This window comes from Trichosurus vulpecula, chromosome 6 (genome assembly GCF_011100635.1).
Source record: "Trichosurus vulpecula isolate mTriVul1 chromosome 6, mTriVul1.pri, whole genome shotgun sequence".
In the NCBI taxonomy this organism is placed as follows: Eukaryota; Metazoa; Chordata; class Mammalia; order Diprotodontia; family Phalangeridae; genus Trichosurus; species Trichosurus vulpecula.
Window position 1 is genome coordinate 141,060,876 of NC_050578.1, and position 144,179 is coordinate 141,205,054.

Below are 144,179 nucleotides of genomic sequence, written 5' to 3' on the forward strand. Positions count from 1 at the left end.
CAAATATGGACTGAATGAATCTCAAACGAAGACATCATTGAGCGATAGTGGTAGAGGGAGAACCTGAAAGTGACAATGGGAAGCAAGGAGTATTACTACTCCCCTACCATAACCAATGAGTTGGGAGTATGAGTAAAAATGTAATGAGTACTGGAAAGAGTAGTTAAGGATGCAGGGTCATTAGAAGGAGACAGATCTCAATGAATATAAAATATGGAAGGAGTGAGAAGTTTTAAAATGAAAGAAAATGTGTTACCTATGGAACAGATATTCCAAAAAACACAGTGGAAGATATAAATAGATCTTGAATGGGTATTTGAAGCTCAGAATCACTGGAATGGTGAAGGTATGATGGAGTGAGAGTATGCTAATCACTGAGGAATAGATTCAAGGAATTATCATTGTCCCCAAGGGGCCAGTCAGTGGTGTGAAGAGTTAGCTGAAAAGCAGAATCATCTCAAGACATGAGGGCTAGGAAGTGGGAAAGTAGGGGAAGGTTGGGAGGGCTGATGAAATGGCTGATCCAGTCAAGGACCTTCCCCTAATCACAAGGAATTTGCAATTTGATCAGTGTAGGAAATTCCCCTTTACTTCTATGTATTAACTTTTGTTTACATTTTTTGTGGCTCTAAACCTCTAAAGAGAAGTGGGTAGGTGCTACTGTGGTTAGAGAGCTGGACCTAGAGTCAGGAAGACCTGAGTTCAAATGTAACTTCAAATATTAACTAGCTATGTGACCCTGGGCAAATCATTTAACTTGTTTGTCTCAGTTTCTTCATTTGTAAACTAGGTATTATAATAGTACCTACCCTACAGGATTGTTTCACATGTCAAATGAGATAATATTTGTAAAATGCTTAGCAGAGTACCTGGCACTTAGTAAGTGTTATACAAATGCTTATTCCCTTCCCTTCTTCCCTCTAATGTTCTCATTTATTGTACATGATGGAAAGAAAAAGAATTTTCATGTTCAGTCATTTTTCAGTCATGTCAAACTCTGTGACCCCATTTGGGGTTTTCTTGGCAAAGATACTAAAGTGGTTTGCCATTTCCTTCTCCACCTTATTTTACAAATGAGGACACTGAGGCAAACAGGATTAAGCAAGTTGCCCGGGGTTGCCCAGCTAGTAAGTGTCTGAGGCCACATTTGAACTCAGGAAGATGAGTCTTCCTGATTCTAGGCATGGTACTCTATATCCACAGAACCACCTAGCTGCCCCAAAGAAAAAGAAACAGATGGACAAAAAAAGGACAATCTGGCCTCATCCATTTGGTGCCATTTGGAGATCACTGAAATAACAAATGAGAATAGGCTTGGAACAATTAGTCAGCCACTTCAGGCATGCACTATCGTTAACTAATAAATATCAATAAAATAATCAGACATTTATTAAGTACTCACTGTGTATTAAACATGGAGATGCAAAGAAAAAGAAAGGAAAGTTTCTGCCATCAAGGGACTTACATCCCATCATATGCACATAAATAAATGTGTCAGTAACTACCACCACTAGCTCTCTTCACCACCACTTGCAAAAAGAACCAGCCCAACCACCACCATCACCACCTATAGACACTTCCACTGGGCATGCTTATAATCTATAGGGTGAGGGATATAGAGAACCAAAGCTTGCTCCCATTAAACATCAAACTGATCAGTGAACTCTCATGGTCAAACCTCTTACACTCTCTTCCCAATTTAAAAATTGCTGTCCCAATAAAACAAACTGGGGTGCCTTCGTGCACATTAATAATATCCCCAATTTTACACCGGGGGAGGGGAAGCCTTGGAAGGCTACAGTAACAGTCTTCTTAATCATCTCCCCTCTTTCAACAGCAAAAGACTACTATGAATTTGATAATGACTTTAACAAAATCCATTCAAAACAATATCATAGCTTCTCTACACATTTAAAAAAATTGAAACAGTTACAAATTCTTACTATCCTTATATCATAGAATCTACAATTGGAAGGGACCTTGGAGCCAACTATTTCATTAAGATGGTTCATTAGGGTTGTCAACATCTCAGCTCCCTCGGCTGCCTCTCCCCTCACATCCTTTATAGCAGGCTCAGAACTTTCTGAGTAACTCTCCATTTTCCATCAGAGATTCTGCTTGGTTTTGATTTCTCAGAACATCATTTCCATCCTGTCCCAACTCTGTCCTCCCCCACTTACTCCGAATCCCCAGGATAAAATGATCACCTGGAATCTCAGCTTTTAAGACCTGCTTTGAAGGAAAGAGTTCAGCTCACACATCTCATTTCTTATTTGCTGTACTACTTTGGAACTTCTCTGACTGAGTTTTCTACTACATCCTAGGAAGTTCATTATTGGGATAACCTCACCATCCTATAAGATCTCCTCATACTCTACCTCATCACCACTCTCTGTCTCTCTGATTGGAGGGTGGGGCCACAAACTCCAAACTTCCATTTAAAGAGAGAGCTCAGCTCAGACATCTCATTTCTCACAGGGTTGTATTACTTTGAGACTTCTCTGCCTGACTTCACTGACTTCATGTCCCAAGTCTGGCATCTCCTCATCGCCTACTTTCAGCTTCCTTTTGTATGCTGTGTTCCCCAATTAAATTGTAATCTCCGTGAGGGCAGGACTGTCTTTCTTTTTTTGTATTTATATTCCAGTTTAGCACAGTGATAGGCACATACTAGGTACTTACTAAATGTTTATTGATTGATACAAAACAACTTCTCAGCTCCCTCAGGTGCCTCTCCCCTCTGGTTGGAGGGCTGAGCAACAAACTATTCCCAAAGTCTTCCCTTTTTCATGCTGGGTTTAGAAACCCTGAGCATCATTCCCCTCCCCCAACCCAGGTTCTCTCTGGTGACCCTCTCCTCTTTAGTTTCCTTTATGTATTGTCTCTCTTCTTCCCATTAGATTGTAAGCTCCTGGAGGACAGGGTCTATCTTTTTTGTCTTTGTATTCCCAGGGCTTAGAACAGTGCTTGGGACACAGTAGGAGCTTAATAAATGCTTATTGAATTTTATTGGTTAAACAAGATAAAATTTTCTTTAACAAGTATAAATCCACCTTGGATAGAAGTAATGATAACTCATATTTCCTTGACCAAGCCTTTCCTTAGAGTAGATCTGTAATGGTGGATAGTATAAGTATTGCTATCCCTGTTTTACAGATGGGGAAACTGAAGTTCAAGTTAAGTGACTTGTCATGTTGCTAGTATCTTATACTGGGATTTTAACTCTAGGTGCCTGAGGTAGTTAGGTGGCTTAGTGGATACCGAACTAAGCTAGGAGTCATGAAAACATAGGTTCAAATCCTACCTCAGACATTTGTGTGGCTCTGGGGAAGTCACTTAAAACTCTATTTGCCTCAGTTTCCTCAACTGTAAAAATGAGGATAACAATGGCACCTACCTTTCTCGTCAGGATAAAATAAGATGATGTTTTGTCACTGTATATAGATGTGTGTTGGTAAGCAAAACGCGCTCTTAGCACTCAGTTCAACCAAGTGCCCTTGAAGAGTTTGGCTTTTGTTTCCTTTGAGTAATTCAGTGTATTTCATTGAGTCTTACTAGGTGCTAGGCCCCAGGCCCAAACCCCTATTAGGTGCTAAGCCTACGTGGGTGTGAAGTTCCTAGGGTACTAAGGGGAGGTGCTAAGTCAAGAGCCAATCATAGGAGCCTAAGTTCTGGTCATTCAGATGATGTCTGAAACCGTATAAGAAGAGAAGACAGAGCTATTTGTGCAGGGCTCTCACGCCGCTGGTGTGCTGATGTGGACTCTCCAGGTAGCTGTAGCTAAGAGCCCTCCAGCTTGTACACCCAGATGTTGGGACTTTGTTAAACTCTGGTAACTATGTATTGGGATTTGAATCAGACAAGGTCTGTCTGTTGATGTTTCTACTTTGTTTGTATTTTGCTCCTTAGTTCAGGGTGCTGGATTTTTCCCCTGAGCTAAGTGAATGATATTTGTATGCTGGATTAAAGTAAGATTGTCAACCCCTTAATGTTGCTTTCCTTAGTGAAGCAGTTCAAAAGAACCTGGGCTTTGGCAGCGTGCTTGTTGTTGGGCTTGTGTTGGTCTTTCCCCCACACAACAGCTGCTAGCGGAATTGTTGAAACAAGATGCCATCTCAATATTTATTTCCCCTTCCCCTACTGGGAGAGGAAAAGTGACTACAAACAGCAAGAAAGAAAATTAGGTGGGGGTGGAGACAAGATGGTGACTGGAAAGCAGGGACTTGTGTGAGCTCCCCCCAGGTCCCTCCAAACACCTATAAAAATGGCTCTGAACAAATTCTAGAACTGCAGAAGCCACAAAATAGCAGAGGTAAGCAGGGCTCCAGCCCAGGACAACCTGGATGGTGGCTGGGTAAGGTCTATTGCACCGAGCTGAGAGTGGAGCAGAGCAGAGCCCACCATAAGCCGTATCACTATGGCTACAATGGAATCAATAAGGACAGAGTTCATGAAATTACAATATGAGAGAGCTAGAGTTGGATGAGATTTAAAAAGCCATATAATGGAATTTCATTTTACAGATGGCAAAATGGAGGCCCTGAGTGGTTAAATTGGGGAGAGTTTTGGTTTCTGTATAATCTTCCTGACTTCTTTTCATTTGCAGAAGAGAATTTCTTTACCTTTTTGGTAATATAGGTCTGATATTTAAAATTCTATATCTTATATCTGCTTTTTAGGCTTCTGCAATGATGGTGTAACTTGTGATTTCCATGTCTTCTAAAGACTTTCTTAACATCATTTTAGTACATGGAAAGATATAGCTCCAATTCCACATATTAAATTCCATTTATGGGGCAATTGGGTAGTGCAGTGAGTAGACAACTGGTCCTGGAGTCAGGAGGACCTGAGTTCAAATCCAACCTCAGACACTTGACACACTAGCTGTGTGACTTTGGGCAGGTCACTTAATCCCAATTGCCCTGCCTTCCCCCTTCCAAAAAAAATTCCATTTATTCTGAAGTTGTAATAGGGTATGCGATAAGAGACTGAACCAAATTCTGTATAATGCAGAGTGTGGTTTACAAACTTTCCCATAGACAATAAAAGGAAACCGAATATTCCATTCGTTTAAAGTTCATATTATAAATGAAATTATAAATGAAATAAAATCTTAGCTCTCATAGCATTTAAAATTATGTATTATAGCGTGGTATCCACAAAAGATTTATTCTGACACTCCATTGTCAAGTGGACATAACCCTTTGTTGTCAAGGACTATGCCAGAGAAAGGTTTTGAATATGGTTGGTTGAGCAAGTTTTCTTTACTGGATGTTGTTCATCTGGATAAGGCTTTGCTTGACACTACACTGCTAAACATTTATTCTCTGTTAGATGTTGTCAGGCCCAACCCTGCTGGACATAACACTTTGAGGCTTCATTCCGTTTCTAGCTTCAGCTGAAATCCTTAGCTAAAATGTTTTCTCTTCCTTACGAAAAGAGTGCTCTGATTGATTTTGTTGTTGTTATTGTTGCAAAGCCAGAGGTATTTTTTTAAATAGCTCTTTTAAAAAAGTAGTCACCCCAGGGGAAGGAACCCTTCTCTGCTTCCCCCTACTCTTCCTCTGACCCGTGCCTTGGTGAGGAGGGTTCCTGTTCTTTTTAGGCTTCCCAAAGAGGATCATGGGATTATCACTTTAAAAGTAAAAGGGACACTTCACGGATGGAGTTGGAACATCAAATTAGAGGAAGAGTTGAGCTCTTGCAACATTCCTCTCCAAACCACTTTAAAATAACACATCAAATCAAATTCACAAGTAGCAGACCCAAAAAAAAGTTGGAGTAAGATATTTTTTCCAGGTGTTTCAACAATGGGGCTAGCAGCTGTCATGGGGGTGAAAGACCAACACAAGCCCAACAACAAGAATGCTGGCAGCTCGCTGAAAAAGCCCAGGTTCTTTTAATCTGCTTTACTAAGGTTAAGTGGCTGATCAGAGCAGGAGTGCAGAGCCTGCTGTAGATCTAAGTCCAGTCTGGGTTGGGGGTTCTTGGGGAAGGAGGAGTGCTGGTATGGCAGAGCTGGCGCATCCCCCCAAGCTTGGAACATAGAACTCTGTACTCTACAAGCAGTCATACCCTGATGAAAAACTCAAGGGTCAAGTAAGTTGGCTGGGAACATGGCCAGGCAGCAAAAATGCACCCAGATTCAGTCTCAGACTCTGCAATCTTTGGTGACAAAGAAGACCAAAACATACAGCATAAAGAAGTCAACAATGTCAAAGAGCCTACAACAAAAGCCTCCAAGAAAAACATGAACTGGTCCCAGGCCATAGAAGAGCTCAAAAAGGATTTGGAAAAGCAAGTTAGAGAAGTAGAGGAAAAATTGGGAAGAGAAATGAAAAGGATGCGAGAAAACCATGAAAAACAAGTCAATGACTTGCTAAAGAAGACCCAAAAAATACTGAAAAATACACTGAAGAAAACAACACCTTAAAAACTAGACTAACTCAAATGGCAAAAGAGCTCCAAAAAGCCAATGAGGAGAAGAATGCCTTGAAAGGCAGAATTAGCCAAATGGAAAAGGAGGTCCAAAAGACCACTGAAGAAAATACTACTTTAAAAATTAGATTGGAGCAAGTGGAAACTAGCGACTTGATGAGAAATCAAGATATTATAAAACAGAACCAAAGGAACTAAAAAATGGAAGACAATGTGAAATATCTTATTGGAAAAACCACTGACCTGGAAAAATAGATCCAGGAGAGATAATTTAAAAATTATTGGACTACCTGAAAGCCATGATCAAAAGAAGAGCCTAGATATCATCTTTCAGGAAATTATCAAGGAGAACTGCCCTGATATTCTACAGCCACAGGGTAAAATAGAAATTGAAAGAATCCACAGATTGCCTCCTCAAATAGATCCCAAAAAGAAATCTCCTAGGAACATTGTCACCAAATTCCAGAGCTCCCAGGTCAAGGAGAAAATACTACAAGCAGCCAGAAAGAAACAATTTAAGTATTGTGGAAACACAATCAGAATAACCAAAAAATCTAGCAGCTTCTACATTAAGAGATCGAAGGGCTTGGAATACCATATTCCAGAGGTCAAAGGAGTTAGGATTAAAACCAAGAATCACCTACCCAGCAAAACTGAGTATCATGCTCCAAGGCAAAATATGGATTTTCAATAAAATAGAAGACTTTCAAGCTTTCTCAGTGAAAAGACCAAAGCTGAATAGAAAATTTGATTTTCAAACACAAGAATCAAGAGAAGCATGAAAAGGTAATCAAGAAAAAGAACAAGAAAAAGAAATTGCAAGGGACTTACTGAAGTTGAACTGTTTTGTATACATTCCTACATGGAAAGATGATGTGTATGATTCATGAGACCTCAGTATTGGGGTAACTGAAGGGAATATGCATATATATATATATGTTAATGTATATATATGCATATGTGAGTATGTATGTATGTATATGTATGTGTATATATATATATATATATATATATATATATATATATATATATATACAGAGAGAGAGAGAGAGAGGGAGAGAGAGAGAGAACAGGCACAGGGTGAGTTGAAGATGAAGGGAAGATATCTAAAAGAAATAAAATCAAATTAAGGGATGAGAGAGGAATATATTGAGAGAGGGAGATAGGGAGAGATAGAATGGGGTAAATTATCTCTCATAAAAGTGTCAAGAAAAAGCAGTTCTATAGAAGAGAAGAGAAGGCAGGTGAGGGGGAATGAGTGAATCTTGCTTTCATCAGATTTGACCTGAGGAGGGAATACCATACATACTTAGTTGTGTATCTTATCCCACAGGAAAGAAGGAGGAAGAAGATAAAAAAGGGGGGATGATAGAAGGGAGGGCAGATGGGGGTGGAGGTAATCAAAAACAAACACTTTTGAAAAGGGACAGGGTCAAGGGAGAAAATTCAATAAAGGGGGATAGGTTAGGAAGGAGCAAAATATGGTTATTCTTTCACAACATGAGTATTGTGGAAAGGTTATACATAATGATACGCATGTGGCCCATGTTGAATTGCTTGGCTTCTTAGGGAGGGTGAGTGGGAAGGGAAGAGGGGAGAGAATTTGTAACTTAAAGTTTTAAAGACAGATGTTCAAAAAGAAAAAAAAAAGTTTTTGCATGCAACTAGAAAATGATATACACAGGCAATGGGGTGTAGAAATTTATCTTGCCCTACAAGAAAGGAAGGGAAGAGGGGATGGGAGGGGAGTGGGGTGACAGAAGGGAGGGCTGACTGGGGAACAGGGCAACCAGAATATACGCTATCTTGGAGTGGGGGGGAGGGTAGAAATGGGGAGAAAATTTGTAATTCAAACTCTTGTGAAAATCAATGCTGAAAACTAAATAAATAGAAAAAAAGAAGAAAAAAATCATTCCATTATGGGGGGTTCCTAAAAAGATATATAGTAATAGAGGTACCCATTTTACAGGAGCTTCATTAGCTAAGCTACTTTCACGCTGGCCAATTACTCAGCACCACCATTGTGCCTATCATCCCTGTCATCAAGAATGGTTGAAAGAGTTAACTAGATACTTAAAACCTCCCTTGCTAAACTCTCTGAGGAGCTAGGTATCCCCTGACCCAAAGCCCTTCCTTTAGCCCTGTTAAGCCTTATGTCTAGGCCATTTGGTTTCCATAAGCTCAGTCCCTAAGAGATAGTAACAGGACTCCCAGTGCCACTGTACCTGTGGATGGGAAGCAAAGCAGCCAAACGCTCCCTACTACAATACTGCATTGGGTTGGCTCAGAAAATAAGAGACTTACCAACTTGTTTCACAGTCCCATTCTTTAGAAACTTCAACTGAAACTCAGCCCCTGATCCAACCCAGTGACTGGATCTACTGCAAATGTCATCTCTGAAAACACTCCTTGGAACCATGATAGAAAGGCCCCTTTGAAATCTTACTTCACTCCCACTGCAGCCAAACTCCGGGGAGTGGAGTCCTAAATCCACCTGTCACATTTCAAAAGGGCAGTACCGCCCACTTGGATTTCAGAACCCATAGGTGACTTGACCCTAAAGATTAAATGAGGTCAAAGCAGCTGACATCTGAGGTGGACAGCTATTTCCAAGACCCTCAGGATATGAAGACAACAGCTGATGTACACTAACAACTCAAGAAACTGGAGGTGGGCTGAGGTTTGCAGTTACTCCCTCTATGAATTAAGCCTTTTTTTCCCTTGCTACTGTCCCCTCAATCTCTTTCACTTTTATGTTGTACTTATCTCCTTAAGCTGTGATTTAAGTTGTGATTAATGAAAATTTTGCTCTTTAAGGTAAAAATTCCTAGGACTGTAATTTGTTTTGAGTTTTAATTTCAGGATAGTTGTCTGAATTGTCACAAAGTCAGTATTAGAAAATGGCATGAGGACTGCTAAGGTGGATATCTGCTCTTGGGAAAGGTTGTGAGGACAATTTAGAACATATCCTAGATAGGATCCTCCTGACTTTATTTCCCTATTGTGTTATTTCCTTTCTGGAAAAGGAAAATTCCCACCTGATTAATCCTGTGTTTTGCTTTAACATTGTGCAATGTGTAATAAAATGTAATGTAACTCATGTAATGACATAATTGGCTGTCAGATATGACTCATGCCAGGAATCAAACAGAGTTAAGGAAGTTTTCCCTGTTATATGATAACTATGTCCCTCTTGTTTTCCTTTTATATCAAATTTTTATAATTAAGAAATTTTTCAAAATCATGTTTCAAATGAATGTTCCCCATCGGTTGTTCCAACCTTTTTGGCCAAAAGGAGGGAATGTGAAGGAAATTTATAATTTTCATATTAATTGATAACATGCAAGTAATGAATATACTAATTTAGTTTTCTCAAGAGCTGCCTCTCTTGCTCAGGAGTCAGCTCACAATGCAGCTTACTTTAATTAATCAAAACTCTGACAACGCTCACAATTATTGGACTTTAAGTGAAGTGAATCAAAGATTTTAGAACCTGTTCCCATCATAGAACTCTAGTTTGGTACTTTAGGGGAGGTGGTCACAACCCCCAAAGACTTGTCTCCAGAAGTGTATTGTGGGATGTGTAGGTTTGTCATGGGAAACCACTACATGATTGTTTGTAATCCACTACCCCTCTCCTTCCCCACTTGCAATTTAAGTGTGTAACCTGTGCTTTTACTTCAGCTAAGAGAACATTCCTCAGTCTGAAAGTGATTAAACTACTTGATTACTTGCACTCCAGTCTCTAGGTCTGCTTTGTGTGGCTGCGAGCATTCTTAGGTTAGCAACAGGGTCAGTAAAAATCTTGTTAATGGGGGGAAGGTGGATTACAATCATTTCCAGGGCCTGAAGTTTCCCACAACAAAACCATGTAGTAGCAATTTAGATTTGAAGATCTTTCCCACCCATTAATAGGCCATGTGACCTGCTTACATCACAGGAAGCCTAAGACATGTGGTGGGAGGAGCTTCCTGACAGGAAAAGGAAGTTATGTTACAGGAAATGCTGAGAGAGAGCAGTTATTGCTGCTAATGGCCACCCTCCTGAAGGTTAGAACTGAACAGGCTGACTTAGCTGTACTGTTTGCTTTGGGGAAGATCCCAGCAGGGGGTCAGACAGGTTTTGGGATGGAGAGGCTCCATGTTGTGATATTACGAATGGAATGTTTTACTGCTCTGATAGATAAGATAAATGGTTTGTGGGATATGGTTCTCTGGCGTCTGAATGAATGGTTTACTTCTACCTTCTATGTGGAGAGCCTCACAGACTTTGTGATATAGAACTACATAGGCATTTTGACAATTATCATCCACATTGTTATTCCCTTACTGTTACAACCCATGAATGTAGGAGAATACAGGTGTTCTAGAGTCTTGTGGGAACAGTATTGTTTCACATCTTTAGGGGTCCTTACTTAGTGGGGTGCAGGAATAGAGTTCTATGAGAGGAACAGGTTCTACAATCTCCGATTCGCTTCTCTTAATGTAAACAGGCATAGGGATGTAGTGATTGTGAGAGCATTGTCAAGGGTTTAATCATTTCAAGCTGCATTGTAAGCTTCTGACTCCCAAGCCAGAAGAGGCAGCTCTGAGAAATCTTAATTATTAGTATATTCATTATACATTATATCAATTACTATCCCTGAAATCTGCATCTATCTCTTTAGAAAACTGTCATATGTTGGTTTTGATGAACTTTTTTTTTCTTTTGAAAAATCTACATTACAAGAGAGGGAAAATAATAGGGATACATTCAGAAATGAGCTGTGTTTGGTGGTTCATGCCTATAATCCTGTTACTAGGGAGTCTAAGGCTGGTATAGTTCTTGAGTTCATATTGTTATACCAGAAGCGAGTGAGACACGCCACAGAGACACGCCAAAACTTATAGTTTTGAATGGAGAAGTTTATTAGCTGGCGGCCATTGGGGTCTTCCCAAATCAATGGCAACGTTTGAAGCGAGAGGGTAGTTTATATAGACAATACAGGATTCAGTGCTTAATTATCTCTTGAAGTTTACATATGTTATTTTGCAGACTCAGCAAGCCTGTGCTATTTCACTTTTTATGACCATGATACGATAGAGGAACCTCCTAAATAGATTGTAAATACAACATATCAGATAGTTGACAAAGTGTCAGTTGGAATTTTACAACCCAGGATCTCTGTCTCCAACTTTTGCCATAACTCTTGAAGCTAGGAAGGCTCAAGATATGGTAAAAAAGTCATGTAATTCAAGATAATGTCTAGGGTCAAGGCTTCCATCCTTAATGGCCATGGACAGACCAAGAGATGTTTTAGCTCAGTCTTGTTGATATAAGATAGAGACATCTCTGAGCCCACTCTGCCAGAGGAAGGTCATTAGGCATTAGACCTTTTACCTGGCAATTAGCTCACATTCCTTAGAAGAGTCTTAGGTGCCCAGGCCCCTTGCCCAATGGCAGGAACTCAGTCTGTTTTTTATATGCACACTGGAGTTTGCAATTAGGGGCTGGGGGCAGGGTTTTTAGCAATAGCTGGCTACTCAGGTATCACAATATGTTCTGAGCTGCAGTATGGCCAAAACTGATTGGGGTGCCAATATGATGAACCTGAAAAGCAGGGGTAGGGGTGGGGGTGTGGGGAGACCAGGCTGCCCAAGGAGCAGCAAACTGGCCCAGGTCAGAAACAAGACAGGCCAAAGCTTCTCTGCAAATCAACCTGTGAGGAGCTGTTGCACTTCCAACTTAGATGAGACAGGGAGATCTAATCAGAAAGAAAAGAGAAAGAATGAAAAAAAAAATCAGGAAAGAGGGAGGGAAGAAGGAAGAACAAGGTAAGTGACTATCAATTTTTTTTTTAAAAATTAAAGAAAACTCCATTTCTTTCTTATTAGAATTTGTTTCCATTACTCAGAATTTCATTCTTGAGAGCTTCCTAGACTTCCTGGCTTGACTTTTCTTATAGTATTATAGTCCATGGGATCCTACATTTCCTTCCTTAGAAATCTTTAATATCTATTCTCCTAAGATCTAGGTTATTTGCTTTACCTGCCTTCTCCTTTTTGATGATCTTATCTGCCTCCATGGTCTCAATTGTTCTATTCAGGATTTCTAAATCTATATATCCATCTATATATCTTGAATTCTTCCTCCTACCTCACTCCTTCATATCCAGTGTATGACCTAGCACAATTGGTCTAATTGCTCTTCTCTCTTTGACATTCCATGCTCTTTTCCCAGGCCTTTGCCCAGGCTGTGTCCCATTGTTTGGAATGTTCACCCTTTTTACCTTTTCCTTTTGGAACCTCTAGATTCCTTAAAAGTTCCTTAATACCCTAGTTGTTTACATCCCTTCCCCTAAAATCACTTTGTATTGATTTTGCATTTATCCTATATTTACTTGTGAATATGCTGCATCACCAGTAGAAAATTTCTTTCAATAACTTTTTTCAAAAAGATACTTTTTATTTCCCCCCAGTTGCATTTAGAGACAATTTTTTTTGTTTTTAAACAAAGTTGTTAAAACTTTTGAGTTCCAAATTTTCCCCTCTTCCCTCCCTCTTCCCCTTACCCATTGAGAAGGCAAATTCAATATGGGTTGTACATGTGTAGTCATGCAAAACATATCCCTAGTAGTCATGTTGTGAAAGAAAACATAGACAAAAAAAAACTCAAGAAAAATAAAGTAAAAAAAGTATGCTTCAATCTGTATTCAGAAACCACCAATTCTTTCTCTGGGGATGGACAGCATTTTTCATCATAAGTCCTTCAGAACTGTTCTGGATTGTTGTATTGCTGAGAATAGCTAAGTCATTCATAGCTGATCATCTTACAATATTGCTGTACCCTTTATACATATTACTTTGCATCAACTCATGCAAGTCTTTCCAGGTTTTTCTGAGAGCATCCTCTCATCATTTCTTATAGCACAATAGTATTCCATCATAATCACATACCACAACTTGGTCAGCCATTCCCCAACTGATGGGCATCCTCTCAATTTCCAATTCTTTGCCACCACAAAAAGAGCTGCTTATAAATATTTTTGTTCATATAGATCCTTTTCTTTTCTTTTTTTTTAATCTCTTTTAGGATACAGACCCAGTAGTGGTATTGCTAGGTCAAAGTGTGTGGATGGTTTTATAGAACTTTGTGCATAGTTCCAAATTGCTCTACGGAATGGTTGAATCAGTTCACAACTACACTAACAATGCATTAATGTCTCACTTTTTCCACATCCCCCTCCAACATTTGTCATTTACCTTTTCTATAAATGATAAAATTATCATTTCTTTCAATTATTAAAAAAATCCAAAAAACAAAAAACCTTCCAAGAAAGGATTCATAGGTTTCACCAGACTGCCAAAGGAGTCTTTGACAAAAAGGTTCAGAACCCCCTCCTTTAGGGCAATTAAAACTTCTCAATCTGGCTTTCAGCACTCTCTAAAATCTGGCTCCCGACTTATTTAACAGAAGCAGTGTGGGGAAATGGATAGAGTAGGGAGGTGCCAGTGTCTTTTTTGAGGCACAGCAAGGAGGCCAGTGTCACTGTATTGCAGAATATTGGGGTTGGGGATAAGTGTTAAGAAGACTGGAAAGACAGGGGCAAAAGTTATGCACGGCTTTGAACACCAAACAGATTTTGTATTTGATCCGTGAGGTAACAAGGAATCACCAGTTTGAGTATGTGTCTATATGCATGGGGCGGGGGTGGGGGGTGGGATGGAGAATGACTTGTTCGGACCCAGGCTTTAGGAAAATCACTTTAGTGATTGAATGGCGGATGGATCGGAGTGGGGATAGAACTGAGGAAGGCCGGCCCACCAGCAGTCCATTGCAAGAATCCAGGTGTGAGAGGAGGACCTGGAAGTCAAAGGAGAGAATGGAAAATATTCTTGAGATATTGCAAAAGTGAAATCGATAGACTTCGGAAACAGATTGGATATGGGGGTGGGGTAGGGAGTGAGAGCGAGGAGTTCAGGATGATACCTAGGGTGCAGACCCCTTCCTTAAAACATCTTGTAGTCATTCTGTTTCTCCAGGTACAAGCTGTATCCCTGCCGCAGGAGAATGTAGAATCCCTCTGGAGGGACTGTTTTGTTTTCAGCGTAGGATTTTCTTACACGAATGTGATTATACATACACACAATTATATATAATAGCATATATTAAGATATAATCATTTGTTTTATATACACTATATATATATATGCATACACGCACATGTATATGAAAGGCAACTAAGAATATACGTATGCACCAACCTCCCTCCGCTAACTTTCGCACTTTTTCACTATCAACAAAACAAATCCATTTCCGATAACACACTTTCTCATTAATCGACACATAAATCCCTCCCCTCGGACGCTCCCACGCACTCATCCATACACTCCTTCACAAAAAATTGCTCTCCGCTAATACACACATAAACTCTCTCACGCACACAGAACTTCTCGCTCACTCAAAACCCTTTTCGGACTTCACACGCTCACTCCCTCAGGTTCCAAACAACACATCAACCCTCTACTTCACTGCCGAGCAACAAAAAAAACCCAACGGTCACAGATGGGAGGGGCGGATCCCTCTGCAACAAATCAGCCAATCCCAGGAGAGAAGGCTGTCACTTGTTCCAATCCCAGCTCGGGCTCAGCGGAATGGGTGTGGTGAGGGCTGGACGTCCCACTTTCCTCCTAAGGAGGCGGGGAGGAGGTGTCTTCTGTTTCTACCGTAAGCTTTTTCCGGGACACTGGAGAGCGAGCTCGAGTCCGCTTTTGCGCATGTGCATCCAGTTTTCAAATTTCCTCCGTCCCCTTCTCTTTGCCGCGAGCTTGGCGGGTAGAGGGGACGGCCCTGAGAGTGCGTGGGTACTTGGAGACACACACACGAGTGTCCGCGGCGTGTCTGCCCTTCGACTCCCCAGTCCACCGAGAACATCCCAAGACGTTTTCCCTCGCCCAGCGACCCGGCTTGGCCCGGCCAGCACAATTCCCTTCACGCGCGTCGCCCCCTTCCCCACCACGGACTTGGGCCGATGAGGCCGGAGAGCTTTGTTTTGGACATGGCTTCCTCTGACCTGGTAAGTCGGTGATTGTGGTCGTTTAAACCAACGGCTCTTGGCCGCGGTGGCTTTGGTCTGGGTGGGGAGAGGGCGGGGAGGGAGGCCGGCTAAGCTAAACCTGCCCTCAGCCTCAGTTACCTCTTCTCTACCCTCAGCGTGAGAGCCCTCGGCTGCAGAGGCTGGAATCCTTGACGTAGGAAGAGGGAGAACGAGGGGGCTCGGGGCCCGGAGAGGGGGGCGAGGGAAGCAGAGTGAGGGGTGGGTGGGCCCACCGGGATGCGGGGACGGGGTGACCGTGGGCGGAGCTGGGGCTCAGGTAGCCTGACAGCTCGGAGGAAACATCCCCCGGGCGTGGGCGCCGGGCGGCACCCCCCAGCCCGGCCCAGCCTTTGGGGTGCGGGTCGGTGCAGACCCGACTTGGCGGCTGGTGGGTTACCAAACTTCCCTGGCTTCTGGCCTGGTGCTTGAGTGATACCTTACCTGAAGCTGCCTTCGGCCGTTCACCGGATCCTTGAGGGTGGAAGTGGAATGACTTCACCTTCCTCCCTTAAGGCTAGTCAACTCTCTGACAGAATTTACACGTTTGTGAAACCCTACTACGGGCGGGCCAGGCACTGTGCTAAAGCACTGAGTATACTAAGACGTTGGAAGGGGACTGAGCACATAAATTATGATTTGGAGTTTATTTGGGATTTTGCCCGCCATGTTATTTGATTATTCCAGATAAAATTGTTAATTTTTTTTGGGTCCGGACTTGTCTACAATTTTGCAAGCATTTATTATTTATGTGCAGACACTGTGTTAAGTGGTAGGAGTTCACATTCCTCGGGGAGGGAGTGGGGCAAACCATTGGTACACCCGAGCTCTATGAGGATAAATTGGAGATGATTAACCGATTCCGTGAACTCCTACAGGACTGGGACTGTTTTTTATCTTTCTCGTTATGTAACCTGGGGGAAATAAATGCCTTATTTATATTGACTTGACAGCTTCTCTTGTTTTCTGTGATACACTATGCTGTTAGCTTTCTAGTTAAAAAGACTTTTCACCTGCTACCATTCCCTGCTTTTTCACTTAAACCTTGATTGCTCAAGAGCCTATCTTGTTCTGCCTTCCATATCTGCCTTATTAACAAACTTTTCATCTTAAGATTAGGAGATCTTAGATTCAGATCTGGAAGAGACTTTAGATGTCATGCAATAGAACCTCCTCATTTTATAGATAAGGCAACTGAGGCACAGGAGAGTGACTTTACTAAATGGGAAGAAGCTCAGATCTTCCTAACTCCAAGTCCACACTTTCTTCTAGACACCACATTGCCTTTTAACTTTATTCTTCTTACACTCCTTTCACCTTCTTGCAATAATGGAAACCTTGCTGAATCCTTGACTATATCTCTGCCCCCATCAATATTGAGGCATACTCTTTGCTTCTCACTGATACTCACCTCTTCTGCTTTTTCACCTGCTTCTCACTGATATTCCCTTCTTCTGCTGTCTTCAGCAAGTTCAGCAACTCCATCCTCCTTTATCAACCTATCCAGATCCTCTTTGCAGCTGACCTGTTTCCAGGTCAGTCAGTCAACAAATATTTATTAAGTGCCTCCTGTGTATGTGCCAAGCACTGTTTTTGATTCTGGGACTATAAAGACAGAAAGTTCTTACCTTCTATTGGGAGAAACAACATGTACGGAAATACACAAATAAATAAATACAAAATATAGAGAGTTGGAGGAGGGGAGTTATTAGATAAGGTTATTAGGCCTTCTTGTAGGAGATAGTGGCATTTGGGCTAACATTAAAGGAAGCTAGGGATTCTAAGAGGCAGATTGAGGAAGAAAGTACATTCCAGGAATGGTGAAGAGGGTCTGCAAAGACATAGAGGCTGGAGGTGGAATATCATGTGTTAGTAACATGGAGAAGGCCAGTGTAGCTGTACCATAGAGTGTGTGGAGAGAAATATATAATAAGACTACAATAATATATTACAGCCAGGTTGTAAAGGGCTTTAAGTAGGCATCAGTCCTAGTAATGGTAGAGAACCACTGGGGCTTCATGAACAAGAAAATAACATAATCTGATCTGTACTTTAGGAATACCACTTTTGTATTGTGTGGAGCAGGACAACTTGAAGCAGGGAGACCAGTTAGGCTCTTTACAGAAGTCAAGGCAAGAGATGATGAGGGCCTGATGTCTGTGAATGAAGAGAAGGGGATGAATTTGAGATATTGTGGAGGTAGAGTCAATAGGATTTGGCAACTGATTGACCAGGGAGAAGTGGGAAAGTGAGGTTTCTAGGTTGGTTTTGAACTTTCAAACTTGGGGACTAAGTGGGAGGACCAAATGAGATAACATGAAGGATTTGCAAAGTGTTTTTACCTATTTTACCTAATTGGATCTTCATAAAAGCCCTTTGAGATGCTCTTATTATCCCCACTTTACAGATGAGAAAATTTAGGCAGAAGGGTGGTGATTTTCCCAAGGTCACAGCTAGTAAGTATCTGAAGCAGGATTTGAACTCAAATATTTCTGTCTTCAAGACCAGTCCTCATTCCATTATGCCTCCTCTGTGCCAGAAGGTGCCCTTAATAAAAAGAGGAAGTTTGGAAGAGGGGTGGATTTTTGGGGAAGGATAGTTACAAGGACATGCTGAGTTTGAGAAGCCAATAAGAAGACATCCATTTTCTTTTATCTTCTGTTCTTTTTTTTTCAATTTAGCACACATTTATTATACATCTGATATGTATAAAACGCTCCCCTAGAAGGGATTAGGGAAACAGTAAAAAAAAAAAAAATAACACTCCCACAATGCAATACTGTCTTTTTAAGAGTATTTTTTTCTTTTTAAATAATAAACTTGACACATCAAGAAACACAAGCAAAGAACAGAAAATAGACAATTTAAGAACCATGCCATATATAGAAAGCATTTGACATTATATGCAATATCCCAGACCTGTGTATCCTCTCCTCTGCGAAAGACTGGAAGGAGGTGTCTTCTCATATTTCTAATAAAAGTCTAATAGACTGTCTATGTGGGATTAAAAACCAAGACTGGGTTTATAAATCTTGCCATTATTTTCATACAGATGATAATTGAACTCATGTGAACTGATGAAGTCACCAAGAGAGTTTAGAGAGAGAAGAGAGGAGGGCTTAGGAAAGAGCCTTGTAGTATATCCACAGTTATGGGTTGGGATATGGATAACGATCCATTTGGCCCTCTTCTTTTACAAGGTCTTAATCTTCTGTTTGTGTTCTATGATCTCATCTTTTCTCATTTTCTTAGTCATAAGTCTTAACCTTAGTCTCCTCACTGTTTTCTCCCTGTCCACTGAGTAACTTCCTTGCTGCCTACAAATATATCCAGATCTCCCACCTGTTAAAAACAAAACAAAAAGTCATCCCCTCAAGCTCTTAATCCTGTATCTCTTCTCTCTTTCACCACTAAACTTCCTAGGAAAAAAATTCATTATACTCTTGTTAACAGGATTTTTACTGAGCCAGTCTCCAATCTGAGAATAATAAAACAGCAGGCCAGAGACAAAGTGCCAGCAATCAGGTTGCTATTTAATTAATTAGTTTCATTATGAGGAAAAGATTTACAAATCCGGAATTCTCCTGATCAGAATTCTACTTTGCTGAAGTGAAGACAGAGATTATATACATAAATCACCCTGGGAAGAGTGGGGGGTGGGGAAGCAGATTACAAACAATCATTCCCTAGGGCCATAGTAGTATAGTAGGATTTTACTTAACTTTCTTATTTTAATTTTTCCACTACTTTCATACTAGAGTCATAAAGAGGGTCATTGTTACATAAATATTACAGAGCTTCATCATCTGGGCCTTAGATTCTCTCTTAATCTTTTCCTATTGAAATCATTCTCTTTTGAAAACCTTTTGGACAATCAGTGATTGACTGACATTGACTATGTGAATGCTAGGGTAACTCCCTCTTGAGAGGGAGATGAATGTTTGAAGAGAGCTTAATTTTTTAAATGGTAAGTTCTTTAGTGAATATCTTTGTGTTTTGAGGCTTTTGCTTTCTTAGAAAACCTTGCAACATTATTTTTAGGCAGTAGTGGCTAGACAGCTGGCCTCAGTGTCAGGAAGACCTGTGCTCAAGTTAACTCCTGACAGACCAGGTCATTTAATCTCTCAGTACTCCAGACAACTTTTTAAAAACTGTGACTTGCATGGGGGGGGGGGGTGGGATGGGGCAGTTAATGAATATTTTCATAGCAAGAACTTCCTGATATCTGTGTTCCTGCTATACTCACCCAATAAAATGTAAACTTGTGTTCGGATTTGGGTGCCATGTTTAGTAACGACTCTGATAAAATAAATCTAGAGGATTGCAACTAACAGGAGTCCAAGTCATATGAACATCAGTTGAAAGAACTTGGAATGTTTAACTTGGGTAAAAGAAAACTATTCAAACAGTATAATAGCTCTCTTCCAGTACATGTGTTAGACTTATTTTGTTTGGTTAAAGAGGGCAGGACCAGAAGCAAAGGGGCAAATTTAGACTTTTTATAAACACTTTGTAACAGTTGAAGCTATCCAAAAATGGAATAATCTGCTTCAGGAGGTGGTGGGTTCCCTTTCATTGGAAATCTTTTGAAGGAGAGTCTGGAAAACCACTTGTCAATTATGTTTTAGTAGAGGATTCTTTTCAGATATTGGTTACATTAAGTGACAGCTAAATTCTCTTCTCATTCTCAGATTCTGTGAACTCAGGTTTTCTAACCCCAAGCCCAGCTCTACACCACACATGCCTGATATTATGTCAGTTTTAGGAAACACTATTGGAAACCAATTAGGCATAATTTTTCTGACAGAATAATATGATAGCATAGTAGCATTTTGCTTATTTTATTTTTCAACCTGAATGGGATGGATAATTGTGAAGACTTCACAGGGTATATCTAATGGAGTAGGAGAGGTTTTGGGATTTGGCTTTGTGATTTTGGAAGGTCCGGGCCTGCAACTGTGGGCATGCCCTTCCCCCTCTCTCAGATGTTAGAAGATAATGAACTTCCCATGAGCTAGTTGTTCTATGCTCCAGGAAGGCCTCTCCTCCCCCCCTCCCACCCCATTTCTTCTCCTAGACTTTCAGACGCCACCCAGGCAGTTGAGTTCTGATAGGGAAAAACCTGAATGGACCAGATCAACTTTGGTCCTCTTCGTAGTTTTGCCGCCTGGACTGTAAGCTCACCTCCCAGCCAATGGTGAGAAGGGATTGAGGTGGGTGGGAATCTTTTTCATTAAGAGTATAAATTAAGGCAGGTTCCCTTTTACCTCGCCTCCTCCATTATGGAGGTGTGCCCAAATCTTGCAAGGTTTGTGAAATAAATTTACTTTGTTTCTCCTAAGGATGTCTCTCCTCTTATTTAAAAATCCTGTCACATACAAACTTAACTTTCAGAGTAGAGTCATAAGGAGAGTCATTGTTACTTTAAATATTCTAGAGCTTCTTCTTCTGGGCCTCAGATTCTAGGGACAGTCTTAATCCATTGATATTGAAATCATCCTCTTTTGAATAATTAGTGATTAACCAAGACCTTGACTAGTTAAGAGGGAGAGGAGTGCTTGAAGAGGGACTTTTTTTTTTTTTGTATTGGAAAGTCTAGTAGCCTAGTTTAGCTGGATAGAGTATATAAAGAGATTTATTGTGAAATAGGACCACACCTTCAGGTTGGAATTGCTGATAGTTTTTGAACAGAGAAAAGACATAGGTCTGTGCCTCAGGAAGATTATTTTGTCCAAACTACTGTGAAAGTGGCTATAATGAGTGGGAAAAGAAGGGAACTGCTGGTGTTTGAGATGTGTTGGAAGTAAACTTGGCGAATTATAACTACTTTGAGTATGGAAGTGGAAGGAAGAGTCTTTAGGATAGGAATTCTTAGCATTTTTTTTGTATCATGGACCCCTTTGCCAGTCTTATGAGGCTAAAGTCTTCTGAGAATAATGTTTTTAAATGCATAAAAAGAAATTAGTTATATTGAAATAAGTATCAAAATTTTTAAAAAGTTCACAAACTGTGGATTAAGAGCCTCTGCTCTACTGCGATGACTGGGAACATGACTAGGAAGACCTTCAACGAAAATAAGGATGTTTGGAGGTGAGGAAAGTTTAGAGGAGACCAATAAGGAGAAGTCATATGTGGTCAAGTTAAATAATTAACGTATTTCCCCATGTATACCCCTTTTTGAAAAATTTGGGGTCTAAAAACTGGGTGCATCTTATACAGTGATTATAGATTTTTTTACTTGCATTTCCCACTTTTTTGCACTTGTTGTCTTTGTGCTTATTGTTTTGCATTTGTTACCAGTGTATTAGGTTATGTTTTGCCACGTTCTGCCCAGAAATGGCTCAGAAAAGATTTTCATACAGTGCTGAATTCAAGTTAAAAGTGATGCAGTTTGCAAAAGTGAATGGAAATCGTGCTGCTGAGTGTAAGTTTGGCCCTCCTCCAACTGAGAAAACAATCAGACTGGCTATGGTAAGAAGAAACGCTACTGAAAATGCCATGGCAGAGGAAGGCCATGAAAGGCAAGTCAGCAAAATGGCCTGATTTAGAGAGGGTATTGAAGATATGGATTGAAGAGCAAAGGGCAATTGAAATTCCTGTGTCCACGAAGGTGGTTCAGCATGAGGCAAGAAGAATTGCTGATGAAAAGGAAGTTACTGATTTCGAAGGAGGGACACAATTGGTGCTTCAGATTCATGAAATGGAATGGACTAAGCATGCGGACACACACCAGACTTGCCCAAAAGATGCCTGAAAGCTATAAGCACATGAATAAAACTTGAGTTCAATAACTTTATGTAATACATTTTTTTTTTAATTTCGGGCCCCAAAAGTAAGTTTTGTCTTATACATGGGAGCATCTTATACATGGGGAAATACGGTATTTACAATTTAGCTGTATTTTTTCGAAACATAATTCAGATATTAAATCTAGGTAAATAATGTCTTTTTTCTTTTCCCTTTCTAGGATCACCTGAAAATTAGCTACAGAACAAGATTTTGCTATACTTCTAGGTGATATTTTACAAATACTTTTATAAACTTGATTTTTGTGTCAAACTTTAATGAATAAACTCATTTGTTTTACTGAAGGAAGGAATATATTGTAAGAGTTTTTAAACTTAAGATTTGTTTGAAATTTTAATATTTTAGTTGATGACTGGGGAAATGTTCTTAACTTACAGTATAGTCAAGTCTCAGTTATTCACAACAATAGAAGATAATATCCTCTTAAGTATTCTTCTACTTGGTAAATATTTATTTGTTCAGTAGAACAAGTGTTGACTCTAGTTAGTGGACATGGGTTCAGTACTGCCTATGTAACCTTGACCCAGCCACAACTTCCTTGGGCTTTAGAGGTTTTCCTTATTTGTAATATAAAGGATTGGACTAGATGACCTTTGAAACCTCTTTTAGCACTCTGATCCTATTAAACAGTTATTTCCTGTCAGAAATGCAAGACGAAACTGTTCTTTCATCAAGGAATTTATATTCTAGTACAGAGCTGTCCAAAATGCTGCCTGCCTACAAGCATAAAAATTTACTTAAATGCATTAGTAAACAGAAACCAAGCCACCTCAGAGCGCTTACTAAAATGGCAAATCAAAATATGTTGTCTATTGTTTCAATAAAAACCTAAGGTTGGATAGCCCTGTTCTAGTAGAATCCATTGGCAGGAGCCCTGGATTTGGAGTCACAGCACTCAAATTTGAATTCCAAATCAGTTACAGTACTACCTGTGTACCTTGGATAAAAGCATGTAAACTCTCAGAATCTTCATTTTATGATTTGTAAACTGAGCAGATTAGAATAGATAATTTCTAAAGACCCTTCCAGTTATAAGTCCGGTGACTTTAGGACTTTTTAAGTTATTTTAAGTGAAAGTTTAGTAAATGGTAGCAATATTTTCATTTAATTATATATGAATTCATATGGTCCTTTACTCAAATAATATATTTATTTCAGATTTAGTACTTCAGATACTGAACTTTAGCTCTTGAAGCACTTTTTTCAAGTATTCGTAAAGTAAGGATGCCAGTATCTTCCTAATTGAATTTATTTAAGAATTTTAAAGTAGAGCAGTGGAATCCAGGCTGTAAATGACAATTTAAGTGTCTTAAGCACTCTCCCCTTTTTTTCACTTTAGGGTTCCTGATACTGATCTATGGCAAGGTCAGAACATACTGGAAAACATACAAGACTGTTTTGAAGAAAAAAGTAAGCCTGTATTTCTAATTTTTATGTAGAGATGGCTGGAACAAATGAAGATTTAGCTTATTTTAATATTAGAAATGTTTAAATGAACAATATTTGTAAAAATATTTTTCTTTGATTTTAAAAGTATAATCTGAAATGCACCATTCATTTTGGCAATTGTACTTTTTACATGGTACCCAGTGAATGGGAATGATTTTTGTACTTGTATTTCCCTTCCAACTTCTTAATCTAAGTATTTTACTGCTTTTGAAGGTTGAGAGTTGAGATGATACAAGAAAGCTATGGGGGGAAAAACAGCAGAAGTTCTATTTCTTTTTTTTTTCTTTATTTAATATTTTTAGTTTTCATCATTGACTTCCACGAGATTTTGAGTTAGATTTTCTCCCCATTTCTACCTTCCCTCCACCCCAAGATGGTATATATTCTGATTGCCCCTTTTCCTACTCTGCCCTTCCTTGTGTCACCCCACTCTCCCTCCCCACCCCATCTCCTTTCCCCTTATTTTCTTGTAGGGCAAGATATATTTCTATACCCTATTGCTTGTATATCTTATTTCCCAGTTGCATGTAAAAGAAATTTTTTTTTTGAGCATTTGTTTTTAGAACTTTGATTTCCAAATTTTCTCCCTTCTTCCCTTCCCACCCACCCTCCTTGAGAAGGCAAGCAATTCAACATAGGCCACATATGTATCATTATTCAAAACGCTTCCATAACAGTCATGTTGTGAAAGACTTAACTATATTTCCCTCCATCCTATCCTGTCCTCCTTTATTCAATTTTATCCCCTTGACCTTGGACCTTTTCAAAGGTGTTTGCTTATGATTACCTCCTCCCTTCTATCATCCCCTCTTTCTTATCCCCTTCCCCCCTACTTTCCTGTAGGGTAAGATACCCAGTTGAGTTTTTATGTTATTCCCTCCTTAAGTCAAGTCTGATGAGAGCAAGATTCATTCAATCCCTTTCACCTGTGCCCTCTTCCCTTCCAATATAGAACTGCTTTTTCTTGCCACTTTTATGTGAGATAATTTACCCTATTCTGTCTCTCCCTTTCTCCTCCCAAAATATTTCTCACCCCTTAATTTTATTTATTTATTTTTAGGTATCATCCCTTCATATTCAACTCATCCTGTCCCTTTTGTCTATATATATTTGCATATTCCCTTCAACTACCCTAATACTTAGAAAGGTTTGATGAGTTAGAAATATCATCTTTCCATGTAGGAATGTAACCAAAACAGTTCAACTTTAGTAAGTCCCTTAGGATTTCTCTTTCCTGTTTACCTTTTCATGCTTCTCTTGATTCTTGTTTTTGAAAGTCACATTTTCTATTCAGGTCTGGTCTTTTCTTTTTCAAGAATGCTTGAAAGTCCTCTATTTTATTGGAGATCCATATTTTGCCTTGGAGCATTATACTCAGTTTTGCTGGGTAGGTGATTCTTGGTTTTAATCCTAGCTCCTTTGACCTCTGGAATATCACATTTCAAGCCCTTCGATCCCTTAATGTAGAAGCTGCTAGATCTTGTGTTATCCTGGTTATGTTTCCACAACACTCAAATTGTTTCTTTCTGGCTGCTCGCAATATTTTCTCCTTGACCTGGGAACTCTGGAATTTGGGGACAATATTCCTAAAAGTTTTCTTTTTGGGATCTTCTTCAAGAGGTGATTGATGGATTCGTTCAATTTCTATGTTACCCGTTAGTTCTAGAATATCAGGGTAGTTTTCCTTGACAATTTCTTGAAAGATGATATCTAGGCTCTTTTTTTGATCATGGCTTTTAGGTAGTCCAGTAATTTTTAAGTTGTCTCTCCTGGATCTACTCTCCAGGTCAGTGGTTTTTCCAATGAGATATTTCACTTTGTCTTCCATTTTCTTATTCTTTTGGTTCTGTTTTAGAATATCTTGATTTCTCATAAAGTCACTAGTTTCCACTTGCTCCATTCTAATTTTTAAGGTGGTATTTTCTTCAGTGGTCTTTTGGATCTCCTTTTCCATTTGGCTAATTCTGCCTTTCAAGGCATTCTTCTCCTCATTGGCTTTTTGGAGCTCTTTTGCCATTTGGGTTAGTTTATTCTTTAAGGTGTTATTTTCTTCAGTATTTTTTGGGGGTCTCCTTTAGCAAGTCATTGACTTGTTTTTCATGGTTTTCTTGCATCACTCTCATTTCTCTTCCCAATTTTTCCTTTACTTCTCTTACTTGCCTTTCCAAATCCTTTTTGAGCTCTTCCATGGCCTGAGACCAATTCATATTTTTCTTGGAGGCTTTCGATGTGGGCTGTTTGACTTTGTTGACTTCTTCTGGCTGTATGTTTTGGACTTCTTTGTCACCAAAAAAAGATGCAACAGTCTGAGTTCGTTTTCGCTGCTTGCTTATGTTCCCAGCCAACTACTTGACACTTGAGGTTTTTGTCAGGGAATGACTGCCTTCAGAATGACGAGTGCTTTGTCCCAAGCTTCAGGGGTGTTGCTTTGCTGTTTACAGAGCTACTTCTACATGGCAAGCTCAGCCACCCCAGCACTCCTCCTCCCCCAAGAACCGCCGATCAGTACCGCCACTCAGATCCAAGCAGGCAAGGCAAGAGAACCCTGCCTCTGTGCCAGCAAAGTGCTGCCTGCTCTCCTGCTCTGATCTGCCGCTTGATTCCTCCCACCAGGTGGGCCTGGGGGCGGAAGCAACAGCAGCTGGAGCTCTGGAAGCAGCCACAGGAGCTTCCGGCTGCTGTAGCCACAGCTGCAGTGCTGCACTGCACCACCTCCACCACCTGTGAGGCTGGGGCTTACCCGTGCACTCCTCTCAGCCTGATTCAGCAGTTTTCCCACTCACCTGCTAAGTTGTCTTTGTCGTTTGTGGGATGAGAAGTCTAGTAGCTGCCACATCCCAGTGATTCAGAGCCCTAAGGCTTGTTTCACCCGATTTTCTTAGTGCTGGTCTGATGTGGCCTACACTGGGCTGCGCTTCCCTCCCAGCATGGTGTGATAGACACTTACCAGCCACCATCCAGGCTGTCTTGGGCTGGGGACCTGCTTCCCTCTGTTATTTCATGGGTTCTGTAGAATTTGTTCAGAGCCATTTTTTGCAGTTGTTTAGAGGGATTTGGGGGAGAGCTTAAGGGAGTCCCTGTTTTCCTGCTACCATCTTGGCTCTGCCCTCCCCCCATCCCCAGAAGTTCTGTTTCTAAAGCTTACAAAAGAAGAGATCTCCCATTTCCTCTGCTACCATTCTCATCCCAATCCTTTCAACATAGCTAACCCCAAGGAAAAGCATTGCAACATAAATTAGTCTGTATTTTTGCTTTGGAAAGGTACTATAAATCATGACAATATGTCTGGCAACTATCAAAAAACTTTATGTCCGTTCTTTTAATGCTTTTTATATATGTGCAGATATATTCACATTGGATTAATATAGTTTAGTTTTATGTACAACCTTCAAAAATATTTAAGTACTTGGATTTACTTTGCACTTAAAGGCTCACATAGAGATGGCTATTTTTTGGTGTTAAAATTACATGGTATATCAAAAAAGCCTTTGCATTTTAATCATATTTATGGTATTTTAAATTCTAAATTTTAGACTCTTTTTTAGGTTCTGATACTGGCTTTAGCACAAATCCTGGAAGTCCAACTCTTTGCTCGACTCCTTGCAAATTAAGAAATGATTCTTATTCATCACCAAACAAAGAGGTAAGTTAAAAAAAGGTAGTGGTCAGTATTAATTTTAAGGAATGGAATTTATGTTCCAACAAAATCGTAAACCTTATTTTTGCAAAATTGGTCTGGTTTTTCCACTGACTTCATGATAAAATTTTGTATGTTTTATAAAGGTGTAGGAGCAAACAGATTCTATGTGTTTCAGTTGTACGCTATATACCTGGAAATTATATGAGACACAAGAGAGCAAATATCCCTTCTAGAGGAGTAGAGAAGGTGAGACATTGGTGATATAGGAAGGTGATTGCTCTCAGGTCAACCAATTTCCTCATCTTGCAACTGTGCTACTTCAAATCAGCTTAATAAATAATCAGAGTTAGTTTCCATTTTAAAATGTTATTGATATCTATTTTTTACCCTGCCTTAATTTTCCCTAGTTTTTTTCATACCGTGTCCTAGAAAGCTATCCCATATAAATAAGAATTTGAAAAAAGTTAAAAACAAAGGAAAAAAAATTGATGTGGCATCAATTATCAAAAAAAAAAATCTTAACATTATATGCAAATGTTCCATGATTGTAGACCATCTTACCTCTCCACAAGAGTTGGGGAGGTGCTTTCTCACATATCTTCTTTGGGAATATGCTTTTTCGTTGTAATTTTTACCATATTTTAAAAAAAATTTTGGTGATTCTTTGCATTTGCATTGTTATAGTTATGTTGTTTTGTATGTATATATTTTCTCATCTGCTACAGTTTCTTATGGCATGGTCATATCGCATTCCATTCATGTACCACAATTGTTTTGCCTTTCTTCACTTAATAGGTATCTGCCATGAGCACTGAATTATTTAATAAGAAAAAATAATTTTATTTCTTTAGGTTTTTGTATTTCTTTAAGCAGCTCTTTGTAATTGAACCTACAAAACTTTTCTATGCTTTGGTAGATTTTCTTGAGTATCTTATGCATTTTGTAGTTTGAATGATTTCCCTTTCTACTGTTGCCTATTAGATTTTATTGTTATTATGTAGAAATGCACATTTAAGGCAGTATTGGTGGAGCTATGAATTGTTCCAGAGATTCTGGAAGGCAGTTCGAAACTATGCCCCAAATGTCACTAAACTTTGTATACCCTTTGATATAGACATACTCCAAAGGAAAAAAAAAAGAAAGGAACCCCATATATACAGAAACATTTATAGCAGCTCTTTTTGTAGTGTCGAAGAACTGGAAACTAAGTGGAATGGCTGAACAAATTATAATATATGAATGTAATGGAATACTATTATGCCTTAAGAAATGACATCAGTTTAACATAGGAAGACTTACATAAACTGATGGAAAGTAAAGTATACAGAACAAGGAGCATAATTTATAGAATAGCAATATTGAAAAGATAAACAACTTTGAAAAACTTAATAGTTCTTACCAGTTCAGTGACCAACTATATTTCCAGAAGATCAGTGATGAAGCATGATACCCACTTCTTAACAGAGTGGTGATGATGCAGAATGAGAAATAAATTTTTGGATGTGGCCAGTTACAGACATTTGTTTTGATGATGCATACTAGTTACAAAGGTTTTGTTTTTCTTTTCTTTCTTTGTTTTTGGGGGGGGGGCGTGGTTGGGGTTTGTGATAGGATTAGAAAATAAATGCTAATTGAAAAAATATTAGAAATAAGCTGTACTTTGGAGATTTGGAGACATATAAATGATCATTTTTCCCCCCTGTTCTATTATAAGCAGAATTAAACTGCTTTTTTTTCCTTTTGGTATTAAGTGCAGAATAAAAACAATAAAATTAAAGACTTCCTGATTTTTTGGGTAGACCGTCTGTAAAAATCAAAGAATGAGAAGTTGTGGATAGTAATCAGTCTGTTTTGGTGGAACATATGTCATACTGATGCCATCCCAATGTTATGTATAGATGAATCAGATATATAGAACTTTCTAGTTGATTGCCATATAAACCACTTTTAATATATGTAATAATTGTATTAATTCACCTGTTCCTTCTTTTTCGTCACTGTTAATATAGTACTTTTAATGTATTTTAATTTTAGTATATCTCTATTAAGCTAATTCTCAGGATAAATTAAATGTTTAAAATAAAATCTTGAACAGAGGTTCTTAACCTGGAGACCACGAACTTTAAGAAAAAAAAATTAGTGACTATTTCAACATAATTGGTTTTCTTTATAATCTTATGTATTTTATTTTGTGGATTTAAAAACATTCTGAGATGTCATAGATTAACCAGACTGAAATGGGTCCATAACACAAAAAAGATTAAGAACTTCTGATACAGAATCAGCAGTCTTCTTTTAAGAATGCGTAACAGGAAATAGGTTTGGTCAGAATTGGCCTTTAGTTTAGGTTTTAAATATTGTTTTGTAATAGACTGAAATTTTCTTCATTTTTTTTTCTATTTCTACTCAGTGCCAGATATCACCTTCAAAGTCTGATAGGATTTCTTCAGTGAAAAAGAAAGCTAATACCTCAGCCTTTTCACAGCAGTCTATTATGTTCCAAAATCAGACAAATAACAGTTCAGGTTGGTAATAATTATATGGATGGGGAGAGGGGTAGGAGGTATTATTTGGAGCCCTGCACTGAATTCAGGATTGGCTCTAGGCAGAATTTTGAAGAAGTCAAATTTACCTTAGTTTCCAGATCCTCTGTTGAAACCTATTATTACATCTTGCCATTCCCTTTGTTCTTTGTTCAATTTTTGCTCTTGGGAGTCTGCCTTGATTTTTTTCCCTTTCTTTCTAACCTTTTGTATCCAGAGCAAAAAGTTTAAAAGATCATTCCCCTTGGAGCCCTTTGCTGAGGTAGGTTCAGCTAGACTTTGATTTTATTAAGTTTTAAAGAAGATAGGGAGATAGGGAGGTAACTTATGGGTAGTCGTTCTTCATAAGTAAATAAGAAAATAAAATGCTAATAGTCTACCCCAGAAAAATTGCTAACCCGTGACATTCATATGGATTCAACAATAATTCTTAAGGGACATAATTGATGGGAATTCTATAAATTCAAAGTTTACAAAACAAACTAAAAGTGTGCTTTATTTTATTATATAGGTTAGGAAATCTGATACAAATAAATTGATTTCCTTTAAAAGGCATTTTTAAAGTTTTCAAGATTCAACAAGATGTTAGTCTTTTGAAAATTATTTCTGGGTTACTGAGTTTTCTGTTATTTTTATAATGTGAAAGTTTTTTCTTAGTTGATAATTTTTTCGTAACCACATCCCCTGAGGTCCGTCAAAAATTACCACAAGGTGATTTAATTGGTTTGAATAATATACCAAATTTAAGATAAGCTTCAAGTGGAGCTGAAGAATTTAATAAAATTCCTAATGAACTTCTGGAAGAATTTTACTTAACAGTTGGATCACCTGGTCTTTTGGCCAAGGAAACAGAGATATCACCATTACCTCAGCAAGCTACTCCTCCTACTACACAAGATAGATGGAGCCGCATGTTTCGAAATTCAGTCATCCAACAAACTTTGCTTCCCAAATCGAGTCATAAAACTAAAAAGAGGTAATCTTTTTACATTTCTCAAGTAATAGCATTTTCATTTTCACATTTTGTCTTTAATAATAAGAGATTTTGAGGAAAATAATACTTCTGTATTACTGCATCACTTAAAGTTGTGCAGTAGGAAGAAAGAATAAGACCTTGGAATGAAAGTAAACTGGAGCTTAAAGTTGTGGTACAAAAGAAAAGAACTGTGGCGTTTTGTCTGTATGTGTTTTGCAAAAGCTTGAAAATGTTTTTAAAAAACAAATTTAAAATAAAGATTTAGTAAACTCTTTAGTAACTGGATTACGGTGCAGTTGTAGAGAGAATAATTTCAGTGTTCAGAGAAGTTCTGAAATGAAATTTATGATATTACTTAAAATTCTTATCTTTGCTTTTGAATATTCATATAGACACCTATTTCACAAGTTACACATGCACAGATATGTACATTTTATTTTTTGTAATCTATAGCTTAAACTGTGAAGATATAGCAGTTTGGTCTGTGAAGAAAGCAGAAAAAGATGTTAAAGAGTCAGAAAGACGACAAAAGAGGAAACAATCAGAATCTTCTGAGCAAATAGCACAAGGTCCAAAACAGAAAATTCAACAAAAAACTGAAATAAGTTTTTCGACATTGCTTTTAGAAACAGCAAAAAGGAATTGTAGAAACAGGTGAGTTAATGATTATGATTTGCAATGAACAATATATTTTATTTAACATTCTATAACAAGTATTGGAAATTTACTATTTCCATCTAAAATTGCCATATAATCCAGTTTGTTTCAGGGAAACATTGATTTGGTATTAAAATCCAATGTAAATTTTGCTGTGGGGACATGATTCCTTTTTGCTCAGAAGTCAGGAAAATTTATTTATTAAAGAAATATTAACTATTAGAGGTATTAGGTGATTTTTCTGCCTTCAAGTAACTTACAGTCTGTAAGATGTAAATATGTAGAACCAAGAGAACATTATTTATAGTAACAGAAATATTGTTTTAAGAAAAACTTTGAGCGAATAAGTCATTTTAATTATTATAAATACCCAAATTAACTACAAAGGACATATGAAGGAAGAAACTATCTGCAGAGAAAGAACTGGCAAATAGAAATATGTATAGAATTGTATTTGTATCTAATAGTAACCTTGTATAGGGAGGCAAGGAAAGGGGAGGAAAAAAATTTACATTATAACTTTTATATATTTTAAAGGAATAGCAAGCTGTACATAATAGATTTGCAGTTTCATGTCATTTTTTTTGTACTAGGTTTTGGGAATGGTTGTTTTATTCCATAAATTAAAAATGAATAAAAATTAAAAAAATTTGTAGAATACCACTTAGAACTTAGGATATACCTAAGAAAATTTCCACAGTCACTTGAAGGGTAATTTCTAGTTTATGGAGGGGAAAGATCATTGAAGGTTTTGCGGAAGTGGTGGCATTTGAGTTGGACCTTGAAGATTGGTAGGGTACCATAAAGGCAGAGATGAGGGATATCTTTTATAAATCTCTTAAACTACAGAAGGAGGAAAAGTCTCTTTTTGACTACCCATTGAACACCAGAGGCAGAAGGTGAAATGTGGAGATAAAACCAAGTTCATTTTCCTATCACAGGCATGAAATTTCCCCTCTTACCAGCTAATCTTTCAGTTTCATTGTGATACTTTTCTGTGAAAAAAAAACCCCTCTGGTTTTCAGTTACCTATAATATAGCATTCAACCATCAATCTGAAACTGAAACTCTTTATGACCTTACCTGATGCTACCTGTCCAACTTTTTATTTTCTTCTATACCATAACACTAAATCTTTTCCAGTTAAACTATTTTGCTGTGTGAATTTCTTGACTTTTGCTCATATGGTTGTCTCTTTATTTCCGTGTTCCTTTGCCATGTATTGGGGCATTGCATCAAGGCCAGGCTCTTCTCTGTCCCTGTATGGCTTTGCTTTTGTATGGGTTGATAGGCTCTGCTTGATCTCAGCCTGAGTCTTCTGGGTATTGGAGCTGACCTTTGCTCTCAGTATGGTATCTTTGCTGAATACTGGTAGTTTTTAGTCCCTGCTGGGTCTTCAGAATTCCTGTGACATCTGAGGACAGAATGCTATGTATCTCCAAGCTTCTGGGCTTAGGATAGCCCAGACTAATTACTGGCTCTACTGGTCACTTTGAGTGTCCATTTTGTGGATTTCCACAAAACCCCTAGGCCTTTCTCATGAAAGCACCTTGTTCTTTTTATTTTTAAAATGAAAATTTTTTTGTTCATTTAAGCATTTAACTTCTCTCCATCCTTGCCCTCATGGAAGGACAGGGAAAAGAAACAAAACTTCTGTAATCGGTATTCATTGTAAAGCCAAAGAAATTCCTGCATTACTAGTGTCCATAGATGTATATCTCAATCTGCAACTTGAGTTCTTTGCTTTTTTGTTAGGAGGTGGGTAGCATTTTTCATCATTGTTCCACTGTAATTGTGGTTGATCATTAAATTGATCTGAAGTTCTTGAGTCTTTAAAAGATGTTTGTCGTTACAGTGTTACTGTTACATAAATTGTTCTCCTGGTTGTGCTCACTTCACTCTGCATCAGTTCATGTAAGTCCTTCCAGGTTTCTCTGAAACATTCCCTTTTCTCATTTCTTGTGGCATAGTAGTGTTACATTCATATATATAATTTGTCCAGCCATTCTCCAATTGATGACCATCGTAATTTCTGTTTCTTTGCCACTACAAAAAACTGCTCTAAATATTTAGTATGAGTCCTTTTACTTTTAGTATGTAACATAAAGGATAGAATGCTGGACTTAAGTCAGGAAAACCTAGATTGAAAATTTAAATCATACGTTAGATACTTATTAGCTATGTGATCCTGGGCAAGTCACTTAATCTTTTCAGAATCAGTTTCTTCATCTGTAAAATGGAGTTAATTATAGCACCTACTTCATAGGTTGTTCTGAGGCTTAAACGAGATGCTATGCAAATTACTATCTAAAACCTAGTTGTCACATAGGATACAGAGAATAAAACCCAATTGGCAAGGAGCTTTCACAACAGGTATATTCCTCTATTGATATCTATATATTCATAAGTAAATATAAAAAGAATATATACAAATAAATACCAAATAATTAAATGCAAGATAGTTTGGAAGAAAGGCTCTAGTGGCTGAGGGACATCAAAAAAGGCTTCATGCAGAAGGTTATGATAAGAGAGGCAGAACTAATGATGCAGTGCATTCCAGATAGTGGGGAAAGACAATACAAAGACCCTTGGCTAAGAGACGGAGTGATATATGTGGGGAACAGAGAGAAAAAGGCTTGTGTGATTGAACTTAAAGATGAGAGAGGGAGAATAAGATCTGGAGAAGCTGCAAAGATAGATTCAGATTAGGTTATAAAAAGCTTTAAAAACTAAATGAGTTTATATTTGACCCTATGGACCAGTGGATCCTAACTTTTTTTGTGTCTTGGACCCCTTTGGCAGTGTAGTGAAGCCTATAGAGCTCTTCTCCAAAATATATATTTTAATTGCATGAACTAAAATACATAAGATTACCAAAAAAATAGTTATTGAAATACAGTTATCAAAACATCTTTCAAATAAGTTCATGGATCTCAAGTTAACCCTTGTATAAATGAGAACCCATAGAATTGTGTGAGTTGGGGTGGTATGGTTACATTTGTACTCATGGAAAATCACTTTGGCCGCAATGTGTCAGATAGTGAAGTGAAGAGAGACAAGGCTGGGAGACTAGAAGCCAGTCTGAATTAAGATGGATGTTTTTTGAGTAGAGAGAAAGGTGGTGTTGTAACAACAATGTTACTTGCAGCTACTGTGGCTGTGTAAGGTCAATAACACCAGCATACAGGAGGGCTGCTAGCACAGGTTCTTTGATCTGCTTTTCTAAGAAAAGCAACTTTAAGGGGTTTACAATCTCACTTTAATTGAACATACATGTAACATTCACTTAGTTCAGGAGAAAAGGTCAGCACTCTGAACTTCAGAGAAAACAAACACAAATTAGAATTAGAAATTACTTAAACAGAGCTAAATAACACAAATCAGCAGATAGGCTTCTAGCTGTCTGTCCAAGACATTACATACATAGTTACCAGAGAAAGAAGTATCAACATCTGGGTTTTTCAAAGCTGGGGGCTCTAATGACTACCCAGAGTCTCCTCTGGTCAAATCACATGACACTTCCAGTGAGTGAGCCCTCAAAGCAAAACCTCTCTTCCCACAGTTCTGAGAGTTCTAGCTTAAAGGGCCCAAGGGCTTCACACCTCTCCTAATTAGCAAAAGGGTGTGTTCCTTCCTACAAACAAAGGCAAGACTCAAAGGTACTTGATTACCTTAGTGCTGAGAAGCACTCCAAAAGAAAAAACAGTAAAGTCCCACTTTGCTTGCTCTTACAGTTGTATATGAGAAATATTGTTTAGGTAAAAGCAAGATTTGATTAACTAATTGAACATATGGGGTGAGGGAAAGTGAAGCATGCAGGATAAGGCTGAAGTTATGAGCCTTAGTAGTTGGCACGATGATGGTGCCTTTGACAGAAGAGGTGTGGGTTTGGGCAGAAAGATAATACAGTTTTAGATTTGAATGTTGAGTCCAAATTGTCTCTGACTCATCCACTTTGACATGTTCAGTAGGCAACTCATGCTGCAAGACTGCAGCTCAGAGAGACTGGGGTTAGATGTAGAAATCTGTGATTCATAGGCATGGAAGTGAGTATTAAACATGAGAGCTTATGAGGCTATTGAGAGAGAAAAGGGAAGTCCTAGGGCAGAATCTTGCAGAATGCCCATAGGTGTGATATGGATGATGAACCTGCAAAGGAGAAGGGATAGTTAGAAAGCTAGAAGAACCAGTAGAGATTAGTGGGACAAAAACCAAGAGAGAGTTGAGAGTGTCTTGGTATAAAGAGCTTGGTCAGCAGTGTCAAATGCTGCATATAAGTCAAGTTGGATAAAAACCGAGAAAAGACTATTAGATCTAGCAATTAAAAGATCATTGTTGCCTTGGGAGAGAGCAAGTGATGAGGTCAGAAGTCTAGTTGCAAAGTGTTAAGAAAGTAAGGGAGAGAGGTAGAAGCCAATTGTGTAGAAGGCTCTTTTGGCGGAGGAAAGAAATAGAGAGATATTATGGTAGCTTGATATGATGGTAGGATGTATGAAGATTTTTTTAAGAAAGGGAAAGACTTGCATATATATTAAGGTAGTAGGGAAGGAGAAGTTGAAGATTATGATTAAGGTTGCAATTTGCTCAAGATGGGAGAGGGTGGGAACAAACACACATGAAGAGAAGCTGACCTTTGGAAGGAGAAGGGCTATCTTGTTATATCGAAGGAAAGAAAATGCAAATGAATGGAAGAAACTTTGAATGGACTTGGGTTTTCTCAGTAAAGTAAGAAGTGAAGTCCTTTATTGAGATGGGGAAGAGAAGTGGGGGAGATGTGGGAAACTTGAAGGGGGTTGGAAGCAAAGGTGAGATGGGGGGCCAATTAAGGAGGACTTAAAAGGGCCCAGTTGATGTTGTATAATATGAATTTATAATATATCCAGTCAGCATAGATGTGAGATTTCTCCAATTAAATAGATCACGGTTACATGCTTTTTCCATAAAGAAGCATATGTCTGCTTAGCAAAATTAAATACTTTGGTGCTTAATATCTAATTCTACAGATGGTTATTTTGATTATGTAAAGCTGTAAATTGAAAAAGAAAAAGAACTTTTATTTTGTTCTGTGAAATAAGGCCTAAAATTTGTTTTTACAATTTTCTGATTGTTTAAACTTGAATTAGGCTTTTTGCATTGTATATAGGAAATATCAGTTTATACTTCAAATTAATAGCATAAACATTTCAGGAGAAATTTTGCACTTGCCTAAGAGAACAAGATTCCAGTATTCAATTCAGCAAGTATTTTTTGAGTACCTACCTTTTTTTTTAGATCTTGTGGAGACTACAAAAGATGGATGACGTGGTCAGTGTTTTCCTACCTTCTCAGTGGTTAGTAATCATGTTGGGCAGACAAGACTTGAAACATATGTAGCAATATAAAATAGTATGCAATAAGGTACTAAAATGAATTTAATTTAACATTAAATTTATACTTAGCTATAAGGCCCCAGCCATCACTAGGATACTACACTAGTGACCTCCTTCCTTCCTTGAAATATTAATAACTTAACTGCTCTTTAGATCAGCAGTTCTAAATCTACTCAGTTATACTGTTGTCCAGCCCATATCTTTCCATCTTGTCCACAAGAAACTTTAGCAATACTGTGACAAAATCTAGCTATAATTCCTTTGATTTATCAGTTTAATAACAGACAGAAATAATATAATCTGGCATATTCTTGATAAAGCCATGTTTATTCTTTGTAATCACTGCTTCCTTTTGTAGATATTCACTAACCCTTTAGCAACATGTTCTAGAATTTTGCTAGGATTAAAAGTTAAATTTGCTGGCCTATAGTTGGAGATTCTCTTTGATTTTTTTGGAAATTGGGACATTAATTTTCTTTTTATAATCCTGTAGTTTTTGTCTAATTCTCCATTGTCTTTTAGTGATCCCTGGCAGTGGCTTAGTAATTATATTTGCCATTTATTTCAGTATTCAAAGATGTAGTTCCTCTGAGTCTTCTGATTTGAGTTCAAGAAGCAGCTAGGCTTTTTCTTCCTATTTGCCTAGCTATCTTACATACAAACACTGTAATAAGCATGCTATTTTTTTTCTTTCTGCCATCTTCTCTGACTATGGGTGCCTGTTCTCCATTTCACCTATTAAAATTGTATTCATAGTATCCCATGCCATCCCAATCATGCTTGAGCACAGCTCAAGCCTCATATCCTCAATAAAACTAACTATTCCAGGCCTAAGGTCATAGGACTTTTTTGCCTCAATTCAGCGATTTAGTGAAACAGCCTCATTTTATAGACAAGACAATTGAGTTCCTGAGGTGTTAAATGAATTAGCGCAGGTAAAGCAGCTAATAAGTGTCTGAGGCAGGATAAAAACCCAGGTTTCCTGACCCTAAATATTCTTTTCCTTTCACTTGGACTGTGCCTTTTTTCAATTGGAATCATCTCCTTCTCACCACAGTATTTCCTCTTTGGGTCTTCTTCATTTTGTTCTTGAGAACTTCCATTATTAAATTTTGGGTCATGAAATCTCATCTTTTTCTTAATCCTTTGAAATTTGTGCCCTTAAAATCTAGAGTTCATGTGCAATTGTGTCCAGCTTTCCTGACACATCTAAGAAGGAGAGGTTACTTCCCATTCAAGGTTTCCATCATTTTAACCCTAGCAAAACAATTTTTCCTTGTTGATGAGAATCAGATGTATGGTAGAATTTCATTTTGTTTGGTAGTTCCATCTTTCAGAGGATAAAAGTATCATTAAAATACAACAAGAAATTATTAGCACCTCTTCTTTTGGCAGAGGGCTCCCAAATGTCTGGGTATTTGAATATAATTAATATCATTCCTTCCATTATGGGTTGAGTGGAGGGAGAGGAATGCGTAAAAACATAACTAAATGTGTAGTAACTTGCCTCTAGTCTCTTTTTCTTCCCATATTCCATACAGCCACCAGTTGTTATTCTTAAAGTACAGGTGTGACCATGTCATTTTTCTGTTTAAGAAGCTTCAGTGGGTTCCCTGTTGCACATCTTTGGTATTTAAAAACCTTCATAATTTGGCTCTAGACCATTTTTTGAAATCAGTTTCATATTATTCTACCTTATATACTCTATATTTCAGCAGAACTTCCCTACTTGCTTACACTACATGCCGTATTTCATTACACACCTCCATGCCTTTGTACAAGGTGTCCTATGTCTGGAATGCCTGCCCTCTTCACTCTTACCTCTTGGAATTCCTATCTCTCCTCAAAGCTCAACTTAAGTGCCACTGCCTTTTCAAATTACTCCCTTACTTGTTATTACTAATTATGATTCAGAATATTGTATAAGCTCTTAAGAGATGTTAAAAATGCTTTCTGAGACCTGAGGAAGAGAGGAATATTTTTGACTAGGGAGGATGTGGTGATGGGGAGGATCACGAAAGCATCATGTGAGAGGTGCTTTTTGTTCTGGTTCTGAAAGGATGAGTAAATTTTGTGTTCTGAAGATAGTCTTTCTGAAACATTTTAGTGTTCTTTTTTTTGTGTCTTTAAACTTTTGTAATATGACACAGTATTCCCTGTTAGTTCTGTTCTTAGGCATGTGTCATCGCCACAGATCCATTCTCCTTCTCCCCTTCCAAATGACTTAGAATCATCAAACGATGAATTTATAATTGATGAATCAGATTGCTCATTCTCTCAAGACTGGATTTTAATACCTAACAAGAAGAGCAAGTCTGTGAAACAGAGCAAGACAGCCCCAGTGGAGAACTCCCAGGACCCAGAAAGAAAAAAGTCAAGGATAGAGCAACAGAAAGGAGAAAAATGCAACTCAGCCAGTGGTAAACACCCTGATACAAAGAATGGAATTTCAGATGTTATTAGTGGAGAGAAGACCTCAAAATCCATAAAACATAAAACTCAAGCAGTAGAGAAATCACAGTCCTCTAAAATAAAAAAATTAGACAATTTATCTGGTGAAGTGGGAAGTGCTTCTAAATCCACAAGACGTAGAATATATTCTGAGGAGTCAGAACAATTTTTGGGAAATAACAGGACTGTTGTGCAAGACCAGAGTGAAAAATGTGAGATCCAAATAGATAATAGACAATCTGATGAAGGTCTAGTTAATTTTCCTGAAGAAAACCCAGATACTGCCTTGAGAACTACTAAATCTAAAACTAACTTAGTGGAGAAATCACAAATTACAGAAAGAAGAAAGTTGAGAAAACGCCAGACTAGAGAATACAAGTGCAAAGTAGGTATGAAGCAGCGTGGCATAGAGCAGACCAAGAAGACAAGATTTAATGTGTCACAAACCAGTGAAGATGAGCTACAAAGGGAGTCTAACAGAAGTTTGGGACAATGGGAAGAGCGAGCAGAATCTTGTCATTCTGCAGAGCAAACACTATCTGCTGCTGGTAAGTGTTTGCACATGGTCACATGGTAGGGAAAAGACAAAGATGAAAGTATAGTCACACTTTGCCCAACAGGAACTGAATTGGAGAACTGAAAAGTAACCGATAAAGCATTCTCAGCATGAGTGAGAGGCATCATGGTACAGTGGAAAGGCAATAAATTGGGAGTCAGAGGGCTTGTGTTAAAATCCTGGCTCTGCCACTTAATACTTATTTAATCTTGGCTAAAAGCCACTTAATCTCCCTCGACCTCTTGATGGCTTTTTTGGTTGAAAGTTTTCAGCTTTATAATACATTCTCCTTTATGCATTCTGTAATACAGCTGAGCTGGCCTTCTTGCTGTTGTTCATATAGGACATTCTTATCTCCCATCAACTTGCCTTTGTACTGGTTTTACATCTTTCGTGGGATACGTTTCTTCATTGGCTTCATCTATCAGAATCCCAGGTTATTTTCAAAACTTAGCTGTTATTATTGTATGTGAAGGCTTTCCTATGGGCCCCTCCTCCAGCTGCTGTTTTTAGTGTCCTCCTCTCCCCATCATACATTTATTTCATGTGTTTTTTGTATGTGCTTATTTGTATCTGTGTTTTCTTCACTAATAGTGTATAAACTTCTAGAGGGCAGGAACTGTTTTCTTTTTTGTTTTTGTTTCCCTACTACCTAGCTCAGTGCCTTGCAAATGACATGTATTTCCTGTTGTTTCTTGTTTCATTGATTTGGCATTGACAGAAGCACAGTTATTTTGCCTCTGTCACTTGTTATGTAATCTTGGGCAAGTTTCTTAACATCTTCACCTCAGTTTTCTCATCCATAAAATTACAAATTTGAGCTAGATTGCCAGCTTTTGTGATACAATGATTTTTCAGACGACTGGAAAATTCCCTTTGCCTATCCATACATTGGCATTGAAATTCTTATTTGCCTTTCATTGCTTCTAGTCTTAGTCTAGTAATTTGAATGGTTAATTAGTTTGCTAATTTTCCATGTCTGTTAATAGTTTTAGGCCTTTCTTCTCTATCATCCCTACTTTTATCTATGTCAGTTCCATTTGGTCCATGTTTACCATGTTTTTGTCAAGGTTCTAAGGCAAACAATTGTGATCCTTAGCTATTGTTTCAATCCTGGTTCAACCCTTCTTCATGTTTCTGGCTATGTAAATGTCACATGTGTCTATTCTTTTTATTCATGTCTATCTCAGATCTGATCCTGTTGCCTTGTCCTTAAGCCATCTGTAATTGTAATTGGTCCCTGAAATAACATTGTTAGCTTTCTTTTATATCATAGATAATATTCCTTTCTACATTATTGTCTGAATGATTCTGTGGAGGCACCAATTTTTTTCAGTTAGTAAACATTTATTAAGCACCCACTATATGTGCCAGGCGTTTTGTTAAGTGCTGGGGATATGTAAAGAGACTCTCAAGGAACTCACAGTCTTATGATCATACACTAAGTATGACCAAGTATCTGAATCCAAGACTTGAAACTACATCTTTTCACTTGAAATTCAGTATTTCCATTTTCCAGGATTTTCATGTTTGTAAAAACTGTTTCTGCACGTTTGATTAATATTTTGCTTGCTTTATTTCAGTCACAATTTGTATTGATTTTTTTTTATTCTTTAATGGTTATGTACAGCTTCAGTATGCTAGAGCAGAATCTGTGGGTTCCACAAACTACTCTTAAATAGAAGAAAGAAGGAAAAGCAATGAATAAAGGTGATTGGGGAATACAGAAACAGTAAAGGATTGGAGAGAAAGATGAGAGAATGAAAAAGAAAAAAATGAAGTAGTCCCTACTAGGGAGTAGTACTATAATATCATTAATGGATCCACTTACTACCCAGTGGTAACTTAGCCTTGCTTTAGAGCTGGGTTTTTTTCCCTTCAATACTTTTTCTATGAGAGGTCTTCATCTTCTTTCCACTTTGTCTCTTTGTGGCTTTTCATTTGCTCTTCTTGCTGGTAGACCTATATCAATTATCTGTTGTGGCTACCTACCTCAAGGTGATTGTGTGAAAGACATACTTTCAGCCTAGATTTACTATCATTAAGGGAAGTGCTTTTTATTATTTTTCTGGACAGTTTGAATTAATTCTTTGTTCTGTGTTCAAAATTTTATGAAGTTCTATAGCTTCATAACAAAGAATTGTAGAAAGACTAAAGGAGTCAGAAGAGATTTTGAAATCATACAGAATCCTCTTCCTCCTAACTTCTCTGCTTTCAGGTAGATGAACCCAAGGCAGGTGGTTGTTTTTTTTTTTTTTTTCTCTAAATTAAGATACTCTAGTGTATTTCAATATTCTGTTAGCATGATGAAATATTGGTTTCTATTTCTGTGGAAATCTAGTCAAATAGTTTGTCGGTATCAGACATTGTGATTGGACCTGTCTGTCTGGCTACAGCTTTGTTGTTTCTTTTGATACCTCAAACTGGGTGATTTATCCAGTAAACAAAATATTATTTTTGTAACCTTTCTACTTTCAGTCCTTGGGAGGCATTGCCCTATCTCATGGTATTAATTATCACTTCTGTGCTAATGACTCTCTAATCACCCAAATCCAAGCTCCAACCTAGTTTTCCATTTACCTTTTAGACAAGTTCTAGCTCTTTCTTTGTATCTTTTCATTATTGATCTCTCCTAACTCTTAACTGCTTTTGTATTTATAGCATGCAGTTTAATCTAGCAGTTTAAGAATATACTATGTATGCTACACTTAATATTTTGTCATATCAGTGCATAATTTTGATATGTGAATCTTTTTACTTGTTTTATGTGTATATCATCTCAACTTGATTATAAGATATGTTATATGCAGGATTTGTTTTAAAAATTTTCCCGTATCCTGAAGGGCCTAGCATTATGTTAACCACATATTAAGTACTCATTAAATAACTTTAAAGAAAATTTTTAGTGGTGAAGTTCTTTCTTTTGTCTGTCCATGCTAACCCTTTATATGTCCATCTCTGTCTTAATTTTTCATTATACACAAATTCTAGCTTGTAGGCGAACTTTAAAATGGAATGATTTTTGCTTCTTTTTCTTATCTTTGGTTTTTAGCAGCTAAAATAGTACAGCTAAAAGTTATCTTTTTCTTTTACCAAGTAGTTATATATATATCTCACTTCCCTTAAAGTCTTCTAGAACTTTCTTAATTGTCTTTTGCATTAGTGGTGGATTATTTTTTTTGGATATTAGCTGATTTTAAGCCTTTATAACTCTTGTCAACTTATGCCAATTATTGTTTTCTTTTCCTTTATTTAAATTGTGTCACTATTCTCTAATTTCTCTTTTTTTCAGTCTATAAGTGAGCCTGTCTTTATGGAATGAATGAAGAAAACATTTGTTGAGTACTTATGTGCAAAACACTGTGCTGAACACTTCAACATACACATAGAAACTTAAATGAGAATGGGAAAAACCCTTTCACATCTCACCTAGAGTGAAGTCGAACAAAACTCTGCTTTTAAAAAAAATTCTCTTGCTAATTTACATAAAATGTAATAATAGGAAAAAAGCCTCATATTTCTTATTTGTTTCTAAGAATATTTTTTATGTCATGGAAGTAAATACTGGTTTTCAATATGATTATTTTTGGTAAATATGAAACATGAAAATTTGCCATTAAATTTTGGTAACTGGAAATTTTACAGAGAATTTAATTCTCTTTTATAAAGACAAAATCAAAACTTAAGGGTTGAATTTAAAACATTTTTCAATTTGTTTTGTATGTCCTGAGTTGTCTTATGACTTTCCCCACTTTCTGAAAAATCCCCTCTTCAATAAAATAGTAATTATTTTTTTCATGCTTCTTAATTTCAGGAAAAGACAAAAACAATAATGGTGTTTCTCAGCAAATTCAGAAAAAAGGACATTTAAATAAGACAGCATCTAAAAACCAACAAATGTCTAAGAAGAGAGAAATTATACTGAAACAAAATCAATCTCCAAAGTTCACTATTACTAGAAGTCAACGAATTTCTAAGCGTCCATCTAATTGGTGGGTAGTTACAACAGAACAAAGTAAGTATTCCCATTTCATAATGAACAGTTTCCTCTCCTCTGGCTGTCTTACTTTCCTGTTCCTTTCATCTATTTGTACTCATTCAGACCTGGTTTCCTTCATATGACCCTGCATCCCTGGCCATTTTCTCCAACTCATACTGTATTGTTTCTCATACCTTCTGTCACGCTAATCTTGGAGGGGGGAGATAAAATACTGCTTGTTTCTAATTGTTGCTCTCATACGTAACATAACTCCTCTGAAATTACATCACAGTTTTTCACTGTGTACAAGTCATAGTGACTGCTGACTATTGGCCACCACAAAATCATTTGTCCTTTTTTTTTTGTCCTCAGTAAGTTACTACCTGACTCACTGTTGTCTTCTTCTCCCTAGCTCTTGCCTTTGTACTAGAGGACTCTAGTCTCTCCATATGACCTCTAGGATCAAATATAAGGGCATTCAAAGACTTTATAACCTAGTCTGCCTCCTCCCCTTCCCCCCCTCGCCCCATTCTCCCTCCTTTTACAGTCTTCTAACTATTTACATTACTGCCCTCTCTTTTCCTCCCAAAATGTGTTCTTCAGTTAAGTGACAATAACCTCCTTGCTGTCCCTTGAAAAAGACAGTGTATCTGTTAACTCTGGGACTTTTTTCCACTGGTTGACTCCATGCTTGAATTGCTCTCCTTTCATCTACATCTCCTGGCTTACCTAGCCTCTTTGAAGTTCCAGCTAAAATCTCACCTTCTACAGGGAGTCTTTCCTGATCCGTCTTAATTCTAGTGCCTTTCCCCGTTGAATATTTACAATTTATATTGTATATAACTTGTTTATACTTAGTTATTTGCATATTGTTTCCCCCATTACATTGTGAACTCTTCAGGAGCTGGAACTATCTTTTACCTTTCTTTGTTCGCTTGTGTCCAACTCTTTGTGACTCCACAGACCATAGAATGTCAGTCCCTTGTTGCAAAAAATTTCTGCAACAACAAGAAACCAAGGCACAAAATCCTGAACATGATCAAGTTATGAGAAAGGCTAGCAATTGCCAATAAATGGGATCCGTGGCATCTCCAATGGCTGAGGATGCCATTGATAGCCAGAGTAGTTCTTTTTTATACACTGAAAAGATAAGATTGTATGAGGTACCAAAAATTGTTTTGTGATGAAAACTAAACTAAGACTGTAATTGGGCTATAGCAGAGGTAAAGGGCAGGCATGCATTTGGCCTGATTCCCAAGAGGGGATCTCCAGGACCTTTGACAATGGGGAAAACACAAAATTGAAAAACATCTTCTGGACAGTCCTGTGTCAGGCACCTCTCTACACCAGAGCAGTCTGGTAAAAGACAAAACATTTTTTTTTTAAATTAACTTATTTGTTTTTAGTTTACAACATTCACTTACACAAGCTTTTGAGTTCCAAATTTTTTCCCCCTCTCCCCACCCCCTCCCCAGGATGGCATGCAATCTGACATAGGCTCTACATATACATTCACATTAAACATATTTTCACATTAGTCATGTTGCAAAGAAGAATTATAACCCATGGAATGAACCAAAAGAAAGAAGAAACAAAACAAAAAAGAGAGCGCAAATACTATGCTTTGATCTGCCTTCAGACTCCATAATTCTTTTTCTGGATGTGTGTGGCATTTTCCATCATGAGCCTTTTTGGAGTTGTATAAGAACCTTGCAATGCTGAGAAGAGCCAAGTCTATCAAAGTTAGTCATTGCACAATGTGGCTGTGTAAAATGTTCTGGTTCTGCTCCCCTCAGCATCAATTTATATAAGTCTTTCCAGGTTTTTCTGAAGTCTGCCTGTTCATAATTTCTTGTAACACAATAATATTCTCTAATTGATGGGCATCCCCTCAATTTCTAGTTATTTGGCACCACAAAGGAGCTGCTATAAATATTTTTGTACATGTGAGTCCTTTTCCCATTTGTATGATCTCTTTGGGATACAGCCCTAGAAGTGGTATTGCAAGGTCAAAGAGTATATGCACATTTTTATATCCTTTGGGCATAGTTCCAAATTGCTCTCCAGAATGGTTGAATAAGTTCAGAACTCCACCAGCAATGCATTAGTGTTCCAATTTTCCCACATCTTCTATAGCATTCATCATTTTCCTGTTTTGTCATGTTAGCCAATCTGACAGGTGTGATGTGGTACCTAAGAGTTGTTTTGAATTGCATTTCTCTAATCAATAGTGATTTAAAGCATTTTTTCATAAGACTAGATATCTTTAATTTCTTCCTCTTAAAACTGAGGCAAAACATCTTATGATGGTTCAACTCAGCTTCTCTTCCCCTCCCTCCCTACCTTCTGAGGTGAGATAGATGGAGTCCAGGCTGTAGCCCATAGGAATAGGGAAGGTAAACTGTTATAAACTCAACTACCAAGGCATATGCAATCAAATCTAAATCTGATCCAGAAGTACTGTTTGTAGTGATTAGATAAAATTGTCAATAAATAATACAAAATAAAGTAGGGACTCAGTTTTCAATTTCATGCCTTTCTGTCTTCCACTATCTCCCAGAGTCTGTCTAAGCTCATATTCATGGTTTCTATGACACTATCTGTCTCATCTTCTGCCATCCCCTTCTCCTTTTGCCTTTAATTTTTCCCAGCATCAGAGTTTTTTCCCAGTGAGTCCTGTCTTAATATGTGGCCAAAGTATTTAAGCTTCAGCTTCATTCAGTATTTGTCCTTCCAATGAATAGTCCAATTTCCTTAAGTATTGACTGATTTGATCTCCTTACTGTCCTAGGGACTCTCCAAAGTGTTCCGTAGCACCAGAATTTGAAAGCATTGATTCTGTGGCTCTCAGCTTTCCATATACACCAACCCTCACAATCATATTACTATTGGAAAAACCATAACTTTGACCATATGGACCTCTGTTGGCAAGGTGATATGTCTATTTTTTAGCATTCTGACCAAATTTGCCATAGCTTTCCTTCCAAGGAGCAAGCATCTTTTAATTTCGTCTTTTAATTTCAGTCATTGTCTGCAGTCATCTTTGAAACCAAGGATAAAAAATCTGAGAATGCTTCCGTTTTTTCTCCATTTATTTGCCAGGAAGTGATGTGACAGATGCCTGATCTTAGGTTTTTTCATATTAAGCTTCAAACCAGCTTTTGCACTCTCATCTTTCACCCTCGTTAAGAGGCTTCTTAATTCTACTTCATTCTCTGCCACCAGAGTGATATTATTACCTTGTGTATCTAAGATTGTGGATATTTTTCCCAGCAATCTTAATTCTGGCTTTTGATTCATTCAGCCAGGCATTTCATATGATGTACTCTGCATATAAGTTAAATAAATAATGTGACAACATACAGCCTTCTTGTACTCTTTTCCTAATCTTGAACCAATTGTTGTTTTCAGTTTTCTGTTCTAACTATTATTTCTTGAAGTGCATACAGGTTCCTCCAGAGACTAGTAAGATAATCTGGTACTACCATCTTTTTTTGAGGACTTCTCACATTTTGTTGTAATCTACACAGTCAAAGATTTTAGTTTACTCAATGAAGCAGAAGTAGATGTTTTTCTTGAACTCCCTTGTTTTTTCCATAACCCAGCAAATGTTGGCAATTTGGGCTTTGGCTCTTCTGCCTTTTTGAAACCTGATTGCACTTTTGGAAATTCTTGGTCCACATAATTCATGAAAGCTAGCTTGTAGAATCTTAGTCATAACCTAGCTGACATGTGAAATGAGTGCAGTTGTTCAATTGTTCGAAGATTCTTTGGCATTGCCCTTTAGGATTGGGATATGAACTGACCTTTTCCAGTCCAGTGCCCACTGTTGAGTTTTCCAAATTTGTTGGCATGTTGAGTTGTGACACTTTCATATTTTTATCTTTTAGGATTTTAAATGGTTCAGCTGGAATTCTATCACTTCCGTTAGCCCCTATTGTTAGCAATGCTTCCTAAGGCCCACTTGACTTCACTTTACAAGATGTATGGCTCTCAATCACTAACCACACAACAGTGGTTATCAGTGATGTAAAGATCTTCCTTATGCAGTCCTTCTGTATATATATTTTTTTTTAATAATTTAAGTGTGTTTTTAAACACAAATCAAATTGGTTTTTAATTCACTTCTATGCATTTGTTAAATTCACACTGTGTAAATCATACATACCATACAAGTTCATTTGATGTAACTGAGGAACATTGATCATTGTTCCATATAGTACTTCTGGCTCCAGAGAAGAAAGTGAGGCTGGTGACTTTGCACAGACCTCCCTCACTTAAATCTAATTCACTTACAAATCATGACATCACCTTCCTGATGTCATGGTCCTCTTTGAGACTGAAGGACAAACTACAACCTGTGTGCAGTACCAGCTGCCCACTGGTTATCACACTGGCCAGTTCTAGTTGGGCAACACAGCTCCTTGCCTTTCCCTTCCTCTCCCTCTGTCTACATAGAGCATTATACCCCTTACCTGCAGGTGCTCTGCCCAAAGAAATGTAAATTTTGATGGCTGAAATCTAGCAAGATGTCTTGGGGTTTACTAGCTAGATTTCTCTCTTTTTTTCCCCTCCATACTTTATTATTTAATATTTTTTAGTTTTCAGCATTGATTTCCACAAGATTTTGAGTTACAAATATTCTCCCCATTTCTACCCTCCCCCCGCCAAGATGGCATATATTCTGATTGCCCTGTTCCCCAGTCAGCCCTCCCTTCTGTCACCCCACTCCCCCTCCCTCCCCATCCCTTTTCCCTTAGGGCAAGATAGATTTCTATGCCCCATTGCCTGTATATCTTATTTCCCAGTTGCATATAAAAACAACCTTTTTTTTTGAGCATCTGCTTTTAAAACTTTGAGTTCCAAATTCCCTCCCCTCTTCCCTTCCCACCCACGCTCCCTAAGAAGGCCACACATGTATCATTATGCAAAACACTCCCATAAATAGTCATGTGAAAGACAAACTATATTTCCCTCCATCTTATCCTGTCCCCCTTTATTCAATTTTCTCTCTTGACCCTGTCCCTTTTCAAAAGTGTTTGCTTTTGATTACTTCTTCCCCCTCTCTGCCCTCCCTTCTACTGTCCCCCTTTTCTTATCCCCTTCCCCCTACTTTCATGTGTGGTAAGATAACCAATTGAGTGTATATGTTATTTCCTCCTCAAGTCAAATCGGATGAGAGCAAGATTCACTCATTCCCCCTCACCTGCCCCCTCTTCCCTTCCAATGAACTGCATTTTCTTGCCACTTTTATGTGAGATAATTTACCCCATTCTATCTCTCCCTTTCTTCTTCTATCAGTGTATTCCTCTCTCATCCCTTAATTTAATTTTATTTTTTTAGATATCATCCCTTCACATTGAACTCACCCTGTAAGTCCCTTTTGATTTCTCTTTCCTGTTTACTTTTGCATGCTTCTCTTGATTCTTATGTTTGAAAGTCAAATTTTCTATTCAGCTCTGGTCTTTTCACAGAGGAAGCTTGAAAGTCCTCTCTTTTATTGAAAATCCATATTTTGCCTTGGAGCATTATACTGAGTTTTGCTGGGTAGGTGATTCTTGGTTTTAATCCTAACTCCTTTGACCTCTGGAATATCATATTCCAAGCCCTTCGATTCCCTTAATGTAGAAGCTGCTAGATCTTGTGTTATGCTGGTTATGTTTCCACAATACTCAAATTATTTCTTTCTGGCTGCTTGCAGTATTTTCTCCTTGAACTGGGAATTCTGGAATTTGGGGACAATATTCCTAGGAGTTTTCTTTTTGGGATGCTTTGTAGGAGGCGATCAGTGGATTCTTTCAATTTCTATTTTACCCTCTGGCTCTAGAATATCAGGGCAATTTTCCTTGATAATTTCTTGAAAGATGATGTCTAGGCTCTTTTTGATCATGGCTTTCAGGTAGTCCAATAATTTTAAAATTATCTCTCCTGGAACTGTTTTCCAAGTCAGTGGTTTTTCCAGTGAGATATTTCACATCATCTTCCATTTTTTCATTCTTTTGGTTCTGTTTTATAATTTCTTGATTTCTCATAAAGTCACTAGCTTACACTTGCTCCAATCTCATTTTTAAAGTAGTATTTTCCTCAGTGGTCTTTCACACTTCCTTTTCCATTTGGCTAATTCTGCCTTTCAAGGCATTCTTCTCCTCATTGGTTTTTTGGAGCTCTTTTTGCCATTTGGATTAGTCTATTTTTTAAGGTGTTATTTTCTTCATTATTTTTTTGGGTCTCCTTTAGCAAGTCATTTACTTGTTTTTCACTATTTTCTTGTATCACTCATTTCTCTTCCTAATTTTTCCTCTACTTTTCTAACTTGCTTTTCCAAATCCTTTTTGAGCTCTTCTATGGCCTGAGACCAATTCATATTTTTCTTGGAGGCTTTTGATGTGGGCTCTTTGACTTTGTTGACTTCTTCTGGCTGTATGTTTTGATCTTCTTTGTCACCATAATAAGATTCCAACGTCTGAGTCCGTTTTTGCTGCCATTCATGTTCCCAGCCAACTACTCGACCCTTGAGTTTTTTGTCAGTATACGACTGCTTTTAGAGTAGAGAGTACTTTGTCCCAAGCTTTAGCAGGTGTGCTGCTATTTTCAGAGCTACTTCTACAGAGCAAACTCTACCACAGCTCCTCCTCTCTCAAGAACCACCAACCTGGATCTTGACCCAGATCCAAGCAGGCTCTGTACTCCCACTCTGATCCGCCACTTGATTGCTCCCACCAGGTGGACCTGGGGCCAGAAGCAACTGCAGCTTGTGCTCTTGAAGCAGCCCCAGAGCTGCACCATTTCCACGCCCCTGAGCTAGGGCTGACCACACGTTCCTGTCACTCTGATCTAGAAGTTTTTCCACTAACCTTCTCTGTTGTCTTTGGCATTTGTGGGTTGAGAAGTCTGATAACCGCCACAGCTCAATGATTCAGGGCCCTACCGCCTGTTCCTCCTGGCTTCTGGTTTGGTTGGCCCTGGCACAACCCATGTTGGGCTGTGCTCTGCTCTGCTCCCAGCTCCCTGCGATAGACCCTTCTCAGTGACCATCCAGTCTTTCCTGTGCTGGAGCCCTTCTTCCCTCTGCTTTTTTGTGTGTTCTGCAGCTCTAGAATTTGTTCAGAGCCATGTTTTACAGGTGTTTGGAGAGACTTGGGGGAGAGTTTAAGCAAGTCCCTGCTTTCCAGCTGCCGTCTTGGCTCTGCTCCCCCCAGATTTCTCTCTTAAAACCCTTCTGTATATTCTTACCACCTTTTCTTAAGCTCTTCTACTTCTGTTAAGTCTCTATCATTTTTGTCTTTTATCTTGCGCAGTTTTTGCACAAAACATTCCCTTGATATATCCTATTTTCCAGAAAGATTTGTCTTGTCTTTTCCATTCATTCTATTGTTCCTTATCTCTCCTTGATGTTCTCTCCAACTATGCATTCTGTTGTGTATATCTTCTTCCTCCTTTGCCCTTCACTTTCCTTAGTTATTTATAAAGCCTTATCAGATGGCCATTTTGCTTTTTTGGTCTTCTTTTTCTTTAGGATGTTTTTTTGTTATTGCTTACTGTACAGTCTTGTGAACCTCTGTCCATAATTGTTTAGGCAGTCTGTCTACCAGATCTAATCACTTAAATCTGTGTGCATTACAGGAATTTAAGGGGTTAAATTATCATCTACCCTTTCCACTTGTTATAAAATCATATCTATAGATGCTGAAGTGAACAAATAAAGTAGTAAAGATAAAGATATTATGTGATATGAAGATACAGCATCCACCATAATAGCGGTATGCAGAAGTTATCTGGGGTAGAATAAGGGGGAAGGCGAGGTATCCTTCCTAGTTTCTCTACAGAGTAATCTAACATTTTATTAAGAATTATCTAAGTTGTGACTGTCTGCTTTGAAGCTGAGTAATATGACTAGTAAAGATGGGGATCCTTATTTTTTTCTATTGTGATTGGAACTCTCCTTGCTTCCTTGGTAGGTTCATTTTTGTACCCTAAATTGCCCCCAGATTTTCCCCATGACAACTTGATGACCAATGTTTTGGTAAATGGGCACCTTGAAGAACTTAGTAACAATACTGAAGCTTAATGTAATAGTACCGAAGGTGGAGTATTCAATTTCCTCTCTTTTTTTCCTGCTTGAGACTTTGCAGCTTTAAAGATTCTTAATGACAAAAAATTGAAGAGCCATTTTTTTTTCATAATTTTTTGAGAGCCTAGGTTATCACAGTTCTCTGCATCCAGTAGACATTTGAGAAGTATTTTGAATTCAATGTCATATTTGGATAGCATTTTATTATTTTCAGAGTGCTTTTCATATTTATTAGGTATTTGATCCATACAGCTATCATGTGAGGTAGGTAAGGTGCATAATAACATTTCCAGTAATAGGTAGTGATGAAATTAAGGTTCATAGATAGTGACTTGCCCAGCTACATATAACTAGGAGACATCACAGCGGGAACTTGCACCAATGACTTAAGAATCATTTTCCTTTCCTCTAAACCTGGGGTGGGGAACCTGTGGCCTTGAGGCCACATGTGGCCTTCTAGATCCTTGGGTGTGGCCTTTTGACTGTGTTCAAGTTTTACAGAATAAACTCTTATATTAAAGGGATTTGTTCTGTGAAGTTTGGATTCAATCTAAGGGCCACACTTGAGGACTTAGAGGGCGGCATGTGGCCTTGAGAGCCCTCAGGTTCCCCATCCCTGCTCTAAACCATTCCTACCTTAAGAACTGATTTGCAATGTAGAGTACTACAAATATTGTGAAGTGCTGCATAAATGTAAATCATTTTTGATTGTGTTGACCACAGCTTGTTAATTTCAGATTATCCTTAAATTTTTTAGGCAATGTGTTTTACAGTCCTACTTTAGAGTTACCAGTAAACCATAAAAAAAACCCCAAACCATCTAAAGAAACAAAAAAGATACCTATCAAGACTTTGGGGAAAGGAACTATTCTACTCAAACAACAGAAATCTTCTATTTGTGCCAAGCCAAAAGAAGCATCTATTCCAAAGAAACAAAAAAGAAAGAAATTATCATATTCAAGTGATGAAAATTGTGATATGGTGCACACAGTTCCTGAATCAGAAAAACAAGAAGGTTCACTGAAAGAAACTCCAAGAAAGACAAACGTTGCCTGTTCTAGGTAATATCCATTATTTATACAATGTTTCTTATAATTGGTCCGATGCAATTTCCACATTCTTCCTCTTTCATCAAAAAGTAAGTTTCATTTATTTGATATAATGTCAGTGCAGCTTCAGAGCTTACAGATATTTTCTTTTTAGGAATTTTAAACATGTTCGTATTAGGTGTTTCCTTTTATGTTATGATAATACTATGTGATAGATAGGAGAGGTATTATTTTTTGATTAGAAACCAAGGTCAAGAAAGGTTAAGGAACTTTCTTTTGGCAAGTTAGGGGTGAAGCTGCAATAGGGGACCTATGCTATTTTTTTTTTTTTTTGGAGGGGGGAAGGCAAGGCAATTGGGGTTGTGACTTGCCCAAGGTCACACAGCTAGTGTCAAGTGTCTGAAGCCGGATTTGAACTCAGGTTCTCCTGACTCCAGGGCTGGTGCTCTATTCACTGTACCACCTAGCTGCTCCTGCCTGTGCTATTAATTGTAATCTTCCAGTATAGACATAAAAAATGAATTACTACTCCTTTAAATATTGTTTAGATTAATTTTTTTTTCCTGTATAAGATCATAGGTTCATAAATCTAGATTCTGGAGCTGGAAGGGCCCTCAAAAGTTCATCTAGTCAAGTACCTTTCTTTTACAGATTAGGAAAATGAGGCCTGTGGCATTTAAGTGACATAAGTGGTAAATGAATGTCAGAGGTGGGATTTGTACCAAGGTCTCTGATTTCTGGGGCAATTGATGATTTGTCATATGAGTTATTTAAAAATAATATCTGACCTTAGAAATAGTCAGACATTGAAGTCTAGATGTATGACTTGTCTGTTCTTATGTAGCATGTTACTGGCTCAGTCAGCTTTAGAATCCATTTCTCTTGACTCAGTAGGTTTTCTTCACTTAATATGATGCAGGTATGAAATTATCAGGCCATGAATAGTATCTTAGTTATGGATATTTATGGAACATTTTCTTGTAAAGACAACTTTCACTAAAAGCAATGGATATTTATTATGCATATTTTATATATTGGACTTTTTTTTTTTCGAAAAGTTTATTGATGTTTTTTGTTTTTATCCAAGTTACAGTTGAGACTAAAGCAGGATTTTACATAAGACTTAGTAGTTTCTGACAGTGTTACTTTTGAATATACTAAAGGAATACACCAAAAATTTAATACAGTAAAATAATACTTTCTAGGAAAAAAAATAGTGTGTGTAAACGTGTGTGTGCGTGCGCGTGCGTGTGTCTGCATGCGTGTGTGTGTGCGTTTGTAAATAAAATCAAATCATAGAAGTACTTGTTGTGGTAGAGCACCCAAAAGTCAGACAGAAAGGTGTTTTTTATGTGTATGTGTACATGTATGTATATATCCAAAATATGACAGCATTTTTGTGGCATATAGTAGATATTTAATAAATATTCATTAGCTAAGTAATATACATATGTGTGTATACATATAAACATATAACAGTACTAGAAAAGTGTGTATATATTTACATGTGTGTATATGTGTATGTGTGTATATCTATATATGTGTGTGTATATATATTTGTATATATATGTATAAGTAAATGTATATTTGTATATGTATATATATTTGGGTGTATTTGTATATATGCATGTGTCATTTCTTCTGTTGCCAATATGATGTTGAGTCTAATTCCTAAGTTTAGCTAAGCTTTTTCCAGTAGGCACAGTCTCCTCTGGCTCATATGGAAAGCCCTTCCAGTCTTCTAAAATTTCTGCTTAAATTATTTATGAAATATTTTCTTTCTTATATTTTAATTTACCACCCTTCCCTTTTTAGTCAGACCAGCAGGAGAAAAACTAGATGATTGATTTGAAAATACTTTTAAATACGATATTATTATAATATCCATCCAGTATAACCTTGAGAATCAATATATTAATTCAAAACATACATTTAGTTGTTTTAATAAAAAGTATTTTTAATAATATTTCAATTAAAATTTATTTAAATTTTAAGAAAATGACTTTTATACATTTTTTCTCTTAGGTATCTTTAAATTTCAAAAGTTGTAGTTGCTAAATTACCTTTTGCAGTATTCAAAAAGACCAAGTTGTCTGAAAAGTTTATTTTTTCAAAACAGCACTTTAATTATCAAGTTGAACATGTCTCTGGTAGGCGATGAGCTTTAATTGTTTAAAGACTAGGAAAGGGTATATGATGCAAGTTTGTATATTGACCATGTACCTTAGCCTATTGTAATCAAAACAGTAAGTACTAGATATGAAATCAAAAGACCTGGGATTAAGTCCTGGTCTTGACACTAACTTGCTTGAATTGGTTTCTTTTTTTTAATACGTAGATATCAGTTTCCTCACATGTGAAAATAAATCAGTTTGTGAAATAAAACTGTACACACCTAGTCCTTCTCTTAGAAATGTGTGTGTGTGTTTGTGTGTGTGTATTTTTTTTTGTAGGGGGTTATACATATTGTACATACCCATTTGACTGTAAGCTCCTTAAAGGTAGGGGCTGTGTTGTTTTTCATTTCTGTGCCCCATTCTTTAGCACATACTTTGATTGTTGTAAACATTTAATATTAAATGTTTGTTGAACTGAATTGAGTTTCCTTATTAAAAAATTGCCATTTCACTTTAATGGGTAATAAACATAATTGGCCTTGAGTATTTCTGAAAAGAACTACCCAAGCAGAATAAAACCACCTATGTAGGTTAGTTCCAGGGTATTCATTTCTTGCCAGATAATGGTTTAAAACCAAAATTCTAAATTTTCCTGCCATTTTGAAGATGAAACCCTCTTGAAGATCTTAGAATCGAGTCCTTTACTCAGCTCTAATCTTTAAAACCAGAGCAGAGTACCCATCATAAAGTATACTGAACACTAGTTGTCAGGAAGGAAAGGAATGGGTAAGATGATAAAATGTCACTTATTGTACATAGTGTGTTGTTTGGTTTTATGTGTATGAGCAGTTTAAAACTTTTATTTCCACAGTACTGCAGAACCCCTTAAGGAAAATATCAATGATGTTCAAAATGCAAATCTGACACCAACAATGCCAACATCAGATTCTAAAACCTTTGTGACTTCAACTATGGAAGATAGGTATTGGTCACTAGATAATCAAAATTAACCTCTCCTTTGATGTCCAATAGTATGTTCTTTCTGATTTAGTGAATTAAAATTATGGTTTCATTTTAAAATGCTTTGGGGGGGACAGACCAAGGTTGTCACAAGTTTTGCTGTATCAGCAAAAGATAATGGAGATTGACTAAATGTTGAAAGGAGGAAGATAGGTTGGCTCTAAGTTGGGAAGGTGGACTGAATGTATCCAATTGAAAGAAAAGAAGGTAGGAATTGACTACACGGACCACTTGTGACCAACTCTTTAAATTTAGAAGTTGTGATTTAGATTTTAAGCTTTATTAGATCCATGTTTTTTAAACACTGAAGAGGTTGAAAACATGATTTAAAAAAAAAGACATTTAAAATTTTTACATTAAATTACTGAGTTGTGCATTCATGGAATGCTTTAAAGCAGGGCCATTTTGTTTTAGTTACAACTCTTACATTTTATCTAAAAATGTTATAGATTACATATGAGAAGTGAACTTAATGTCAATTCTGATTTTTCACATTAGTAATTTCAGAATTGATTTCATTTTTATCATAACTGGACATATTCATGGATCTGTGATCTCAATGACGTAGCTACTGCTATCATTCATAGACCTCTACAATGTAGCTGTGTATTCTCATCCTATGCATCTCTTGTCCATATCCCTCAAAGAAGGTCCAATCTACTACATGGAACTTTGTTCTATATCTTTTCACATTTTTATGGTTATTAAGAGAACACTTGGATTTTGTATTGTTTATCTGTCACTCTTGTGTGATTGACATTCTCCTTTTATTGTCATACATATCCCTGATTATACAGGGTATTCCTAAAGTCTGGACACATAGGCAAAAATGCATATTTTCAAGAAATGAAATGAATGAAATTTTCAACGTTTTATTTAATTGGGATATTAACAGATAACATCTTCAATATGATTTCTATCATTTGTGATGCAAAGGTTGATGCACTTTGCAAGATTCATGTGAAGTCAATGCAATAATTCCACATTGCCGTCGATTTTAGCATATTCACTCTTTATGTGTTCAGTCAAGTGTGTTGCATCTGTGATTTTCATTGAGTACACCTTCTCATTTAGCATACCCCAGAAAAAGAATTCAAGGGAGCTAAGGACTGTTAACATTCCAAATATTTTAAAATATGCATTTTGGCCTATATGTCCAGACTTTAGGGACACCCTGTATTCTTCATATTGCTTTTTCCATTCAATTTTTCTTTGGCTGCCTATTTGATGCCTACTATTTGTCACTCCATTAACCTTTTGCTTGACCTGCCTTTGGTTGTTAAGAGATTATTCAATGTCAAGAGATATTCAATAACTATCCTTTGACCAGAAGATTGATTTTGAAAAGAAGAGCCCATGTTTAAAGGTCCTTAAAAACACTTTGTGACTTCACAGTGGCAATACAATCAGTTCTCTTTTTCCTCACCAATTCTGTGTGCAGATTTTTGCTGTTCTGCAGGGTTTTTCTAAGATGTGTATAGAACTGCTCAGTGGTTTGCCCATATAGCTTCTAATATTCTTTATTCTCATGAGTTTATGTGTGGCTAAACTCTTTTGAGTGACTATGCATCCAATTTAAGAGGCTTTGCAATGTTTTGGGGCTTGATGTTAACACAACAGTCTAGTTCATAAATAGCAATATTCAGAGGGACTCATTCTACAGGGTCTCTTCCATTTGGACTATACATTGGACATCCTCCCAAATAGTATTAATCATAATTGGTGAGCATGAAACCTCCCTGTTTTATTCCTCACTTAATATTAATAATCTGAGGGTCACTGAACAAATGTTATCTCTGCTCTTATATCTTTCAAAAAATCTTGTGTTGTTTTGTTATATTCATGGGAGACATTTTGCTGGGGAAAAGCCTTTAAAAGTGACATTTTGTTCTGCTGAATCACGTGCCTTTTCTAAAGTCAGTAAACATAGTTGGAACTTTTATTTAATTCCACAGTTAGCCAGTTGCGCCACTGTAAAATTATGATCTGCTGTGGAATAAGATTTGTGAAAGTCTAGCTGTTTCCTTTTCATGCCTTTATTAAGAATGCTTTTGATATGTGTTGCCAGATTGTCTACTCTTAGGCTTGCTAGTGTGGCCAGTGTAGTGGTGATGAGGGCTTTTTCACTTAGGCAGGCTATCCCTTGTAATTCAGGACTGGAAAGACTTTGCTTTTCATCGTGGTAGAACCTCTACTACTAGAGCCCATTTTCAATGACATAGCCCTTGACAAGTCTTTGTAACCTTAGCGTATTGAGGCATTTGAGTAGGCACATGCAATGAAGTATAGTAGGTAGAAGGGAAGATATAAAGGTAACTTAAACATAATTGAGCTTAAAAGTCATAAAAGTATGTTTATCTTTTATGATAGCCAATTATGAAATTTTAATGCATATTTTAAAAAATGTCATTTTCAGATATTTTGCTACTTCCCTCTCTTCCTATAATTCCTCCAACATATATCATTCATGTCTTTTTCAAGTTTGCTGAGTTGATTAGTTTGAAGTAAAACCTCATAGTTGTTTTGATTTGCATTTCTCTTATTAATAGGGACAATTTTGCATAAGGTTTTTGAGAATTTGTATTTCCTATTCTTAAACTGACTATTTATGACTTTGGACCGCTTGTTTCTCGGTCTTGTATGTTTATAACAATTATATATCTTGTCTATCAGACTTTTATCCAGAGATTTTCAATGTGATAATTTTTTTCTAATCTAGTTTCTCTTATTCTCAGTGTGTTTGTTTGTACAGATGTATTTAATTCCAGTTATAGAAGTAAAAATATTTTTCAGCAAGTATTATTCTTGGCATGCTCTTCTCTCTATCGATTTTTAATTTATAAGAACAAAAATTATAATATTTCTTGAAGAGTGGAATAACTTTCATTTTTTAAAACAGTTTGGATTTTGAGAATTCTTTTTCTTTTCCCTTTGTAAAGTGGACCAGCCAGGTTAAGGAGTAATGTTTTAACATCTACAAACAACAAAATCTTTGGAGATGAACAGGAATGTGGTACAAGTAAGTCAATGATAGTTTACTCTTTTTTTTTTTCTTAAATTTGTAGAGCCTTGTAAAGAAATATTCAGTGGTGATATGGTATTTTATATAATACGTTTTATATGATCAAGGCCCCATACTCTCTCTTCATACTATTACTTTTGGTGAGTTCATCCTTCTCATGACATGGCTTCATCTATCATCTCTATGATTAACAAATCTTTTCCACCTGTTACCCACCTCCTTCTAAAACCTCTTGAGTTCTTGACCCTCCATTCTCAAGGGCTTACTAACACCTCCTACTTGTATATTACAAAAAATCATCATCTCTACTCCAAACCTATCTTTCTATTCTTCCTTATTTCTCTTAATGGAATTATTATTCTTCCTTTTGAATGCTACCAAATTATACTTTCCCTCATTTTCCCCAGACCCCTGTCTCCATTCACTCCTATTTCTAATCACATTTTGATCTATTACAGTTCTATATCAATCTGTTAAACATATCTATTCTTTTCTATTTTCACTATTTTCTTAATTCATACCCTCATTACCTCTCCCTTGTACCTGTATGCCTGTATTTTCTTTTCACTTCAATCCATTTCAATCACTCATGTTAAATCACTTACAATTTTTTAAAGTTGAACTAATAGAAACAGTTCTATGTGCAAAGAACAAGAAAGATTACATAAGAACTGTAGTAGAGTATTTTTAGTGTATTTTTTTAAAAAGAAGTATAATATATATCTATATGTATATCTCTAAATAAAATGTAACAAGCTAGTGACAATATTGTTCTATTTATGTTCCTTTTTACACACTTTTATAGTGGGAAGTGGTGATACATTTTTCTGTGAGCTCCTTGAGATCAGGGACTGTTTTTGCCCTTTTTTTCATCCCTAGCAATTAGTACAGTGCCTTGAATGTGGTAGGCACTTAATAAATGCTTATTGACTTGATTATTTAACATTTTAAAAATTTTGCATTAATGCTTTCTTTTTTCCTATATATATCACTACTCATTGACCTATAAACTATACCTATAACCCCTACCACAACCCTCAGCATTAGATCATCTCCCTTGTAACGAACATATATAATCCAACTGTACGAATTATAATATCGCAGACCCTGGAAGGGTTTGTAGAGGTTGTCTAAACCACTGTATGTACACACACACACACACACACACACACACACACACACATCTATAAAACTTGTGTTTTTCTAAATCAGTATACAGCCCTCAGAGATCCTTATGCATGGTTTAGTGGCCCTCTTTTGTATTTGGGTTCAGCACCTTTTGTCTAGATCAGAGGTTCCCAAACTTATTTGACCTATTGTCCCCTTTTTAAAAAAAACAATTTACTCAGTGTCTTCCTGGAAATCTACTTTCTTTAACCCTGTAACAGTTTTTTAAATTCCATAATTTCAAAAAAACCCAAATGTTTTTTTTTAAATGATGCATTTTAAATTTAATAATTTATTATAAATTTGTGGGTTTTTTCCCCCGCATTGAAATTTTGATGACTCAATATTGTGTCATGTAACCATATAGTATTGTATTGTAAACAGATCATTATACTCACATATTCTTTCTGATGCATGCTGGGCTTCCCAACAACGCGCCACATACTTGCCTGCAAGCACTTGCTTGTTAAGACCTGTTGGCGGACTTGACCAATGATGCATTCTAACTTGCATTTTGTGTGTTTGTTTGGAAAATAATACAATCATTATGACTTTAATTCTATTTTACAGCAAATGAAATGGTTTTTCAAAATTCTCTTCTTTCCTTATGCTTCCACCACCCACTTATTTTTATTCAACACCTCCCAATTGTTCCCGAGGCTACTACACTCCGTCATTTTTTCAGTGCCCCCCAGGGGGCAATATCACCCACTTTGGGAACCTATGGTCTAGAGACCACCCTCCTCATTTTATACCTGCAGAAACCAAGGCATAGGGAGAGTAAGTACTTTTTCAAGATCACCTATATAATAAGCATCAGAGGCAAGATCTGAACTTAGGTCCTCTAACTTTAGAACCAGTGCTCTTTTGGTTATACCACAACTAGCTGTAGCATGTAATTCTTATCTGTGCTTTTCCATAAATCTTTCATGAAATTCAAATCTGATAATGACATTCCCCTACTTATAAACATTCAGTGGTTTTGCCATTGCCTGCTGAATTGAGGCTGGACTTCTTAGCTTACATCCCTTCACATTTTCTTTGTTTCATTATAACTTGACAAGCACTAAATTTACCAAGATAGTACCAATATTTCTTGGATGATACCACTTAGACCACTTTTTCTGTGAAAGTCATCATTGGAAATGTACTTCAGGCCGGTTTTGCTGACTGTATCTCTTTGCATCTGTCTTTGGATCAACAATTTAGATTTTTTTGGAGATTGTGGTATTCCATTACTCATAGCCATATAACATCATTGGGAGAATATCTGGAGTTAAAAAAAAAGTGGGAGCAACTCTGGATACGCAGTTTCTGGATACGCAAGTGATACGCAGTTTCTCTAGTGCAATCCAACTTAGTCTCTTCCTATTCAAGATATATAATGATAATAATAATGACGATAACCATAACAAGAACTAGCATTCATATAGCACTTTAAGGTTTGCAAGTTGCTTTATAAATATTTTCTTTTATCCTAAAAACAACCCTGGGAGGTAATTGCTGTTATTATCCCCATTTTACAGATGAGGAAATTGAGACAAGTTAAGTGAGTTGACCAGGGTCATGTAGCTATTAAGTGTCTGAGGTAGGATTTGAACTCAAGTCTTCCTGACTCCCAGTTCTCATACTTTATCCATTGTGCCACCTACCTGCCTCAGTATGTAGCGAGAAACTAATTCAATTGAACTACCCATCCAGTTGAATGCTGAATTTTTCATCTGTTTTGTTTTTCCTGGGTAATTTTTTGGGGGGGGGGTCAATTTCCTTGGAATAAATGTGAATTTTGTTGAATTGGCCTTGTAGTATTGTGGGCCTTTGTTCTGCTTTCATTATGTATCTGCAGTTATGAGCATTTGTCAGAATGATACTGGACTTAGATTCAGGAAGACCCTGTTTCAAATCCTATCTTAGTTATTAGCTTGGTTCCCCTTTCATGTTTTATTCTTCCCTTGGTACTGCTGATCATTTGATTATTACTGAACAAAGCTGTCTCTTTGATTTCTTCTATGGAGGAATCTTGGATAAGCTTAACATAAGTACAAACGGCTCTTTATTGGAGATGAACCTTTAAGACTTCCTTATGCTGTACTGAGTCAAATGTTTTTACAGTTGTAGAAGAAAAACTTCTGTACTCTGTTTTATCCAAAATCTCTTAGAGACAATTTACTAATACACAAGTATTCCTACTGAGGTTAAGAGCTGGAAAGGACCTTAGAGGCTATGTAGTCTAACCCCCTCATTTTATAGATGACATTGTCCAAGAGAGCTAGTTACTTACCAAGGGTCACACAGTAAGAAAGTATTTGAGGCAGTATTTCAACCTAAAATTGGGAGCTAGGTCTTTCTTACTCCAAGTACAGCACCTTATCTACTGACTAGAATAGACCATTCTACATCTAAAAGCTTAAAAGGGCATAGTTTCCACCACTAATTTGAATTTTCATCCAGTAATTTCCCTTTATATTTTTTAGTAATCCTAAATCAAAAGACAAAATATACACACACATACTTGCTTGCATGTGTATACTACATTAACTGACATGCACATACATATGTATATGCACACACAATATTGCCACGTATAGATATATACATTTATGTGTGCATATGTAACACACATGTGCATATACCTGTGTGTCTTTAATGGTTTACATATCTTGGAAAACAAATACTTATTAAAGAAATTTGATAAAAAATTTCCCCCATTCAGCTGCTTCCCTTAACCTTGGTATAGTAATTTTGTGCAGAAACTTTTCTCTTTCATGTAATCAAGTTATCCATTTTGTCTTTTGTAATTTCCTACATCCCTTTTCTGATCAGGAATACATCTCTTGCCCATTGCTCCGAGAAGCATATGCTCTTCTTTTCCAATTTATTTATTGTAAAATCTTTGATTTCAAGTTCACATCCATTTAGAATGCATTGTGGAATATGGTATAAGAAGTTGGTCTAAGCCTAATTTCTGCCAGACTGCTTTCTAGTTTTCCAAGCTAGAAAGCTTGGGAGAAAAAAAGCTTGGGGAAAAAAACAAATTTTGTAAAATAAGGTGTTCTTTTCAAAGAAATTTATATTTTCTGATTCATTGAACACTGGGTTATAGTATTCTTTTGTTTCTTATTGTCCCTTGAATGTTTCTAGTTGGTTCCATTGATCTACTTTTCAGGCAATAGCAAGTTGTATTGATGGTTACTCCTTTAAAATAAAGTTTGGAGTCTGTAAGAGGTATTGCCTTTTCTTCCTTGTACTCTCATGGGGAAAGGGAAATCTTCTATAATAGGAAATGGGGACTTTATATTGAATGTTAGGTGCAGGTAATTGTGCTTTGAGAGAGAGGGCAAAATTATTCATTGTTATAGGACCTCTGGGAGGGGATTAAAAATAATTGACAGATGCTTTTTTTTTTTTTGGCTGCTAGAGGAGGAAGAACTATTCCAGAAATGCAAGGGACAGGTACCACCTTAATTCCAGAGCCTATAGTTTCTTCTCTTTTTTCTTCCTCCCCTCTCCTCCCCTTCCCTCCCATCCTCTCCTCCAGCACTAATGGCTTCTAGACTATAGAGAGTGCAGAACCAAAGACTTTCTATCCCATCCAAGATTGTAGGGGAGGGAGAAGAGTCTGGCCCTAGTACAGAGTCTGTATCTTTGTTTTAATATGGGCAGTTAGGTGGCACAGTGTATAGAGCACTGGGTCTCAAGACAGGAAGACCTGAGTTCAAATTTAGTCACAGACACTTACTACCTATATGGCTCTGGGCAAGTCACTTAACCTATGTTTGCCTCAGTTTTCTCATCCATAAAATGGGGATAATAAATAGTATCTACTGTCCAGGATTGTTGTGAGTATTAAATGAGATAATAGTTTAAAAGCACTTAGCATAGTGTCTGGCACATAATAAGTGCTATATAAATGGTATTTATTAATGTAATCATATCTAATCATATATTAATATGAAATAATAAATACTAATAATTTCTTAATGATAAATTAATCGTTGATGACAATGTTATTACATGAGTAAGTAAAAGAAGATCAAGAAATACTTTGTGTTGAGCAACTGAGATAAAACCAAAAGAGAGAAACCGTCACAAGTACTGCTAGAACCTCAGAACAAAACATGGCTTCGTTACAACTCTAGAAGTAGTTAGAAGAAATGAAACAATAGATTAAATAATGAAAAAAGTGAAATTAGAATTTCTGAGAAAGAATTGAAAGGACAATAAATAGCTTAGAATAAAAGGTAGGTAATTATTATACAAGTTGTGAACTCCCTATAAAATAGAATGGAATAAAGATGTTTAAAGATTGGGGGGTGTTAGAAACATACTTAGTCTAGGAATAAACAATACTCGTTGGAAAACCAGGAAGGTTTTAATTATACCTTACATTTATTCCAACTGTGTGGGACAAAAACTGAACTTAAAATTAAACTCAGAGGCTTCTCAAGTAGAAAGTAGAAATGAATTTTATTACGATCCCATGGAAAAGGGGGTCTCCAAAGCGATAGTCGATAGGGAGAGGTGGGGCCCAGAGGGCAGAACCCAGCCTTATAGTCTAAGGACAACAATTCTACCCCCCCCCCCCCCCCCCCCGCCCCCACTAGCCTTTTACTCTCATTGGTGGAGTCCAGGCTCACAATTTCGCAGAAATCTCCTACCCCAGCTACAATTTAGCCAATGCCAAACTCTTAAACACACTTTTTTCCTTATTTGGTGAAGACACAGTTCAGGTGATTTTAGTAACTCAAAACTTAGGCCTAGCTGTCAATCAGAAGCCCTGAGCCATGCTGAAAGCTCCCCACCCCCATTCATTCCACTCAACTCACTGGATCCAGATTCCATGAGAGGGCTTCACCATCCCACTCACTCCTGAGTAAATGGGTATGTCCCCTGAACAGAGTAAGGGGAGTACAAGGGACTCAGACCAGTGCCGGTCCTTTTATTGACTCCTAATTCAAATCTCCTGCCTGGCTCTTCATTGGCCAGATATAACTCCCCTGAACTGCCTATATCATGTCTCCCTCAAACAGCTCCTTAAGCATGTGTACAAGCCTCTAACCTTTAACCTGATCAGAAGACTGGTCTCTGCTAGATTATAGCTCTGATTAGAACTGGTTTCAATCAGTCATCTAACTTACATTCTGCTAAAACTGGGGGAGGGGGATATACCTTCAACGTTGTAGAAACAAAACTTCCACCATTTTTTACAGGGAGGAAACAGAAAAATGTAAGATATGTATGATTTAAAAAATAGATGATATGGAAAAATAGGCTAAGGAGGGATGATGCAGAAATGAAACCATGACCAAACAAAAAGTCTAGTTATCATATTTCAAGAAATCATAAAAGAATACTGCCGAGAAACTATTTAGTACCATATAGTATGTGAAAATAGAAGTTCACTGATCAGCTCCCAAAGAAACCCCAAATTGAAAACATCTAGAAATGTCTTAATCAAAATTGGGAGCATGAAAGTTACAGAAAAAAACAAATTTTTCACATACCAATAAACCAGTCAGGATCACATAAGGCTATGTTTTAAGTACTCTATAGAAGAGAAAATCTTGGCATAGTAAATTCCAAAAGGCAAAAGAAAATAGTTTACACCCAAGAATAATTTACCTGGAAAAACTGAATGTAATCTTACAGGATTAAAAAGAAAGGAGGACTATTATTGGAATATGACTGATGAAAAGACAAGAACAGGAAAAGTCTTTAAAACATAAATATAGGAGGAAAGAAAAACTTGGAAAGGTAAATAAGATTCATTTCCCACCAGGCTACACTTCTCTGGACTTAGAAACATCTTTATCCTGGAAAACCACTTTAGCCCTGGATCTCACACCTTGGAAGTACCCTCTGCCCCTGGGGCCCCTCCCTCTGATTACAAGGATCCTCTCAGAAGCTCCCATTTTTGGAGGTCTCCTAGGCTAGCATTCTCTTTATTTTCCATCAGGTTGACTTCCCCTGGACTTTTCCGTCACACACTCTCACTGGGTAACTTCTACCTACTCCCTTTCCCAGCTTTTTCCATACTGTCAAACCCCTAGAGGGCAGAGGCTTTTTTGCTTGTATTTGTATTCCCAGCTCTCAGTTGTTAAGGGCCACCAAGGAAAACAAATTTAGGGGTGGAGCGTTTCTGTTCTGTTTTATAGATTTAAGAAAGGTTAAAAAGTGGGTACTCTAGTACAATTTATTGTGCTTCAAATGAATAAAGAAAAAGCAGTGGTGGGGCAATCATGAGGTAAGCAGGGAAACTACATTCTACTTAGAGGCAGCATACATAATGAAATGTATGCATCAGATGCCATATAGCATCTAAGTACCTACAGGAAAAGTTAATTTTATTGCATATAGACAGAAATATATTAATAGTTGTGGATCTCAGTATGGCATTTTGAGAATTAGATAAATCTAACAAAAAAAGATAAAATTACATAGACCTAAATAAAATTTTAGAAAAAATGACTTCTAAATCTCTGGTGATTTCTGAATGTGAATAGAAAGGAATATATTTGCTACACACAAAAAATCTCGTAAACAAGTGTAGAAAAGCAGAAATGTTTAACACATCTTTTACTGATTAGAACTGAAAAATTTTAATTAATAAAAGTTATTTTAAGAAAGTATTAAAATAGTGATTAATCCTAAAGAATTGATGGTTAAAAGAAAAAATTAAAGTAACAATAGACAGTTTCCTCAAAGAAAGAAGACTGAGATAACATCAAGCCTTTGGGGTTTTATGTAGCAAAAGAGGCCCTCGGGGGAAATTTCGTATTTTTTACTCTCTTGGGGGGGAGGGGGGAGCGGGGAGCGCGGAGCTGGTGAGGAATACAGAAGGCAGTGAGGTTAAGTGACTTGCCCTGGGTCACACAGCTAGTAAGTGTCTGAGGCCTGCTGACTCTACACCCAGTGCTCTATCCACAGTGCCACCTAGCTGCCTCAAAACTTCATATTTTTAAACACTTTCATCTACACCACAGAGAAAAAACAACAAAAAAAGGGAAAAAAACCTAGAAAAGCAATAATTGTTTAAAAAACAGCTTAATGCAAAAATGGCGATTCTGTAAAGGAAGAGAGAAACAAATTTGAAGACAAGTGTTCAATTGATAAATGTTTTTTAAAAAGGCATAAAATAAACTTTTAGATAACTTTATCACCCCAAAGACAGGAAAAACAATTGCCAATTAAAAAAACCACCTCATAACATGAAAAAGGGATAAAGGAAATTATTGGAAACTAGTTTTAGAGATTGTTAAATGCTAGTAAAAATTATAACTTAAGTGGATGAATATTCTCAAAAATATAAAATGCTTATATTACCAGAACAATGAATATAGAATTTAAATAACTAAATCTTAGAAAAAGAAATTTAAGTTATAAATGCAACTCATTGTGTGAAGTAAATAAAATGTGAACACTTCACAGGGAAGATATGTATAAATATATATCTATATCTATACTAAGAAATGTTTAAAAATCAAGAAATGGGAAAGTGAAAAAAAAATTCTGAGGCCACGAGAGTCTGATGGCTCAACCTCTGGGAAAGTTTACCTGAAACTTTTTGTTCGTTCTTTTGGTTCTGGTTTAAAGATTTGCTCAGTAAGAACAGGCTCATAATGACCTGTTTTTCTCTACTGTAAAGAATGGAGAGGATCTCCCCCTCCCCTTATCGTATTCTCCTTCTTTAGATTTATAGATGTTACTTCAGTTGTAATCATTAACTAAAATGGGAAATGGAGTTTCTGTGCCTCAATTTCCCTGTTCTGTCTAGCTTTCATGCTCACATTGTAAGCCCACCTCCCAACCGATGGTGAGAAGGGTCAGGGGTGGGCAGGAATCCTCTTGTGTTAGTTATAATTATGGGTGCTTTGCCTCTTGTAAAGCACCTCCTTTGCTGGTTCTGCTCTGTGCTAGCACAGAACGCCCAATTCTCAAGAATTGAATAAAATTCATTTCTGTTCCCACCCTGAGATGGCTCCTTATCATAAATTTAATTGGTGAGGGTCTTTCATCCCACACATCACTAAGGAAAAAACAAACTAGGACCAATTGTATTTACAAGTGAATTGTATCAGACATTCAAAGAAACATTAACATCAGTTTAACATAAATTGTATGCAAAAGTAGTCATGGTGGCAAAAATGGCATCCTAAATTCCTAGGAGACAAATGTGAACCTGATATAATGGGTGCAAATTATTTGGGGACAAACGATTTTGTAAGTGGTTTAATTTTATGATAGTAATGGTTTTCTTTTGTGTTTTCACACCCACCAGACTGACTCAGAACATCTGTTCTTGACCAAGTGAAACGCAGTTAATGAGCTGGTTTCCCAGTAATCATCAAAACAAGTTGATGTTGGTTAAAACTAGGAAAGTTGGTAAATGGAATAGATTAGGTGTGTGAGATCCAGAAACAATTGAATACAGTAACATAATGTTATTAAACCCTAGGGCACCATCAGGGCAAGAATTCACTCACAGTGGACAACTACTGCAGAAAAACTTGGAAAGCAGTCTTGGGAAAATTAAATTTATATCAGCATATTATGCCATATAAAACAATAAGCTCCAAAGTAGATATGTGTCCTAAACGTTAAAAGGAATACCGTAAACAAATTAGAGTAGAATCTACCAGTATTGATGGGGAAATGTTCTTAACTAAAGTTTAGATGGAGTAAAAAAAAAATGAATAGTTTTGTACTGTTAAACCTGAAAGTTGGATAAAGGAGGCAAACAAGCTAGGTAATAGAAAAATCCGTATTGTTTATTATTTTCCCTTAAAGCATAGGGGAGTTAGTTTACTTGTACATACAAGGAGTCAGAGCATAAGTTCTGTCTGAACAAATGAATGAGAAAACTTATATACATTATTTTTAGCAGACTCAGCATGTCTGTATTACCTCACTTTTATGGTCCCCATGTATGTTTAGCCATGATACAAGAAGAGGATTTTCCTTAATGGAATAGATTGTAAATACAAGAAGTCAGGATAGTTGACAAAGTGTCAATTGGAATTACAACCTAGGATCTCTGTGTTTAATTTGCCATTAACATTCCATAAAATATTAAGATAAGAAAAAGTCACATAATTCAAGATAGTGTCTCGGGTCAACGTTCTCATCCCTAATGGCCATGAGCTGAGGAAGGAATGAATGCTCTTAAATCAGCCCCATCTGGGCTTGTTGACATGAGACAGAGGTATTCTGAGTTTACTCAAAGAACAAAAAGACTGTTAGGATCAGTCTTTTCTTCTGGTTAATCAGTTCAGACTCTGAGTCTTATTGAAATTACAAAAATGATATAAAATGTTCCACAGTACATAAACTTGAAAACTTTTTACCCAAACAAAATCAGCGTAATTAATTTGAAAACAGTTAACTTGGAAAACTATGTGTGGCAAATATTTCTAACATAGGTCTGATGTCTGAGAGGCATAGGGAATTCATGCAAATGTAAAAGAACAAGATCCATTCCCCAGCAGATATGGTCAAGGATTGGAAGATACATCTTTCAAGGGAAGAAATCTAAACTATCCATAACTATGGAGAAAAAAGTATCACAAATGTCTAATAGAAATCAAAATTAAAATAGCTCTCGAGTGTTTACTATACACCTAAATATTGGGAATGATGACAAGGTTAGTGACAGTTGTGGGTGTTTAGTCAAGAACTCTAATGAACTATTGCTGGAGCTTTGAATTGAACCAGTCATCTTGGAAAGCAATTTGGAACTGTCCCTGCAAAGACATTAAACTGTATATACCCATTAATGTAGAGATACTGACTGCTAAACACATATCTCAAAGAGATAAGATACCGATAAAAGACTGTATGCATACAAACGTAGCAATTTTTGTTTTTATTAAAGAAAGTAAGGGGGTACCCATTAGTTGGGGAGTAATTAGATAATTTATGGCATATGAATGTAATGAAATATGTTCTAAGAAATGATGTAAAGCAAGGGTGTTCATTGTGTTTATTTTTATTTGGTATGGTATCAGAATCACACCAAGACAGTGAAATTAAGAGAATAATCATAGGTGAAGAAGAGTAAAAATTATCTTTCTAGACAATTTGGTGATTTACTTAACTAGGAATTCAATGAAAAATTGAAAACAATTTTAGTAACATAATATGATACAAAACAATCTGACTGAAATTATTAGATAAATACATAATGTTTGTAAAATTCCTTACAGATTGTAGAGTGCTTTTGAATATTATCTTATTTAAGCCTCACAGTAGTCATGTGGGTGGTTAATACAGGTATTCTTATCATCCCTGTTTTACAAATATGAAAACTGATATGCAGAGTTTATGACTAGAGTAAGCTTACGTACCTAGGAAGTATTAAAGTTATGATTTGAACCTAGGGCTTTCTGACTACCGATTTCCTTCCCTTAATTTATGATCCCTGACTCCAAGTCTAGCAGTCTGTCTACTATTCAGACAACATTTATTATTTTATAGCAAAACTTATTTTTTAAATTTATTTATTTTTAGTTTTCAACATTCACTTCTGTAAGATTTTAAATTTCAGATTTTTTCCCTTTTCCTTTCCTACACCATTCCCAAGACAGTGTGCAATCCAATATTGGCTCTACTTATGCATTCATATTAAACATTTTCACGTTAGTCATGATGTAGAGAAGAATTAGAACTAATGGAAGAACCATGGCAAAGAAGAAATAAAACAACAAAAGAAAAGGAGAGCAAATAGTATGCTTCCATCTGCATTCAGACTCCATCCAAAGTTCTTTCTCTGGATGTGAATAGCATTTTCCATTATGAGTCTTTTGGGGTTGCCTTAGACACCTGCATTGCTAAGAAGGGCTAAGTCTGTCAAAGTCAGTCATTGCCCAATGTGGCTGTTACTGTGTACCAATGTTCTCCTGGTTCTGCTCACTTTACTCAGTATCAGTTTATATAAGTCTTTCCAGGTTTTTCCTGAAGTGTGCCTGCTCATCATTTCTTACAGTAAAGTAGTATTCCATTATATTCATATCCCACAGCTTGTTCAGCCAATCCGCAGTTGATGAACATCCGTTCCAATTTGTCATCCCATTTTGAATTCTTTGCCACCACAAAAAGAGCTGCTATAAATATTTTTGTACATGTGAGTCCTTTTCCCACTTTTGTGATCTTTTTGGGATATAGCCTAGAAGTGGTATTGCTGGGTCAATTGCCCTTTGGGCATAATTCCTAATTGCTCTCCAGAATGGTTAGATCAGTTCACAACTCCACCAACAATGTGTTAGTGTTCCAATTTTCCCACATCTTCTCTAGCATTTATCATTTTCCTTTTTTGTCACGTTAGCCAATCTGATGTGTGATGTGATACCTTAAAATTGTTTTGATTTGTATTTCTCTAATCAATAGTGATTTAGAGCATTTTTTATATGACTAATAGATAGCTTTAATTTCTTCCTCTGAAAACTGCCTGTTCATATCCTTTGACCATTTATCAATTGGGGAGTGACTTGTATTATAAATTTGATGCAGTTCTCTATATATTTTAGAAATCAGGCCTTTATCAGAGACACTGATTGTAAAAATTTTTCCCAGTAAAAATTATTTTTTAATTTAATTTTTATTCTGAAAAAATACATAAAGAAAATTTCCAGAGTAGAAAAAGATGATATATGAAACTGGGAATCTTCTTTACAATACAGGTTGCCTTTTCTTTCAAATATATAATTCAGCTAACTATTACTTTCAAAGCTGTCTTGCTTCTCTGTCCTTCCTCCCAAACTTCTTATTCCTTTCTTGTATGTTGTTTAAAATGCCAGGATACCCTCTTTAACTTCATATTAATAGCAAAAATTATGACAATATAACATGATGGTCTTAATAGATGTATGAAAAACTTTTAACAAAATATACCCATGTCTGAGAAAAACAATTTCTAAAAAGCATAGGAATGAATGGACCTTTTCTTAATATGGTAAGTAGTGTCTAAAATCAAGAACTAGCATTTTATAGAGAGGAGATAAACTAACGGCTTTTTTGATAAGGTGAAGGATAAAGCAAGGATGGCTGTAATTTTATTTAACATTGTTCTGGAAATGGTAGCTATAGCAATAAAACAAGAAAAAGAAATTGAAGGAATAAGCACAAAGAGGAAACAAGATTCTTACTTTTGCAGGATATCTGATAAATAGATATAACTCTTGAGATTCCCTAAAATGGAAAGAATTGATAGAAGGAAAATAGCAGGGTGTAAAATAAACCCATACAAATTATCAGCCTTTCTATATATTATTCCCTTTCCCTCTGATAGCAAGAAGTAATAGAGAAATTCATTTTAAAACAACTGTAGAATGTAAATATTTAGGAGGCTACCTCCCAAAATCATAGAACTATAAGAAAAATTAATTTTCTTTTTTCTGTTTTTTAAATTCAAACATGAAATACGATTAGCATTTCCATATACATAGCAGGAAAGGACGATTGTACAGGAAACTCATTTTCTATTACGTAAACTTGCTTTTCTTTTTAAGTACATCTTAAGTTCATTTTGTTGCTTTCAAAGCTATTCGACTGTGATTGTTTTTGGCTTTCCTTCTCTTCTTTGCATTGTTAAAATTAAATTTATTGCAATTAATAGAAATAATTTTTTTCCTTCCCACTCCCTCCCTCCCCAAAGAAATTGGGAGAAAAAAAAACATAAATCTTTGAAACAAATATGCATAAGGGAAATCAAATTCCCTCGTTGGCCATGTCCAGAACATTTATCGCTCATTCTGCACTGAGTCTGTTACACTTTGTTAGATGGTGAGTAGCATGCTTCATCATTAGTTCTCTGGAATCATGATTGGTCAGTATCAGAGTTCTTATGTCTTGCAAAGTTGCTTGTCTTTACAGTGAAGAAATTAATTTCAAGGAGATATTTGAAGACCTGTGTGGAATAACTGATGTGGCTCCATGTTGTCCAAAATATGTAACTTTATTTCCTTCTGTTTTTGTTGAACATCTATAAAAAGACCTTCCTGACAAAATGCCAGGTGTTCGTCGCACTACAAGAATTAAAATGAAACCTTTGGAATACTGGAGAGGAGAGCAAGTACACTCTGAAGCCATGTTTAATTTTGATTGGAATGTATTTTATTCCATTTTAAGAGGAACTGTATGATCTTTTGTGCCTTTTATTTCTATACATTCTACTGAATCTCAGAAGGCATGAGAAATCTTTAGCAATAGAAAAGTAGTTTATCAAAACACTCTCCTTTTTCTCCCTTCCTTCTGACCTTTTGGTGACTTTAGACAATAAAAATCATTTCTTCCTATTATATAAATAATTGTAAAAATTATGTAATGAAGACTGAGGTTGAAATTAATGATAAACCTTCCTTTTTTATTTTAGGTGAATTTGCAGTCATTGCTACAGTATCTAATGACAGAGTTTCACCCAGAAAAAGGGAAAAAGTTAATACAGATTCTTGTGAAGATGAACAAAGTATGACCTTAATTGTTTGAATCTTTTGGACATTTTTTGTTTTGTTTTCATAGTTAATATTAGAATTTTGACAAATTCTTTTAAGTATTTTGAAATGTACCCTTTAACCTTGTAGGAGTAATTAGCACAATGCCTAAAGCTCTTAGAAGAATGCCAGACACCTAGTAGGTACAATATAAATGTTTATTCCCTTCCCTCCTTCTCCTTCTTTAAATCATTGTATAACAAAAAGGTTGCTGGATTTGGAGGCAGAAAATCTGGGTTTGAATCTTAGCCCTGCCACTTCCTGCTATTATGACTTTTGGTTTTCTTCATCTTTAAAAAGAAGGTCGGAGTATATGAGGAGACAGCATCATAAAATGTGAAGAATGCTGGGTTTGGAGTCAGAGAACATGGGTTTGCTTCCTAAATCTGTCACTTAATACCTTGACCTTTACCAAGTCACTTGACCTCTTTTATCTTCAGCTTCTTTATCCTTAAATTGGTTGAGAGCAGGAGTTTGTAACCTTTAGTTCAATGAACTTGTTTTTAAAACTATTTTGATAATTATATTTTATAATTGTTTTCCTTTGGAATCCTCTGTTTTAAACACTTAACATTCTGAGGAGTGGTCTGTTAGGCTTCACTAGAATGTCAGAAGGAGTGAACGACACAGAATTTGAGAGCACCTGCACTAGTTAGGTAGGTAGATAGATAGACAAAACATTTATTAACTGTTCACTATGTGCCAGGAATTGTGCTAAGTGGTGGGGATACCTCTAAAAGCCAAGAAGATAGTCCCTGTCTTCAAGGAGCCACCATTATAATGGGGAAAGATGGTACATATAAAGGGGCGCTTGGATGGGGATGGAATGGTGAGGAAAGGCAGGTATGAAGAGGTGTGACATGGAGATAGAAAGTATCATGGTGGCCTAATTCCTAGCTAAATAAAACAAAAAACTCACCTGTCCAAGCCAGGAGGAACCACAAGGACTGGATGACATGTAAGACTACTTTCAACTGTTAAGTTTATGAACGTATGAACCCTTAGTATTTTGTAACTCTGAATCTTCTCTGAGCCTCAGTTGCTTCAACTGTAAAATGAAGGGATTACACTAGATGACTTCAAAGGTCCTTTCCATCTCTGATCCTGTTATGTCACATGTCATTTGTTTCCAACGAGTGAGTTTTTCCATGTAGATGAGTTTCTACGTAATTTAATCCCTATAAGTATAAAAATTTTTAGCACCTTTTGGTTAAAACGTTCGAAAATAAATTATACTTGTCCTTGCCTTAAGAGGTATATTGAACATAATTTAAATGGTTTTTGATAATTATAAACTTCAGTCCTTTGTTACTGTGTTTGTCAAGAGGAGCTATTAAGGCACCAAATGGCTCTAGATTGGAACTTTTCCTATTTTCTCCCTTATTGTCAGTTTGTAAGATTACACTTGTACCTGCCAGTATTCCTGCTTCTAGCAGTAACTCATTTTCCCTTCTTCCCTATAATCTACAACATCTAATCTACTGTGGGCTAGGAAACCATATAAACAATCTTATATTAGAATAATGTCTAAAGTAAATAAATTGGCTTATGGGGTTTTTCCTATGAATTTGAGCTTTAGTGTAGGGTCTTTGTGACATGTATTTTGACTCTTCAGAGTTTATTTTTCTTACCCTCCGATTTTCATTAACTTTATTCTAATAATTGATGTTCCATTCTAATTACATTCTGATAATTATGTTCCATTTTTCTTTTTTGATTTTCACTTAAATTTGTGGGGCTCTATTTCATTTGTAAGGAATTAAAAGAACTCTCTATTTGTAACATTAAAAAAATCTTTGAAGATACTTTGGAAAGTTCAAATGGTGTTACCCTTTTCATTTTAGCCCATTCTTTTTATCTGATTCTTAGCAAAAATACTTTCATTTTTGGTATTATGAAAAAATTGTGGAAATTTGGAGCTGGAAATGATTTTAAGAGATCATCATATCAAATCCTCTCAGTTTACAGTTAAGTAAATCAAGGTCTGGAGAAGTTAAGTGAATTACCCAAGGCCATTTAGTTAGCCAACAAGAGAGTCAAGACTAAAATACAAATTTCCTGGTTCCAGTCCAGTAATCTTTCTAATGTACTATATTTGAGAAGAGGATTTAAATAATTTTTCTTCAGACTGAACACTTGGAATTTGAAAAGGTTACTTTTGTTTTGGACTCTTCTTATAGTTATTATAGTCTTCCATAATGTCAATGTGAAATTAATTATAAATGACTGCATCCTTAACTTGCCAGTTTTAAATATTTGCTATGTGTTTTTATGATATTTTTCAGAAAAGAAAGCAATTGCTGCTCTGAATGTGTCTCTTGGAGATCCTTTAAAACCAACTTGTGTATTTGACCCAGGAAGAGAACAAATGGTTTTTAGGGGTAAGATGTTGAATAGACATCAAGACTAACTTCTGATTCATTTTACTGTTATGACATTTTTCATTATTCGGTCATTCATCAGTCACCCAACAAGCATTTGTTAAGTGCATACTCTGTGCCGGGCACTTTCTGTTTCCTCGGGGATAGAAAGGCAAAAATGATGCTCCTGCCCTCAAGAAGCTCACATTCTAATGAGACAATATGTTGAAGGTAATCTTAGGGGTAAGGCATTAGCAGTAGGAGTAACTGCAAAAAGCCTCTTGCAGAAGGTAAGATTTGAGCTTATTTTTGAAGAAAGCCAGGGAAGCTAAGGGAGAGAGATGAGGAGAAAAAACATTCCAGGCACGTGAGACTGCTGCATTTCAGGAATGGAGATGGAAGATGGAATGTTGTGTATGAAGAACAGTTAAGTAGACCCATTTGGCTAGAACATAGAGTGCATGAAAGTAAATAATAGGTAAAAAATTAGCTAGTATCAAATTGTGAAGGATTTTAAATGACAAATAGGAGTTTGTGTTTGCTGCTGGAGTTTTCTGAACAGGTGAGCGACATAGACAGACCTGCAATTTAGGTGTATCACTTTGGAAACTGGGGAATGGATTGGGGAGCAGAGAGATTTGAGGTAAGGAGACCAAGTAAGGAAGCTATTGCATTAGTCCATGTGAAAGGTGATAAGGACCTTTAACTAGAGTGCTAAGTGGAGAGAAGACAATAAATAGATGGGGAGATAATATAAAAGTAGGATCAGCAGAACTTGGCACCTGATTAGATATGAAGAGTAAGGGAGATTGAAAAGTTGAAGATGACCCCTTAATTGAACTTGCATGAGTGGAAGGATGGTGCCCTTGGTAAAAATAAGAAAGGTAATGTAAAAGAGTTGGATTTGGAGGGAAGGATGTTGAGTTGTTTTTAGACATAATGAATTTGAGATACCTTAGTAGTAGAAGATCATTTATTAAGACCTGGAAAGAATCCTAGAGGTCTTCTAGTCCATCACTTTTATTTTATAGATGAGATTTTACCCAAATAAACTCATACAGGTATTAGGTAGCAGAGCTAGGGTGTGAACCCAGGTTCTCTGAAAACAAAACTAGCACTCTTTATGTTTAGGTAATGCTTCTTTAACCTATTATACGGGGGGAAATAGCCAATAGATGGTTGATGGATGCCTGAAGCTCAAATGGAAGAATGAGGCTAAAGAATATAAGCAAGCCCTTGAACCTTTTTGCCTCTAGTGTGTCATCTATAAAATGATGACTTGGGATTCTGTAGTTATTAAAGTTCTTTTAGTTCCAAATCTATATTCTTCAGATTTCAGTCTATGATATTTTACTATAACATGAGATCATTCAGAAGAAGAGGGAAGAGAAGGAACTACAGGATAATTCCATGGGTTAAGCCCACAGTTAAAGGGTAGATCAAAGAGATGGTCAAGCAAAGATTGAAGGGACTGAAAGAATGAAAAGGGATCAGGCAGACTTCCTTAGATAGTTCTTGAAGCAGACCATTTCCTTAGTCACAAATTGAATGACAGTTACAGAGAATACAAATGCTTATTCTTTTATTTGGTGATTTATGAAAAAGCATTTGCTTTACAACTCTCCTCTAATTTCCCCTGAATAAGATAAGCTCTTTCAAGATTACTTGCTCAGCCTCTAAAGAATAAAAACTAGGGTGACCCAAAAGGCAATAGAAAGATGTGTAAGAGTGGAGTGTGGCATAACACCAATGATCATGCAGAAAGTGGCTGATATACGCGATTGGAAAAGAGGTGAAACAATCACTTAGAATAAATGAAAAACAGACAAACAACAAGTAAAGCATCTATGAATGCTTTACTTGTGTCCACAGGTACTAAAATCTAGAGCAAAAACTCTACATGTTGAGGTAAGCCCACTATAGAGGACTTAAGGGAAAATCTGATTGAGAATTAAGAAATCATAGATGTGTTTTGATCTACCCTGTTGAAAAGAATATGCATATTCGTGAAACCATGAACCTATCAATGTCTGGCTTTATTTACTGATGATTTTATTCATCTTGATGAAGTTATGTATCTAGAAATGTCTATGGATAAAAAAGAAATCATTGAACCCTAGGAATTTTAGATGAAGTCTGGTCAATGCTTGAGCCTCAAAGATATTTCAGAATTTGGAGATTGCAATTTGAGTGACAGTGAAGGAAAAAAGTAGAAGTATATGATGGTTAATGGAAAAAGTATGTGATATCTAATGCAAATGAGTACTCAGTTGAGTTGACTTCTGCATGGCTAGTAATAGGATTTAAATCTGGAAGGGACTTTAAAGTTAATTTAGTCCATACTCCTCATTTTATAGAAGAGGAAACAGCTTCAGAGTGATGAAGTGTCTTATGCAAGGTTAGCAGAACTGAGATTGGAACTCAGGTCCTCTTACTCTAAATGGAATGCTATTTCCACTGACTATACCATCCTACTTCTTCAGTATACGTCATGTATCTTTCTTCCCCCTCAGACCTTGTGAAGCTTAAAGGTAGTCATGAATTTTGTGTTCAGGATGACACATTGAAGATGTTTAAGATTTTGAATACTTCATCGTTTGCTACTGGCACATTGATTTTAGAGCCCTTTAAAGAAAAGGGAAAACAGTATGTCTGTTCAGATACAGTGGTGAGTATCCATTTTTTCCCTGTTTTTTCTTTGTTGTTTTTTCTTTTAGGTTGAATCCAATTTTAATGAGCTTGATAAAATGCCAAGATAGCTATTTATAAACTTTACTAAAATGGAAGACCAGATATAATGTATTGAAGTTTTTCGTTTACAGTCAATCTACCCTACCAACAAATATTTCTAACATGCTACAGGATCAAAAATTGTTTTGAGATATGGTTTTATCCATAAGGAATTGAACAGAATTGTAAAAAATGGAAATGATTATATCTTAATAGATAGGAAATCACTTATGACCAATATATTAGTCATTTCTTAATCCACAGTCAGTGGCCAGTTTTATCATTGACTTGTTGGAACAAGGGTAAAAATCAGTACTAGTTTATAAGGAAGTATACAGATGTAAAGCTATAGTATCCTATTACAAAAGTTGTAACCTGACATAAAAAAAAGTTATTAATGCTGAAAGTAGGAGATAAAGAAAAAGACATCAACACAGACTACTGTCACCATTTCTTACAGAAGTTAAACAGATGATGAGCAGTTCCAACAGTGAGGAGGACCAAGGAGCCCAGAGACTTAACCAGAAAACACTCAATCTTTCTAAATGGAACAACATGGCACCACCAGTTTAGAATATAACCTGGTTTTCAAAGGGAGAAGGATAGTAGTAGTACTAGTGAAAGAGTTGTGAGCATTGTTTCCTTATGAAACAATGGAGGGAGAGTCAAAATTGCAGAAAGTTGGTGTAATGTTTACAAAAGCCAGATCATCCTAGAAGTTCTTAGTGATGAAACTTGAAGGACAATAAATAAATACAGTAGTTAAGAAAACTGATCTGACTCCAATGGATAGTACAGATAAATGAGTAAAGAAAGTGAGCTATTAAAAGGAGTTTAGATTTTTTTCAGTAAACAAGGGAATGCTCAATTATTCTTTGAGAATCTTGGGGAATTTAAGAATCAGTAGAGAAAAGGTGGGATAGAGAAAGGACCCAGGCAGAGGAAGTCTATGGCATTTGAATAATTTCTAAGTTGCAGTTCAATTCTGTGCCCTTTAACAATCCATGTACTTTGTACATACTGTGCTGTTTCTTTAGGTTAACTTAATAAATAGATTTAGTCAGGCTAATTTACCTTATCTATATGCTGGCTGACCTTTCCCCACCTCCTTCAAATGACATGACATGATATGATTCCTCTCATCTTTTGCTAATCTGTTCAAACTTCTATGTTTTCCTCTATTAACCCTCCAAATTTGTCTGTCCTCACTATCCTTGGTGTTTAGCTCCTGATTCTTCAAATATATTATCTCATAAATATGGCACTTCCCTCCATCATTGTAAATCAGAACTCATCAATGTTTTCTTATTGTCTGTGCTTCTTATCTAATTCTTCTCCAAATTTCTCAAAAGCAGGAGTTTTTAGCCTGGGGTTTGTGGATCCCCAAGGGATAAATAAGTTTCAGGAAGGTCTGGGATCTTGATGGGAATGAATATACATACATATATACACACATACATATCTGTATAATAATGAACATGTAGATAATGAACATATATGCTCCAGTATTTCAAAAAGGAAACAGAATAGAATTTGCAAGCCATAAATCAGTGAGGTTACCTTTAATTCCTACAAAATTCTAAGAAGTATCATTGAGGTAGTATGGCTTCATCAAGAATACATGGCATATGACCCAGCATTTCCACTGCAGGGTATATACCCCAAAGCAGTCAGAGATGAAAAAAACCAAAACCCAACAAATACTGTATTTACAACTATATATATATGTGTATATATATGTAGTAGTTTGCTACTAAAACTAGAAAGAGTAGTCTATCAGGGAATGGCTAAACAAATTGTGGTACATGAATATAATGGAATATCACTGGGCTGTAAAAAAAAATGAACATGAAAAATACTGAGAAGTATTAGAAGATAGTGAATTGATACAAAGTGAAATGAGCAGAATTAGGAAAACAATATATACAACAACTCCAATAATGCAAATTGAAAGACCTCTCAAAAAAATGAAATGTGTTGCTAATGTATTATAGTTAACTAGCTTGGCGCAAAGGATAGATGAGAAAATGCTTTTTCCTTCTTTATTTGTAGAACTTATGGACTATAGATGTGTCACATTAAATATATTGTAGCTCATAAATATGGCAGATCTGATTAGGCTCGTGTTAAGTTGCTTTTTTCCTTGTTTTTTCTTTGCAAAAAGGGGTGGCTCTATGGGTAGGTTAGTAGTACAGATGGGATATATTTGTAAGTGAAGGTAAAGTAAAATTTTCTTTTTTTTAAAGATAGGACATGTCAAACTAATAACTTCTCTCTTTTTTGTTCTTTTTGGAAAGGGTTAGTAGAGTGATGGATCAAAGGATTTCTGTAAGATGAGGTTTATCTAGGTCGAGGGTGGGGAAACTGCTGCCTCAAGGCCACAGGTGGCTCTCTAGGTCCTGAAAAGTGGCTCTGACTGAATCCAGACTTCACAGAACGAATCTCCTTAATAAAAGGCTGTGTGGATTATTTAAAAACATTCTTTTAAGAGTATCAAATCTACATCAGTGTCTGTATTAAATATAATGCTGTTTTCTCTGTAAAATCATTACATTTCAGTCTAATAATTTTGCAGGCCAACCATAAATGACATCTAGACTTACATGAATCTACCATGATAATGGCTACAAACATGGAGAAGTGTTAGATTTCTCATTTTTTGTACATGAAAGACAATAAAAAATATATGCTTTTTTGCATAAGTGAATTCCATGTAACATTTAGTCGATACAGGCACATTTCTTTTCAGATGGCAGTATAAAAAATAAACACCTTAGCCAACCTTCTGATCCTTTCAGAATCATTTATATAATTATTCTAGCATATAAAATCTTTTGATGGTTTTAGCTTAAAATTTTAAACAGATATATTTTGTTGAGGTTTTTTTATGTAGCTTTTGGTTCCTTGCATAAGAGAGGGCCTATTTTTTAAATTAACAAGATGCTACCCAAGTACCAAGTATTCCTAGGTTTTTTGTAGAGTTCTGCATTCCTTTATACAGAATCTCTTGTGAATAATGTTTTGATTAATTTGATGGTAGTGCTATATCACGGACTCAGCACTTTCTTAAATGTAATAATTCTGTGTTATTAGTGCTCTTATTGTGACTGAACAGAAATGCATAAAATTAACATGATAAAATGATATCCTGAAAAAGAACAGTTGATTAAGTCACCAAAGTCAAGTTTAAGAAGAAAAATGTTTAATGTAAAAACAGTATTTTTTTAAAAAATTCTAATTAAAAATTTGATTTTGCATTTTACAGGTATTCTTTATTGTCTGTGGTGATCTTATATGTACTTTACATGAGACATCTTACAATTTAACTACTGGGGACGTTTTCTATGTTCCTTCAGGTAAGATTTAAAGAGAATTGATTTCAAAGGAATTGTAACATTTGCCATCACTTTTAGAGTTTATATAAGAACACAGTAGGAATTAAAAGCTGTACTAAATGGGAACTAAATAGCCTGGTAATATTGAAGAAAAATCGAGAAAATGATGATTGTTAATGAACATTGAGCATGGAAAAAGTTAAAATATGGAATCTTCAAATGGAAGGAATATTATAATACCTTTTAGTAATTTATGAAGAACTGATATGGTCATGCTTAATTGATTTTCATGCTTCATTTTAACCTTTTTGTTACTCTTTCTCAAATATATATGTACATATAATTTTATATATGTATACATACAATTGTATATATGTATACATATAAATATATGTGTATATATTATTAAAAATAACATTTTATTTCCTAATGTGTAAATTGCCCCAGTATGTATATAATACCAGAGCTCCTGCTCTGGTATTATATAGTACACTCAACGTGAACCTGATTTCTGTTATTTTCTATTATCCATACTGATTTAGAATTACCTACTTGTATGAACAGTCCAAAAACTATTTGTCAGTCCAATGTGACCTTTGCTGACCTAGGACTGTTGGTTAAGTCTTACAAACTTCAAAGGGCTTTCCTTTTTTAAGGCTGTATCAACCTGAGTGCACTCCTTTTTGGCTGATCTTAAGAAACTAAGCAGGGTCAGGCCTCACTATTACTTGTATGGGAGACTGTCAGGGAGTAATTGGGTGCTAGGAGTTTTTGCTTTTGAGAGGCAATATGGTTCAATAGATAGTTCATTGGACTTGGAGTTAGGAAGACCTAGGGTTCAAATGTTGCTTCAGATACTTACTGGCTATTTGACTCTGGTCAAGTCACTTAACTTCTCTCTGCCTCAAGTTACACCTGAAAAATGAGAGGCTTTGACCTGATCAATAGCTGCTAAGTTTCCTTTCATTTCTAAATACATGATCCTGTGGTCTACTTTTTAAAAAAATAAGAATTGAGATCCTGTTAATTGGAATTAAGCAGATCAAAGTGACTTATTGGCATTTTTTTAAGTATACAAAAGGCTGATCAAAGTGAGATGAATCTTTATTCAATTTAATATGAAGGAAATTTCATAATTTTTCTGTATTTTCCTTATTTTACTTCTAGGTAATTTTTACAACATTAAAAATATCCTGAATGAGAGAAGCATTCTTCTTTTCACTCAGATAAAAAGTGAAAAACCAGAAAAGTAAAAGAACTATCTGTGTATACCTAGCATTCTTGTATAGGTGGACCATTTTTTGGGGGGAGTTGCTTTTTTTGTGTGTTTGGAATTATAAACATTTTATTTTGTATACATAACATAAATATTTTCAAACTTCCTTCACATGTGTCTTGTTTTTTTTTCTTCCTCTTAGTATACATGTCATGGTCTTAGTAACATGGATAGGACAACAAGATTGTTAATAAAGGACATTTGTTTTCGTCAGAAGGAAAATAGTTGACTTGATCATGCATTTTTTTTCTTTAATTGTTATCGGTTAAATAATCTAACAATAGAGAATTGAAATGTATACTATTTGGGAAGAAGTAACTTTTTTGGGGGGGAAACCAAACCAACTGTCAGCCTCATTTTTGTGTCTTCTTCCCAGTACACAGTAGTTGAGGCAATGCCATATTTGCCTTGGTTGTCTGTATTTCAACTTATATTTTATCTTCTAACAGGATTGTGCTAAGTATCATGCTTTCAATAGTTTCTGAGTTATAGAGTGCTGTTACATCATTAATAATGATTATGGTTTTAAAATGTTGCTTGCAAACTGTCATGTGTACATTATTTTTAAGAAGATATCAGAAATGTAAGAGGCATGTTTTTAATCTGAAAAGTATTCTAAAGCTAACAGCGGAATTTTTGGCTAGATTTGTTTAAAAAAATCAAGTCTAGATTATGAAAAAATTATTTTCTTTAATCAAAGATTAAAGTGATAGGGTTTTTTGTTTCAGAATTTGTTAACACCATTCAGTTCCGCTTAAATTCAATAAATACTAATTATTATGTGCAAAGCTTTGTGCTAGATAATGGTGATTAAAAAATAAAGGCGAAATAGCTCCTCTTTTGGTGGAATTTAGATTCTCTTGAGGAAGACATAATACACAAACAAATAAAATTCAGGAGTAAGAGAGTTCTAGTAACTGGGAGGGGAAGATTAGAGAAGGCTTCATCATCAAGGTGAGCTGATTTTTGACGGAAGTCAAAGATTATTTGAGGTACAATTAAACAGGTACATTCCAAGTATGAAAAAGGTCTTGTTCAATAAATGAACAGACTTTTATCAAATGTTTATTACATAGTAGGAAGTATGCATAGCTCTGGGAATCTCAAGAAAGGTAAAAAACAGTTCCTGCCCTGAAGGAGTACACATTTTAAAATTATTAAATAGCCTAATATTGTTCAGAAGTACAAATGCAAAGGGGTATGGAATAAACCTAGAAATCCATGAACATTAGTTACCTAGTATAGTTCTTAGAGAATCAAAGACAAAAATTAAATAGCCCCTTCGAAGAGCTTACTTAAAATCTGGGAAGGCAATGTGTTCACCTACGTGTATACACAGACTAAATACAAAGTACTTTGGCAAGGGCAGGTGTTAGTAGCTTGGATGCTTAGGAAAAACTTCATGTGAAGAAGGTGGTGATTAAAGTAAGTCTCAAATGAAACAGGAGATTCTAAGAGGAATAAATGAGGAGGGAGTGCATTCCAGGCATGGGGCACAGCTAATGCAAAGGCAGAAAGAGATGGAATGCCATGTGTAAGAAATAATTAACATTTATTAAATACTATGTCAAGAATGTGCTGTCCTGGAGTTAGAAAAATAGTCTTTCTCCTCAAGAAACTTACATTGTAATGGGGGAGAAAATATGCATATATAAGTATGCATATATGTCAATACTTATGAGATTAATCAATGAAGGGTAATTTAGAGGTGATAGCACTAGCTGGGGGAACCAGGAAAGTCTTTATGAAGGGGTTGGTAGTTGAACTGAGTTTCAAAGGAAATCAGATTCTAAGAGTAGTAAGTTGAGAGGAAACAGGTATTTATTAAGCACCTACTATGTGTCAGGCACTGTGCTAAGCACTTTACAAATACCACATTTGATCCATGTAACCTGTGAAGTAGATGTTATTATCCCCATTTTAAAGCTGGGGAAACCAAGTCAAACAGGTTAAGTGACTTTTCTAGGGTCATTTATCTACTAAATCTCTGAGGCTGCATTTGAACTTATATCTTCTGCACTCCAGGCCCAGTGTTCTATTCCCCTTCTCCATGTAATTGCCTGGGGAAAGCATTTCAGGTATGGAAAATAGCAAATGCAAAAGCAGGGAGACAAAAGATAGAGTATTGTATGAACAGAAAGTCAACATGTGGAAAGTTGTTGGGGGTCTCTCACCCCTGGTAGTCCTTGACCAGCAAGGACCTGTCTCGGTACGCAATGATTGAGGCGGGAGTCAAGATAAGATGGAAGGAACTCCGTTTTATTCAGGTTAGTAGCAAACTTTTATATCTTTGGTTACATAGGCATTAGGGCTGCCCTGGTTCCTCCTATTCTCCTCCCCTTCTCTTCCTGCTCTCTCCCAAAGTTCCCTTTGGTCAGGCAAGTCCAGACAAAGAACTGGAAGTGCCATGTGGTCAGGCAAGTCCGGACAAAGACCTGGAATTGCCACATTGGCAACAAAGGCGAGACCCTTCCTCCTAACTCCATCCTGTTCCACCCATAGCGCAGAGCCCTGAGTTTACCTCAGCAGGCCCTAGGCGAGGAGGTCCGAGGAGGGCAGGGGTCGGCTCTAACTTGCCCCTTACAACTCCTCCTTTCTGTTTTTGCACCAAGAGTCAACGCGTACTGAATTAATGGCTGTATACAGCGCCCCAAGACACATCCTCAGCACTAAAGGAGTGCAACAACATAGCAAAAAGGGCAAGGCCTGCCACGAAGGCTGCAGTCTCTAGAACATGAGTAAGCGAATTGGGGGTTTAAAAGGTCTTAATGTGACTCAGAAAGTCATCTATAACACTGTCAGGTTGTGAGTTCTCATGCGCTGCTTTTCCTTCCTCAGTGGCCAATTGTAACAACTGGGTAATTTCTGCTGTAATGTTCTGATTATGAAATAAGGCTTAAACATGGCATTCATTATCCTAAGGACACAAGGTAGACAAAAACTTATTATGACCAAACAAAGAACATAAGGTACTGTATGGAAAATAGTCAAGGATTGATCGACGCATTGAAAAATCGAAGGGAGCAGTCCCCTTTGTGAATATAGATACATAGACTCAAAAAAGAAATAAAAATGTAATTGTCTCTTTAAGATTCAAAAAGTTCTTTTCATATGCAGCTGCCTGGCAGAGGACATCGTTAAGGAAATCTTCTGGTTCTTAGTATCTGTTCCAGTCATCTCCAGCACAGAGACTTCTTCTCTTCTTGCAGGAACCAGCTTTCTGTCCATTCTCCTACAAGAGTAATCTTAGCACAATTTTAAGTTACCATTTCTAATCCTTATAACCCTGATCATTTTACAAATTCAAAATTGGAACCTTGACCAATTGTTCTGTTTAAGAAATTCATATCAGAACCCAGTTTCTTATATTTTACATTCACTCATTATTAATTTCCTCACCAGGAGGATATCTCACTTAAGGAATTAACAGGCTCCAGCACATACATAAACACATTAAATAACCAATTTTTATCACAGTACATACAATATCATAAACTTTTGTCATGCCATGTTTCTTTGATGGCATTTACAGGATAATATACAAGCCATTCTTCTTTCAACGTTACTAATTGTAACAAAGCTTTAGACAAGCATGATGTTAACCAAATAACAAAATATTCTCACAAGCCCTTGACCTAATTGTCTCCACACCATTGCCTAGAAAAAAAATCTAACTTATACCTACACAAAAACACTGCTCCCAGTCCTGTAGTAATCTAAGATGTTCCATAATTAATATTAATAGATTTTCACCGTACTTACAAAACCTTCTCATTATAGAAATTTGCCACCAAGAGAGTAGGGACACAGAGTAAAGGGGACCATATTTTCCCCAGCTTCCTGTCAACTCCAGGCAGAGGCTATGTCAAACTGCAAGATACATTGAGCCGGGCTTAGTCTGCCAGGTTTTCAGTTAAGTCAAGAGGGTCCCACTTCAGCATATGGTGAACAGTTGCCCTTTCAATTCTGCCAAGAAATCATACCTGCAGCTCATGCCTGCCCTCCCACAGGGCTTCTGGCATCTTGGGTCAGCCTTCCTTGATACTCACACCTGGAGTTAGACTCAGAAAAACAGTCAGTTAACAGTCCCATTAAGTCTTTGAATGACAAGTTCCAACTATCAGTGACTATTACCTAAGGAACATCCTTAAACCTAGCTCTAAATAGCTTGCACGCATTTCCTCCCTTGTTCATAAAATCTTCCCATTAAGATGATAAGTTACTGCTCTAACACATTTACATCAGTTTCTCCTCTATTTTTCTATTCTTCTCTAATTTTGCCTGATCTGAAAGAATTCAACCATATAACTTTATGTTTTAGATGATGGAATGAATTCAAATCCACATTTAACTTTTCCCATTAATACAGAAATATTCTACAACTTCTCTCCTAAAGAGACTTATGTTGAAATTCCTTTCCCTAAACTGAAGATGTCTCTCCCTGAGGGTGGGTTATTTTCCATCAGATGGCAAGCTTCGCTAATGAAAACTACCAAGCCAAATCCCATCTCAAATCTAATCTTATCTGCTGACTTCAAGAAGCCAGGTTTGGATGCTTCTGACCCCTACTGTTCTTATGTTCAGTAAAAGCTCAAATCCCATTAACTGCTGCTCCTCCCCTCCCTGCTTATCTAAACTAAGGGTGGGGAGGAGTAAGGAATGCAGAACCTTTTCGAACCTCCTTTCAATATTTTACAGAACATTTTTCAAAAGTATTTTCCCTTTAAAACAGTTTAAAATTTATCCTGATGTTAAAAGGAATACCCACTAAATCTTTCTGATGAGAATTATTTAGAAGGTTTTAGAATGAAAGACATCTATCTCCTCTTTCCTTAAAGCAAATTAACCCTTAAACACTGGAATTCATTAACTAAGTTGGTGGAAAATGTCCTCATTCTCAAATATTGCACAGAATTCCTAGACATTACAAAGTTCCCTTGTCAAAAGGTGTTGTAATGTAGAGGACACTTAATTTCTATAATTAAATTCCCAATTAAATTTACCTTATCACAATAACAAAGTTTATGAGGACTTTAAAAACTTTTCATAGGAATTCCTCTACATAGAAAGTTTTACACAAGATTGGTAAGAATTCATGGCTAGATGGTTAACAACCTCAATTTCTTAAGTAAGTACAATTCTTAATCTAACAACATCCAGATTATAAGAGGAATTATTTTTCTAACAGCATAGGTAATGCGATGTTAACCAATTTGCATAATATAACAAATTTAGAAATATAAGTATGCCACAAGCAATTGTCATGTATTTAAAAACTTGAAACAGAATCTAATTAATTACCAATCTAGTGATCATAACTGAGTTGGATAAGCAAATCAAATCTGATTTATAACCACTAGTGGTAACATTTTAATTTCTAAGGCCCAATACTTAGCACTGTTAAATAGTATTACCTATAAAACCACATTTTAACAATTCACAATGTATTCTGAATTGACAGATTACAAGAGGACCCAAAAAGGCCTTTGTATAAATACTTCACTTATAGAAAAAACAATTTCAATTGAACTTTCAGACAAAACTTGGAAGTCATAATTTCTTAGGTTACAGCAATTGTCCAACTTCTTAACCTAATGCAACTTTAAGAAAATTTAAACTATAGAAATGTAATAATGCCCTAAACATTATTATGTATGTAAAATTTCAACTACTCATTTCAGTCTAGGTAAATACATTTCTAAACCAAATATGACAGTTTAAAATTACCAAATTTTCATCACGTCCTTTAAAAGCACCCAATTCACATATATCAAACTCAGATTAAAATCACATAATGGTCTCAAATTACACAAACTAAGAGAATTTTAGAAATACAATATAATTTTAGAAATACAGAAACAATAAATTTCAGATGACATCAATTGCATTTCCAGGTTATCACATATAGGAATTGTTGATCCTGTGACTTCTGGTATTTCTATATTAACACATTAATATATAAATACATGCATAACATATATCAATACATTAATATCTTTAATACACTTTATTTATTTAGCTGTATATTCTTCAGCACCCACTACCTCTGGCCCAAGTATTAGGAATATTTGCCTGGCCATGAATGAACTTATAAAAGCAAAGAAAAACTATTTGCACCCTGCTTTCTCCAAGCTTCATCTTATGCATTCCAATCCCTCTCTCTAATTCTTCAGTTTTTACAAATGGGTTTGAATCAACAAAAGGCCCAATGAATTTGAAAAAGGTGAGCCACTTCCTTTCAAGCAAAAGGACCAAGCTAAAACAATTTTAGTTTCCCCTCCCTTCTGTCTACCTCAGCATGAGAGGGGGGTCCCTTTCACTTGCTGAGGAGGACTGACAAAGGTGAGTTAAAGAGGAACTCAAGATTATCCATAATAAAGATCTCAGCCATAGGTAAATTACTTTGGGCCCGGAAGTCCCTTTGAGAACAAAGGAGCTTGCCTATGTTAATTTCCAGGCGGAGAACTTCCTTAACCAACAGTAAGATTTCACATTTTTAATACAGTCATACCTTGCATAGAAAAAGCTTAATGATTATACAAATCGAAATCTTTCTTATAGTAAACACCCAGAGATTAATAAAACCTTTCATCACTAACTAATCAGCCCTATTTCCCAATCAGGTTACAAGTTTCTTATAGCTTCAGCTCCTAATTAACACACCCAGTCTTCTAAGGTGGAGTGGGGGGGAGGGGGTGGCCAAGAGCACATGGACCCAGAGCCACGTGGACTCAGCTGCAGTTATACCCCCCCCCCCACACCTAAATTTCTTTGTTACAAGTTTCTCTCTCCCAAATTTTACTTTTAGCCTCTGCATTCCAATTTTAAGCTTTCCTAATCTTGACCCAAACTACCTCAAACATTTCAAGTAAATAATAAATTACATACTCACCCAGCTTTTCATTTTCCCAGCTGCCTTTCTTTTCACCTTAAAACTTAAAGATTAAAATGACCAACAACTTAAAACTTTTTTGGAAGTGAGAACTTTGAATTTGCCAGTCAAAGGTGAGTGGGACTCTGGAAAAAATCCAGTGGTACCATGTCCCTTGCTCCTCCTACTGGAGAGCTCAAAGCATCTCTTTTTTCAGATCTATGCATAGTCCCAATTTGTCTTAGAGCCAAATAGTATAATAAATTCTGACTTATCTGAAGTCAAATTAGAACACTAACTTAATTTTTTTTTTAATTTAAATTTATTTATTTAACATATTTGGTTTTCAGCATTGATTTTCACAACAGTTTGAATTACAAATTTTCTCCCCATTTCTACCCTCCCCCCCACTCCAAGATGGCTTATATTCTGGTTGCCCTGTTCCCCAGTCAGCCCTCCCCTCTATGACCCCCTCCCCTCTCACCCCCTTTTCTCTTTCTTTCTTGTAGAGCAAGATAAATTTCTACGCCCCATTGCCTGTGTATCTTATTTTTTAGTTGCATGCAATACCTTTTTTTTTTTAAACATCTGATTTTAAAACTTTGAGTTCCAAATTCTCTCCCCTCTTCCCTTCCCACCCACCCTCCCTAAGAAGTCGAGCGATTCAACCTAGGCCACACATGTATCATTATGTATAACCCTTCCACAATACTTATGTTGTGAAAGGCTAACTACATTTTGCTCCTTTTCAACCCATCCTGCTTTATTGAATTTTCTCCCTTGACCCTGTCCCCTTTCCAGAGTGTTTGTTTTGATTACCTCCACCCCCATCTGCCCTCCCCTCCATCATCCCCCCCCCCTTTTATTTTTTTTTTAATCTTCCTCCCTCTTCTTTCCTGTGGGGTAAGATACCCAACTGAGTATGTGTAGTATTCCCTCTCAGGCCAATTCTGATGTGAGCAAGGTTCACTCATTCCCCCCTCACCTGCCCTCTCCCCTCCTCCCACAGAACTGCTTCCTCTTGCCACCTTTATGTGAGATAATCCACCCCATTCTATCTCTCTCTATCTCCCTCTCTCAGTATGTTGCTCTCTCATCCCTTAATTTCATTTTATTTCTTTTAGATATCTTCCCTTCATCTTCAACTCACCCTGTGTCTGCTCTCTCTCTTTTACATATATATATATACATATATAAACACACACATATATATACACATACATACACATACATACATATACACACATATATATACATACATACACATTCACTTATATATATACATAAATATATACATATATATATGCATATTCCCTTCAACTACCCTAATACTGAGGTATCATGAATCATACACATCATCTTTCCATGTAGGAATGTAAACAAAACAGTTCAACTTATTAAGTCCCTTGCAATTTCCGTTTCTTGATTACCTTTTCATGCTTCTCTTGATCCTTGTGTTTGAAAGTCAAATTTTCTATTCAGTTCTGGTCTTTTCACTGAGACAGCTTGAAAGTCCTCTATTTTATTGAAAATCCATATTTTGCCTTGGAGCATGATACTCAGTTTTGCTGGGTAGGTGATTCTAGGTTTTAATCCTAGCTCCATTGACCTTCGGAATATCGCATTCCAAGCCCTTCGATCTCTTAATGTAGAAGCTGCCAGATCTTGGGTTATTCTGATTGGGTTTCCACAATACTCAAATTGTTTCTTTCTGGCTGCTTGCAGTATTTTCTCCTTGATCTGGGAGCTCTGGAATTTGGCAACAATATTCCTAGGAGATTTCTTTTTGGGATCTATTTGCGGAGGCGATCGATGGATTCTTTCAATTTCTATTTTCCCCTGTGGCTCTAGAATATCAGGGCAGTTCTCCTTGATAATTTCCTGAAAGATGATATCTAGGCTCTTCTTTTGATCATGGCTTTCAGGTAGTCCAATAATTTTTAAATTATCTCTCCTGGATCTATTTTTCCAGGTCAGTGGTTTTTCCAATAAGATATTTCACATTGTCTTCCATTTTTTAGTTCCTTTGGTTCTGTTTTATAATATCTTGATTTCTCATCAAGTCGCTAGTTTCCACTTGCTCCAATCTAATTTTTAAAGTAGTATTTTCTTCAGTGGTCTTTTGGACCTCTTTTTCCATTTGGCTAATTCTGCCTTTCAAGGCATTCTTCTCCTCATTGGCTTTTTGGAGCTCTTTTGCCATTTGAGTTAGTCTGTTTTTTAATGTGTTGTTTTCTTCAGTGTATTTTTCAGTATTTTTTTGGTTTTCCTTTAGCAAGTCATTGACTTGTTTTTCATGGTTTTCTCGCATCCTTCTCATTTCTCTTCCCAATTTTTCCTCTACTTTTCTAACTTGCTTTTCCAAATCCTTTTTGAGTTCTTCTATGGCCTGGGGCCAGTTCATGTTTTTCTTGGAGGCTTTTGTTGTAGGCTCTATGACTTTGTTGTCTTCTTTAGGCTGTATGTTTTGGTCTTCTTTGTCACCAAAGAAAGAATCCAAAGTCTGAGACTGAATCTGGGTGTGCTTTCGCTGCCTGGCCATATTCCCAACCCACTAACTTGACCCTTGAATTTTTCGTCAGGGTATGACTGCTTGTAGACTAACAAGTTCTATGTTCCACGTTTGGGGGGGAGGTGCCAGCTCTGTCAGACCCGCACTGCTCCTTCCCCAAGAACTCCCAACCCGAACTGGGCTTAGATCTTCGGCAGGCTGTGCACCCCTGCTCTGATCCGCCACTTAATTCCTCCCACCAGGTGTGCCTGGAGCCGGAAGTAACAACAGCTGTAGCTGCCCCACCTCCACTGCCCCCGGGGCTGGAAGCCAAACCGTGAACTTCTTCCACTCCCGCAGCTTTTCCCATTAACCTTCTCTGCAGTCTTTGGTGTTTGTGGGTCGAGGAGTCTGGTAACTGCCGCAGCTCACATATTCAGGGCGCTAGGGCCCCCTCCGCCTGGCTTCTGGTCTGGATGGTCCATGCCGCTCAGGCTGGGCTCTGCTCTACTCCGTTCCTAGCTCCCAGCTCCGTGTGGAATAGACCTCACCCAGAGACCATTCAGGCTGTCCTGGGCTGGAGCCCTGCTTCCCTCTGCTGTTCTGTGGGTTCTGCCGTTCTAGAATTGGTTCAGAGCCATTTTTTATAGGTTTTTGGAGGGACTCGGTAACGGAGCTCACTCTAGTCCCTGCTTACCAGCTGCCATCTTGGCTCCGCCCCCACACTAACTTAAATTTAAGGGAAAAGTTCCTGCTTTCTTTACTCTTCACATCCAAATTGACCAGATTTGGAATGAAGGGAGAAAGAAAGAGCATTATTTCCAACAATTTTCTGAAAGTTTTCGAGCCTAATTACTTTCAACACCTCTAATCACATTGTAAAAAGAAAAAACCATTAAACAAGAAGACATTTTTCTCTCAAGAGATGATGGACATTACAGGATGTCAGATTACACACTCCACACAGAAACACAGATACAGAACACAGACACAGAGACAAAAAACACAGAAAGGATTTTGGGAATCCCATACACAAAGTGCTTGGCCCTCTGATGTAACAGAGGCCAGGTGCCATGCTTTATTGGGGTTGTGGAGACCCTGCTTTTAAGATGATCTGGGGCAGATCCCCGGTTGGTCTCTTCCAGTTGTTTAAGAGACATCTTTCTCTTACTAGCTTCTTCAGAACTTTCATATAATGTATTTTATGTTCCCAAATGCATGGATTGGATTTATATTGAGGAGTTGGGGGAGGGGCCAAAGGAGACTTCATTCTTTCCTCCGGATCATATTCTAAGTTGCCTTTTTCTGGTATCTTGTCCTTGGAGTCTGCCAAGTGTGCAAGTTCCTCCTCTTGCTCTGTTCCAGTAGCTACATCTGTCTGTAAAACTTTTGTTTTGAGGAACTTCAGTGTATGTAGTGTTTGTAGCTGCTGTTGTGGTGTGAATATTTGCTGTAGCCGCTGTTGTGGTGTGGTGCCCCTAACTTTTCTCAAATGAATTGTGCATCCTTGCTTCTTGCTAAGCTTGTGAAGTATTCTGCAGAATGTCTCTAAGTCCTTAGAGTCTGTGAAGGATGCACACTGCCCCATTGGTAAGGCTGTCTTTTAACCTTACCTCCTCCGAAGTCTTATCTGGCTCTCTGACCTTGCTCCAGGTTGCATCCCAGAGTCTCGTCCGTCTGTCTCTCCCGGGCCAGTTAAATATTGTTGTCCTCCTTGAGCGGCTCGGCTGCACGCTAGCCGACGAGGTCCTTCCCTCTATGTGTCAGAGGGGCCTCATGGGGTGCAGGGGCCTCTCTTCCAGTCCCACGTTTGGGCACCAATTGTTGGGGGCCTCTCACCCCTGGTCCTTGACCAGCAAGGACCTGTCTTGGTACACAATGATTGAGGTGGGAGTCAAGATAAGATGGAAGGAACTCTGTTTTATTCAGGTTAGTAGCAAACTTTTATATCTTTGGTTACGTAGGCATTAGGGCCACCCTGGTTCCTCCTACTCTCTTCCCCTTCTCTTCCTGCTCTCTCCCAAAGTTCCCTTTGGTCAGGCATGTCCAGACAAAGAACCGAAAGTGCCATGTGGTCAGGCAAGTCCGGACAAAGACCTGGAATTGCCACGTTGGCAACAAAGGCGAGACCCTTCTGACTCCATCCTGTTCCACCCATAGCGCAGAGCCCTGAGTTTACCTCAGCAGACCCTGGGCGAGGAGGTCCGAGGAGGGCAGGGGTTGGCTCTAACTCGTCCGGGACAGAAAGTAGTAAAGTATAATGAAAATGGAAAGGTAGGGAGCTTTAAATACCAAACAAAAGAGTTTATATTTGATTTGTGAGGTAATAGGGAGCCAATGGGATTTCCTGGGTGTAACTTCAACCTCTTTGGCAGTTGAATGAAGAATGGATTAGAGTGGTAGGAGGAGGCAGGGAAAGCAAATAGATGACTATTGGAATATTACAGACAAGAGTTGCAGGAGACTTGAACTAGGATGATGGCTGTATGATAAAGATATATTCTAAGTCTGTGAAGTTAGGAAAAAATATGCCTTTTTTGGTAAAAATTTAGTTTTGAAAATTATGAATTTGACAAACATCACATAAAATTAGCTTTACTACATACATAAAACAGAAGAAGATTGTATTTGAAACTGCATCTGTTATGTACAATTTGCTTTACACAGACATATATAAATTAAAAATGTGTCTTGCTAATCATGTGTGTTGGGGTCTGCCACCCCCCCAACACCCAGGCCTTTGTCCAGCAAAGACCTGATCTCGAGGACAATGAATGAGGCGGGAGCTGAGATGGTTAGTAACTCCGTTTATTGTTTCAGCAAGCAGGATTTTTATGCAGTACTAGCCTTTGTTACTGGGTGCAAGCAAGCTTGTGCACGATCCTCTAAGCCTATCAGGAGCCCCAGGGCCATACATCACAGCTCGTGGACAACTCGTGTCCAGTGCTTATTTGGAAAGGGAGCATGTGCTGTTCACAGCCTACCTTATCAGAGGAGGAGGAGCCGAGCCAGACTGTGTAGCCCAAGATAATTCCCTTTTTTTATGGGACTGTCCTTGGGGCCTCAACTCCCAAGCTCATCAGGCTCTCAAAAGCCCCTTACACATGTGGTTTTGGCCTTTTAATCTTTTCTGGGCATTTATGGATGCTTCAGTTTCCTTTTCTGGTTTGTTTGTTTTTGTTTAATTTATTTAATATATTTAGTTTTCAGCATTGATTTTCACAAGAGTTTGAATTACGCATTTTCTCCCCATTTCTACCCTCCCGCCCACTCTAAGATGGCGTATATTCTGGTTGCCCCGTTCCCAGTCAGCCCTCCCTTCTGTCACCCCACTCCCCTCCCATCCCCCTTTCCCTTCTTCTCTTGTAGGGCCAGATAAATTTCTACACCCCATTGCCCATGTATCTTATTTCCTGGTTGCAAAAACCTTTTTTTTGTTTGTTTTTGAACATCTGTTTTTAAAACTTTGAGTTCCAAATTCTCTCCCCTCTTCCCTCCCCACCCACCCTCCCTACGAAGGCAAGCAATTCAACATAGGCCACATGCGTATCATTATTTAAAACCCTTCCACAATACTCATGTTGTGGAAGACTAACTATGTTTTGCTCCTTCCTAACTTATCCTCTTTATTGAATTTTCTCCCTTGACCCTGTCCCTTTTCCAAAGTGTTTGTTTTTGATTACCTCCTCCCCTATCTGTCCTCCTTTCTATTGTCCCCCCTTTTTTATCTTCTTCCTCTTTCTTTCCTTTGGGGTAAGATACCCAATTGAGTGTGTATGATATTCCCTCCTCAGGTCAACTTCGATGAGAGCAAGATTTACTCATTCCTCCTCACCTGACCCCTCTTCCCTTCCTACAGAACAGCTTTTTCTTGCTACTTTTATGCGAGATAATTTACCCCATTCTATCTCTCCCTTTCTCCCTCTCTCAATATATTCCTCTCTTATCCCTTAATTTGATTTTATTTTTTTAGATATCATCCCTTTATATTCAACTCACCCTGTGCCCTCTCTCTATGCATGTACATATATATATATACACACACATACACACCTACATATATACATACATACACACATATATGTGTGTATATATATATATATACATACACACACACACACACACACACACACATATATATATATGCATATTCCTTTCAGCTACCCTCATACTGAGGTCTCATGAATCATACACATCATCTTTCCATGTAGGAATGTGAACAAAAGAGTTCAACTTTAGTAAGTCCCTTAAGCTTTCTCTTTCTTGTTTACCTTTTCATGCTTCTCTTGATTCTTGTGTTTGAAACTCAAATTTTCTATTCAGCCCTGGTCTTTTCACTGAGAAAGCTTGAAAGTCCTCTATTTTATTGAAAATCCATATTTTGACTTGGAGCATGATACTCAGTTTTGCTGGGTAGGTGTCAATTTCCTTTTTTGTTGGTGGGGAATAATAGGAAAGCTATTGATAAGTTCAGTGCCTATCTCCTCCCTCTTACCCCCAGTTATGGGGGAAAAAAAAAGAATAAAAAAAGCAAATACCTTGTATAAATATGTAATCAAGCAAAACATTCTCATATTAGCCCTCTCCAAAAATGTATATCTAGATCCATCAATGCTTTCAGGAGATAGTTTACTTGCTTCATCATCTGTCCTCTGGAATTGTGATTGGTCATTGCTTTTTTTAAGTTGTTAAGTCTTTCAAAAATATTTTTCTTTACAATGTTGCTTCATTAATTGTTCTACTTCTGCTCAATTCATTCTATATCAGTTTATATAAATCTTTCCCAGTTTATTTTAAACCATCCTTTTCATCATTTCTTACTGGCATTATTTCATTATTTTTTCCTAGCTCAATAAAGTAACATTTTTTTGGTTTGTTATGGCACTTGATGATTAAGCGAATTTAATTGTCATTTTTATTATACTTATATAAGTAATACAATATTGTATAAAAAACAAATACTTATATACTTTTATTATACTGTCATGATTTACCCATGAAAAATGAGTATTTCTCCAGTTATTTAGGTTTTTCTTTATTTCTGTAAAGAGTGTTTTATAGTTTTATTCATGTTCTTGGATAGGTCTTGGTGGATACACACCAAAATTTTTTATAAGTTCTGTGGTTATTTTGAAATGACTTTATCTTTTTATATATTCCTGATGGATTTTCATTTAATCTGTAGAAAGTAAAAGTTAGCTTTCATCTTTAGATATGCCTATTCCCTGAATATATTTTTCGTGTCTTATAGGTAGCATTCCTAGCATTATATTATTATAATGATGATAATGGGCACTTGCTTTACCTTTTATTAGAAAGATCTCTAGTCCTTTTCTATTATATATAATATTAAGTCTTAGCTTTTAGCTAGATACTACTTACTATGTTAGTGAAAGGTTTATTTATTCCTAGCTTTTTCTACTGTTTTGAGAGAATGTTTCTTGGATTTAAAAATTTATTTTTCCAGTAGTTATTGATATAATTATGTGATTTTAATTTTTATCAATGTTATTGTTCTAGTTTTTATTATATTGAACCAATCCTATATCCGAGTGTAAGTCCAACATGATAATAGTGTATACACTTTTTACTCTGTTATTGTACTAGCCTTTTTGAAAAACGTTTGATTTTTTTTTAATTGATGTTCATTGGGGATATTAGTCTGGTTTCCTTCATTTTGGTATCAAGACCGTATCAGAGAAAGTTATGAGGATATCTTTTCCTCATTTTTCAGATAGTTCATCTAATATTGTATTCAAATAGTCTTTAAAAGTTTAATAAATTTAACTTGTAAATTCAATTGTGAAGTTATTTTATTGGAGAATGTATCTGTGGCTCACTCATTGCCTTTTCTATTTCTTGTACTGTTAATCTGTGTAACTTATTTTTTGCAACCTAAGTTTCAACTGAGTTATCTATTTTCTTGCTTTATGATTTGGCAAAATAGTTTCTGATATTTTCCTTTATCGTCTTAGGTTGTTGTGAATTCTTATTTTTTATCTTTCATATAATTTTGTTTTCTTTTCATATAAAAAAGACTTTTATTTTAAAAAAATAGCTCCTTGATTTATTTATCAGTTTAATAAGATTTTGCTTTCACTTTTGTTAATCTCTTGGTTTTCAGAATTTCTATTTTGTGGGCTAATTTGGCTTTTCTGATTGGTTACCTTTTTAGTTTCTTTAAAACTCATGTCTATCTCTTATTGAGGAAAGTATTTAGAAGAAAATATTATGAAAGTTTTCCCCTAAGGACTAAAATTTGTATTCCACAAATTTTATTATGTTGACTTTTATGTGTATTTACTATTGCCTTCTGTGAGATGATTACTACCCTTACTTTTTTGACATAGTGAGTCCTCTTCTCTTCTTCCTTTTCCTCCCATTATATTTCTGTTTTCCTCCTATTTCCTTCTTCCGGCATCAAAATAGAGCAAGACCACTTCCAGGTCCTCTGCCTTTCATATTTGACTTTGTCTTTGACTCTTGAAGCCATTAGGATTTTGGGGAGATTCTCATGTGTTCTCCCCTATTAAAATGTAAACATGTCATTATCTTCTAGTCTTTTCCAATTGATCAAATATTTATATTAGCTTTTCTATATTTCTCTTGACTCCTGCATTTGCATTTCAAAGTTCCTACCCCAACAGTGGCCCTTTTTTTTTTAAAAAAAATAAATCAGCAATGCTTCAAAGGCCTCTTTCATTAACAATCCATTTTTCCTCCTATTGGATTCAGTTTGGCAGGTAGATTATTCTCAGGTGATGCCCTGGCTATGTCTTGGGTTCTGCCTTTTGTTAGGCTCCTGGGCATAATAGTTCCTGGACTTTCCCGAAATGGGCTTTAGGGAGGTGCCTCTTGAGTGTTTGACTGGGCACTTCCCTGACTTTGTCTCTTGGTGTGGCCCAGGAGGGTTGCTTGAATGTTGCTGAGTATTGGTCTAGCCCTGTCTTTTGCAGCGGTCCAACTCTGGGTTTACACCGTTTCTTGGACTGGATGCAGGAGCTTACGTCTGTTTCTCTTCAGTTCTTTTTTGGAGCTTGACTCGAGGTGTTTGTGAGGGATCCCTCAGTTCTTCAGTGGTATCTAGCTGGAATAAATTGTTTCCCAATAGTCTCAGTCCATTACATGGAAAATCCCAGGTACCAAGAACAATAATTAAAATTCAGACTCCAGTTTATGAGCAAGTTAACTGCCTCTCCTTAGGGATACAAAAACCAACATTAAGCTGTTGAAGGTTAAGCTAAAGGTTTTGTCTGTGCTATCAGATGTGTGTATGGAAGAGCACTGAAATTGATTGATGACTGATGTTGACTTCATTGAATTTTCCACATGGTTTAATTTTGCTCAAATGATACTGCCTTCATTACTGTGATTGGGGCTGTATAATCTGAGCTTTTGTACCTCCTTTTGCCCTCTAATTCTTATTTGTTTCCTTTTGGGGATGTTTTTAATAAATGTTTAAGTACCTGCTGTGTACTCAGCATTGTTTTGGATAGAGTGGAGGTATGGGATTAAAAAAAATTATAAACATGCTCTTTTCCCTGAGAGAGCTTAAAGTTGCAACCCATACAGATGAATTCTCTTTGGATAAACTTAGAAAATTTCTTACTCTTCACTTCTTTCAAATGTTATTTATCAGCTACCAAAATTGATATGTAATAATTATTTAATTACAACCTTCAAGGAGGTGCAGTGCAAAGAGCACTGAATTTGGAATCAGGACCTGGGATCAAATCCTGTCTCTGCCACTTTTACCTGCATGACTGTGAGCAAATTACCCTTCTCTCTGGGATTTAGTTTGCTTATATGTAAAGTGAAGGGTTTGGATCAGATCACCTCCAAGGTGCATTCTAGCTCTCAAGTCTATGATCCTGAGGTCATAGTTTAAGATTAATAGCTAAATTGCATTTTATCTTTTAAATAGCTTTTAAGAAAGATGTCTTAGATTCTTTTCTTAGATGAAAGAAGCACCTTAGACTTTATAGCACCCACCGTGTCTATCAGTCATTTTTTTGATGGACTTTCTTCTTTATTCATATAAGTATTTGCTGAATGAATTATTGATTTTTCCTATTTGTTTTTCTATTTACCTTCAATTTTAGTCAGTGATATTTTCTATTCTCATTCTCATGTCTAAGGTATGTCCCTTTTTTGGACCCTTGGACTCTTATGCAGTGATTTACCTATTGCATAAATAATACTCATCTTTTATTTTCAGTGTAATGACTGACAAGGCTCTTTGCTGTATCTATTCATAGCTGCCTCCTTCCAATCCTTTTTTCTTCTCTCCCTTCTAGAGCTCCTCTCTTCCTACTAACCTAGCCTCTAAAGCCAGTCTCTTCCCCTAGACAAGCCAGAGCCATAAACCAATAATTCAGTGACAAGTTAGACTTACTATTATACTTTGATCTGAAACTTTGGCTTCAGTAATCACTTTTTCTTAGTTACTTGTGACCAACATTTCCCCTCTCCTTTTCCCCTCCACATACCTTGTATCCCAAGTTGAGTGTTATTTCCCAGATCTGAATCTTTCTTTTGATTCCCCAGGACAGGGGCAAGAAAGAGATTCAGCCACTTCATCCTGTTGTGGCAGAGGTTGCCCCTGGGCTGGTGTGGTCTTTTATGTTTTCTTTGACCCAGGAAAAAACTAATATGAAGTTTCTTCATCTGAATCATTCTGTAGATCTTCTCCATGTAAGGTATTGTCTAGCTGTAGCAATCCATCTCATGTTTGAGGTTGGCCATTCTTAGAGTCTATTTGGCTGACTCACTTATGTTCTTAACCGGACAGTATGGCTATGGGCAATAGAGGCTTCTGATGTATTGCCTCCATAGGACCTCAGTTTCTCTGAGACTATTTTGTAGATTGTCAGGTTGCTCAATTTTTCAACGCTTTAAAAAATTATATTTAAAAAATCATTTTAAATTTAAATAGAAAATGAGGGGGAAAAAACCATTGCCATGTACACAACAGAACATAGGAGAGGATTAAATATAAAACAAATTTCCATTTCATGAAAACCTATATAATATATACTACACATTGTTTTCAAAGCTACTCAGCTTTTTTTTTTATTTTCTTCTAGGTTTTCTTTTGTTCTGTGCTGTGCACTTTTTACTCCCTCTCCACCCCCACTACACTTAAGATGTCTACAAACTGTCAACTTTCCACAGAGTTTGTTCTAAGAAAGAGACAAATTAGGTTGTGTCTACATTTTAATTACAAGCTGGTAACATGCATTGCATGGCAGTTACAGTCCAGAACTGGCTCAATTTCAGAGTTGAGGTGCCCAGTTTATATACCTTTTCAATAGGGACTGATATCACTCCACCATCATTTTACTTCTGGACAGAGGAAATACCTATTCTATCAGACCACCACCCAACCATACCAGACCACTCCCAGCCTTGGCTAGCAAGGCAGAAGAATCTCTACTCAAGCCTGAGCAGACCTTTCATTAAATCAGTTCAGCCTTGGATCGGCATTTGACTAGGATAAGACTCGATGCAATCTCATTATCAATAAAGTCCTTGTGAAGAACTTTAGAGAAGGGGAGGGAGGCAGAATCTTTGAGTTTCCAAGATACTGGTTACTAAGAAAAATCATTTTTCACAGAACATACTCATATATACACATATACACTCATATGCATATATGTAAGACCATACCATGCATATTTCCATTTGTCTTCTCTTGGTCTCAAGGTGGATAGCGTCTTCATAGGTTCAACTGTTTTTTTTTTTCAAATCAACCAACTCATTTCCTACCCCACAGCAATATTCGAACATAATCACATCCTGTCTGAGAGATTGTTTATGAGTTTCCCCCCAATTTTCTTCATTTCTTATATTCTTGGCTATTTGGTTTCATTTATACAAGAAAATCCTAACTGAAAATAATTGAAATTATCCATTTTAGTTTTTCAACTCTTTCAAGTCAAAATGTACTAACATTAAGTGCTTACTATGTGCTAGGTATTGTACTAAGGACTGGGAATATAAACAAAAACAAAGACAGTCCCTGCTCTCAAGGAATTTCCATTATAATAAGGAAGACATAAAAGAGGCTAAAAAGTATGGGTTGGGGGGGTAGGAAATAGAGGTGCCCATGGACTTGGAGAAGTTGAGACTGTGAGGATCACAACTCCAATTAAAGCTCGGGGGAGAGGGATGGTAAGCAGGGTGTGAAGGAGTGAGTAGGCTGCTGATCTGGGCACTAGGTGAAACTGGAGGTTCAGGCAGAAGTTCAACGATCAGAGGACAAGGGTGCAAAGGCAGAGGGATCTTAGAGGGTTATAAAGCTACAGAGGCAGAGAAGCTTGGCACTTATATTTCTAATTTGTTCTGAGATTATGTGAATGTAGTATTCTTACTGTTTAGTTGTTAGTGTTCATATGTATTTGTTATTGCTCTGGACTAGGTTATAAACTCCTTGAGATCCAGGACTCTACTCAAGGAGGGTTTTGAAAAATTTCATAATTTGTAAACTTCTAGTAGCTAATAGTGCCTTGCACGTAGTAGGTACTTACTAAATATTTGTTCATTGTCTTTGATAATTTGAAAAATAAGAAAGTATAATTGAGTGGGCAATAGTGTTGTTATATTCCTCAGTTAACCACACCTTGGGAAGACTAGCTCTTTGAGTCACCTCCATTAACTTGATGGCAGCTATGTAAATGGCTTCTAGGGAGGGAAAACAACCCTTTGGATTGTAGACTCCAAACTGGAAAGAAATTTCAGGAATCATAGATACTTTATTACATAACACACGTTTTAAAAAATGATACCATTGAAATAAGGGGAAAATTAGCTTGTGGAGGGCTGTAACAAGAACCCAGGTATCCCTGCTTCTGCATCTTAGTCGCTGCTTAACCCACTAATCACCATGAATGAGTGTATCTCTATCCACATTGGCCAAGCTGGTGTCCAGATTGTCAATGCCTGCTGGGAGTTGTACTGCCTGGAGCACAGTATCCAGCCTGATGGGCAGATGCCAAGTGACAGGACCATTGGGGGAGGAGATGACTCCTTCAACACCTTCTTCAGTGAAACAGGAGCTGGCAAACATGTCCCTAGAGCAGTGTTTGTAGATCTGGAACCATTGATGAAGTTCGTCCTGAAACCTACTGCCAGCTCTTCCATCCTGAACAACTGATCACTGGCAAGGAAGATGCTGCCAATAACTATGCCCATGGGCACTACACTATTGGCAAGGAAATCATCAACTAGGTTCTAGACAGGATTCAGAAGCTGACTGACCAATGCACAGGTCAAGGCTTCTTGGTTTTCCACAGCTTTGGTGGTGGGACTGGCTCTGGTTTCACCTCTCTGCTGATGGAATGTCTGTCTGTTGATTATGGCAAGAAGTCCAAGCTGGAGTTCTCCATTTACCCAGCCCCTAAGGTTTCCACAGCTGTAGTGGAGCCCTACAACTCCATTCTGACCACTCACACCACCCTGGAGCACTTTGATTGTGCCTTCATGGTAGACAATGAGGCCATTTATGATATCTGTCACAGAAACCTTGACATTGAATGCCCAACCTACACTAATTTGAATCGCCTTATTAGTCAAATTGTGTCCTCCATCACTGCCTCTCTCCAATTTGATGGTGCCCTGAATGTTGATCTGACAGAATTCCAGACCAACCTGGTGTCCTATCCCTGTATCCATTTCCCTTTGGCCACATATGCACCAGTCATCTCTTCTGAGAAAGCCCACCATGAGCAACTTTCTGTAGCAGAGATCACCAATGCTTGCTTTGAGCCTGCCGACCAGATGGTGAAATGTGACCCTTGCCACGGTAAATACATGGCTTGCTGTCTGCTCTACCGGGGTGATGTGGTTCCCAAAGATGTCAATGCTGCTATTGCCACCATCAAGACAAAACATAGCATCCAGTTTGTGGATTGGTGCCCAACTGGCTTCAAGGTTGGTATCAATTACCAGCCTCCCACTGTGGTTCCTGGTGGTGACCTGGCCAAGGTGCTTGCTGTGTACATGTTAAGTAACACCACAGCGATTGCTGAGGCCTGGGCTCACCTAGACCACAAATTTGATCTGATATATGCCAAGCGTGCCTTTGTCCATTGGTATATGGGGAAAATCACGGAAGAAGGAGAGTTCTGTGAGGCATGGGAGGATTTAGGCTGCCCTGGAAAAAGATTATGAGGAGGTTGGTGTGGATTCTGTTGAAGGAGAAGGTGAAGAGGAAGAAGAGTACTAGTTACCCAAAACTCATCAGCTTAAACACACTTAGCTTATCTGTTACTTAGGCAACTGTTGAGAAGGTACCATGATGGCATAAAGGCAGCCTTGATAGTACAGCTAGCTCTCTGGTTAGTTTGTTTACACTGTCAAAAGTGATCATATCCAAGTTTTCCATGTGTCTTTGTAAAAAATTTTCCATCGTGTCTATGAAATTAAAGTCTTTAAGAAAAAAATGCAAAAAAAAAAAGGAAAATATGGTACCTTTTGGCAGGAGAGAATAAATATAAAAAATAAACTTATTTACAATAACATTCAGTGGGAGCTGGGACCTAGGGGTGGATCATGTTTGTATTGTAAACAAGTATCTGGGAATGACACTGAATGATATGTTTTGTTTTGTTGTGAATGTTTTAGTTTCCTTCTTGATTGCATCAAAATGTATAATGCCTCTCTTTGTTCCAGGATCCATGGCCATTTAATTTAGATTTTTGTTATGCCATAGAACCTGGAAGGGGTGGAGTGTAATATCAATTAAGTATAAGTATAATGCTTTTGTATTATATTGTAAATACTAACTAAAGCATGATGTTCCTGAGGGTACTAGGAAAAAGCCTGCAATGGCAGCATAATGCTCAAGAAGCACTTTATTTGGACACTGTATTAGCTAAAGAGATTAACTTGCTTTGACCTAGGGTGGACATTTGAATTGTAAACAAGTATTTTGGGAATGATTGATTAAGGAGTTAGTAAAGTCCTAAAGCAAACAAACAAACAGAGTTCTCTTGGGGATGTCTCCTTCTCCCCAAACTGCCATTGCAGGCTTCCACTTGGCACCCCAAGTCCCAATTCAAAGAAAAAGTCCAAAGTTGTGTTGGGGGTCTGTTCTCCCCGTGCTGTTCCAGTCCCCGCTTCCAAGTCCTGAGGGGTGGCAGGGCAATGAAGCCAACAGGGTGGGGTCCCAAGCACTTCCCCCACCCCACCATAAACAAATTTGCCCCTCCCTCCTCGGTCTTAAACAGGCCCTGGGGGAGGCAGCACAGACATACACTTAGCTCCTTGCTGCAAAGTTTCCATCTTGCCCCACAGGTGAATTCCAAGCTCCTGGGTTCTAACTCGGGCTGGCCTCACTAGGCTTTTGCCTGGCCTCTCCTGGCTTCTGCCAGAATGTAGGTGATTCTCCACCTTTTCCGCTCATCTCACCAAAGTCTCTCCAAGGCAACTCAGCGCTTTCAGCTTTCCAAAGTTCCCATCTGGGTTGATATTTCGGCAGCTGCTGTCCTCACCAGCCCCTCCTGCCAAATCTGCATGAAGGCCATTCTCTGATTTTTCTCTCAAGTCTGTAGAAAGGCTGTTCTCTGCTCCAAATACAATATAGTCTGAGAACATTCACCCTTTCAGCACAGTCCTTCTGGGCCAGGCTTATCAATTTAATCCCTCGGAAGGAGGGATTATCTTCCAGGGATCCTGCTCTGGGCTCCTGGGAAACCACTAGCCAGTTTTCCTTCAGGCCTTTGTCACTCCTGGGGCTCCATAGAACCATAGCCACCCCAAGTACAAAGAGCAATCCAAAAACTGGGAAACATTCAGCCACCCTAGTACCCCAAGATGCCATACTTTCCTTTTAAAATGCCGATCCTGCCAACTACAACATTTGTTTCAACAATACGACTAGCAGCTGCTATGGGCGTGAAAAACCAACAACAACCAGCTCACAGAATGCTGCAAGCCCAGGTTCTTTTGATCTGCTTTACTAAGGAAAGCAACGTTAACGGGTTAGCAATCTCAATTTAATCCAGCATACAGATACCATTCACTTAGTTTGGGGGAAAAGCCAGCACCCTGAACTTCAGAGCAAATGCAAACGAATTACAAACATCGACAGACAGACTAAATACAATTCATAGTTACCAACATCTGAGTTCAACCAGGGAGCTCATAACAACGGCTGGCCCAGAGTCATGCACGCCACTACTGCTGTGGGTCAGAACTCTGAAGAGTTCTTTTTTATTTTATATTAATTATTAATTAATTAATATTTTATATCTTTTTCAGGGTCAAGGGTGAGTCACACATGCAACTCACCCATGTGACCTAAAATGGTCACAAAAAAAAATGCCATTTAAACCCACGAGGTCTAAAAGCCTCTGATGTCACAAACATGTCACTCAAACCCATGTAAACTAGGCTTTCTCTTGAGGCAAGGAGGTCATCAAGGACTCCTAATTTAATCAAGGAAATGAAGGCCAAACTCTTCAAGGGCACTTGGTTGAATTAAGTGCTGAGAGCCCATTTTGATTGCCAATACAAGGTGAGGTTCAAATGTTGGCTGCTTCCTCCTCCTTGTTGGTATAGATGTCTACTTGCACGTTCTGCTCATAAGAGAAAATTTTCCTTAAAGTTCTTTTCCCTCTCCTTTCTCTCACCCCATATATTCTTTTTCCTCTCTTCATTCTCTTAGGATCCTCAAGCCATAACCAAACTACTGTCAGCCCTTCTATCTAATCGGACTCCCTCTGTAATTCCTGATGATAATAGGGTTCAGTGGGGCCACATGCATAATCTCAACATATTAGAATGTAAGCATTTAATCCCTTAGGGTTGTTCATTTGTGTTTACCTTTTTGTGTCTCTCCTTACTCCTGTATTTAAACCTCAAAGTTTCTACACTGCTTTGGGCTTTTCAATCAATCAGTCAACATTTATTAAGCATCTGCTATATGCCAGGCAAAAGATAATCCCTGCCCTCAAGGAGTTTACAATCTAATGGGGGACAGAACATGTGAACAAATAAATACAAAGCAAACTATGGATAAATAGGAAATAACTGACAGAGGTAAGGCATTGGAATTAAGAAGGGTTGGGAGAGGCATCCTGTACGAGGTGGGATTTTAGTTGGGACTTAAAGGAAGCCATTTGGGTATATGGGGTACTCAACTAGAACCTCTGGTGTAAGGGCTTGCTGAGCCCATTTCAGGTATCCACCTTTGGTGTTTGTCTGGTGCTCTCTTCTGTGGCTCGAAGAAGCTGTAGCATGTGTAGTTGCCACACTCTGGTAAACTGTCTCAGATGGGCTAAACCAGATTGAGGGCAACTTAACGTGCCTCAAACCCATTGGTGAGTTATAAAGGTGTCTACCCCAAGCATAGGAAGATTTCTCAGCAGAATGGGCAGATGAAAACAATTTGTTCAAGCCTCCATGAAGGTGGCTGAAGCAGGTGTTGTGGAATGCTTAGAGTTTGATCAGACATCTAGGACACTAAGGTTATCCATTGCATCCTGGCCCATTCACTCATGAGTCAAGATTTTACCATGTGATGTCATTGGTCTTCAAAAATGAAGGACAATCAACAACAACAAAGGAAGCCAAGAAGGTCAGTAGTTGGAGCAGAGGAAGGAGAGCTGTCCAGCCACTGGGAATAACTAGAGAAAATACCTGGAACCATGTATATGTATGTGTGTGTGTATATGTATATAATATGCATGTGTGTATGTATACACATTTAATATGTATATACAATACACATAATAAATATAAAAATTACCTTTTATAAAGCCATACCTTGGAGATATTTGCATGTTTGGTTTCAGTCCATTGCAATAAAGCAAATATCTCAATATAAAAGTTGTTTATGTAATACTATCATCTTTTCAGTGTGTAATAATATTTCTTAAAAAAAACCATACATATGAGAATGAGGACAAACACAGCAACAACCTATTCCTAAAAATGCTAACCATCTTCTGAGCCTTCAGTGAGTTATTTCCTTGCTGGTGGAGGGTCTTGCCTCAATGTTGACAGATGCTGATTGATCAGGGTTGTGGTTGCTGAAGGTTAGGGTGGCTATGGCAATTTCTTAAAATGAGACAATAATGAGGTTTGCCCCATTGATTGATTCTTCCTTTCACTTGAACATTTAAAGTTGTAGGGTTACTAATTGACCTCATTTCAATGTTTTTTTTTTCCTTTTTTATCAGTGTTATTTAATATTTTAGTTTTCAACATTGAGTTCCCAAGATTTTGAGTTATAAATTTTCTCCCCATTTCTACCCTCCCCCCCATTCCAAGATGGCATATATTCTGATTGCCTCATTTTGCAATCAACCCTTCCTTCTGTCACCCCACGCTCCCCACCCCATCCCCTTTCCCCTTACTTTCTTGTAGGGCAGGATAGATTTCTATGCCCCATTCCCTATATATCTTGTTTCCCAGCTGCATGCAAAAAAACTTTTTTTTTTGAGCATCTGCTTTTAAAACTGTGACTTCCAAATTCTCTCCCCTCTTCCCTTCCCACCCAGCCTCCCTAGGAAGGCAATCAATTCAACATAGATCACACATGTATCATTATGTAAAATACTTCCACAATGCCCATGTTGTGAAAGGCTAACTATATTTCTTTCCATCGTGTCCTGTCCCCCTTTATTCAACTTTCTCCCTTGACCCTGTCCCTTTTCAAAAGTGTTTGCTTTTGATTACCTCCTCCCCCATCTGCCCTCCCTTCTGTCATTCCCCCCTTTTTATCCCCTTCCTCTTACTTTCCTGTGGAGTAAGATTCACTCATTCCCCCTCACCTGCCCCATCTTCCCTTCTAACAGAACTGCTTTTTCTTGCCACTTTTATGTGAGATAATTTACCCCATTTTATCTCTCTCTTTCTCCCTCTCTCAATATATTCCTCTCTCATCCCTTAATTTTATTTCATTTTTTTTAGACATTGTTCCTTTATATTCAGCTCACCCTGTGCCCTCTGTCTAGATATATGTATATTCCCTTCAACTACCCTAATACTGAGAAAGGTCTCATGAATTACACACATCATCTTTCCATGTAGGAATGTAAACAAATCAGTTCAAATCAGTAAGTCCCTTATGAATTCTCTTTCTTCTTTACCTTTTCATGCTTCTCTTGATTCTTGTGTTTGAAAGTCAGATTTTCTATTCAGCTCTGGTCTTTTCATTGAGAAAGCTTGAAAGTCCTATTTTATTGAAAATCCATGTTTTGCTTTGGAGCATTATACTCAGTTTTGCTGGGTAGGTGATTCTTGGTTTTAATCCTAGCTCCACTGACCTCCGGAATATCATATTCCAAGCCCTTTGATGCCTTAACTTAGAAGCTGTTCTGATTGTGTTTCCACAATATTCAAATTGTTTCTTTCTGGCTACTTGCATTATTTTCTCCTTGACCTGGAAACTCTGGAATTTGGTGACAATATTGCTAGGAGTTTTCTTTTCGGGATCTTTTGTAGGAGGTGATTGGTGGATTCTTTCAATTTCCATATTACCCTCTGGCTCTAGAATCTCACGGCAATTTCCTTTTACAATTTCTTTTCTTTTTTTTCCTTTTCCTTTTTTTAAATTTTTTAAAAACTTATTTAATGTATTTAGTTTTCAGCATTGATTTTCACAAAAGTTTGAATTACAAATTTTTTCCCCATTTCTACCCTCCCCCCACTCCAAGATGGTGTATATTCTGTTTGCCCCATTCCCCAGTCAGTCCTCCCATCTGTCACCCCACTCCCCTCCCATCCCCCTTTCCCTTCTTCTCTTGTAGGGCAAGATAAATTTCTATGCCCCATTGCCTGTGTATCTTATTTCCTAGTTGCATTAAAAAACTTTTTTTGTTGTTGTTGTTGGTTTTGAACGCTGTTTTTAAAACTTTGAGTTCCTAATTCTCTCCCCTCTTCCCTCCCCACCAACCTTCCCTAAGAAGGCAAGCAATTCAACATAGGCCACATGCATACCATTATGTAAAACCCTTCCACAATACTCATGTTGTGAAAGATTAACTATGTTTTGCTCCTTCCTAACCTATCCCCCTTTATTGAATTTTCTCCCTTGACTCTGTCTCTTTTCGAAAATGTTTCTTTTTGATCACCTCCTCCTCCTGGCTGCCCTCCCTTCTGTCATCCCCCCTTTTTTATCTTCTTCCTCCTTCTTTCCTGTGGGGTAAGATACCCAATTGAGTGTGTATGGTATTCCCTCCTCAGGTCAAATCCAATGAGGGCAAGATTTACTCGTTCCCCCTCACCTGCCCCCTCTTCCCTTTCTACAGAACCACTTTTTCTTGCCACTTTTATGCGAGATAATTTACCCCATTCTATCTCTCCCTTTCTCCCTCTCTCAATATATTCCTCTCTTATCCCTTAAATTGATTTTATTTTTTTAGATATCATCCCTTCATATTCAACTCACCCTGGGCCCTTTGTGTGTGTGTGTGTGTGTGTGTGTGTGTGTGTGTGTGTGTGTGTATATATATACCTACATATATACATACATAGACACACACATATGTGTATATATATATATATGTATACACACATATATATATATACATATGCATATTCCTTTCAGCTACTGTGATGTTGAGGTCTCATGAATCATACACATCATCTTTCTATGTAGGAATGTAAACAAAACAGTTCAACTTTAGTAAGTCCCTTATGATTTCTCTTTCTTGTTTACCTTTTCATGCTTCTCTTGATTCTTGTATTTGAAAGTCAAATTTTCTATTCAGCTCTGGTCTTTTCACTGAGAAAGCTTGAAAGTCCTCTATTTTATTGAAAATCCATATTTTGCCTTGGAGCATTATACTGATTTTTGCTGGGTAGGTGATTCTTGGTTTTAATCCTAGCTCCATTGACCTCCGGAATATCATATTCCAAGCCCTTCAGTCCCTTAATGTGGAAGCTGCCAGATCCTGTGTTATCCTGATTGTTTTCAAATTGTTTTTTTCTGGCTGCTTGCATTATTTTCTCCTTGACCTGGGAGCTCTGGAATTTGGTGACAATGTCCCTAGGAGTTTTCTTTTTGGGATCTATTTGAGGAGGCAATCTGTGGATTCTTTCAATTTCTATTTTACTCTCTGGCTCTACAATATCAGGGCAATTCTTCTTGATAATTTCTTGAAAGATGATATCAAGGCTCTTTTTTTTGATCATGGCTTTCAGGTAGTCCAATAATTTTTAAATTATCTTTCCTGGATCTATTTTCCAGGTCAGTGGTTTTTCCAATGAGATATTTCACATTGTCTTCCATTTTTTCATTCCTTTGGTTCTGTTTTATTATATCTTGATCTCTCATAAAGTCACTAGCTTCCACTTGCTCCAATCTAATTTTTAAGGTAGTATTTTCTTCAGTGGTCTTTTGGACTTCCTTTTCCATTTGGGTGATTCTGCCTTTCAAGGCATTCTTCTCCTCATTGGCTTTTTGGAGTGATTTTGCCATTTGGATTAGTCTATTTTTTAAGATGTTATTTTCTTCATTATTTTTTTGGGTCTCCTTTAGCAAGTCATTGACTTGTTTTTCATGGCTTCCTTGCATCACTCTCATTTCTCTTCCCAATTTTTCCTCTACTTCTCTAACTTGTTTTTCCAAATCCTTTTTCAGCTCTTCCATGGCCTGAGACCAATTCATATTTTTCTTGGAGGCTTTTAATGTAGGCTCTTTGGCTTTGTTGACTTCTTCTGGCTGTATGTTTTGATCTTCTTTGTCTCCAAAAAAGGAATCTAGAGTTTGAGTTTGAGTCTGAATTTGAGTCTGAGTTCATTTTCACTGCCTGTTCATGTTCCCAGCCAACTACTTGACCCTTGAGCTTTTTATCAGGGTATGACTGCTTGTAGAGTAAAGAGTACTTTGTCCCAAGCTTTGGGCGCCTTGCTGCTGTTTTCAGAGCCACTTCTACTCTACTGTCACTGCAAGCTCTGCCAAAGAAGTGAACCCCTTCCCCCAAGCACCCCTAACCAGGACCTGTACCCAGATCCAAGCATGGCAAAGCAAGAAAACCCTAACTTTGCACCAGAAAAGCACTCCTGTGATCCCTGCACTCCTACTCTGATCAGCTTTGATTCCTCCCACCATATGAACCTGGGGCTAGAAACAGCCTCTGCTGGAGCTCTGGAAGCGGCTTTGGGGGCTTCCTGCTGCTGCTGCCAGCCACCTCTGCTGAGCCACCTCTGCTGCCCCCCAGGGCTGGGACTGGACCACACCTCTGTTACCCAGATCCAGCAGTTTTCCCAGTAACCTGTTCCATTGTCTTTGGAGTTTGTGGGTTGAGAAGTCTGCTAACTGTTATAGGTCAGTGATTCATGGCCCCAAGGCTGAATTGTTGTAACAAATGGTGTAGTCATGGGCAGGATCTGCATTTTAAAGGGAAAGAATGGCATTTTGGGGTACTGGGATGGTTGAATGTTTCCCAGTTTTGGGATTGCTCTTTGTATTTGGGGTGGCTGTGATTCTGTGGAGCCCCAGGAGCGACAAAGGCCTGAAGGAAAACACCCCAGTGGAAGCTGGAGATAATCTGGAAGGTAATCCCTCCTTCCCTCTCCCCAAGGTACTAGCACTCCAGAAGAGACAGGCTATGGGAGAAAAAGCCCAGGCATGGGGGAGGGTTGGATGGCTGGAGCAAAGGCTTGAGCTGATAAGCCTGGCTCCGGAGGACTGTGCTGAAAGGGTGAATGTTTTGAGACTATATTGTATGAGGAGTTTTGGAACAGGAGCAGAGAACTGCCTTCATACAGACTTGAGAGAAAAATTAGAGAATGGTCTTCGTGCAGATTGGCAGGAGTGACCGGTGAGGAAAAAGAAGAAGAGGATGGTGGCTGCTGACATATTGACCCAAAAAGTTGTCTGGCAGCTGCTATGAGGGTGAAAAACCAACAGGAGCCCAACAACAAGAGTGCTGCAAGCCCAGGTTCTTTTGATCTGCTTTACTAAGGAAAGCACCTTAAGGTGTTAACAATCTTACTTTAATCCAGCATACAAATATCATTCACTTAGTTCAGGGGAAAAAGCCAGCACCCTGAACTTCAGAGCAAATACAAACAAATTACAAACATCAAAAGACAGACCTTGACAGATTCGAATCTCAATGCATAGTTACCAGGGTTTAACAAAATCCAAACATCTGGGTTTACAAGCTGGAGGGCACTTAACTACAGCTGCCCACAGTCTCCACATCAAAACACCTTCAAGAGTGAGAGCCCTAAGCAAATAGCTCTGTTCTCTCTTTTTATACACTCTTTAGCCATCATCAAACGTCATCTGAGTGACCAGAACTTAAGCTCTTACTATTGGCTCTGGTTTTAGCAACTCCCCTTAGGACCCTGAGGGCTTCATGCCCACATAGGCTTAGCACCTAATAGATATGGGTTTGGGCCTGGGGCTTAACACCTAATAAGACTCAATCAAAGACACCCAACTTAATTGATATTACACCAGCCACTGGTGGCTCTCTGCTTTTAGGATGCTCTGACCTTGATGGGGAGTCAGAACTTTCAGGGGCTGGTCAGCTAGTTTAGAAACTTCCTCCATTAGAATGGCTGTAGTAGCCATGGAGTCTAATTGTTTTGAAAAATAGGCAACTGGTTTGGGGTGAGGTTCTAAGTACTGGATTAGGACTCCCAAAGCCTGTGCACTCCTTTCACCAACATTCAGAGTGAAAGGTTTTTCTAGATTAGGTAGAGCTAATGCTGGAGTGGTGGTCAGTTTAGTTTTCAAAGTATCAAAAGCTTTAGCCTGGTCTGGGCCCCACTCTACAGAGAGTGAGTCAAGGCCTTGAGTAGCAATTAATGGTTGCAGTCCCTCCCGGGCCTTGGGCTTAATTGGATATTGAAGTTGATGGGGAACACTTTAGGATCTTGGAAGGGAACTATGGCTGGGGTGGCATAGCTTGCCCAGGAATTCCCTGATCACAAACAATTGGCTCAACTGACTCCCACACCTCTGAGGGAACATGGAGAAGTCTGGTAAACAAAGGGAAAAGGGAGCTGGGAGGTTTAACTAGAAAAATTGGCTCCCCAATTTCACCATCAGGTCCCTTCACAAAAAGGGGACAGGGAAGAGGAGAGCATAAGGAAGGTTCAAACAATAGATCCTCAAGTAGGTTGGGGAGGGGGTATGTCTGGAGACATCACTTAATTTCCCCTTCTATGCTCATCACCCGATGGGTTGAGGAGCAAGGGCACGTAGGGCCAGAGTAATTGGTTAAAATAAGAGAACATAGCCATGATAAAGTGGGTAACCTTACCTTCTGCCTCGATTTTGCCCAGGGCTCGTATCCTGTATGCAGCATTTGACAACGATAGCATGCCCCTCGCCAGTCCTAAACTGGTTAAATGAAATGAGAAAGGTGTATTTTCTCAAAGCTTTTCTGAAGCCAAGCTTGCTCAGTATAAATTGCGTGTTCAGCTTTCTTCCCTTCACCCTTCCCCCTTCCCCCTTTTCTTTAGACAATGAAAAGGCCACATCCCAAAATGAATTGACTGAAACTAATGCAAATCTCAGAGGGAAAAAAAAGTATCTCTGAAAATATAAATGAATAAAATAGAAAAGGGATTAGCCTGATTTTAAAAAGAGGACTATATAATTAAAACTAAAATTTAACAAATCAAATGCAAATAAGCAGAGAAAAATGAAATCTTAAAAATTAGAAGAGAAATAGATAAAGTGGAAAACAAAGACTATTAATGTTAATGTTAAAACTAAATGCTTATTCTTTGAAAAGACTAGTCTGATGAAAAAGAGGTAAGCAAAGTAAATTACAAAAAAAAAATGAATAATGAAAACACATCAGAAAAAGAAGTATCACTTGATAATAAACAGTTGATGACCTATGTGTGGTAACTTAAAAAAAAAAAGAAAAAGAAGTATCAGAATTTATTACACATAATTACATGCTAGCAAAACTGAGAAGTTAAATGGGGATTACTTAGGATAGTATAAAATACTCAAATTAAAACAGGATATGGAGATCTTACTCAAATCTCAGAAAACGAAATTGAATAAGCCCTAACAGCTTGTTCCACCAAAGGGAGGAAAAATGCTGGTGCAGACAGATTTAAAGTTCAATTCAACAAAAACATTTAAAAAGCACTTACCAAACAATGATTAAGTGGGGAGGGCACTATTCTAGGCACTGGGTCAATGACAATGAATGAAACAATTCCTATTCACAAGGAATTTACATTTTAATAAGGAGATAACAAGTATGTATATATACATATGCATATTCATACTTTTAATCTCCTTGTTATATATATATGTACATATATAAGCATGTGTGTACATATATATACATATATGTACACACACATATATGTGGAGAGAGAGAAATACAAAAGTAGTTAAATGCAAAGTAGTTTGGAAGGGAGGGTACTAGTAGTTATAGTCGATTAAGAAAGGCTTTATATGTAGTGTGCAGCTTGAATTTTTCTTGAAGGAATTGGGGTTCTTTGAAGCTGAGGTGAAAACAGTGGATTTTAGGTATTGGGGAAACATCAGCCAGTATAAAAACATGGAATGTCTTTTGTTATGGAATATGGATGAAATATGGAATGTCTTTTCTTAAAAGGCCAATTTAGCTGGATTGCAAAAGGTGGGAGAAGTCATGTACAATGACATTGAAAGGTAGATTGATGCCAGGTTATAAAGGGCTTTAAAAGACACAAAGAGGATTTTATATTTGGTCTTAGAGGCAATGTGGAGTCAATGGAGTTTATTGGGTAAGGGAGTAATATGGTCAGACCTGTGCCTAAGGAAAATCTTTTTGGAAACATTGTGGTGAATGGATTGAGGTGGAGAGAGACTTGAGGTAAAGAGAGCAATTAGGGGGCTATTGAAATAATTTAATTCTGAGGTCATAAGGCCCTGAATTAAGGTGGAAACTATTTGAGGAGAAAAAAAAAGTCGGCAGTGAGATGTTGCAAAGGAAGAAACAGCAAGATCCGGCAAGTGATTGGTTATATGGGGCTAAGCAGATTAAGAAGTTTAGAATAACATGGAGATTATGATGATGGAAAACTAGAAGAATGGTGGTACCTTCAAAAGAAATAGGGAAATTTGAAAGATGACTAGTTTTGGTGAAAGATGAGTTCTGTTTTTGATATGTTGAGTTTGCTATATCTCCTGGACATCCAATTTGAAATGTCCAGCTAGCAGTTGGTGATGCTCAATAAATTCGTGGGAGAGCCTGGGATTGGATATTTAGATTTGTGAGTCATTGGCATAGCAACAATAAATTTGTGAAAGCTGATGAGGTCACCAAGCAAGAGCATGTAGAAAGTGGAAAGGACCCAACACAAAGCTTTGGGAAACACCACCGTTAGAGGGCATGACATCAATGACCAGCCAGAAAAAGGAGACTGGGGAATGTTCTCCAATAGGAGAACAGGAGGAAGTAGTGTGATAAAAACCTAGAGAAGAGAAATAATCCAGGAAGAGAAAATTATTAATTGTCAAATGCAGCAGATAGATTGAGATTCATTAAGACTGCAAAACAATCATCAGAGTTGACAATTAATAGATCACTGGTAATGACTTTGAAAAGAGCTGTTTCAGTTGAATGAGGTCAGAAGTTAGATTGCAAAGGGTTGAAGAGGAAGTTAAAGAAGAAGCAGTGAAGTAAATCAGTGTAGACAACTTTTATAAGGAGTTTGACTGAGAAATAGAGAAGATATCTATGATGATGGCTTGAGGGGAGAGTGGAGTTTAGTGAAGTTTTTTTTAATGATGGAGGAGATTTTGTTATATTTGAAGGCAGTAGATAAGAAGATGGTAATGATGAGAGGAATGATTGATTTTGCAGTATGCTAAATAAAGCTGGAAGGGCTGGGATGGAAGGCACATGTAGAATGATTGGCAAGGAGGAAGTCTACCTCATTATCATACTGGGGAAAAGGAGGTATTATCTCAAAAATCAATTAAAAAAAATTGATGAGGTTAAAGAAAAATGATGGTGGTAGGAAACTATAAGTTTTTAAGGGTGCTTGAGACCCCAAAATACCAACATGCCAGGTCCTGCTGAAAGAATTGACCCAAGCCCTCTCAGCCAAGGAAAAAGACAAAGTTTATTAAGGATTCACCATAATGGTTTGGCTTAAGAAATCCCACCCTTTGTGATGCCTGTTTTCGCAAGCAGGCCAGATTGAATCTGAGCTGAGCTGGACTGAATCTGAGCTAGATTGAATCTGAGTGCCTTCATGGAGGCAAGATGGAGATTATATACACAAAGATTGTGGGAGGGATTGAGGGGTGGTCTGGGGTGACTAGAGGAGGGATTTATGGAGGGTCTTGAGGAGTCCAAGGAGGATCCTGATGGGACTGGGGTTACCAGAGGTCAAGATTCCAGAAAACAAGAGAATGGGATTAAGGGTGAGAAGTAGCTGAAGGCATGGATATTGATAGTATCAAGGGTGTGAAGCAGCTGGACAAAGGGCAAGGCTAGGTAGAGATTTGGGCCTAATGATAACGTAAGGTTATAGCCTCAGGCCAAGACTGGATCAAGTGGGAGATTCAAGGGGCATTCCAGGGGGCTTCCACAGTTTAAACCCCATCAAAATCACTTCACCTAATTCCTCTTATGAGATAAATGTAGTCCTTATACTCAAACCAAGAAAGCACATTCACAGCAACCACATCTGCTCTGTCCCTCAGTTCTAATTGCTCTCTCCATTTCTTGTGACACACTTTCCTTTTCCTCTCAGCAAGCTCCTCCCACCACATATGACTTAGGCTTCCTGTGACATAAGCAGGTCACATGAGCCTATTAATGGTTGGGAGAGATCTTCAAATCTAAATTGTCATTATGGGTGAGAAGGAGAAGCGCAACATCCATCCATCCATCCATCCATCCATCCATCTATCTATCTATCTGTCTGTCTGTCTGTTTGTCTGTCTATCTCTGCAAAATAAATACAAAATAATTTTTGTGAAGGAAGTACTAACAGCAAGGGAGAAGAGATAAGAAAAGCCTTCATGTAGAAAAAGGAATTTGATTAAAGGGATTCTAATATTGAGAGATGAGGAGGGAGAACATTCCAGGGATATGGGGATTGCAAAGTCATGGAGATGAGAGATGGAATATTGATGGAATATGGATAATATTAAGAAGTGCAATTAAACTCAACTACAAAGTTTGTGGAGGGAAGTAATGTAAAATATGGTGAAAAGGGTACAGGTTGGTAAGGATTTGAAATGTCAAACAGAAAGAAGAGTTTGAACTTAGAGATAATATGAGACTGCTGAAGTTGGAGCAGTGGAATGACAATAGTCTTGTGCTCTAAGAAAATCACTGTGTGGAGGGTAGACTGGAGAGGGAAGCAGAGAGTCTAATTAGGAGGCTGTTGCAATTTTCCTAGTGATGGGTAAAAAGATATTTATTGATAATTTACTTAGAAATTATGAGTTCTATCACTAACTGCCTTGCTGGACAGTTCCACTTGGATATTCCATAGGCAAGCTCAACATATCCAAAATAAGCATTATATTTCCTCCCTCAACCCATCCCTTCCTTCTCCCTTCCTTATTTCTTTTGATAATTTCATCATCTTTACAATCTTCTAAATTCACCACCTCAGCTATTTTTGACTCAATTCTCCCTTAGACCTGCCCCATACGCAATCACAATTAATTGCTGTTTCCTTGATTCTCTCACATTCATCCCCTTCTCCACACACACACACACACACACACACACACACACACACACACACACACACCACTTTGGTTTAGAGCCTTTTCACCACCTACTTGGACTGTTGTGGTAGCTTTCTGGTTGATCTTCTGACTTCTAATTTCTCATTTTTCTAATCTACCCTTAACACAGCTTACATCTGTTGGCATAGCCTTCAAGAATCTATGGTCACCTCTATGCTATGATGCTATGATGAAGAATTGGAGGGAAATGTTCTCAATCTCTCTCTCTCTCTCTCTCTCTCTCTCTCTCACATCAAAAATATGTTTAGTATTGTGGCAAATGTAATTCTTTTTTAAACTATGGGAAAAGGAATGACTTGTTAACCTGACTTCTACTGCTCTCAACACTGACAGAGCCATGATTTCATGGCTCCATATTGGTATATTCACTACTAGTGCACTGCTAACCCATCAATATATTCTTATCCTGAATAATTCTTATTTATAGTTTCTCATAACTTCTCTATAGACAATCTACCCACTGTACCAGAGACCTTGCTTCTGTTATTTGAACGTTCCAAAGAGAACCAGTAAACCACTTAGTTTGTTCATCTCTCTGGTCTCTCACCAACCCACTTTTCTTTCTTGGTTATTCATTTTCTCTTTTTTGTGAGTAATTTAATATTTTATTTTTCAAAATTACATGTAAAAGCAATTTTAACATTCTTTTTTTTTCAAATATGAGTTCCAAATTCTCTCCCTCTCTCCACTTCTGCCTCATTGAAAAGGCAAGCAATTTCATGCCCAAAGGGCTATAAAAATGTTCATACCCTTTGACCCAGCAATACCACTTCTAGGGTTGTATCCCAAAGAGATCACACAAGTGGGAAAAGGACCCATATGGACAAAAATATTTATAACAGCTCTTTTTGTAGTAGCTAAGAATTGGAAATCAAGGGGATGCCCATCAATTGGAGAATGGCTGAACAAGTTGTGGTATATGAAGGTAACGGAATACTATTGTGCTATGAGAAATGGGGATGATACGGACTTCATAACAACCTGGAAAAACCTACACGAGATAATGCTGAGTGAGCGGAGCAGAACCAGTAGAACATTATATACAACCACAGATATATGGATTCTGTGATGACTAACCCTAATAGACTTTGCTCTTCTCAGCAACACAAGGTGCAAAGACAACTCCAAAGGACCCACAATGGAGAATGCTATCTATATCCAAGAAAGAACTATGAAGTATGAATACAGATTGAGGCACACTTTATGCTTGCTTTTTTTCTCCCTTTTTTTCTCTTTTGGTTTTGGGTTTTTTTTTTTTTTGGTTTTGTTTCTTCTTTCTCATGATTCATTCCATTGGTCATAATTATTCTTCACAACTTGACTAGTATGTAAATAAGTTCAATGCGAAGTTATACCTAGAAGATATATCGGATTCCATGCCGTCTTGGGGAGGGAGGGGGGAATGGGGGGAAGAAAATCTGGAACTCAAAATTATGTAGAACCGAGTGTTGTAAACTAAAAATAAAATAAAAAAAAAAAGAACGTGAAAGACTGAATACTGGAGTAGCATTTCTCAGTGGTCTGTATACTGCTGGGGGATCCTAGGACCCTTTCAGGGGATCCTTGAAATCGATTTTTATATTACTACTAAGACATTATTTGGCTATTACAATAATCTCTCCAACTAAAAAAAAGGCAAGCAATTTAATATAGGTTATAAATGTGTAGTCATGCAAAACACATTTCCATGTAAGTCATGCTATTAAAAAAAAAAACAAACACAGGCAAAAAACCCCAAGAAATATAAAGAGTAGAAAGTATCTTCAATCTGCATTCAGACTCTGCCAGTTCTTTCTCTGGAGATGATCATTTGTTCATCATAAGCCTTCCAGAATTGTCTTGGATCATCATACTACTGAGAATAGCTAAGTTATTCACAGTAGATCCTCATTCAATACTGCTGTTACTGTGTACAATGTTCTCACTTTGCATCAGTTCATGTAAGTCTTTATAGATTCTTCTGAGGTATCCTGCTCATCATTTCTTAAAGCACAATAATATTCCACAATCAATACAACAACTTGTCCAGCTATCTCCCAATTGATGGCTATCCTGTCAATTTCCAGTTCTTTGCCACCACTAAAAGGACTGCTGTAAATATTTTTGTATACATAGGTCCTTTTCCTTTTTATTTTTTATTTCTTTGGGATACAGACATAATAGTGGTATGGGTATGCATGGTTTTATAGTCCTTTGGGTGTAGCTCCAAATTGCACTCCAGAATGGTTGAATCAGTATACAACTTCACCAATAGTACATTAGTGTTTTAATTTTCCCACATCCCTTCTAACATTTGTCATTTTCCTTTTCTGTCCTATTAGCCAATCTGATAGGTATGTGGTGGTAGCTCAGAGTTGTTTTAATTTGCATTTCTCTAGTCAATAGTGATTTAGAACATTTTTTTATGCACTTTGATTACTTTGATTAGACATCTTTGATTACTTTTGTCTGAGAACTGCCTGTTCATATGCTTTGACTATTTGTCAATTGAGGAATGACTCCTATTTCTATAAATTTGACTCAGTTTTCTGTATGTTTGAGAAATGAAGTCTTTATCAGAGAAACCTGGTGTAAATTTTCTTTTCCACAGTAATGATTACCAGCTATGTATTTCCCTTCATCCTATTCTCCCTCCTCACCTGCTCCCATTTATCCCACTCTCTCCTTTTACCTTGTCCTTTCTCAAAAGTGTTTTGCTTCTGACTTTTACCTCAGGAATGCTTGAAAATCCTCTATCTCATTGAATATTCATTTTTCCCCCGAAGGATTATATTGAGTCTTGCTGGATAGGTGATTCTTGATTGTAATCCTAGCTCTTTTGACCTCTGGAATATCATATTTCAAGCCCTCTGATACTTTAATGTAGAAATTGTTATGTTATGTTATGTTATCCTGACTATGGCTCCACAATATTTGAATTGTTTCTTTTTGGCTGGGACCTGGGAGCTCTGGAATTTGGCTATAATATTTCCGGGAGTTTTCATTTTGGGATCTCTTTCAGAAGGTAATTGATGGATTCTTGTCATTTTACCATCTAGTACTAGAATATTAGGGTTGTTTTCCTTGATAATTTCTTTCTTTCGTTTTTTTTTTTGCAGGGGGGAAGGCAGGGCAATTGGGGTTAAGTGACTTGCCCAAGGTCACACAGCTAGTAAGTATATCAAGTATCTGAGGCTGGATTTGAACTCAGGTCCTCCTGACTCCAGGGCCAGTGTTCTACTCACTGTGCCACCTAGCTGCCCCCATAATTTCTTGAAAGATGATGTCTAGGCTCTTTTTTGATCATGCCTTTTAAGTAGCCTAGTAATTCTTAAATTATCACTCCTGGATCTATTTTCCAGGTCAGTTGTTTTTCTGATGAAATATTTCACATTTTCTTCTATTTTTCCTTCTTTTGATTTTATTTGATTGTTTCTTGATGCCTCATAAAGCCATTAGCTTCCAGTCATCCCATTCTGATTTTTAAGGAGCTCTTTTCTTCAGTGGATTTGTTTTTTACCTCTTTTTCCATTTGGTTAGTTCTGCTTTTTAAGGAGTTCTCTTCTTCAGTGAATTTTCGTATATCTTTTCCCATTTGGTCAGTTATGCTTTTCAAGGCATTCTTTTCTTCACTGGATTTTTTTTTGCCTCTTTTGCTATTTGGCCTATCTATTTTTTAGGATGTTATTTTCTTCATTTTTGTGTGTGTGTGTGTGTGTGTGTGTGCGCGCCTCTTTTATCAAGCCGTTGATTCTTTTTTCACCATTTTCTTCCATCGCTCTCATTTCTCTTCCCAAATTTTCCTCTTTCTCTCTTACTTGACATTTAAAATCCTTTCTGAGTTATTCCATGGCCTGGAGCCAATTCATATTTTTCTTTGAGGCTTTTGATATAAGGAGTTTCGATTTTGTTTTCTTCGTCTGAGTTTGTGTTTTGATCTTCCCTGTCACAATAGTAACTTTCTATAGTTAGGATCTTTTTCTGCTGTTTGCTCACTTTCCAGCCCATTTCTTGATTTTTAACTCTATGCTGAAGTAGGTCTCTGCTTCCAGAGTGAAGGGTCACCATCCCTAGCTTTTGGTTTTTTGTGCAGTTGTTTTCAAAGTTATTTTGGGACCTGTACATTTTTAGCTTTTCTAATGTGGAATGATGTAGAGAGAGGTGTGTTTAACACTCTTCAGTTCTGTGCGCTGGTCAGTGAATGACCAAAAGCACTCTTTTTTACCCTATAACAGTGACCAGGGTTCCTTGCTCTTCTGCAGTCACAAGCTTTAGTGTGCTAATGCTCCTTCTCACTCTGAGACTGAAACCCGGATTTGAGTATGGGCAATGCCACAGAGTTCTTTCTCTGGTACCAGCAAAAGAACCCCTATAAATCTCCTTCTGACTAGTTCAACCCCCTTACCTTCTGTTGGCTGAGAGGTCTGGAAACCATCACTGCTGCTACTGATTCAGTTACCCCCAAGGCCTGCTCCCAGTTTGTTGGGGCCCAGTCTGTGCTAACATGGCCTGTCCTGGACAGTGCTCCACTCTCACCCTGGTGCAACAGACTTTCCTCTGATCTAAGTTGTCTTGGGCTGGAAAATCGTTTCACTCCATCTTTTTGTGGGTTCTGCTCAGGTGAGTCCCTGCCTTTACTCCATCATCTTGGCTCCACTTCCAGAAATGTTCTTGTATAATCATTTGTAATACCTTTTCTGCATTGTTCTGCTAAGTTTGGGGGTTTTATATTTTCTTATTGGTCATATACTTGAAATGTTATAATGGTTGGTGGAAGTAAATAATGAGAGCTATCATTTGCATAGCACTTTAAAGTTTGCAAAGCACTTTGCAAATATTTTGTTTTACCCTTAAAATAGCATTGGGAGATAAGTGGTATTATCTCCCTTTTATAGATGAAGAAACTGAGACTAGAGGAAGTTAAATGACTTATCTAGGATCACATAGTGAAGTAAGTGCCTGAGGCTAATTTGAATGCCCATCTTTCTGATACCATGTCCAATGATTTATCAACTGAACTACCTAGTTGTCTCAAATTATATTTATTAAAACTACTTTTCAGAAAACACAAATAATATAAAAATATGCCATGTTCACTTGGAGGTCCTACACTGATGAAATCACAGGTCCAGTATAGAAAAATGCCATGTTACACTTTTAGTGGGAAGAAAAGTTATTGAAAAATCTATCATGAGTTTTATTACTTCAAGGATGAAACGTGGAGGAGAGGTCTTACTACAGAGGGCAATAGGGCATTTTCCTATGGATAGTTGGGATAACTTGTGCTTTTTAGACTTTTAGTAAAAATAGCTGATTTTTTCTATAGTTGCATGTCTTAAAAACTTTTCACTATTATGAAAAGTGTAACATTTTGTGTTTAAAAAGAACTTTAAATATTATCAAAGATATATCATATTTTGTGTATCTGTACATACATATATAGTGTATACATACATACATGCATCCATACATAATCCTGTAAAGGCAGGCAGGGGAGCTAGTGGTATTTCCATGTTGCTGATGGGAAAATCAAAGTTGAGAATGCTGAATACACTTGTCATGCTATACAACTCTCTTGTGTGGTTTCTAGCTGGCCCTGAAACTGAGGTCACAGGATCATTGATTTAGAACTGGAAGGGATCATAAAGATCATCAAGGTCAACCCTTTCATTTTATAGATTAGGAAACCGAGGCCCAGAAATGTAAACTGACTTAAGGCAATACAGGTAAGTGAGGCAGGATTCAAATTCAGGTTTCTCAACTCCATGTCCCATGCTTTATCCTGTGCTATACTTCCTCTCGGTGTTGATTTGTCATGGCAGAGGACAAGGTTGAGATGTTAGTTGATGTTAAAAATCCATACAACTTTATTTGAATCTGGGAGATATGTATGTACATATATTGTTATCACTGAATGGGAAGTGGGTTGTTTGCCTTTATCTTGCATTCATTTTATGGTGAGCTGTATGGTACAGGGCCACAGCAGAAAGAAGAAGAGAAATCATTTACTTTTGTTGGACAGGTTACTTAGCCTCTCTGAGGCTGTTTCTTAATCTCTAAGGTGTAATCAATAGCATTATCATTATCTACCTCACAGGAATCTTATAAGGAAATTATTTAGAAACCTTAAAGTCACATTAGAAAGACAAGTTATTGTTATTCCCATGTAATATTCTTGTTTCTAGATGTGTCTGATTTCCTCCCTAGTTCTCATCTTTAAGCACAGAAAACTTTGGGATCTTTCTAGGAGTATCAATTAGACATTTTATCTAGGAGAAAGCACAAACCATTTTATTTGTTATTTTTTGGTGTTCCCTCAACTACCCAGAGTGTGCCTGCTGCCCTGTGGAGTCTACCTCATTTTGATTTTGGAAAACTGACAATGATTTTCTGAGAACTTGTTGAATATATGCTTCAGCCAGTAGGTGGAGCTCTGAGCCCTTCAATCTATTTAAACATCAAAAATGTAACAGGAGAATCTTAACTTTTTAAAAGATAAAGGCCCAAAACTACATCTAGCGTATTGTTCATTTAGGAATTATAACTCAGTTGTCATGAGTGAATCAGATGGAAGGGCAACTGAGTGATTTGATCATTAGAAATGACCTTAGGAGGGAGGATTTGGGGTCTTCCTAGCTTTGCAACTTTCTTCCAGCAGGAATGAGAAGGAAACTACTGACTGTTAGCCTCGAGGTTCTCATCCCATGGTTTGGGGGCATCTTATGGTGTCCCCAGTGATTCCAAGGGAGATAAATTTTCAATACAAAATTAATTCTAATGCGCTTTAAATTAAATCTTGGTGTTTTCTGAAGCATTGAAAATTTGAAGTCTCTAATTTAGGATGACCAAGATAAGGCAGCAGAGGCTAGCTTTTGGTATTGGAGTGAACATCTGTGACATGGTATGATCCCAGGGCCTGAAAGGCTTGTGCTATCAAAACATATGTTCTTTACAAGCCCACTGTGTTGCCTAAAATTCATAGATTTTAAAGGATGGAAGCAGCCTTATGGATTAGTGAATCCAAATCCCTTCTTTAGTAGTTGACGAAAATGATACTCAGGGATTTGTGATTTGTATTAGTGACAGGATTAACTGGAACCCTAAATCTCCTGATTCCCGGGTTAGAATGCTTTCAACTTCCCGGCATTTGAGTTAAAGCATATACCCATTAAAATGCAAATAAATCGCAAAGGTATATGCCTTTGGGTTAAGGCATATACCCAGTAATATGCAAATAAATTATCTGGGAGGGTTGGCACATTAAGTCTACGCATTAACACTTCACTGGGGCTAGCTGAGGGTGGGGAGAAAGGAAAAAAAAGGCAGATAAATTTTGGTGGGGAATGGGGTGAAGGGAGCTTGTATTGTGTTAAGCTAGGCAGACTCATTTAAGTGGGGAAGCAGAGAGTAATCAAGGGCAAAAAAGTGTACCTGGTAGGAGAGATTCTAAAATGAAAGAGACCAGGAATTGATGGTGGTAATGGAGGAACAAAAAAAATAAGCTTCACTTTCTTCATGTGGATCATAATATAAATGCACATACGTACTATGTGTAATATACATATATATATATGGAGAGAGAGAGAGAGAGAGAGAGAGAGAGAGAGATCAATATTCAAGAAATTTGACCAAGTGAGTGAGGTCTCTTTTAGCTCTGACATTCTACAACTGTGATTTCCATTAAAAAGGGCAATCCCGGATTTTTGACCACCTATCCCTCCCAGGGACTAGTGTTGCTAGATAATGTGATGCCTAAGCAGCCAGCTATTGCTAGAAAAGCCCTGCCCCCAGCCCCTAACTACAAAACCCCAGTTTGCATAAGAAAAACAGACTTAGTTCCTGCCGTTTGGGGTTCAGCAGGCCCCCAAGACTTTTCTAAGGAATGTAAACTAATTAACTAGAAAAAGCCTGATGCCTAATGGTCTTCCCTTGTCTGAGTGGGCTCAGAGATGTCTCTATCTTGTGTCAACAGACTAAGCTGGAGCATCCCTTGGTCTGTCTATGGCCATTAAGGATGAAAGCCTCAGCCCTAGACATTATCTTGAATTATATGACTTCTGCCTTATCTTGAGTATAAACCACGTTGTGGAAAGTTATGGCAAGTTGGACACAGAGATCCTGGGTTGTAATTTCAGTTGACACTTTGTCAGCTATCTGATATGTTGTATTTACAATCTATTCAGGAGGTTCCTTTTATCATGGTCATAAAAAGTACAGGCTTGCTGAGTCTGCAAAATAACATGTAAACTTCAAGAGATAATTAACCACTGTATCCCATTTTTTTTCTGTATAAATACTATGTCTTCACCCCAGCTCCTGGCCATTTCGATTTGGGCTGTCAATTGCCCCTAAACGGATGCCAGCTAATAAACTTCTCCATTTAAAACTTATACTCTGTGGCATGTCTCACTCGTTCTTAGTATAACAATACTAATCACTTTTTTTCGGGGCTCAATATAGACTTCTGCAGGTCCCTAGCCAGGCCCAAGAGTCATTCCTTTGTTTCTATTCAGTATAAATATGTAAGGGCTGCCTCTCTATCTTAATATCTTCTCCATCTTCTCATCCTATACACCTGATCTTAAGGATCAGAAAAGATAAATATATTTTAACTTCAAAATAATTATAATTTTAAAATTGTATAAAACTTTGAGGTACAAAGGGTTGGCACACTATTTTATATGATTGTCAAAATAATCTGTGAAATAAACTGGTCAGGGATTTTTATCTTCATTTTACAGATGAGGAAACTGAAGCTCACAGAGGTAAATTGGCTGGTATAAGCTCCGGTAGCTAGTGGTAAAGCTGTGTCTAGAACCTAGGTCTTCTGTCTCTTATTCCATTTCCTTCATGTTGCTCCTCTCTAATAATACAATCAACAAAAATTTACTTAATGCTTACAATGTGCCAGTCATTGTACTAAGCACGGGGGATGCAAAGAAAAGCAAAAACACTGTCCCTGCGCTCAAAGGTTTCCCATTCTAAGGGAGAGATGACCTGTAAATAATTATCTACACATAAGGTACATACAATGAAATGGAAGATAAACTCAGAGGGAAGGCATGGGGGAATGTGGGATTTGAGCTGGATCTTGAAGGAAGCCAGAGAAGCTAAGTGACTAAATTGAGGAGGAAGAGCATTCCAGGCATGGGGGACAGCCAGTTGCAAAGCACAGATGAGAATGCTGTGTTTGAGAAACAGCAAGTAGGTAGACCAGTGCAGCTGGATACTATTATCTGTATTCTACATTTCTGACTACTTTGCATTCGTTTGGTTCTAATGAGGTCGTGATGTAGTTGATTCAATTTTTGCCATTGTTGTTCTCATGGACCAACATAGTTTGCAAGCATTTTGCAAAAACTCACTTTCCCAGCTTCCCCTTATACTCTCGTATTTTAGTAACCTATATTATTGAGATGGGTGTATCATCCAATAGCATGGACTGGAATCTATCCATAATACAACCTGTGTGACTTGTGCCCATGTCTTCCCTACAATTTGATAGCATCCTGGGAATAGTGGGACCAATTCACAGTTTCACCAATAGCAAATCATTAACATTTGCTTCTTTTGTCATCTTTGCCAGCCTGATAAGTGGGAGACAGAACCTCAGGGTTGCTTTAATTCTAATTTAATTTACCTATTTATTAATGATTTAGAGATTTTTCTTATGGTTGTTAATAGGTCTTATTTCTTCCCTTGAAAGCTGCCTGTTCATATCCTTTGACCACTTATCTATGGGAGAAATGGCTTTTAGTCTTATACATTTGAATTCGTGCCTGTTCTTAGGGACATCAAATATACATATTGCCATTTCCTAAGAAATATCTTGGTTTTTCAGTTCAGCCTCCTCAGTTCTCATGCTTTGCATCTTCACTTTTACCTCAGCCATCCATAAGAATGGTTTTACCCTTTTTTCTCATCATTGCACCCAAATGTTCTACTTTCATGATCCAAAACTCTGAAATTTCCCTGTCAGATCATAACTTATTGTCTTTCCATATTTCTCTATGTCTAAGCCCTCTATTATCATCTTTAGTTACCCTACCCCTCTCTACTTTCCCAGTCAACCATCCCTGATCTGGTCTCACTTTCCTCCTTTCAAAACGTTTACATTATAGTCAACCAAGTCACTTTTTCTTAGTCTTCATCCCTTCAATCCCTTGGCCCATTTTCTTGTCACTGCTAATCCCTTTTAAACCCCAACCCTGGATTACCCCATCTGCCTGATCCACTTCTACTCACCAGCTGCTGAACAATCCTGGAGGAAACTATATAACAGTTCTTATGTTATCCATTGGAAATTTATGATATCTAAAATCAACTGGACCCTCTCTGCTATACACCACTCTTTGCTTTCTCCCCAAATGACTTCCTATTGCATTGCATGCATCATCTTTTCCAATCTTCTCTCTTCTCCTTAAACCATCTTCCACACCTTCATAGAAAAGAATGTCACCATATGCTTTACTGAAAAAAATTGAGGCCATCTTTTGGCAACTTTCTCTTCTCCCTACCTCTGAATTTCAAATCCTCTAAAAATTTTCCTCCAATCTTTCCTCTACTTTCCTCTACCAGAGGAAGAATTATTCCTTTTCGTTACCCAGACTGAAACTTTTACCTATGCCTTTAATCTCATCTCTTCCCATTTCTTCAGGGGCTTTCCCCCTTCAGTTATCCCCTGTATCTTTATATTCTTTTCAACATGGCTACTTATTTATGGTCAATTCAAAAACTTGAGTATTTATTAAGTGCCAGGATAGGTGCTGAGACACAAATATATTGAATGCAGTAATCCCTTCTAAATACTTGGGGACTTGACATTTTGCAAGAAGATTAAATTTCTCTATCCCAGTCATTTTTAAAGAGTGGTCCAAGGAATTCTGGGGATCTGTGAGATCCAGTCAAAACTATTTTCAATCTATTAATTTGTAAACATTCATAATAAACTAAAATAGTATTTCCCTATCAAAATGTTTCTCTCTTTTCCAACTATATATATCTGTGGAGGGTCATATTTTCTTCATGTATTTGAACCAAAACAACAGATTAAATCCAAATGCAGATGTAAAGATCCACCTGTCTGCTATTAAGCCAGTCATTAAAGAGATTTGTATATGTAATGGAATACAACTCTTCTCAGTATTTTTGAAAATAGTTATTTTTGCTTTATTTTAATTTTGCATAAAAATAATTATATGTTATAAGTGTTAATATAATAGGTTATTTTAAAATTAATTTAAAGTTTTAAAAATTATTAATTTTAAAGTATCATATAGGAGCTAGGGATAGGTATAACTCACATAAACTAAAGATTTTTGGGTTCCTCAATAATTTTTAAAAGTGTGATGGGGTTCTGAGACCCAAAATTTTGAGAACTATTGCTCTATCCACTCTCTTATTCCCTACTCCCTACATTCTCAGATCTCCATCCTCAAAAAAGCTTTTATCTAACCTGCCTTTCCTCAGATTTCTCTTGCTTTTCACTTCCAAATTCCTAGAAAAGAATATCTGCATTCTTTACTTCTACTTTTGTACTTTCCCACTCCTCAAACACTTCCAGTTTTGCTTCCAACCCCACTACTTGACTAAAACTGCTCTTTCCAAGGTTACCAGTGATTTCCCAAATGTTAAATCTGAAGGCCTTTTCTCAGACCTCATTCATCTTTACCTCTCTACAGTTTTTGATATTTGTGACTCTGTCCTCCTTTGGTTTTCATGACATTAAGCCTCTGTTTGCCTCTGTCCTGTTTGACCATTCCTTCTTAGACTCCTTTTCTGGGGACATTCATATTCTATGCTTTGCATGGAGGTACCACAGAGCTCTTTGCTGGGTGTTCTCTCTCTGTTTCTCTTTTTCTGTCTTCTCTCTTCTCTCTGTGTCTCTGTCTCTGTCTTCCTTTTTCTCCCTCCCTCCTTCTATCCCTTTCTCCCCTGACTCCACAGATCATCTCTGTCTAGGTAGCTCTTAAATAAATATTTTGAGCCCTTATCTATGTGCTTAGTTGCAATCCTGCAATCATCTTCTTGCTAGACATTTCCACCTGGATATCCCATAAGCATCTCAAATGAAACATATCTGAAACAGAATGTATTATATTCTCTTCAAACTCACCCCTTTCTCTAACTTCACCACTCTTTTTTGTGGGTACCACCATCTTTCCAGTCAATTGGTTTACAACCTCGGCTTGATCCTCAATTCTTCATTCTCTCTCACTCCTTATAACTCCCTGCCCCCAGTTGCCAAGTATTATCAATTTTACCTTCACAGAATTTCCTCTATCCATTCCTTTCTCTCCAGTCACTTATCCAAACCTCTAGGCAGTCCCTTATTACCTCTTCCCTAGACTATTTAAATAAATAAAGAGCATAACCATTTATATAGCACATACTCTATATCAGGCATTTGTTAAAGTGTTTTTTAAGCAAATATTATCTTATTTGATCTTCGCAATAGCCCTTCGAAGTAGGTACTACTTTTATCCTTATTTTACAATTGAGGAAGCAGAAGCAAACAGAGGTTGAGGGACTGGCCATGGTTCAGTCACACAGTTAGTCAAGGTCCAATTTGAACTTAAGTCGTCCTGACTTCAGGTCTAGCACTCTACCCACAGTAGTTTCCTAATTGTTGCTTGAAGTCTTTCCCATCTCCAATCCATCCTACACACAGATGAAAAATTGATGTTCCTAAATAGAAGTTCTGAACATCTGGTTAAACAACACGTGGCTGAATATGAAACTTCAAGAAAGTTCAGTGACTCCTTATCTCCTTTAGGAAAAAAGACGCATGCTCATCTGTTTGATATTTGAAGCCATTCATGATTTGGTTCCAACCTATTTTTTTCAGAATGATGTCATATTTCTCCCCCTTGTACAGACATTCTGTGTGCCTTTGCATAGGCAGTCCACAGAGCCTGGAATGTTCCCCATCCTTACCTTAATCTGGCAGAATCCTTAGGTAAGGTGCTGCCTTCTACAGGAAGTCTTTCCTATTCATCCCACTGGTTAACTTTCTCCTTTATTTGCTTTGTGATCCTGCCCAAAAGATTTTGCCCTGGCTTTGTATATATTGTGTATTGGTTTATTTGTGAATGTGGCTTCCTTCCCCTCCCTATCCCATGTCTTCACTGAAGAGAGGGAATGTTTCTGTTTTTATCTCTATTTCTCTAACACCTACTGTACCACTTGGCACTTAGCAGGTGCTCAACAAACATTTGTTGAATTTAATCAAATTGAAAGCACATTCACTCTGCTGGGCATTGGAGATACAAAGGCAAAGAAGTCATTTGTTTATACAGGGGACTTTCTATTTTGAGAAAATCTGATTGTTAGAATCTGAACTCAGGAGATAAATTAAGGAGTGATTATTTATATTACAGGGGGACTTTTCTCTTTAGAAAATGATTGGCTCCAGGCTTCTTTTAAATAATGACACTCTTTCTCTCCCCCACCCCAATACATTTAAAATCTAATTGTAAAGAAATTGGATTTCTAAGTAACTTTTAAGGTACTGTATTTCCCCATGTATAAGATGCTCCCATGTATAAGACACACCTTACTTTTGGAGCCTGAAATTTGAAAAAAATATATTACATAAAGTTATTGAACTCAAGTTTTATTCATCTGCTCATAGCTTTCAGGCATTTTTTGGGCAAGTCTGGTACGTGTCCACATGCTTAGTCCATTCTATTTCATGAATTTGAAGCACCAATTGTGTCCTCCTTTGAAATCAGTAACTTCCTTTTCACCAGCAATTCTTCTTGCCTCATGCTGAACCATCTTTGCGGACACAGGAATTTCAATTGCCCTTTGCTCTTCAATCCATATCTTCAGTTCCCTCTCTAAATCAGGCCATTTTGCTGACTTGCCTCTCATGGCCTTCTTCTGCCATGGCATTTTCAGTAGGGTTTCTTCTTACCATAGCCAGTCTCAGATTGTTTTCTCAGTTAGAGAAGGACCAAACTTACGTTCAGCAGCACGATTTCCATTCACTTTTGCAAACAGGATCACTTTTAACTTGAATTCAGCACTTGAATTCAGAAAATCTTTTCTGAGCCATTTCTGGGCAGAATGTGGCAAAATGTAACCCAATATACTGGTAACAAATGTGAAACAATGAGCACAAAAACAAGTGCGAAAAAATAGGAAATGCAAGTAACAAAATCTACAACCACTGTATAAGATGCACCCAGTTTTTAGACCCCAAATTTTTTGAAAAAGGGTGCATCTTATACATGGGGAGATACGGTACATAGCTGTTTCTAGAACCTCAATTGCAAGGGGCCCCAGAGGCCATTCAGTCCAACCAGTATCTGACAAAGAATTCCTTCTACAGCATGCCTGTCAAGTGGTCATTCAGGTTTTTTCTTGAAGGCTTTTAGTAAGAGGGAAGCCACAGCTTCAAAAATACAACCCTTTCCACCCTCAAATAACTCTAATTATTAGGAGGTGCTTCCTTACTTTAAGCTAAAATTTGCCTCTTTTCGGTTTCTACCAATCATCTCTAGCTCTTCCCTCTCGGACCAAGCAAAAAAAAAAAATTGTTTCTTAGTAAAATATACCTGGACTCATCCAGGGCATAGACCTTTGTATGCAGAAGTCATACTGATAGTTCTATGCAAGTAGCCCCCAACTAAAAAGATAAACCCAAATCACACAGACAGGTGTGTACAAAACAGAAGTTCCTCTTTTGGGGGGGGGCAGGGGGAAAGTCTCTTAAATACTCTATTCTCTCAACACTTCAGTTTGATAAGTGCTAGTATTATCCACCTAATACTGTTGCAAATTGAAAGCCTTCCTATTATCTGTGAACATGCTCTTACCTTAGAATTTTGAGACCTTCACAAAGAAGTTCAATATACAAAAAAAAGGGTCTTAGAGAGAAGCTTTGTGCCTTTTCAGAAGTGGGAGAGTCTCAATGCTCCACTTTGTGTGGGAAGAACACTTAGCTCAATGCTAGGCAATGGTGAGGCAAGCAGTGTCACTAAAGAGGACAATATAATGGGCTTAAGAGGCTCTCATTCAGTTTCTCCTTCTTACTCAAGCATACAATTGCATTCTAACACTACACCAGCAGCCTGAAATGGGCCCGGTGGAGGCTGATAAGGGAAATTAGAACAAGGAACTATTTGCTACCTCATTTTAATAACTGAGTCAAGGAGCAAGCACTTTAATACAAGAAAGAAGACACAATTTCTCTTACCACATCCCCTACAGATAATGACACCATAACAGAGGGCCTTCTATAATAGAAGATTAGTGTTCTGCTGATCTGAACTCTTGTTGCCTCTGGGGAAGAAAAACTACCAGCACCACCAAAATAATGCAACCCTAATAAGTACAAACAGTATATGGAAACCATGTGTTCTGAAGTAATATTACAGTTGTGCATATGGCTTTGGTTCCTGAGTGTATTTCCCCTTACCTTAGTGTTTTATTTTTTATCGAGTCTAATTTCCTGGAGCCATATGAATAAATCAGAGGTCAATTTGATCAGATTTTAGAAGGAGGGGATTCCAGCTCTGTATCTTATTTAGTGAACTTGAAAGAAATTCATGGAAGGAATATATAGATATTGGTGTGTGTTTATGCATGTGTCGGTTTATGGTTGGGTACATTTTTCTTTTTGGTTGAAATAATGTTTTCAGGAATGCAAGAAAAAAACCTTCCCAGTCTTTATGGAGACTACAAATGAGGTTGCTGTCAGCGACTGAAGTTTAAATTCTGGGCTTCCAAGCAAACATCTCAGAAAGGGCTTACCACAATGCAGCGACTGGTAAGGAAGTCTCTATGCCTAAGACTGTGGAGGAAAACTTGTATTTTCTTATGTTTATAATATTCCTTTTTTTTTTTTGGCAGGGCAATTGGGGTTAAGTGACTTGCCCAAGGTCACACAGCTAGTACATGTGTCAAGTGTCTGATGCCGGATTTGAACTCAGGTCCTCCTGACTCCAGGGCCGGTGCTCTACTGACTGCACCACCTAGCTGCCCCATGTTTATAATATTCCTAATGAGGGGCAATGAATTTTCTTTTCCTTCTACGATGTCTAGCAGGACTCCAGAGGTGAAGGTACACTATTTGTGGCCTATTTTATATTTGTTATACATGAAGATTTTTCCAGTTCTAACTAGGTATGGGCAGTTAAGCTATGGAACAGACCACTGGCCATGGTTCTGACATAGACAGTTCCCTCAATGTTGAAGATAATATTGTAATTCTTAGGGAAATGGAACTGTCAGGAACCCCATTTAGGACTGGTAATCTACATTAGCCCTGCTGAGCATGGCAGCAATTACCTTAGAGTTTGCAGCTCCAGGTATATCAAATCAGAGTAGATTGTTGAGGGATCCATGTCCCCAAGGGAGTCTACCTGGGTGGAAACTCTTGATTTGATTCCTCAGTTGCAATGTTGTGAATTCTATGTGACTTGCATTCTGGCTGGATCAGGTGATATAATTTGATGGCAGAAATTCTGTGTCCTCCTTACACTGTAGGGAGATTGGTACTCCATTGATTTGCGTATGTCTGTAGTGGAGACTATGACTGTTGATGTAGAAAAGAATGTGAAACTTAATCAAACTAAAAGTTAGTAGGAGGAACATATTTATAGGATAAACTTTTGCTTCTTTTCTGTGAATGTGAGGAATATAACTGTAGGTGGGCATCAGCCTTTTCTCTAGTAGTCAGGGGGATATATTATCTTTCTGTGTGGCCTGAATCCACTTTTTAAGAAGTGGGACAAGGCATCTATTTTCCTTGGAAGCTCTAGTAGGCCTTCACTTTGGTTAGGAGCCTTTCTTTAGAACTGGGGCCTGAATATTGGGATTTGGGGAAAGATATTATCCAATTCCATCTACTTTGTATAAATGATAGGTGCAGAAGGAGGCAATCTACTAAAGTCAGCATGCTTCTGAGAAAGAGACTGTGGATGGAGATCTGAGCTGTGAGCTGAGTCAATTATGGACTAGACTCAGTAAGGGACAAGAACATCCAGTACAGCAGTATTAGGAGGCTCTACAAAGAGAAGTATGTGAGTGCAAGAAGATATTGTTACTCACTGAAGTCTGCATGTAAGGCTTCACTAGACCCCTTCTCTCACTTGTGCAATCATTGGTCTAAATGATAGTACAATTAGGTAGATTTAGAATTAACGTAAATGACCAAGAGCGAAGTGCAGTGAGAAAGTAGGTTTCTGTTTGAGTGTCCTAGGAATTAGTCCTCAGTTATTTTGTTTCAATATTTTTATTAATGAGCTGAATGAAGGACATTTAGTATGGATAGTTATGGATAATACAAAGCTTAGGAGAGCTAACATATTGGATGACAGGTAAGACATAAAAAGATCTCAATAAAAGGTCAGAAGTAGTGCTGAATCTAAAAAGGTAAGGGTAAATAGGGATACATATAAAGTTACACTTTTCTTTAAAAATCAAGTTTACAAGTACAAAATGGAGGAGGCATGGTTAGAAACCAGATTGTCTAAAAAAAAATCTAGAGGTTTTATTGACCTGAACTCCATATGAGTCAACAATGTGACTATGGGAGCCACAAAAAGGCAAATATGAGCTTAGACAGCATTGAGAGGTATAGGGTCCAGAATAAGAATAATACTCCCAGGTATTACACATATGTAGAGTATTCAGTTTTGGGTAATATGTTTTTTGTAAGAAATTGATAAACCAGAAAAGTTTGATCAGGATGAGTCCATGCCATGTGAAAACAATGGGTAAAAGTTGCAGATAGACAAATGTAAGTTTGATATAATAGGAAAAACTTCCTAATTAGGGTTTTCACAAAGTAGAATGGATTGCTGGGGAAAGTAGGCTATTCTTCACTAGGAGTCTCTAAGAAAAGTCTTGGTGACTGCTTGTTAGGTATCTGGAAGAAGACATTCTTTACTAGATGTGAGTTATACAAGGATGTTAGACTAGAAATTATATGATTCTGAACTTTTCCTGGACTTTTGTACTTAAGAGGGTTTGAGGCTCTAAGGTAAAGCCAAGAGAGATAGAAGGAATTTTTGAAAATACATAGAATAGACCAGGCACTGGGTACTTTGAATTTTAGATTTCCTTAGCAACTGATCCAGTGTAATTTTGGACAAGTCACCTAATCTGTTTGTGCTTCCTTGTCTATCAAATAGGGATAATACATGGTTGGAGACTTCCGGGGGTGGAGCCAAGATGACGGCTGGAAAGCAGGGACTTGGGTGAGCTCCCCACCACGTCCCTCCAAAAACCTATAAAAAATGGCTCTGAACAAATTCTAGAACTGCAGAACCCACAAAATAGCAGAAGGAAGCAGGGATCCAGCCCAGGACAGGCTGGATGGTCACTGGGTGAGGTCTATGGCACATGGAGTGGAGGGGAGCAGAGCTCAGCGTGGGAGGCAGCAGGACCAACCAGACCAGGAGCTGGGCAGGACAGGCCCTAGAACCCTGAATCAGCGAGCTGTGGCAGTTACCAGACTTCTCAACCCCAAAACACCAAAGACAACAGAGAAGGTTAGTGGGAAAAGCTGCGAGGGACAGAGTTCGCAGTTCAGCCACTGCCCCAGGGGCAGCGGGGGAGGTGCAGCTACAGAACTACAGCTGCAGTTACTTCTGGCCCCAGGCCCAGGTGGTGGGAGGAATTAAGTGGCAGATCAGAGCAGGAGTGCAGAGCCTGCTGAAGATTTGTGTCAGGTCCAGGTTGGTGGTTCTTGAGGAAGGAGGAGTGCTGGGGTGGCAGAGCTGTCTGTATAGAAATAGCTCTGAAATCAATGGCTCAACCCCTGAAGCTTGGAACAAAGTACTCTGCTCTACAAGCAGTCATACCCCAAAGAAAAACTCAAGGGTCAGGTAAGTTGTCTGGGAACATGGCCAGGCAGCGAAAACACACCCAGATTCAGTCTCAGACTTTGGAATCTTTCTTTGGTGACAAAGAAGACCAAAACATACGGCCTGAGGAAGTCAACAAAGTCCAAGAGACTACACCAAAAGCCTCCAAGAAAAACATGAACTGGTTTCAGGCCATGGAAGAGCTCAAAAAGGATTTGGAAAAGCAAGTTAGAGAAGTAGAGGAAAAATTGGGATGAGAAATGAGAATGATGCAAGACAACCATGAAAAACAAGTCAATGACTTGCTAAAGGAGACCCAAAAAATACTGAAAAAATTGTTGAAGAAAATAACACTTTAGAAAAAATAGACCAACTCAAAAGGGATAATACATGCTTGGTTATGGGGCTTTTAAAGGCCCTTGGATGAAAGCTGTTGAATTTTAGGGCATTATAGAGAAATGCCAGATGCCAGATATGGAAGGTATTATCATCAACCATGACAAATTACACACACACACACACACACACACACGCACACGAACAAACACAAAACTCAAATCAGTAAGTATTAATTGCCCTCATTATGTGCAAAAAACTGTACTAGGAACTGAAGGATTTCTTTTTGGAGGGTGAGAAGAGGGCAAACCTGCAACATTGTAGGAAATTCTCAGTAAGGAAAGTCTCTTTAGAAATTCACATTCATATTTATTCTTCAGCCTATTGCCTTAAAGTATTTACTGGAGCACTGAGAGGTTCAGTGCCTTGTATAGGACCACACAACTAGTAAGTGCAAGAGGCTGGACCTAAAGTCAGGATTTCTTGACTGAGAGCAGTCCTCTATCTGCTACTCCATCCTGCCTCTCTAGATAGGACATGACAAATGAAAAATAGTCTCTGCCCTCAGGGAGCTTATATTTAAAATCAATTCACCTATATGGACCAAATTTTCTCATCTATAAAGTAAGGGGATTGGATCACTTGAGGCTAGTGTTCACAAATAACTTACAATTATATAGTTCTTCCATTTTAACCACTCTTTGAGGCAGGTATATGGTGCAAGTAATTATCATTCCCATTTTAGAGATGAACAGAGGTTCTGAGGAGTTAAATAATTTGCCCATAATCATATAGCTAGTAAGTGTCTCAGGCCATATTTGAGTTTAGGTCTCATAATTACAAGACCAACTGTCTAGCCATCATACCATAGGGCCTGTAATGGCAAGCAAAGTGAGACTTTTGGCTATTTTTTCTTTTGGTGTGCTTCTTGGCACTAAGGCAACCAAGTGCCTTTGATTGAACATTGCCTTTAATTGAATCAAGTCTTTGATGACCTGCTTAAGTCACAAGGAAGCCTAAGTCACATGAGTTTGAGTCACACGGTTGTGATGCTCTCTGTGGGCTGACTCTGAAAAAGTGTTATATACTCTGAGGTTAGCATTTTGCTTTGGGGCTCACACATTGGAAGTGTTCATATGATTCATCCAGACAAGACTCTGGGTAGCCATTAAGGAGCCCCCTGGCTTTGAAAACCCAGATGTTGGTGCTTCTTTCTCTGGTAACTATGTATGTATTGCTAAGGACAGAAGTTAGAAGCCCTGTCTGCTGATTTGTGTTATTTTGCTCTGTTTATATAATTTCTGCTTATAAGTTCTGTTTGTGTTTTCTCTGAAGTTCAGGATGCTGACTTTTCCCCTTGAACTGTATCAAAGTGAGACTGTAAACTCCTGAAAGTTGTTTTCCTTAGAAAAGCAAATCAAAGAACCTGTGCTAGCAGCCCTCCTGTGTGCTGGTATTATTGGCCTTACACCTCCACAGCAGCTGCTAGTGATATTGTTGCTACAGTGCTAAATGTACTAGAACATTTGTCCCAAACTCCTGCTTTTTCTCTGACCCCAAATTTTTGGGTGGAGCTAGAGAGCAAGCAGAGATAGCCAATTAAAAGGTTTCAACCTGAAAAGCTTATTTTTACTGGAGTCAGCTTTATTTATAGGCAGAATAGGTGACTGGCTATGATATTTCTTTTCTTTTCTTTTTAATTTATGGAATAAAACAAGCATTCCCATAACATAGTACAATAAAAAGATGATTGCATATGAAACTGTAAACCTACTATGTATGACTTGTGTGACTGGAAGGTTCTTCTTCAAAAAAAAGCACAATGCCTTTTCTATTTGCTGGATGATGCCTAAACTTCAAAAATTAAAGTTTTATTCCTTTGCTATAAGGTCTCAATGATCTATTAAAATTTAGACATATGGACATTTATAACTAGAAATAACCTTAGTGGAAGATAATCAGTGGAAAGACACAGAGAAGAGAAAAGAAGCATTGTGTGTGAGGAACAGAGAGGAGGTTAGTTTGGCTAGAGCACAGAATGTAGGAGGGGGAACAAGATACAGGGTATCCCCAAAGACTTAGTGCAGTTTTAATGCAGCTATAAAGATAGGTTGCCAAGGTTGTGGAAAACTTTAAAAGCTAAACAAAGGAGTTTATAATTGATCCTAGAGGCAATGGAGAGCCCCTTGAGTTTATTGAGTAGGGGAATGACATGATCAGATTTTCACTTGAAGAAAATCACTTTGGCAGAAGTATAGAAGATGGACTGGAGTGGGAAAGGTTTGAGTCACGGAGACCAATCTGAAGGTATCAGAATAATCTAGGTGAAAGGTAATAAGAGCCTCAATTAAAGGGGTAGCTCTTTAAGTGAAAAAAAATGGGGTTAGAAACAAGAGATGTGAAGGTAGAAATGGCAAGATTTGATAATGAATGGGATATATGTCATAAGGGAAAGTGGGGAGTGAAAGATAACATTTAGGTTATGAATCTGGGCTATTGGAAGTCTGGTGGTACCTTTGACAGAAAGATACAGTTCTAGAAGAGGGATATATTTAGGGGCAAAGATAATGAGTTCTGTTTTGGACATGTTAAGGTTGAGATGTTTCTGGGATATCTAGTTTTAAATGTATAAAAGGCAATCAGTGATACAGAGCTGAAACTTTGGACTGGGATTGAATATAAATGTGTATATGTACACACACATACACAGACACACAGAGACACATACACATACACACATAGACCTTGGAATCATCAACATAGAGATGAAAATTAAACCCAAGAAGTTGATGAGGTCACTAAAAGAGTGTCAAGAGATAAAAGTAAGGGGCCCAATACAGAACCCTGGGGAATACCCATAGTTAAGGGAATGTGACTTTGGATAAGAAACTAGTAAAAGAGAATAAGAAGGAGTGGTTAGTTATTGGAATGGAAGAGAACAAGAAAAAGTTAAGGACAAATACTTCAGAAGCTCTGGCTGAAGCTATGCGTACAACTTTCAGCCAAATCTAATCACATGCTTCTTGTCACTGATATAATGCTCTACATTTCAAGCTCTGGGAGTAGGAGTCAACTTGTAACAAAGTGAATATGGGCCCTTTACTGGAACAGGAAGCAGTCTCCCTCAATTCATTCTATGTGGAACCTGGGGCACCATTTCCCTCTGCCAAGGAATTCCTACCTTATATCCATGATAGAAAACCACACTCTTAATCCTGTTACCTGGTTCAGTAGCAGGATACAGGAAGACTCTTCCATACTTCCACCTCCATTTGAACAGCCTCCAGGTGTCAGCTGCCACCCACAACATTATTAAGTATAGATGGAATTGAGGAGACCTCCTAACAATTTTTAAACTAGTTTTTAAGGGGATTATTTATGTATTTAATCTTTTTTAATCCTCCATGAAAACATGAAGAAGGAGCTAACAGGCTTTTGCAGATGATTTTCTGCAGCAGGCCACTTCTTCCCAATCACGCAGCTGACAGATGTGTAGAAACTATAAGATCTGTGTTTATTTAAACAAACAAACAAACAAACAAAGTGATTCAGTTGAACAGAATGCATCCTTGAAGGCTTTCTTCAGCCACAGATCTCCTATGTCTATAACTAAGTAACAACCCTTATGATAGATGCTATTGCTTTCCAATTCTCCCTCCATTGTAGCCTTGGTTAGTAATGCTGAATCCACACAATTCCAGATAGTGACTATATGGAATAAGTTCGCTGTGTGAACATAGCTTGAATTCCAATTTGTCCTAGGAATATAGGACTTCATGTTCAGTAAGACACACATATCTTTCCTCTCTGCTCCATGATGCTTGTAAATGTTGCTCTTCCCTCACCACACTCAAAACGTCAATCAATCATTCACATTTATTAAGCACTTATTATGTGTCAGGCAACTGTGTTATGTCCCTTTACTGTTTACCTTTATCATAATACCATTGGCATATATTGACATAGTCCTGCATATCCCTTGCCCAAGCTCCAGAAGCTTGGATGGTACTTTTATGATCTGATAGTGGTTCTACTGCCTTTGCATATTGGTGATTCAATTTATCTTGTAGTTACTATGACCTAGTTCAAGGGTTCTTAACCAGGATTTCAGGAAGTTGTTAAAAATTTTATTTGATAGCTACATTTTAATGTAATTGGTTTCCTTTGGAATCTTATGAATTTATTTTAGGCATTTAAAACAACATTTTTAGAAGGAGTTCATAGGTTTTATCAGACTGCCAAATAGAATCCATGGCCCAAAAAAGGCTATGAACCTCTAATTTAGTCTCTCTTTTGGAACTTCAATAGCTTTTTTTATGGATTGTCTCTTTCCTATTGGTATCTGGTGAATCTTCCCATGCCATCTCTTTAAGATTCTATGCTGTGTCCCCCTATGTTCTTTGAGATATAAATGATTGTGAAGAATAATGAGGCTCTACCTTCCTAAAGATGGAGCAGAAGCTAGCAGCATTATTTCTCTTACTTTCTGGAAAATTTAAATCCTTAGCTTTCACAATACATGCCTGCAGAACTGAGTATTAACATTGAATGAACTGTTAAACAGGAAGACATATACTCACCTAAGGCAATCGTGAGTTTATGGAAGTTATCCTATGCAAAGGTCAGACAAAAGAAGTATTCTTGACCAATGATGAAATTCCCTCAAATGCTTCTATTCACAGATGACTATGAATAGTACCAAATCCCAGAGTACTACAAAGCATCCTCAATGAAATTCATAGCAATGTGAATGAGATTGAACAGACCATCCATATTAGAAAAGCAGAGATGGTGAAGAATACTTTATGATATGCAGCTAGATAGGAAACCCATATAGTGAGTTCATCAATACACTGATTTTAGAAAGAAGCTGCTGATAGCTAGTGAACTAATTTGGCCTAGAATTATTTAGGAGAACAAAGTCATCGTGTATTCTATTTGGAAAAATTTGCATCATTTTTTGTTGATATCAAACTGCTCAGTGCTGTAAAAGCCCTTCTTTTGTGACACTGGTATTCATCTGAGGTTGCTCTATCACTGCGAATCATAGAAAAGATTCCTAATGGGTATAAATAGATGGCAGCATATTACCAGGGATGATACATACAGACATGGCATAATAAACATTATCAAGCCCACAAATGATTAAAAATGTTAGTGATATCCTCTGATGGGGATGAAAAAAATAGCTAGATATCCTGATGCCTTTACTGGTACCTCCAAGGTAAAGAATTAGAGTATGGCCTTCAATCTGTTATAGAATGGACCCTTCAGGCAGTATTTATGGAACTGTATGGATAAGAAGCATATTGAAACGTTGTAAACTCTGACAGCAGAGGGCATATCCACGCTAATGATGGCACAATCCTGTAGATGGAATATTATTATGATCTTTTTACAAATAAACAAATCCAGGGAGA

General features: G+C 37.5%; 1 protein-coding gene and 1 pseudogene across 1 annotated transcript; both read left to right on the forward strand.

Moving 5' to 3' along the window:
- The first annotated feature begins 15,236 nt into the window (after positions 1 to 15,236).
- On the forward strand, positions 15,237 to 83,638 carry LOC118854486 (centromere protein C-like). Its single transcript, XM_036764856.1, has 17 exons — positions 15,237 to 15,493; positions 22,479 to 22,525; positions 23,658 to 23,728; positions 27,313 to 27,410; positions 29,818 to 29,932; positions 30,770 to 30,926; positions 31,380 to 31,580; positions 39,128 to 39,951; positions 43,774 to 43,974; positions 52,767 to 53,070; positions 56,047 to 56,157; positions 59,135 to 59,214; positions 73,751 to 73,843; positions 76,154 to 76,249; positions 78,742 to 78,896; positions 82,224 to 82,314; positions 83,461 to 83,638. Exons 1-17 carry the CDS (start codon positions 15,449 to 15,451, stop codon positions 83,544 to 83,546), a joined length of 2,775 nt encoding a protein of 924 aa, XP_036620751.1. The 5' UTR covers positions 15,237 to 15,448; the 3' UTR covers positions 83,547 to 83,638.
- A 20,178-nt stretch (positions 83,639 to 103,816) lies between these two features.
- On the forward strand, positions 103,817 to 105,157 carry LOC118853448 (annotated as a pseudogene).
- The last annotated feature ends 39,022 nt before the right edge of the window (positions 105,158 to 144,179 follow it).

Coding starts and splice junctions, on each gene's coding strand:
- LOC118854486 (XM_036764856.1), top strand. CDS start 15,449: ATGAGGCCGGAGAGCTTTGTTTTGGACATGGCTTCCTCTGACCTG. Junction 53,071..56,046: donor ACAAACGTTGCCTGTTCTAG/GTAATATCCATT, acceptor TTATTTCCACAG/TACTGCAGAACCCCTTAAGG. Junction 56,158..59,134: donor ACTTCAACTATGGAAGATAG/GTATTGGTCACT, acceptor CCCTTTGTAAAG/TGGACCAGCCAGGTTAAGGA.